This window comes from Enhydra lutris, unplaced genomic scaffold (genome assembly GCF_002288905.1).
Source record: "Enhydra lutris kenyoni isolate GAN:26980312 unplaced genomic scaffold, ASM228890v2 scaffoldscaffold9, whole genome shotgun sequence".
Taxonomy (NCBI): domain Eukaryota; kingdom Metazoa; phylum Chordata; class Mammalia; order Carnivora; family Mustelidae; genus Enhydra; species Enhydra lutris.
In genome coordinates, this window is record NW_019154093.1 from 62,351,580 (window position 1) to 62,495,758 (window position 144,179).

At 34.6% G+C, this 144,179-nt stretch overlaps 1 protein-coding gene across 1 annotated transcript; it reads left to right on the forward strand.

Annotated features, from left to right (window-relative positions):
- The first annotated feature begins 15,088 nt into the window (after positions 1-15,088).
- LOC111142780 (polypyrimidine tract binding protein 2) lies at positions 15,089-103,959 on the forward strand. The gene is made up of 14 exons (XM_022496076.1): positions 15,089-15,134; positions 16,827-16,857; positions 40,969-41,044; positions 64,528-64,700; positions 65,566-65,709; positions 71,350-71,514; positions 71,606-71,716; positions 77,474-77,669; positions 95,091-95,245; positions 96,700-96,733; positions 97,151-97,243; positions 101,779-101,995; positions 102,099-102,176; positions 102,350-103,959. Exons 1-14 carry the CDS (start codon positions 15,127-15,129, stop codon positions 102,480-102,482), a joined length of 1,614 nt encoding a protein of 537 aa, XP_022351784.1. The 5' UTR covers positions 15,089-15,126; the 3' UTR covers positions 102,483-103,959.
- Positions 103,960-144,179: the final 40,220 nt, after the last annotated feature.

Consider the following 144,179-nt stretch of genomic DNA (forward strand, 5'->3'; position numbering starts at 1 on the left):
TCTATTCTGAGTCATCCTTCTCAAGGATGAATGCTACCTTTTACAAGAGGAACAGAAGGAAAAAAAGTGACTGGTTCTCTGACCTTTCACTGCCTTCAAATAAACAACTCAAAGCACAGCTCAGCCCTGTCATTTTCAAATAACAAGGGCACGACATTTTCAAACATTGGAACACTCTGATAGCACATGTAAATATTCTAGGAGAGACTGTATAACCAGAAACATATGTGCATTCAGTAACTATTGTAAATTCCTGTGACTAGACTACAAGGAAAGCCACCCTTATAACAACTCTGTACCAAAAGCCACAGACATCTGTTCTTGCAGGTAAGTGCTGGCTCTCAGCTCTCTGATTGAGGTCATTGTCTGGAAAATATTTGTAAGGTTGGTCAGTACAGCGGTTAGTATTGGATTAACCAATTATCAGGTTAAGTTTGTGTTTGGGATGCCAGCAAAGCTAGGACATCATATTTATTTATTTATTTATTTGTTTGTTTGTTTTTAATGAAAGACTTCCAAGTATAGTGTAGGAAAATTTGTTGGGCAAGGTTTACTTTTTGTTTTTGTTTTGTTTTATAGAGTATATTGGGAGCTGATGAGATGTGTAGAAGAGGAAAAATTTTCCTCAACCTCCTTAGAATCCTTGGCTGGGTCTGAAAATTAAACTGATAAAGATAGATTAACAGAAGAAAAGCGTACACATTTTATTGACTTTTTACATGTACATGGAAGCCTTCACAAGAGAATGAAGACCTGAAGAAGTGACCAGAGTAGGAAGCTGTTGTTCCTTTTAGGAAAAGAAACAATACATTTGTGAAGAATTGATAAAACAGAGGGGTTTGAGGTAGGGTAGCAAGTGGTGAAGTAGTCACTGGGAAGATAAGGATGAGTTTAACAAGGTTTGTTTGTACAGATTTCTCGATGACAAATTCTCCATCTTTGGTGATAAGAATGTCATCCTTCTTCCTTACACAGGGAGAGTATCTTTTATATGGGAGTTTCATGATTTATTTCAAGGAATAGGGGTGAGGTGGATGGTGGGAGGTCAAAGTGATCTTCCTGCTTCTGCCCTTTTCTCAAGCTTGAGACATTCAACATGCTAAGTTTCCATATTTTGGGGTAGCATGTCCTGAACCCCATAAGATGGAAACCATACTTTTGTTAGTTTTGTTAGTAATTATGTCTTCAAAAAGTATACTGTAGGTGGATATTTTCAGCAGACACAATGGCATTGCATCCTAAACAAAGAAGTACCAAACAAATTGGGATAATCGCTGAGGGAAAAGAAAATATCCAAGTTCATTTGACAAAGATAAGGGGCAGAAAATGTTAGATTTTGCCTTACTCATTCAGCTATCAAGTCTTAAGCAATTCAAGCTTACAGCTAACAATATGTTGACTAATAAAAATCCTTGGGGGACTGATTTAATGAATAGATAAGAACTATTCACATATTAATTATAATTAGCATATCAACTGAATGTAAATTAACTACTTTTTTGAAGCACTGAGTGTATTGAAGGTGCTTAGAAACAGTTGATAGTCTGTTATCTTCAACACTACTTCTTCTACACTACTTCTACAACACTACTACTCTTCTACAATTAAATTGTACTATTCGTAAGCAAGGAATTTTTTGACAAAGATGAACTTTATTTAAATTTAACTCAAGCTCATGTTGTAAATTACACAAAATCTGAATATTATGGAGCATGTTGTATGGTTTTATTGTAGTTTTTAAATTCTCTTTCTTTCTTTTCTTTTTTTTTTTTCTCTTTGTAGTGATACCGGGAGGGAGTTCCAGAAGATATACCCATACTTGACATGAGTAAAAAAAAGGTTTAAAGACATATTTTATAAATTATTAAAACCTTATCTTAAAATATACCCTAATTGGTCACATTGCTTCCACAGCCTATATAACATTTGAGTGGCCAGATTGGTATCTTCTTTTTAACTATATCCTTGTGCCCTATGGGATACAGGGGAAGAAAAAAAAAATCTCTTCCTCTGCCTACCTGAAGTTCTCCAACTGGAACCCTGTAAATTAGACTGACAAAAGAAGATTAATAAGAGAAAAACGAAAAGAAGCTTACTGCATGTATATTATACCTATACATGAGAGAAACTCAGGGATTAGTAACTCAAATGGGTGGCTAGATCTTGGGCCTATATAGCTTTATAACAAAGGAATTATATATATATAATTCCTTATATATATTATATTATATATATATATATATTTTTTAAGAGGTAGCAAGACAAAGGGAAGGTACCTCGAAATATATACACACACACACACACACACACACACACACACACGATATATATATAATATATCATGTATATATATATTTTTTAAGAGGTAGCAAGACAAAGGGAAAGTACCTCGAGATTCTAAGGCTTAAATCATGGGAAGGCAAATATCTGGGAAACTAACCATAGATAAAGTCTGCTTAGTAAAGTTTGTTATCTAGATTTTTCACTTGCTGTTTCCAGGCTGATAAGGGTCTGAAGTTGTCTCCAGTGATTCACTTTTTTTGTTCCTAGTGGAGGGAAGGAAGAACATCTTTATAAATTTACATTCTGCTTGTAGACAAATAGGAGGGGAGCAGATTACATTTTATATATTTGCTTCGTCTCAACTGCTTTCAGCTCAAAATCATCCTTTTGCCAAAATGGCATATTTTGAGTGGCAAATTCTACACTTAAAGGACAAGATTTTGCTTATTCTTGCCCAAACTTCACAAACCTCGCTGTATTTGTAGAAAATGTGAGAAAGGGATAGCTTTTGATGAGATACAAATAAATTGTTTTTCTCATTAATGTCAAAAGAAAGTACATCAGTCCACTGCATTTACCAAGGTAAAAACAAGGCAATATTATCAGATTATTAGCAGTAATATCGGTGGGAAAAATATCCTCTTTGCCTATTGTAGGTGCTTTAAATCAAAGATAGTTTCCAGACAATACTGTATCCTGAAAGAACAACTAACATAAATTTCTTGCTTAAATATCCTTATGCATTTCAATGTAAAGAGAAACTATAAATTCATTGTATTGACTTTTATCCCTTCTGAGATATCAAAAGTGACAAATAGGTAACAATTTTGTGAAATAGCCTTATTACTTCAAAAAAGTTAAAATTTCAATGTCTACCCTTAACGTTTACCCGAATATCTTATAAGGACCTCATGTCTTCCCTTGTTTAAAACCTTCCAACAACTTCCTATTGCATTGCTTTTAAGTTAAGATCCAAACTCATCAGGATGGTGTATGCAGACATTTCAGGATCAGGTTTCCTCTTCATTCTCCATTCCTTATACCAAAATCCTCACCACCATTAATATCTCTCTGTGTACAGGTTCTGGTTTCCTGCCTCACCTCCTGGCAACCTGACAGTTAAAGCTTCAACCACCCAGAAAACCTGATCATGTATCCTCAATCTTCTCCAGCTTACATTTTAAAAAAAAACATTTTGTGGGAGACGTTTTCTGTGCTTTTCCTGGTTGTGCTGGTGCTGCACTGATTTTTTTTTTTTTTGCACTGAATTTTAATAATTGATTTTCTCATTTCTTCTCTCTACCAGAAGTCAAATCACTTCAGGTTGAGGACAATTGGGGGTTTTTTTTGTTTGTTTGTTTGTTTTCAGTACCTTGCACAGGGATTGAAATATAATTTTTCAATAAATAAATGTTAGATGCCTTAATTTTCAAAAATTTTGAGCAGACACAGTCAGTATATTTCTGTATCTTTACTGCCTGGATTATCATACCTGCAGTCTCATTCTCTTCTCTTTATCTTCTTTCAAGTCTCTGCTTAAATGTCACGGTATCAGGATGGCCTTTCCTAATCTCCCTATTGAAATCCATCACTCAATTCTCATCTATTACCCTCTTTCTACACTGCCTTGCTATTTTTCAATATTGCAGTTATCATCTCCTGACATACATACATACATGCATAAATATTTTTTCTGTCTCTCCCACTGGAATGTAAGTTCCTTGAGAGCAGAGTTTTTGTTTTGTTCTCTGCTGTATCTCTAGTCCCTAAAATAGTGTCTGAAACATAGAAAGTATAAACTTCATGCATTTAACAAATACTTATAGAGCGCCAGGTACTGTTCCTAAGTGAGGGTACACTGGTGAACAAAGTAAGCTCTTTCCCTTGTGAGTGGCCAGGGGGAGGCAGTGGTGAGGGAGGAAAAAAAAAAAAACAATAAAAAATGAACATGGTATATAAGGAAAATATTTGCTATATTGGAAGATATTATGAGAAAATGAATATAGAGTGAAGACGATCAGGTGTGCTAAGGGGGCAATTTACACTATTAAATAGGGTGGTCAAATAAATATGTACGAATAAATAAATGTTTATGGAATAATACATATTTTGTTCAATGAATGAATGAATATCTTCTATTCCATATGGTCAGCTATTTTATATATACTTAAACTTGGATTAGTTAAATAACTTCAGCGCACTAACAACCACAACATGAATGGAAACCTTTGGAATAGAAAATTATTTTGTTTGAATGGGATATTTCACCTAATGTAAAAAAAAAAAAAATCCTTAATGTTTCATCCTATTTGGTTTAGGCAGCTAAGGAAGAGCAAATGCTCATGAATTGCCAGTCCATTGTTTTTTCCATTATATCAAACTTGTTCAAATCCAAACTTTCATTTCCGAGTTGACCTACTAGCCTTGTAGAAAGATAGCACATTTTATGTATATAGGTAAAGTCAACTTGTTTTTCTGTATTTCAGTCTTTCGAGCTATGAAATAGGATAAGGGAGAAAAGATTTGCCATCTGGTATGCAGGCATATCACTAGAAATATAATGTTCCTAAATGAACTTTCTACTAACTTCCCACTCTAGCTCATTTGTCTTATATATCTATGTAATTACTTATTCATATATTCAAACATTTTTATTGAGTGCCAATTCTGGTCCAGGGACTGTGCTAAGCACTTAGGATATAGAGATGATTACCACTTTATTTAACAAAGTCTATTCATTAATTCATTCCATAATTATTTATTGACTATGTTCTTTGTGTCAGGCATTGTTCTAGGTGTTGGGAGGGCAGTAAAGAACAAAAAAATGCAAATTCACTGTTCTCATGTAGGTTGCATTTTGGGAGGAGAGACAAATAATAATCAACAAAACATGTAGATACATGATATAATGTTAGGCTGTTAATTCCTAAGAAGAGATATAAAATACAGAAGGAAATATAGTGATGGGATAGAGTTGCTATTTTAAATAAAACTCTCCAAGGAGGCCCATCTGAGAGGGTCTCTTCTGAGCAAGACTTGAATGAAGTAAAGGAGGAAACCCTGTACAGATGTGGAGAAGAGCATTCATGACAGAAAGCACAGCCTGAGGCCGACTTTCTTTGGCTATGTGTTCTAGACACAAGGCAGCCTTTAACAGTGGGTATGCCCTTAAGAGCCAACTGTGCTTGGATAGATTATGCTAATCAGTGTTTAGTCATGTTTGTAGCTTGAAGTGACCAAGGTGGAAGTATTTGTCATGCAAATCAACAAACACAACAAATCAGAGTTTTTCTCGTAGAGAGCCAGTTGTTAAACATTTATTAGCATATCATTGACTCTGTTGCCAAGTACTGAGAGAGGGGAGAGTGGTAGAGGTGAAACAGCTTCCTTAGGGGCCAGATCCAACTTCTGTGAGACCAGTTCTCTTGGTGGAGACCTAGCCAAAGTTCTGATTGTTTCTTTATTTTTCCTTTCCTGGTCCCCAATGTTTGAGGTCAGGGAGTAAACTTAGTAGTCGCTGTTCTGAGTAATTGGTAAATGATATCAATGAAAAAGCTCTTCCTCTCTACCCTGGCACTTCTGTGCCACTTTCAATTTTTTTAAATGTTTAGTCCATAACACCTGTTTTATCATGTTCACAGAACCACCACCAACTAAACCTGAAAGAATCAAAAAGCTAAGTGGAGGACCGAACGGAAAATACTACTACCTCCTGCTCCCGCCAAAGGCAAGCAGGACATAACAGCATTAAGTTACCTAAATAAAAATATACAATACATTTGTGAAGCCCCAAAATACTCAACATTTTAGAACTGTTATCACAATTTTTTAAGACTTTATTTCAAGTATTAATATGGTGGAAATGAAGGTAAGGCAACTAATACATTGCAAAAAAAGTCAGACAGCGTATTTTTTCCCAATTAATTGATAGTGTATGCAGTTCCATTTAATGTGTAGAAAGAATCTTACTTTACCCATTTTATATGAATGATAGAGGATTTAATTAACCCAGATCCTATACACATAAACAATAGTTAAAAGCAAAATAGTGTTCTTGATTGTAACTCTTTGGTTGCAAGTAATAGAAACAACTTGACTGACTTATGGAAAAGAGAGAAAGGGAAAGAGTTAACATACCAACCGACCTTTGGAAATACTGGAACTAGGAACTAGAAAGCCTGATAGCCAGGCTGTGCAAGTATAGTCTCTGTTACTTAGTGTTGCTCTCTCTTTGTTTCAGCTTCAATCCTTTATTCCTTCTGCAGGCCAGTTGTCTCCACCCCTTAGCTCACATGGTAGAATATAATTGTCTATTACTTCTGAGTTAAGATGTTACCTTTCTAATCACTTAAGAACACCGAGTTAGAGTTTTTCCTCCTATATTTGTTTCTAGCTTAAAGAATCCGATTGACACACTTTGCTAAGCTGCCCATGCTTGGTCTAACCAGCTATGTCCCAAGGAACTGGGTTCTCACCTTACAAATATGGCTGCCAAAAGCCCATCATGTGAAGAGAGTCAAGGAATTGAGAAAGAGATATTTTGCAGAGAAAAAACATGTATTTATGGGCTAAGCAAACATACTATAAGTGCTCACATCAAAATACTTCATAGCAAATTTAAGAGTAGAAAGGGACTCAAAAAAATCACCTAGTTCAATCCACTGCCCTGTGCAGTGATCTCTTCCATCCTGTCTCTGATGGATGCATTCAGCCTCTGCTTGAACGTGTAATAACAGAGAGCTGACTAAAGCATGAGACCACTCATTCCAATGTGAGACACTTTTATTGTTAGAAGGTTCGTTCTTGTACTGAGCTGGAATTTGCCTCTCTATAACTTTAATCCATTCTACTTTGTGGAACAATAAATAATACACTAAATTCCTCTTTTTACCTGACAGCCCTTTACTTATTTAAGGATGACTAACATGCTCTTCACTGGTTTTCCCCAGGGTAAACATCTCCAGCTCCTTCAAACGTTCTCTGATATGAATCCCTCATCCTTCCCTATTTTAGTGGCTAGTTTGCTTTTTATTGTCTCGAAAAGATTTTCCTACTCCAAATGTATAAAGCAGTAAAGGAATCTCCCTGGCTCATATCACTGGCTTCTGCAGAATCAGTCTTCAGAATGTAGGTGATCCAGCAGCTCAGTTACTCATTCATCCTTCAGCAGATGCTTGGGGAGCATCTACTTTGTGCTAGGCATTTGTACTACGCACTTAAGATACATCAAGTCCAAAACAAGCTGTTGGTTCTAGAGCTTATATTCCAACAGAGGGAGACATATAGTAGGAAATAAATATAATAAAAATTAATTATATGGTACATTAGAATGTGGTGAGTGCCTTTAATAAAAAGAGTAGATAGAGCAAGGAAAGGGGGACTGAGATGATTCGAGCAGGGTGGCAGGTGGCCGTATTTAGTAGTGTGAGCTCATTGAGATTAGAATAAAGACTTAAAGAGGAGAGAGTTGGGGGGGGGCTGTGCATGTGAAGTAGGCAAACGTATTTGCAAGAACAGCCGAGTGGAGAAACAGCTTAAGTGTCAGCCCTAAATGAGACAAGTCCTGGCATGTTCTAGGACCAGCAAAAAAAATCCAGTACATGGCAAAGAATCAGTGAAGGGGAGTCATCAGGATTGAAGACAGAGGACAGGTGCACAGATCACATAGGATTATAAACTTTTGTAAGGGCCCTGCCTTTTACTCAGAATGAAATCAGTTTCCATTTCACGGTTCTGAGCCCAGGAATGACATGATCTTCGTTGCATTTTAAAAGACCCTCCCTGGCTCCTATTCAAAATAGATTCTTGGGAGGTAAGAGTTTCTTTCTGTTTTTCTGTAGTCTTTACATTACGGTAACTAGCTTCTTTTGTGATTATAGTGTGGTTGTTTGCAATGATCAGAGCTATATGCTCCCACAGTTGTGTCCATCAAGCCGGAGATGATGATTATTACCACCATCAAATGATGGCAAATTTCATGTTGATTGACTCACCCCTGAACCAATCCCTGGGCTCAAAGGAACGTCATATTCTAATTGGCCTTACCTCTGAATTACCTGAAACTATCAGGATGGAAGGGGAATGATTACTTTGTTGGCTTATCCATGAAGCTAGGAATGATGGTTCAACTACTCCACAGTGGAAAACTGAATGAACGTCGAGCTGCCAACAATTATGCCCTCTATAATTATTCCGGTCTAACAGTTTCTTAACATTTATTCTAACTAAACATAATCTGCTGGCAAAATTTGAGTACAATACTTTCATTTCATTAACAAATCCTAAGATTATTTTGGTTCAATACTTTATGATTTTAAGATTTTATTTAATTATTTGACAGAGATTACAAGTAGTCAGAGAGGCAGGCAGAGACAGAGAGAGGGGAAAGCAGGCTCCCCGCTGAGCAGAGAGCCCTGCCCCCGATGCTGGGCTCAATCCCAGCACCCTGGGATCATGACCTGAGCCAAAGGCAGAGGCTTTAAATCACTGAGCCACCCAGGCACCCTTTATGATTTCTTTATAGGATTTGTCATCAAACCATGTATCCCCTAATGTGTAGAGTATTTTGCAGATATTTCTTTTAACCTAAAAAGGAGACCTCACATCTATATTCCTGTTGGATTCCTTTCAATATCATCTGGAATGCTGATTCTATCTTCCTAATATAGGTTATCTGTGATTTGCAAATTTGGTAAACATACTTCATTGTAAATATTAAGTGACAAAATCATATTCTTCTTTTATTAAGAAGACACTTTCTTTCCCTAATAGAATATGGGTATGGGGGTCGGGGAATCATAGACAGAGATGACAACACTCCAAGAGAGACATCTATTGCAAAAATAATTAAGAGACTTAACCAACTCTGAACTTTTTTCACCTCTCAGTTCTCAGTTTTTCATTGCCAGTGTTAAGGAGCAAATGTATCTAAACTACTTTTAAAACTTTTGAAATATTGAAAGATTTTGAAAAGGCTGATGGTTTTCATTTGTTATTTTGTTCCTTTCTTTGTGAAGTTATCAAAGAAGAACTCATCTGAGTTGAGTTACTCATTCCAGGAATGAGTGTATAACCTGTATTTTTATTTGCAAATCGCTTGTCAGTTGTCATTTATATCATAGAGCCATATAACTTATAACATGGATTTTATAATATATTTATAACATTTCATAATTTATAATATTTTAAAGCCAAATGGTGTTGTTTCCTTTGTATGTAGGATTTTTTTCATCTTTTATTTTTCTGTGTATTTTTCTTTACTTTCCTCATTCTCTCTCCTAGTTTAGTCCTTTATGCATGATCATTCTAAAAACTGCTGATCCACTCAAACTATTGTGTTCTCTTCCAAGAATAATCTCTATTATATGCACAGTATAGGAAGGACAGCCAGCTATGCTGAGCTTTTTTCAGTGAGCATGTAGATAAGCAGTCACTTTCGCTGAATACAAAAGAGGCAATGTTTGTGCTAAGACAGTCCTTTGCTCGCTGCCATCTAATCCTTTCGTTTTTTTAATGTAAAATGTATTTTTATCAAAGTAACACATGCACAAAGCTTAACAAGTAAATAGTTCTGGAAGATTTATCATGAAATAAACAAAACCCAAACTATACTCTTCTGTCTCACCCTTTTCTTATCCCCAAGTACCATGCCCCAGAAAAAACCACTTTGAACTCTTTTCCCTGATTCTCCTGGTATTTACCTCTATGTGTCTGAATGATATGATCATTTGCTATTTTCTCACCTATCAATTCTAGACATATTCTGTTGACTTCCTATTTTGGAATGTGAGAATTTGTATTTCCACCACACACACTTGCACACATCCATACGTCTCTTCTATCCTCCCATGAAATTATTTCAAAACCTTAATTTTATTAATAGTCAGTGCTTACATTATTATAAAGATATAACTATTTTTACTATTGATCCATAGAGTACATTGTGATTTATTCACTTACAACTTTTTATTTATCTCAGAGTTAATTTTTTTTTCCCCTAAGCTTGCCAACAGCACTACAAAACTCTGCTCAATATAGTCAGACATTTTTGGTCTATATAAGTTCCATACTTTTCCTTGGAGAGATCTTTCCTGTGGCCTTCTGGTCTCACATTGTATTGGAACCCAAGGACTGCTGTACCACAGTAGAGCTCTTGGCCTAGGTCTTCTTTGATCAATACCTGATTTATTTTTCCTCTCTATATGTTGGACCTCTGGCTTCATGGATACCATACGTTCTTTATTGATGTATTCCCTCATTGGGAAATACATCTTCCAGAAGATTTCCAAGAAGAATGCATAGGGAACAAACTTTTTGACATACAAATATAGTATATTTAGAAGTATGTTTATTCTATTTTATACAGATTGATAGTGTGGAAAGGAATCCTTGTTCTCAGTACTTAGGAAGCTTTGTGCTATGTCTGCTGGGGAGGGAGACAGGTGAAAAAGGGTATCTTAGTACAGTTTTATCTTGAATTTCTCTTATTATAAGTGAGGTTGAGCATTTTTGTTTTTACTTTTCTGTAGTATTTATTCATGTTCTATTTGTATGCTTATTTTTCTATTTCGTTGTTGACTTTTTTATTTGTAGGAACTCCTTATATATTAAAGAAATCAGTCCTCATGTTTATAATAGGAATTACTAGTATTTTCTCACAAGGGCTCAAGGATCTGGAAGACAATTTGGTAGCTTTTTTTTTTTTTTTTTTTAAAGATTTTATTTATTTATTTGACAGACAGAGATCACAGGCAGGCAGAGAGGCAGGCAGAGAGAGGAAGGGAAGCAGGCTCCCTGCTGAGCAGAGAGCCTGATGTGGGGCTCGATCCCAGGACCCTGGGATTGAGTCCCGCATTGGGTTCCTTGCTCAGCAAGAAGCCTGCTTCTCCCTCTCTCTCCCCCTTGCTTGCATTTCCTCTCTCCCTGTGTCTCTCTCTGTCAAATAAATAAATAAAATCTTAAAAAAAAATTAAAATGCATTCTACTCAGGAATTTAGTATGTGGTATTTTTCCAGCAAATATATTCACACATATGGAAAATGACTTAGCAACAAGAATACTGATTGCAGAATTGCTTGTAAAAAATAATACTGGGGGCAACCTAAATGTTCATCAATGAGATCCAGTGAAATAAATCATGATTTACTCATTTGGTAGAATATTATGTAGCCATATATAAAGAATGAGACAGTTCTAAATATACTGATAAGGAAAGAAGATCTCTATGACATATTTCTCAAGTTAAAACATAAGTTGCAGAAAAGTGTGTACTGCAATTATTACTTGAAAATAAAAACTAAAACTATATATGTAATCAACTTATGCATTAGAACATTATGCAGTAAACTGGTAACATGGGTTGCTTCTGGAATACAGTGGCTGAGGAGCAGGAGTAGAAGATATATGTTTTTTATTTTTGTAACTCCTTTATTGATATATAATTTATATATGATGAAATTCATCAATAGTAACTGTATAAGCCAATGAATTTTAGTATACTTAGTATATTGTACAACTACCACTACAATCTAGTTCTAGAAAATTTCAATCAGCCTAAAAATAAACCTATGTTCATTTATAGTTAGTCCCTATTTTCACTCCCAGTCCTAGGCAATCACTAATCTAATTCTGCCTCTCTATATTTGCCCTTTCTGGGCATTTTATATACGCTTTTATATCTTTTGAATTAACTTTCCCTATTTTGAATTTATATCACCTATTCAAAAATACATACCAAAAACCCTGATCTAATTGATCATATTATTACTCCTTCTTCTCATAAGAAGAAACTGCTTTATGAAAAAGTTAAAGGAAGTCTTTGGTACTATAAGCAGATGAAAGGTGGAGATAGGAATAAAATCAGAACATTATGAACAAGATCCTATTTCCTACTTTTATTGCATCCCTATTAGATCTCATTCTGGCTTAGCATACACTGAAATTTAGATTTAATCATTGTTCACATAAGTGTAAATCTCTGTAAAAGGTCAAAACATTTACCACTCAGAAGGGAAAGAACAAATCATTACACTGAAAAAAGATATGGGTATGAAAAAAATACTGTACAGGCACTTCACTTTTTATTGCCTTATTTTGTTAGGAATCCATAAACACTAATATAATCCTGTCATATATTACAAAGGTTGGCCATCTGCTAATGTTGAGATTAATAATCTGCCCCATAGTTAACTCATAAAATCATACAAATTTAGATTTGGATGAGGTTTCCGAAATTTATCTATGACATTTTCCCAGATTTATTTCACTAGATACCAGCCAATCTAATTACTTCAGTGACATGTTTAACCTTTGTGAAAATCTCTATATAGATTTATTTATACCAATATTGTTGGCTGTTAACAATCCAAGAGCTAAATTTGTTACCAGTTTCTTGTCAAGTGAATAATAATAGTTAATAACAAAAATAATAAATATGATTATAGCACCCTTTATTATTTACTGTAACCCATCACTGAACTAGAGAGGTGCTTTACATACATTAAGACATTTCGATTTCACCACCATCTAGAATAAAGGTCCTATTTTTAACCCTATTTTCATTTTTAGTAAAGTAAATCCCATTATTTTCAGTAATGGAAACTTTTTCCTGGAGAGGTTAATGAACATGCCTAATGTCACACAGCTGCTAAATAAAAGAGCTCAAATTTGAACCCACTTTTTAATCAACGTGCTTTTGTGATATACATTGTTGCATTAGCCTTATTCCTGACTCCATACTATACTTTTGTCCTTTTATCTTATTCCCTCTTACTTGACTTTGTTATTTCATCTAGTATTTTATATGACTTGACTTGTAAAGAATCGTAAATCTCTTCTACTTGGTGACGGGTTTAAATAAGCAAGCATATGACTATTGTTTGTTCATAGTCTTGCACTTTATTAGGAGAAAAAGCAAAGAAAAACGTGTTTTTGTGAATACTGTAACTTCTTTTGGCACCTACGGACAGGCCTCACCTCATAAGATAGTTTGTCTTTGCCAATAGATCAATATTGATTGAGTCAATGAATACAGAAAATTATGCTAGAGTTCTTGCCCTTTGGGAGCTTACATATTAATTGTTGAAGGAAAATACATGTACAAAACCACAAATAGGTGAAAAGTGATTATTAACGGCATATAAAGGGCCCCTTATGTATTGTTAAGTCAATGGTGAAGGCAAAGGGAAGGTATTGTGGAAATATATATATATACATATATATATTTTTTTTTTAAGAATTTATTTTATTTGACAGAGAGAGATCACAAGTAGGCAGAGAGGCAGGCAGAGAGAGAGAGGGAAGCAGACTCCCTGCTGAGCAGAGAGCCCGATGGGGGGCTGGATTCCAGAACCCTGAGATCATGACCTGAGCCGAAGGCAGAGGCTTAAACCACTGAGCCACCCAGGTGCCCCGGAAATATATATTTTTAAGGATGGCCAATCCCTGAGGTAAGTCAAGAATTTTTAACATTTGTGTGCTTTGAATAGTTCCATAGCAAAATATTTGGACAAGATGCTCTTTAAGGTTTGTCCGCCTTAAAAATAATATAATTTTATGAATTATACAGAAAGTAGCATTTAGTACAGCGAAATTCCAATTAATAAAGGGGTAAGAGGGTCGCATGAAGGATGCACAGGAAAACCAGACCGGACACTGAGAGTAACTGGAGAAATATAGGGAATATTTTTCTTTTCTCAGGATTCTAAGTACATTTCTATTTGTGTTGTGGTTGGGGGTGATGGGTGGGGAAGAGGGCAAATTGCTGGCAAAGTAGTCACCCACTGAGCAAATTTCCCCCAAAGGGATGCTTGTTCAAACTTTGTTGAACCTCTGAAAAAACATGTTAAAGAAAAGGTCCAGTATGATATTAGAATTAAAATGGGGACTGAGATACACGGAAAAGGGAGTTAATATGTGTAGCCCATTTTAACGTTCCTTTCATGTCTAACCAATGGTGAAGACTGAGGTACCACTCCCATCCCTACTTTCCCTTTGAAGCCCCCAAATGATAGATCCTAACTTATCATAGCATTTTTCGTACCTACTCTTTATCACACGGCTCAACCGGTCTTCTTTTCCATCTAGGGCATTGTGACTATTTCCTACAGGTGCCCACTAATCATCAGCTGAGGTGAGAATCACATTTTTCTCCAGCTGGCGTGGAAGTGTCTGGAAGCAAAAGCCTAGGTTTGGGTCTTATACCTAATAAACAGTGGTCTCTTTCAATGGGGTAAAGGTGTTTTGTTTTTTCTATCTGTTTTTGTTTTAGAGGATGGAGAGGGTCTGCAAATAAAAGATGGCGTAAAAGGAAAACTATCAAATAGTTTTTCCTTGGCTCGGGTAGATCGAGGGTAGCCAAGTTAGGACCTGGTTTGGAGTGAAAAGTGGAGGCTGCCTGTGGTAGTCCCGCGGTTCAAGGACCACGCTCCTAAGGTGCGGGGCAGTGGGTGTGGGGGTTGAGAGGTGCACCACCCACGCCTCTCAGGAAAGACATCAGGGACTTCTCAGAGGAGCGTGCAAAAGGCAGGCAAGCCGCCGCGCTCTACAGCAGTAGGCCCGAGCCCAGAGGGCGGAGGGCGGAGGGCCCCAAGCGCGCGGCAGCGCGGAGGAAGCGACGGCGGCGGCGCCCACTCCCCCTCGTCCCCGCGCCCCGCCGCTCTCCTCCCGCAGCCGGGCGCCGGCGCGCTCGGGTCTTTCCGCCGCTGCCGCGGCCGCGCGCTGCCCCGTGCGCTCCGGCACCTTCGGCAATTTCCGTCAGGCCCTGGCCGCCATTTTCTCGCCGCTTGTGTGTCTCGCTGGCTGCGTGGCTCGGTTCTTGTGAGCGAAGCTTTGTCCGGTTCGGCAATGGACGGGTATGTAATGGGGCCAGCGAGGAGGTGTGTACGAGGGGAGCTGTACGGTTCTTCGGCCGGGTCCGGGGTCGTCCAGAAATCCTCCGGCGGCCCCTCCTTGGGCTTGGCTGCCGTTACCCAACCCCCGCCCCATCGCACACACCCCTCCCTTCGTTTCCCCCGGCGGGCTCCGGTCGAGAAAATGAGAAAAAAGCGGGCTTGTAGACTGGAGAGGCATTGGGGCGATGGCGGGGGCGACGACCTCGGAGGGGGAGCAGGCACCGGCTTGACGGCGGGGGATGGGGCGGGAACCCCAGAACGCCTGGCCCGTCCCTGCCCCCTCTTAGGAGCCATTTCGATCCGTAAACCTGGGACCCGAACCCTGGGTAGCCGCGCCTGTGGAAGCGAGTGTAGTGCCACAGAGGCCTGTGTGGGGATTGTTAGGGGAGAGAAGAGCGGCATCTGTATGCACCCCAGCCTCCCCGGCCTCGCCCGGCCCGCCCTGGCAGGGGGAGATGCCGGTGGCGGGAGCTCGGGGGAAAGCTAAGTGGGAGCCGCTGGGGAAGGGGGGGGCGGGGAGGGCGTGCGGCGGCGCGAGGAAGGGGGAAGGCAGATGTCATACTCCTTTGTTTTCACTTGAGTCTGGTAGTGGGGGCGGGAGACAGAAAAAATGCCTTTTTGTGGGGGCCCAAGAACATTCAGGGCTTGGCAAAAGGGCCCAGAAATTAAATCATCTTAAAAAACCAAGTGTTTGTGGTCGACATCAGTCACATGGGCAAAGGCCAACAGCCACGGCAGAAACAAGAGCAGATAAGTCAACACAGGGCCATTTTTTTTTTTTTGTCACTTTGACCAGTTTCCGGAAAAACAGAAACAACTACAAAAAGCAAGACCCGTGCTGCATCTTTGAGAGCCCGAGTGGAGATAGAATGCTGAGGGACGTGAGGCAAGGGGTTTGGGAAATGATAATGACCCGGGTCTCCCTGGTACTTAATGCTCTACATCTGAAAAGACTCATAGTGATTTAGCTAATTGTTAGAAAAGAGGCACCCTTGAGGGCGAAAATATAGCTGTATTCAGCCGTTCTGGGGGTTGTAAAAACCGTATCATCTAAAGAGCACATTTATTAGAATCAGTGACAACATACGAAGAGCCAAATAAAATATAAATTTATTTTGATAAAGTGTTTGGAGTTTAGTGTTTTAAAAAGATATTAAGGATAGACCATATCAAAGTTAACAGAGTAACAAAACTTACATTATCCTAGAGGTTATCTAGAGATTGTTTTCCACATGAAACGTAAATCTAGAGAAGTTCACTATTTCACCAGATAAACATGGAAATTGATGACAACTTGGCAGTGGAATTAATGTTTCCTGATTCTATCAAGATAAAGAGTTGGTTTAAGTTTTAAATTAATAATTTAAGTGTACAAGCTTTGAGTAAATGGCATTATAGTGTTTGGGGTTTTGTTTTTTTTTAATATTTAAAGGGTTATTTAAAAAATACAGGAGGTTTAGGGAATTTCATCTCAAGTTTGAAAGTAATTTCTAGAAAACAGTTGAAAATAGTACAAGGAAGTGTCACTGATTTGTTTTCCATTTGCATGATGAGTGGATGATTTATGAATGATGAACCACCCTAAAAAGTTTTAGAGTCCAACAGTGATCATTAGAAAAATAATGAGGTTGAAACTATTTTTTTTCTTCACAGAATTGTCACTGAGGTTGCAGTTGGCGTGAAGGTAGGAAAAAATTGAAACTAATGAAAACTGAATTGCTGAATCTGTTACCATTGATGGAAATTTTCAGTTAGCTTTTGAAGTTACAGTTAACGAGAGTGTAAAGTGCTTTGTTGAATTTTAAAAAAGTTGGGTTATATAGTTTATAATCTAAATAGACAGAAACTAAGTTTTTCTAGAAAAGCAGTCTGAGAACATTTTAAAAAGTAGTTATGAATGCTGTTTAGGGTTGAAAACGCTATCAGACATGGCTTTTTATGAATATATAAATGATATCCCAGTTTTCTGAGGGAAAATTATGGATTTAAATGGACAGATACATGATTACCTAAATCATGTAATTTTGTTAATCTAAGATTTTTTTTAACTTTTGATTATGAGTACTAAAATATGTATGTCAACAATGAGCTACATTAGAAATCAGTTATCTTGATACTTAAACTTGTTTAGGCAATTAGCTTCAAATTAGAGTCGGAAGTTAAAAGCTGGTTTGGCTTTCCATTAAAGGAAAATAGGCCTTATGGTACAGATAATTTGGAATCTTTCCTCACTTTCTGGCCAGGAAAACTACTCCTTTAGACCTTAGTTCTAATGCTTAGGTCTTTTATTTCCTTCAATCCTTGCATATTTTAACAGATTAATATGTTATAATTTTTGCAAACCTGTCTACCTTGTTGGGGCATGGTCCTTGTCTTCCCTTTTTTAAAATTTTTTCAAACCTGACACATTCTTACAGGCCTTATACACAAATACTTGTTGATGCAATGACATTTCCCCCTTTCAAGTGTGAGTAGTCTTGAGAGGATGGTGACTATAATATTTTTTGGAATTCTTAAAATTTCATCTGCAACAATGTGGTATTCTTTAGAATACTTTAAGAGCTATTTTGTTTTTTCTTATTTTCTGTTCTCTGCCCTATAATGCACTAGATATTTGTCTATACTTTAGTATTTAGGCTCATTTTTTGAGTTCATATTACGTAGATTGGGGGAGAAATAGCTTTTTCGGGGGAAGGTATTCTTATTTGGCAATGATACTTTCTAAGTTGAGGTAGTTGAAGGATTTGAAATCTGGAATAGGCCAAAAGTGCAAGATACAGAATGTACACTTACCATCCAAATTGGTATCCTCTGGAATTTTGTAAAAGAATGAATGATACAAGTCTGAGTTGCCCACTATTAGTGTGGATGAGGAGAGAAGGAAGTCAGACAAGAGGCAAGAAAAATGAGAAAAAGAATTGGATGTCCAGGTATGGTTTATTGGTTTTACCAGTTTTCTTTGTTAGTGGTTCGAGGAGAAAAAATTGGAAAATGATGTGAAAATAATTGCCAACCTTTTTTTTAATCTATTGTTTAACATAAAACTTTGAATAACTGAAGTTTTGTTTTATGAACTTTTCTGAGGTAGTGGTTAAGAATTTTTGCTTGGGGGGTGCCTGGGTGGCTCAGCGGGTTAAAGCCTCTGCCTTTGGCTCAGGTCATGATCCCAGGGTCCTGGGATCGAGCCCCACATCAGGCTCTCTGCTCAGCGGGGAGCCTGCTTCCCTTCCTCTCTCTGCCTGCCTGTGATCTCTGTCTGTCAAATAAATAAATAAAATCTTTAAAAAAAAAAAATTTTTTTTGCTTGGGAGTCAAGCCTGTGTATTAGTAATTAAGTTTTCATATGTATTTTTTTCTAATGTGCATGGTTAAAATTCATAGTGGTAAATATTTCTCCCTGGGTCCTAGTCCTGTTTCTCAAGTGTAGTTAATTATGCTAAATTTTTTCTGGTGCAATTTTTTCCTGAAGTGTTATTAGTTTGTATATTATCAAACAGTGGCATCCTTGCTTGTTTATACAGATGAGTTCATACCATGTGTACTGGCTCACATCTTGCCTTTTTAAAAAAATAGCTTTATTTGAGCACCTGGGTGGCTCAGTGGGTTAAGCCTCTGCCTTCAGCTCGGGTCATGGTCTGAGGGTCCTGGGATCGAGGCCTGCATCAGGCTCTCTGCTTGGCGGGGATCCTGCTTCCTCCTCTCTCTCTGTCTGCCTCTCTGCCTACTTGTGATCTCTCTCTCTGTCAAATAAATAAATAAAATCTTTAAGAAAAAAAAAAGATTTAAAAACAACAGCAACAAAAAATGGAGCTTTTAAAAAAATAGCTTTATTGAGATAAAATTTGATATAAAATAAACTGCACATATCTAAAGTGTACAATTTTTTAACATGTGAATACACTTAGGAGACCATTACCGCAACAAAGATAATGAGCATTCATCACCCCTGTTAGTATTGTTTGCCCTGCCTTTCCTCAAGCAACCATTGATCTGCTTTCTGTCACTACAGGTTAGTTAGCATTTTTTAGAATTTTAAATGAATCAAAATGTACCCCCCCCCTTTTTTTTGGTCTTATTTCCCTCAGTGTAATTATTTTGAGATTTACTTATGTTGTCTATCAATAGTCCATTACTTTTTCTTGCTTAGTAATATTACATTTTATGGATATACAGCAGTTTGTTTATCCATTCAACTCTTCAACATTTGAGTTGTTTCCAGTTTTTGAATATTGTAAATAATGCTGGCGTGGATATACTTATAAAAGTCTTTGGGGGAACTTTCATATCTCTTGGGGAAATACCTTTGATTGGAATGGCTGGATCATATGGTAGGCATATGCTTTTAACTTTTCAAAGTTTTAAGAAACGGCAGACCCATTTTCCAAAGTGGTGGTATTTTACATTGCCACCAGTAGGGTATGAGATATCCAGTCCTTCCATATTCTCTCCAGTACCTGTGATTGTTTTTGATTATAGACATTCTGGTAGGTGTGAAGTGGTAATCTCCTTGTGGTTTTAATTTGCATTTCTCTAATATCTGTGATGTTGATTATCTTTTCATGTACTTTTTTTTTTTAATATTTTATTTATTTATTTGACAGAGATCACAAGTAGATGGAGAGGCAGGCAGAGAGAGAGAGAGGAGGAAGCAGGCTCCCTGCTGAGCAGGGAGGCTGATGTGGGGCTCGATCCCAGGACCCTGGGAACATGACCTGAGCTGAAGGCAGAGGCTTTAACCCACTGAACCACCCAGGCGCCCCTTTTCATGTACTTTTTGCCAGCTGTATATCATCTTGGATGATGTGTCTCTGTATCACTTGTCCACTTTTTGAATTGGGTTACTGTTGAGTTTTAAGAGGTCTTCATTCTGGTTATAAGTCCTTAATCAGATAAATGGTTAATATTTCCTACTATTTGTGTTTGCTTTCTCAGTAATGCCTTTTGAAGAACAGCAGTTTTCAATTCTAATGAACTGAAGTTTGCCAATTTTATCTTGTATGTCTCGTGCTTTTTTGTCATATCTAAGCCATCTTTGCCTAACCCAAGGTCACAAGATGTTCTCCTTTGATTTGTGATTGAAGTTTTACAGTTTTTGGTTTTGTATTTAAGTTTTTTTGAGTTAATTTTTTTTTAAATTTATTTCTTTATTTGACAGAGATCACAAGTAGACAAAGTGATAGGCAGCGGGGTGGGGGGAGGGGAGCAGGCTCCCCGCTGAGCAGAGAGCACCATGTGGGGCTTGATCCCAGGACCCTGAGATCATGACCTGAGTGTAAGGCAGAGGCTTAACCCACTGAGCCACCCAGGTGCCCCAGTTAATTTTTTTTAATATGTGCAAAAAATAAGTCAGCAGTTTTTGTTTCGGGGTATGGACTTAAACTTTTTTCCAGCACCATTTGTTGAAAAGGCTGTCCTTTGTTCATTGAATTGGCTTTGCACCTTTGTCAAAAATCAGCTATCTTTGTATGTATGATTCTATTTCTGTACTGTATCCTTTTCTATTGACCCATTTTTGTCTTTCCAGATGCCTAAAACCTGATGTCTTAATTACTATGATTTTATATTAAATAGTCTTGAAATCCAGTAGTCATGGTCCTCTTTGTTCTTTCTCAAAGTTGTTTTGGCTCTTCCCATGTCCTTTTTTATATGAGTCAATTTCTACAAAAAAGCTGGCTGGGATTTTATTGGAGTTAACTTGAATGTGTAAAGCAGTTTGAGGTAAACTGACATCCTAACAGTCTTGAGTTTTCTCACTCATGAACACAACTCACCTTTCTGTTTACTTAGATCTTTTAATTTCCTCCAGAAGTGTTTTCAGTGTACAGTTTCTGTACATTTTTGTCAGATTTATCCCTATTTCATGTTTTTTGGTGCTATTGTAAATGATGATGATTTAAAATTCTCAGTTTCCAGTTGTTACTAGTGCAAAGAAATACAAATATTTTTGCATGTTCTTGTATTCTCTACTCTTGCTAAACTCATTTGTAGATACCACCATTTTTTGTAGATATCAGATTTTCTACACACACTTACTTTTTTCATTTCCTGTCTGGATGCCTTTTTTTCCTGCCTGTGGCATCTTGTACAGTGCTGAGTAGAAGTGATGAGAGCAAGCATCTTTACTATGTTCCTTATGTCAGGGTGAACCCCTATAAGATATTATTTCTTAAATGTTTGGGGGCAATTCACCAGTGAAATTGTGTGGGCCTGATGTTTGTTTTCTTTGTGGAAGTTTTAAATGATACATTTATTTAATTAGATACAGGACTATTTGGGTTATCTATTTCTTCTTAAGTGAGCTTTAAGTAATAATTTGTACCTTCCGTAGAATTAGTCCATTTCATCCAAGTTACTGAATTTATTTGCATAGAGTCATTTATGATACTACCTTTTTATACTCTTGATGTCTGTAGAATCTGTAGTGATGTCACTTCTCTCATTCCTTATACTGATAATTCTTTTTTTTTCCTTGTCACTTTAGCTAGAGATTAATTTGTTAATATTCTCCAGAAATCATCTTTTGGTTTCACTGAGTTTTCTGTTTCCTATTTTATTGATCTGCTGTTTTAGTTTTCTTCTGCTTTCCATTTAGTTCTTCTTTTTCAACTTAGTTATGTTGATGCTGGTATCATTAATATGATACCTTTTCTAATATAGAGGCTTACTGCTTTGTATTTCCCTTTTAAGTACAGCTTTCATGGCATCTCTCAAATTTTGACATGCATACTTCTTTTTATTCAGCTCAAATGCATTCTGATATACTTTTGACCCATGTATTATTCAGAAATATGTTATTTATTTAATTGCCAGATATTTGGAGTTTTCCATAGATGTTCCTGTTACTCTAATTTCGTTGTAGCTAGAGAACATATTGTAAGACTTGAATCGTTTGTAAGTTTGTTGAGACTTGTTTTATCACCCAAATATGTATCTTAAGTTTTACATGTACTTAATAGGGATGTGTATTCTGCTGTTGGGTAGTGTTCTATAAATCTCAATTAGATTAAGTTTATTGATAACATTGAGGTGATTTCTGTATGGGAGTATCTGTTTCTCTACACCCTTATGCAATTCTGGGTTTTAGAAAATTTAGAATGTTAGTTAATTTTAGGCTAAAAGAGTGCTTTTTATAATTTACATTTTTGAAATGGATGAGATTTTAAGAATTTGACCTTATATTTCTTGTCCTGTGAACTGCCTCTATATACCTGGCCTATTTTAATGTTCATCTTTGTTATTTGTTAGATTTCTGTGTAAAAATTGACTGATAACCATATTCATTGTAGGTACATTTTCTTCTGGTTTATTTGAATTTTTTTCCCTAGCTTTGTGCAGTGACGGTATCGTATCCAATGAGGTTTATCCAAGGCGCTATTAGTGCTAATTGGATTTTTTTTTCCTTTGGGTTTCCTCAGGTAGTTTTGGGCATATAGATTTATTTGTATTATTAAGTAGTATGATTTCTTCTTTTTTTTAGTTTATTTAATCTTAAACGTTTTTAGCTTCTTCCATCTTTTAAATAGGATTATAATAGCTTTGAAGATTAAACCTGATTATGTAGAAAAAGTATTTTTCACAATTAGGTCTTCAGTTAATGTTAACGGATTTACACTACATATAGAATATTCAAATTTTATAGCTTTAGAATATGTTGAAATTTCATTTTTCATTATCTTTATAAATTTGTTGTACTCAGTTGATTTGAGACTCCTTTTTTGGTTAGCCTAGTGAGAGTATAAAAGGAAACTTATAAATTTTTAATAAGAGATTTGCATTTCTTTAAAATGGTTTTTTACATTTCTTGTAATTTGTAATTTCAGGGTTTCATTTTTATACCCTTAACCATTTGCCACTGTGAAATCTTTGCAAAGTAATTGGACTGTTACGTAGGAAAACAAAAATTCCTGAAGTGATTGCATAGTAATTCCAGATGATACTCAGTATAGTAAAATGTTAACTTTTTGGATGGAAATTTTAAATAGTGAAATTTGTTATAGTTCTCTTACTAAATGAACTAAAGGAAGCCTTTAAGACTGGACAATTAGGGGGCACCTGGGTGGCTCAGTGGGTTAAAGCCTCTGTCGGCTTGGGTCATGATCCCATTGTCCTGGGATCGAGCCCCACATCGGACTCTCCGCTTAGCGGGGAGCCTGCTTCCTCCTCTCTCTCTGCCTGCCTCTCTGCCTACTTGTAATCTCTGTCAAATAAATAAATAAAATCTTAAAAAAAAAAAGACTGGACAATTAATAAAGAATTTAGTGGTTAAAGTAAGTTGTTAGCATTTTCCAAGTTGGATTTCACTAGTATTTTGAAAGCACTGGTTGTAAAGTGCTGAACTTACTGTATAAGTTTTGGTATAGCTCTTGAATTTATCAACATTGGCTGTTTAGATAGTTGCAATGAAGTAATGCTAGCTGTTACTTGTTAACAGTTGAACATAAGTGATTGTTTATAATAGGTATGTTATTGGAAACTTTTATTAAGGATTTTAGATTCTGATATTTCTTAAAATGCTGTATAGATATTCATACTTAGGTATTTACATTAGAATTTCCAGTTGCAGACTTTTTTAGTGTGTCTACTAAATGACAACATTGTTAATTTGTAACTCAAAGGCTGAGAGAATATATGCTTCTTAAGGGTAGAGGTATTCAACAACAATAAGTTTTTATTGCTCCTCCATCATCAATAGTACGTGTTAAGTAGTACATACTCAGTAAATAATTAATGACTCCTAAAGGAGTCTTATAATCTTGTAAGCCACTTATCAATAAAAAGATAGACACCAGTTTTATTTTACAACTTTCTTCCTTTTTGCTGTAAATATGAAAGAGCTATGTCTTTTAGGACCTCGTGTAGTTGGAGAGATGAGTACCTAACATTTAAGCATGTGCCATATGGCCATGATAGGAGAGATTGGTTTGGTTTGGTAGGATCTGAGTAGAGTTCACAAAAGTAGTGAGTTGTGATACATGCATTGTAAATAATTTGGGATAGGAGGTAAGTAATATATGTTGAGGGAATGACATGGCCTTCACAAACACTGAGTAGCTTCTGTAGCAATAGGTTTGTATAAGGGTTTGTGTATGGATATGAGAGAAAGAGAAGATGGCAATATGTTGTAGAAAGCCTCAGGTGCAGGTTATGAAATTTGTACTTCATCTGGTAAGCACTACTCTGTATACCTTTAAGTTCCCATTCATAAAAGTAGCTCACTATTATGCTGTTTTTGAAATTTGGGGAATGAACTCTGAAGATTGGTTTTGGTATTACATGGAATTCTATGAATTAGAATAATGAGTCTTTGTAAATGTTAATATTTTGATCTCTTATTTGCTCGATTTGTATTGCTAAATTGTAATAGCTTTCTTAGTTTTAGATGTACTGCAGTAGGGGTTAACGTGGCTAAGTAATATTTTTACTTTAGAAGTAATAAAGTGTCACAAAAACTTATGACAGATGAGTGTTTTTGAAGAATAATTCGTTTAATATATTGTGAATTTTGAACATAGAAAAAGGCAATAATTACCATGAGCCAATATTTACCTGTCACTTAGTCCCAATAATCATCAAGAAACCATTGGTAAAATTTGTGATATCCTCTCTACTTTTCCTGTATATTTTGAGACAAGTTGCAAATACTGTATTTTCATTATTACTATTATTTTTTTTTTTTAAGGAGAATGCTTCAGTAGGTGGGGAGGGGCATAGGATAAGGAAGGGGAGAGAAAGAATCTTAAGCAGGCTCCAAGGTTAGCATGGAGCCTGACATGGGACTTGATTTCATGACCCTGAGGTCATAACCTGAGCTAAAATCAAGAGTCAGATGCTTAACTGACTGAGCCACCCAGGCACTCCTTTATTATTTTATTTGTAAATGTTTTGGTGCATCTCTAAAAGAAAGGGACTCTTTCTCTCCTATTTCCTTTTTTTAAAAAATATAACCACAGTACTGTTAGGATGTCCAAAAAAATGAACAGTTCCTTAACATTATCAAGTGCCAAATCTGTGTTAAAATTTTACTTGTCTCATAAAAGTATTTTTACAGTTGTTTTTTTTTTTAGTGGGAGGGGAAGATCAGGATCAAGTAAGATGAACACATTCAGTATATCGATAAATGCCTGTTTCATTTCTTTTAATCTGCAAGTTCTCCTTTCACCCCTGTGGGTTTTTTGGTTTTGTTTTGTTTTACATTGCATTTTATTTTTGAAGAAAACTTGTTGGTCCCACAGAGTTGCCCCAGTCTGCATCTACTGATTGTGTTCTGATGTTGTAATTTAAAATGTTCATGTATCATGGGTATTGGATCTAGAGACTATCATACTCTCTTTTTGCTTGTTTTTTGGTAATATTTTATAAGCTGTGGTATGTTTTTTCATTAGAAGACATGTGTTGCATGATGTGTGTGCGTGTGTGTGTATGTATAGTGTTATTCCAAGTAATATTTCTTGTAATAACTTCTTTCCCCTTGTTTGTGGTCAGCATAGTCTGTGCGCGGTAAACATCTGTTCATCAGTTTTCTTAAAGAATATGTAAAAGAAGTGTATCTTAAAGTTCACTTATAATTTGTATAATAGAAGCATAATATTTAATGTAAATTGAAGTTATTGATGGTAGACAAGAATGTTTTTTCAGTGGAGGTTTTGTCAAGTTAAGAACATGTGATCTAGAATTTGCTAGTAAGCTAGGGTTTGGCCTCTATAACATTGAAGGTAATCTCTAAGCTTTAGTTTAACAAATTTTTAAATGGTTTTAATTTAATAGGACCTACCTCAAAAGTTATTTTGAAGATGAGATAACACATAAAATTTAGCACAGAAGGGCACATAAGTGCTCAAATGATGATCATGATTGTTACTATAGTTCTTTATATATCTTATTGGAAGGTGCACCACCTCTGGATGCCAAATAATATAAATTTTTTACATAGCTATTAGAGATAATTTTTTGTTTAAAAGTTAAATTTTTTAAATTGAAGTATAGTTAACCTTTAGTATTAGTTTCAAGTGTACATCATTTTTAAAAAGTTTATTATAATTATTAATTTTTTTTTAGTAGTATCTGTGCCTAGTGTGGGGCTGAAACACATGATTCCATAATCAAGAGTCACACGCCTCTCTCACTGAGCCAGCCAGGTGCCCTCTCAAGTGTACATTTTAAATTTTTAAGAGAACCTGGAGTCTGTGTTAAAAACAGCTAGTCAGATAACTCTAAAGAGAGAATTGGTTAACTGAAAGATAAAAATTACTTGATTTAACAAAGAGCAACAAAAAGATGAAAATAGTTGAGGGGTTAAAAGATACAGAGGAAAGGAAGAGGAATTCTAACAAGTATCTAATTAGAGTACCAGAAAGAGAAAGTAAAGATTGCAAAGAGAAGCAGAATATGAAAGTTTAAAATAGAAGAGTCATAATATTCTGGAATTGATGAGCTTTATGCATTTTTAGGTTTAGGAAGCATAAGAAAACTTACGACACATCATAGTTAAAGAGCAGACCATCAGACCCAGAGCTCTTTAAAGCAGCCATAGAAAATTCAGATTTCTTAAGAAAGAATAAAAACTGGAAAGACATAATATGCTGCTTCAACATAGGGGTGCAGAAGATAGTGAAATAGTATCTTCAAGGTGTTGAATAAAAATAACTACCTATTCTATAATCAGCTTAATTATCACTTAGAAAAACAAAATAGTGACATTGTCAGAAGCACTTCAACCACCTCCTCTCTGCCAAGAAAAGCAATTGGGGAAATTGATCAACAGACCCACTGAAGAATTTCTAGAGGTTGTACTGTAGGAAGTAGGTCTATGACTCCGGAAAGGAGGTTTTGAGGTGGGAGAAGTAAGGTTAACCAAGAAATTGGTAGGACTGTGGGTAAATTTAATTGCAGTATAAGACAGTAATGGCAGTGATTGATTTGGGTTTTAAAAAATAGGACTAAAAATATTAAATCATAGTAACACAAAAGGGAGTATCGAGTAGCTGATGTTTAAGTTCTGATGATTGTAGTATTGTTTTGAGCTGTTGTCCATTATAGTAGCAACTAGTCATACATGATTATTGAGCACTTGATGTGTGACTAGTCTAAACTAATCTCCAGTTGTAAAATGCACATAAATTTCCAAAACTTAGTATGATAAAAAAAGAATGTAATTTTTTTTTAAGATTTTATTTATTTATTTATTTGACAGAGAGCACAAGCAGGCAGAGAGGCAGGCAGAGGCAGAGAGAGAAGCAGGCTCCCCACTGAGCAAGGAGCCCGATGTGGGGCTTGATCCCAGGACCCTGAGATCATGACCCGAGCCAAAGGCAGCGGCTTAACCCACTGAGCCACCCAGGCGCCCCAAGAATGTAATTTTTATACCTATTACATATTGACAATATTTTTTTTTTAAAGATTTTATTTATTTATTTGACAGAGAGAGATCACAGTAGACAGGGAGGCAGATAGAGAGAGAGAGAGAGGGAAGCAGGCTCTCTGCTAAGCAGAGAGCCCGATGTGGGACTTGATCCCAGGACCCTGAGATCATGACCTGAGCAGAAGGCAGAGGCTTAACCCACTGAGCCACCCAGGCGCCCCCATATTGACAATATTTTGAACTAAATATCATTTGTATCCTTTTTACTTTCTAAAATATGGCTATTAGAACATTTGTAAGATCTTAAGTGTTGCTCATCTTACATTTCTTTTGGACATTACCAGTCTGGAGGATGGAAATTTCAAGTCCAAAGTGAATCATTTAAGTTTACATTTTAAAATTGTAAGGGTCAGCATAGTAAAAATAGGGATAAGGGCATATAACTTCTAAGATAATTGGAGGATGGGGGTGACTAAAATTAAAGACATCCAAAAGAAGTTGGGGGAATAAAGGTAAAATAATAGGATGCAAAGTGAATTCATTTTAATGGTATTAAAGGTTCTGTGGAGGATTCCTTTGAAAATGTAGGCATGGAGGGCATGGAGTTGGGTCTCATTTAACCCTAATTATCTCCCAAAGTCTCCATTTTCCAAATACCATGACATTGGGAGTTAAAACTTCAGCATGTGAATTTTAGGCATCATTAACGTTCAGTTCATTACATCCTCTATATACTTTTCCTCTATTTTTACCTAAGGTAACCATTATCTTGAATTTGGTGTTTACCTTTCCTGTGTATACTTTCCCTGTGTGTGTTATTTATCTTTTTGTATGTTAAGCAATATATGGTTTTGTTTTACATATTTAGCTTATGTCTGTGGGCCACATACTATGTGTATTCTGTAACTTGTCCTTTCCGTTTAGTATTATTTTTATTTTTTGAACCTAATCTTATATATGGCTCTAATTCATTCGCTTTCATTGCCATATGGTATGTGATTATATGTGTGTACCATTACCCTATTGATAAATACTGAGGTTGTTTCTAAATTTTTCGTGTTACAAAATTTTGAGTATTCTTGTATATATATCAATAAATGTTACTATTCAAGTTTCTCTGGAGGTGGAATCACTGGATTATAGTGTGTGTCTATTTTCAATTTAGTTACATGTTGCATTTCTAAGTGGTTGTACTAATTGATACTCTACTAGCAGTGTATGAGAAATTGTTTCTGCACATCTTTTCTGATAATTGGCATTGTTGGACTTTTTAATTGTCTAAGGAACATGTTAATGGTGTCTTGTTTAAGCTTGAATTCCCTGAGTATGAATGATACATTTTCTTAGTTTATAGGCCACTAATGTTTCTACTCTGTTAAATACCTGTTTATACAGTTGGTCCATTTTCTTTTTAATGTAATTTTTAGTCTTTTTCCTGGGAGTTTTTATATATTGTGGATACTAAAGCCAGGTTGCTTACATATACTGTAATTGACTCATGTCTATGGCTTGTTTTTTGTTTTTTTTGTTTTTTTAATTGATGAATAGAATTTGGAAATTTTAACATCACATTTATGTTTTGGTTTTAAGAAATTTTTCTTTAACTCGGGTTCTTACATACAGTGACTTTATTTTGAAAGTTTTTTGAAATTTTTGGTTTTCACATTTAAGGCCTCAGTCTACCTGGAATTTAATTTTTGTATAGTGTATTATCAAGGTTTAAATGATTTTTTTTTCCCCTTATGGGTAACAGATTTAGTATCAGCTTAATTGAATAGTTCATGTTTTTTCCCCAGTGATCTGCAGTGTCAGCTCTCAAGTTCCCATACATGCATGGAACTGTTTCTGGACTATCTATTCTGTTTCATTGTTTATTTGTACCATTGTGTCTTAATTTACTGAAGCATCTTGGAATCTTGTGGGGTGAATTTCACAACTTTGTTCCTCAGAATTGTTTTGAAGAACATTTTCTTTATCATGTGTATTTAAAGATCATTTGGCTGAGTTCCATGAAGACTTTGGGTTTCTAGTGTATTGCACTAAGTTTATAAGATAATGGGTGGGGGGAGTATTTACATTACCAATACAATAAGATGGCAATACTTGAACTCAAAGGGAGAGACCTTTAACATCTCTTTGAAAAATTTAACTCTTTCTTCCGTATAACATTTTCTCTAATTATAGAGGTTGTGCTTAATGCTTTAGGCAAAAAGGAAAATAATTTAAATCAGCAGTGATTTTACCCAAGTTAATCAGCACTATACGTACTTCCATCATTTCCCCTGTGTATTACAAGGATTTTAAGCAGCTTATATGTAAAGGGTGAAGAAAGAGGGATACTTCTTTGACAAATAGTTCAATTTCTTCCAAAGTTAGTGGTTTATTTAGTGTTTTCCTAGAATTTCTAGGAATTTCCTAATTCCTAGAAAATTAGGTTTTACTGATTTCTCAGAATTGTATAGCATTTTGTATTGCTGATATTAAACATTTATATTCTGTTTATTTCTCTTGTCAGAGACATTATTTTACTAGTCTGTACAGAGAACCAGCTTTTCTATTTTTTTTGTTTCCATAATTCATTAATCTCTATTTTTATCCTTATTTTTCTGCTTCATGCCAGACTTTTTAGTCCACTTTAGATCCTGAACTCATTGACTTTCTTGTTTAAAAAATACATTCAAGATGAAGGAAGATTAGGTGATACTTTTGGCAATAAGTTTTTGCTTTTAGAGGTCTCTTTTAAGTTGAGAAATAATTGACATATAATGCTGTTAGTTTCACATGTACAGCATAATGATTTGATATATGTGTATGTTATAAAACAATTACCTGGGTAGGTTTAGTTAACTGTATGTGGTGATAAATATATCACCACACATAGTTAAAAATTTTTTTCCTTATAATGAGAATTTTTAAGATTTTACTCTATTAGCTCTTCAATGCGTACAATACAGTAAACAGTAACAGTGCTGTTCATTGCATCCCCAGGATTCATTTATCTTGTAACTGCCAACAAAACATAACTTGTATGTTTTGGCCGCCTTCATCCATTTTGTCTATCCTCTACCTCTGGCAACCACCCATCTGTTTTTTGTATATGTGAGTTCAGTTTTTCGTTTTTTGTTTTTGCTTTTTTAAATCAGATTTTACGTATAAGTGAGATCATACATAACAGTATTTGTCTTTCTCGGACTTAGCATAATATCCTCAAGGTCCATCCATGTTGTTGTAAATGGTAGGATTTCCTTTTTTTTTTAATGCCTGAATAATATTCCACACCACATTGTCTTTATCCATTCATCCATCGGAGGACATTTAGGTTAGTTTCCATGGCTTGGTTGTAAATTCTGCAGTGAACATGGGGATGCAGGTATCTTTTTTGAGATAGTGATTTCCTCTCCCTCAGGTAAATTCCCAGGAGTGGGATTGCTAGATTATATAATGATACTTTTAAAAAATTCGTGGGTGGAGAGGACCTTTACTGTTTTCCATAGTGGTTGCACCAGTTTACATTCCTACCAGTAATACACAATACCCTTATTCCCAGGGGGTACATTCTATCCAGTGGATGCCTAAAACTAAATAGTACCTAATTCTATATATATTGAGTTTTTTGCTGTACATGCATACTTATAAACTTTAACTTACAAATGAGGTACAGTAAGCGATTAGCAACAATAACTAATAAAATAGTACCATTTATAGTTAGGTGAATTTGATCTCTCTCTCTCTCTCAGAATGTTTTATTGTACTGTACTTACTCACCCTTCTTGTGATTCGATAAAATGGCTACGTGATGAGATGAAGTGAGTGAATGACATCGGCATTGTGATGTAGGATTAGGATGGTATTGACCTTCTGACAGTACTTCCGAAGAGGGATCATCTGCTTCCAGACTGCGGTTGACCATGTGTAACTGAAATTATAGATAAGAGGGGACAGCTGTTTATGACTTGCAAATATATCCTCACATTCTGGAGGTCTTTAGGTTGCCTTTGCTTTTGTGTCAAATCCAAAAAATCATTACCTAGGCTGTGTTAAGGAGCTTATCACCTATGTTTTCTTTCTAGGAGTTTTATGGTTTCAGTTCTTATGTTCAAGTATTTAATCTGTTTTGAGTTAAATTTTGTGTATGGTATGAGGTAGTAGTCTAGTTTCATTCTTTTGCATGTAGCTGTTCAGTTTTCCTAGTATCATTTATTGAATAGAATTTGTTTCCCCATTTTATGTTTTTGGCTTCTTTGTCATAAACTAATTGACCCTAAATATGTGGGATTTTTGTTCCATTGATCTGTGTAACTGGTTTTTATGCCAGTACCATCCTATTTTGATTACTAGTTTGAAATCAGGAAGTGTGATGCCTCCAGCTTTCTTGTTCTTTCTCAAAATTGCTTTGGCTATATGGGTCCTTTGCAGTTCCATACAAATAGTAGGATTGTGTGATCTATGTCTGTGAAAAATGCCACTGGAATTTTGATAGGGATTGCATTGAAACTGTAGATTGCTTTGGGTAGTATGAACATTTTAACAGTATTGATTTTTCTAATCCGTGAGCACAAAATGTCTTTCCATATATTTGTCAATTTTTTTCATTTTAATTTTTTAAACTTCATTTTTAAACATTCAAGATAACATAAAAGTGGTATGACTGGTACAGTAATACGCAAATCCTTCCTTTTAGAGAATATTAAAGGAAATCTAGTTAATTTCATACCATCCCTAAGTATTTTATTGTGTGTCTCTAGCAGATATAATCTCTTAAGGATGATATTCATACCATTGTTATACTTAAATAAAATATAAAATAGTTTGTTAATATAATCTAATTTCCAGTAGTAGTCCAAATTTCCCAATTGCCTTGAAAATGTCTCCCCCCCCCCTTTCAAATCAGGAATCAAGGGAAGTCGATATGTTGATTTAGTTAATGCCTTTTTAAAAAATTTTTTTAAACATTTTTTTAAAGGTTTTATTTATTTTTTTGACAGAGATCACAAGTAGGCAGAGAGGCAGGCAGAGAGAGAGAAGGGGAAGCAGGCTCCCCACCAAGCAGAGAGCCCCATGTAGGGCTTGATCCCAGGACCCTGAGATCATGACCTGAATGTAAGGCAGAGGCTTAACCCACTGAGCCACCCAGGCCCCCCCTAGTGAATGCCTTTTAAGTCTCTTTATAAATCAGTTTACCTTCCCCTCTCCCTTTATCACTTTTTCTTTTATTGATTATTAGAGAAACTGGGTCATCTATGTGATTTTCTACTTTGTTGATTTCGGTGATTATACCTCCATGTCATTTGATGTGTTCCTCATACCCTATTTCTTGAGATGAGGCTTGATCAGATTCTGGCTTACTTTTTTAGCAAGGATATCTTGTAGATGGGCTTTTTGTAATTCCTATTGTATCACACCAGGAGAAATACGTTTAATTATCTTTGTGATGTCAACATTTATCGGTAGGTTCGGGTTTTGTCGGTGTGATGCATCCAATATAGAGTGCTTCATCATTCTTTCACCTTGGTTTTATTAGCTAACGATTGCAGTTCATTGGGCATTGCAAATATGGTTACTCTTTTTACTCCTGCATATTTCAGATTCCTTTGTTAACTTTTTACTTTGTCATACTGGAATATCCTTTTTTTATAAGAAAACAGGTTAGATTTTGACATACTGGAATATCCTTTTTTATGAGGAAACAGGTTAGATTTTGACTTTAAAAACATTTCCTGATGAGTTGGTATTGTAGTAATCTCCAGTTTAGCCACTGTGAGTTTTTTTTTGTTGTTAAAATTATTGTGGTGGCAAGGACTTTTACATTTATTTTGCAGTCTTACTGCACTGATCATTCTTTAGAGTCTTTGTTTCATCTTGAGCCAGTAAGAACTCTTAACACGGATAGCTTTGATACTTAACTTGCTTGATGTACCATTTCTTGGTCCAGACCCCTATTAGCCATTTCTTTATGAAAATTCTGGTTCCTTTGGGTGGGTAGTGGTCCTTAGAGAGCACAGTAATGTGAGAGCAAAGGTGTTAATTGCTGTTAGGTTGTTATTTCTTCAAAGGTCTTTTAGTGGACAGAGCTAGTAGTGTTTTGAAGACAAATACTGTGAGCTCATTTGTTATTTTCAGTTCATATTTAACTTTATAATTTTTACTTTTCTGATTTTATATTTGTACCTCTTGTACATTGAATGTTTTTACTTGCTAATATTAACAAAATACTACGTATGTATGCTAGTTTTTTTTAAAGGAACATCAGTACTACAGACATTGTAATTACTGAATATAGTTTGAGGTTTCTTTGCAGTTATTTTTGTCCTTATAGTGTATTTAGAGAATTCTGAAGTTTATTGAGAGAATTCTATGTGTGGTTGTACTACCAAGTTGTTAGTTAGGTTTAATGGTTTCATTTTGCTTTCGATTCTTAAGGATCCTCCCATTTTTGGCTTCATTTTCCCAAGTGAAAGTAAAACAAACTACATTTATAATGATCCTTACATTCCTGTCTACTCTAATTTGCTGTTTCTATCCCATTATAGATACCATTTTCATTAATTTTTGGTTTATACTCTTATCCAATATAAACAAACGTGAACTGCTTCCTACATTCTCCCTCCCATCACCCCAAAGAGAAAGTGGCAGTGTATACAGACTATAACAGCTATAACTTCCTTTTTAATGATAAGTGTATCCTGGAAATCATTCCATGGTTATACATGGAATTTTTTTTTCCTGGTACCGCTATATAGAAAGTACATGAGTGTCTTTGTTCCCAGTAGCCTGCCCAATTTTGAGTATATTGGGGTTTTGCTAGTCTGATACATGAGATGGCACTTAAATGTATTAATTTGAATTGGTTTTTATTGTGAGCAAGATGAAATGGCTTTTCAGTTTAATCCTTTGCCTATTTTTTTTAATGGGGGTAATGTCTTTCTAAATTTTCTCAAGTCTGTATTTTAAGTTTATATGCTCATTTTGATCCAAGTTATTTGGGAACCATTTCAAAATTTCATTTAATCAAGCTAAAACAATTGAATTTTTATTTTTCTTTTTCCTCATCAAACAAAATGTCTTACTGTGTTTGAGCAAATATGGTTTGTACAGTTCCTTCTTTATGGAATTTATTGAGTTACTGGTTATATAGATTATGATCTGCTTTTGTGACTTTCATGGGTATTTAAATACAAGGATGAATTGCACGTAACTGAAACATAACAGCTTGAGAACTTAAAAAACTATTGTACACCAGTATACTAGAATGCGATGAAAATGTTGATAAAATGAAGTATATTGGTAGTGTTGAGTTTTCAAAGAATCTCTAAACTGTTTTGTTAAATGAAAGGAAGACGGTGTGAAGCAGCATTTGTGGTGTGATTCTCTTCTATGAATATTAGAAACAGATAAGTATAAGTTTTTGAAAAGGAATTATAATAAATTTAATGATTTTTGAGCTGGGGAGAACTTCACCTTTTCTAATTTTTTGGACTTGAATTTTCTAACTATTTGGAATTAATTAACTGAATATTACCAATGCTATTGCATATGGTTTGTGTTCTTTTTAATTTCCCTTCTACCCTTCCATGAGTAGTGACTGCCAGGAATTATTTTATCCTTTTTATATATGATTTTGTCATGTATATGGCAAAAATATATTATTCTGTGTTTTCTTGAGTCTTATGAAAATGGTATGCCCATTTTATGTTTTCTGTGACTTATGTTTAACTTTAATGATGTTTTTCATTATTAGCTATGCTTTTGTAGTTATGTAATATTCATTGCAGTGTAGTATTAATCTGTGAAAATACCCTGATGTATTTCTCTTCTTGTTGGAATTCACCAGGCTCATATACCATTTTGACTTAAGAATAGTGCTGCTCTGAACACTTTTGTACTACTTGGTGCATGTCGCCAAGTTTTTGAGATTATATATCTAAGAATAAATAGTGCTACAATGTGTAGAGTATGATGAGCTTTTCAAGGTAATACTAGATTCTTTTTCAAAGTATTGCTCCAATTTATGTTAACATTAGTATATAAGAGTTCTTGCCATTTCACATTCTCATCAGCCCTTGGTCAAGTATTAAATTTATTAATTTTTAACATTTTAGTGTGTAATATTTTCTTTGGTCTTTCTTTATATTTTCCTAATTATTAGTGAAGTATTACATCTTTATTTTTCCCTCAATATGTTTATGGCCATTAGTGTTTCTACTTTTGTGAAATTTTGTCAAATACCTACTTGTATCTTTACCTAATAAAAATTTGAATTTAACCAGTTTTGTAGTTTTTTTTATGTATTATTGTTACTGATTTTCTATTGGTTATATGTATTGCTGATACTCTCTCCTAGTTGGTAGTTTTCCTTGACACTTCTTAATGCTATGTTTTGATGAACAAAAGCTGCTAATTTAATGGATAGAGTTTTAATATGGCTACAAGTTCTCTGTGCCATCATAATTAAAATTATTTATGTGTTCTTTTTCTACCCATTTAAATATTTCCCTTGTTCTTTTGGGAATCTTAGCTGTTGATTGTTGGAAATCTTTAAAGCAGTCTCTAATAATGGTTTTTAAGTTTTTATCTCTTGTTGGGATACAGTTTCTTTTACAGAGATTTTGTCGCCACTCTGTAGGAGAATTTATTAGTAGTTTTCATGGTTCATTTTCTTGTGTTTTAATTTAAAAAGTCCCACATATTCAGATCATGATGATATTTTCATACATTACAAAAATTTTTAAAGTTATGCCTTTTACAATGGTCTCTAATTCATCAGAAAATTATATTTTGTTTGTGTATTGTATTATGGATCCAATTTCTTTTTTTCTTTTTTCTTTCCTCCTCCCCTCCCCCTTTATAGAGATAGCCAGTTAAAATTACAGTGCCATTTCTTTACATTTTAGGTAAATATATGTTAGGGTGAAGGCTAAGTTACTGTATTAAATGCAGAACATAGTGTTATAAATAGACAAGTTTATTTCTCATAAGCTAAAGTCCTGCTGGTTTAAGAAAATGGTATCAGTCTCCTTGATGAGGTTATTCACTGCTCCAGCTTTCTTTCACCTTGTTGCTTCATTATTTTCTAAGCTTTTGTTCTTGTCTGCATGGTCTAATAATATATAATTGTGCTGTTTATTTTTTCCTATGGCTGTTCTCACACTGAGGTTTGTCTGTTCTTTTGTTTAAAACTCAATTTTGTTTTTTATTGATCCTTTCAGTGTATCATTGCCATCCGTAGTCTGTATTTTTATTGCGTTGTATGAGTTAGTGCTTCCCCACAGCTTCTGGTAGGTAGCTAGTACCCAGTGCACGTCTCCTTGGCAGCACCTCTGTGTTTAAAGAAATACTGAGTACCTGCTTTTCTGAGAATCTAGCTTTTCTCATGAACTTGATGTTGGTTGGCATCCTTGCCCCCATGACTTTTAGCTCTCCAGAGAAGAAAGTCTTTGGGCAGTTCTCAGTCCTGAAACCTAACAGAGCCTAGGGACTCTAGTCAACATACCTCAGTCTTCAGTTCTTGCTTGCCTTCTGGGTAGCTTCAGCAGGCCTTCTACCTGGGTGTGGTAGATGGTACTTAGAAACCTTTCAAATACTGGAATGAATATAAAATGTCATTTAATTTTTCTACTCATACTATTTTTTACACCTATTTTTTTTCTTTTACATGCAGATCGTATCTTTGCATATTAACATTTTCCTGATTTGTGGGATGTTCACTTCTCACGAAATGGTTATTTTTGTTACACAGGAGAAAAAGTTTCGTGGTCAGATTTAAAAAAGGACACCAGTGTCTATCTTAACACTTAATTTCCTTTTTTAATTGAATCTACCATCACTTGACATCCATCTTAGGTGAATTTTGAGAATACATATTTTTAGTAGAGATTGTTAATCCAAATTTAAGTTTTAATTCAGTTTGTTTCAGCAGTCACTACTGTGGAACATCTATCAATCACTATTTTGTTGAGTCATTTGTTTTTTTTTTTTTAAGATTTTATTTATTTATTTGACAGAGATCACAAGCAGGCAGAGAGGCAGGCAGAGAGAGAGGAAGGGAAGCAGGCTCCCTGTAGAGCAGAGAGCCCAATGCTGAGCTTGATCCCAGGACCCTGGGATCATGACTTGAGCTGAAGGCAGAGGCTTTAACCAACTGAGCCACCCAGGAGCCCTGAGTCATTCAATTTTTATCTCTCTTCCAGCTTAAGTGTCTATGCCAAGATAGATCAAGTAAAACTGTGCCATCAGTTAATGTGGAAACATTAATATTTTTAGTACAATAGAATCACTTATTTTGAGCATAAAACTGGTGAGCATTATACTCAGTGGAAAGACCAACATAATTAAAAAAAAAGTTTATAAACATTTTCAGTAATTTTGGTAATATCCAGAATTTCAAATAACTTGATATTCTGCTGACTCAGATATGAAGGCTGTTAAACCTGCTCTTGTAGCAGCATGTGTGAAATCATTTGAGGGAGAAAAAAAGCCCACAAATAAAGGATTTTTTTTCCTTTTTCTTTAAGAAATCAACAAGATTTGTCATTCCTATTTCCTACATACTTCCTACATACATTGTAGGAAGGAGAGGGTGTCCTGCATGCATCACATCAGGATTACAGGCTTTCTTTTATACTTCAGTAGATCTAAGATTCCTCACTCCTCATCTCCAGACTTATGAATCCACTGGGATGGAAGCATTTTGACTCACACATCTAAAAAGCAAACTGATAAGATGTATTGAAAAGAATTCAGGTATACTTTTGAAAAGTATGGGAGTCTTTGTTTTTTGAGAACTAGGGAAATTGTTAATAAGCATTCATTCACTTATTTAGTCAACAATTACATGTGCGCCCTGTGCTTGGTTGGCACTTGGGAATATTATAGTGAACACTGCCCATGTGGGCCAGGCATGCTGTCTGGTAATCAATGTTTGTGTATCATAACATTTAATCCCAAGGATTTTGATATAAATGTTCTCTCCATGTTATGAATGAGGAAGCTTAGGATAGTTAAGTAATTTCCTAGTTACATAGCTGGTAGGTGGAAGCTAAACTATGAGCACCTTTTCTTAATGCTGTATTGGCATTCTTGGCTGTAAAAACAATGAAAATTAGGATATTCTCTCACATCAGTCCAGAAAAAGAAAAAAATCACGTGATAATAGCAATAGATGCAGAAAAAGCATTTGACGGAATCCAGCATCCATTTATAAAAGCTAGAAGTAGTTTCCAGTTTTAGGAGAACTTCCTCAGCTTGATGAAAAAACGTCTACGGGGCACCTGGGTGGCTCAGTCGATTAAGCGTCTGCCTTTTCAGGTCATGATCCCAGGGTCCTGGGAGGGAGCCCTGCATCGGGCTCTCTGCTTGGCAGGGAACCTGTTTCTCCCTCTGCCTGCATTGCCTGCCACTCCCTGTGCTTGTGCATGAGCAATCTCTGACAAATAAATAAAATCTTTAAAAAACTCTACAAAGAAACTACAGCTAACATCATACTTAATGTGCAGAAACTCAGCACTTTGTAAGATTAGGTAGGAGGCAAGGACATTCCCTCTCATCAGTTCCTTTAAACATTCTATTGGAAGTTTTTGCTGATGTGGTAGGGCAAGGAAAGGAGACAAAAGGTATACAGATCAAGAAGCAAAACATAAAATTATTGTTCGCAGATGACGTGATAGCCTGTGTAGAAAATCTGAAAGAAATGACAAAAATTCTGGAACTAATGCACTATTGCAAGATACAAAGTTAATATACAAGTCAGTTGCTTTTCTATGTATCAGTGGTGAACAAATGCAGTTTGAAATGAAAAAAATACTTTTTTTTTTTTAAAGTGATAGAAGTGTATTAAGTGAAGATACAGAAAAAGCTCTCAAGAGTGAGAGGGGTCCCAACAGCATTGCCTAAAACACGATACTCTTGACCGCATCCCAGAAAATGAAATAGCTAGGTATTAATCTAACACAAAATATAGAAGATCTTTGTGAAGAAAACTACAAAATTCTGATGAATGAAATAAAACCCAAAGTAAGTGGAGAGATAGTCCATGTTTGTGGATAAGAAGACGCAATAGTGTCAAGATGTCAGTTCTTTCCATCTTGATCTATAGATTTAATGTAGTCCCATTCAGAATCAGAGCAAGTTATTTTGTGGATATCAGCAAGTGGTTTCTGAAGTTTCTGGGCAGGTTGTGGGGGGCACAGAAGATACAGAATAGCCAACACAATATTGAGGAAAAACAAGACTGTAGGTTTGACACTACCCAACTTCAGCACTTACCATGAAGCTACAATAATCAAGAGAATTTTTTTCTGGTGAAAAAAATAGACAAATAGGTCAGTGGAACAGAATAGAGAGCCCAGTGTAGAGCCCCCTGTAAATACAGTTGACTTATCTTTGACAAAGGCTCAAATGCAATACCATGGAGCAAATACAGTCTCATTAACGAATGCTGCTGGAAACAATTGGACATCCACTTGCAAAAGAATGAATTGAGACACAGTTAACGCTCTAAAGAAAAATTAATTCCATGGATTTAAGGTTTCTCCTAATATTTTCATGGTTTGATAGCCTGTTTTGTTTTACTTCAGAAAAATATCCCGTTGCCTGGACGTACCACCGTTTAGTTATTCATTCAGTCTACTGAAAGACTTTTGGTTGCACCCAAGTCTTGACAACTATGAATAAGGTTGCTATAAATATCTCCGTGCAGGTTTTTGTGTGTACATTGAATTTTCAGTTCCTTTGGGTAAATACCAAGGTGCACAATTGTTGGATTGTGTGGTAAGAGTATCTTTGTTTTATAAAACTTCCAAACTATTTTCTAAAGTAACTCCCCCTCACCAGGGATAGGGTTGGGGGAAGGATGAATAGAGCAGAGCATAGAGAATTTTTTTAGGGCAGTGAAAATACTGTATACAACACAGTAATGATAGAAATATGTCATTGTATATTTGTTCAAACCCATTGAATGTACAGATCAAGAGTGAACCCTCAGGTAAACTGAATTTTCATTGATTATGATGTGTCACTGCAAGTTGATCCTTGGTAATAACTACCACTGTGCTGGGAGGTTTTGATAATGAGGGACACAATGTATGTTTGGGGACCGGGAATATATAGAAATCTCTGTTGCTACCTTCTCATTTTTATTGTAAACCTAAAACTGCTCTTAAAAAATAAAAGCACAAAAAGAAAACATTTTTCTTGTTGATAGTGAACCAGTACTTAGGTGAAAGGAAAGAAGGAGAAAGTTTTGGCTTTGTGGAAAAGGGAGAAAGATTGACAATAGAGTTAATTTTTCTTTTTTAGGGGTTGAAATTTTAAGCTATTCCCCAATAGTATAACAGCTGACATTTGTTTTTCAGTGAATATTTGAAAAATATAGATAAGTGACAGGTTCATATTTTTAAAGTTAAAGATGTCTTATGCTAATGTGTTTTTGTTTTTTTATAGAGAGGATCTGACGAACTACTCTCAGGCAGTGTTCTCAGTAGTCCAAACTCTAATATGAGCAGCATGGTGGTTACAGGTAAGTGTTTCTTTCTCAACAGTGTTGCTTAATTATTTGCCATTTTATGGGGCAGAATATTAAAACTAAAATTTATAGTCTTTTATAAGAATACCCTTTTCTAATTTATGTTAAGTGTTTTAAATGTTTCTGTTGAAATGCTGCAGAGTAAAATTTTAATAGAGTATATATGTGTAAAAAATTGTGTAAAGTGTGTAAAGAATGTATTAAAGTAAAAAACCTAAACTTGGTGACTTCTGTGGGCAAGTACCTAAGTCTTACTGCCTTTTTTTTTTTTTAAGATTTTATTTATATATTTGACAGACTGATCACAAGTAGGCAGAGAGGCAGGCAAAGAGAGAGGAGGAAGCAGGCTCCCTGCTGAGCAGAGAGGCCGATGTGGGGCTCAATCCCAGGACCCTGGGATCATGACTTGAGCCAAAGGCAGAGGCTTTAACCCACTGAGCCACCCAGGCGGCCCCTTATTGCCTTTTTTTAATCACAAAAATATAAACCTTTTTCTTTCATGTTCTAAATCCTCCCATTCTTGCCCTTTTATACTTTTGTTTTTAGTTTTTGTGTTTGCGTGTCTTAGAATATTTTTTACATAGTCCTCACCACCCCCCTGCCCGCCCCACTTCCCTGAGGCATATGTTCCAAGACTCACAGTGGATGCCTGAAACTGCAGGTGGTATAAAACCCTAAATATACTATGCTTTTTCCTATACATACATACATATGATAAAGCTTAGTTTATAAATTGGGCATATTAAGAGATTAACAATAACTAAAAATGGAACAATGATAACAGTATAGTATTATGAAGGGTGTACTCACCCTTTGTCTTCCTAAGATGTGAGATGATGAAATGGTTGTGTGATAAGATGAAGCTAGGTGAATGATGTAGGTGTTGTGATACAGTGTTAAGGTACAGTATCTCAGAAGGTCTGCTTCTGGGCAGTGATTGACAACTGGTAACTGAAACCATGGAAAACAAAAGTACAGATAAAGGGAATTACTGTGTTTTAAGTATTCTGCATCCCACAAGCTCTAAAGCCCAACTAAATAAAAATAAAAAGATTCAGCTACATAGTTGTCTTTTTTTGTGTGTTTCCACCCTTTTTTTCTTTGCTCTAATAATATTTTAATTGTTTGAATTGAGTTCCTTAATGTTCTCTCCCTATGATCTTCATACTTAGGATATTTTTCTTGTATATGTGTGAAATAACATTGTTAGTTGCTTGTAATGTCTGTCTAAACAAATGTAAACTCTAGTTTAGTTTTATGGACCAGAATTTGAATCTGATGATGATGATGACGACGACAACTGAATTAGTTTACCTTATAACCCTGCATTTTACATTGTTTACCTAAAATCAGAGTTCCTTTCGTGAATTACTTGCTTGAGAAATTAATTGTATTGGGTAGTAAAAGGGTTGTAAAAGACTAGAAGCATTTTGATTTACTTTAGGTAGCTATTGCTTATGTTATGTACACTTCCGCACGCACATGCACATGCCTGGCAGTTCAGTTAATGAAGTACTTACCAAATACAGTCATAATGGTGTGAAAATGAATTTGCCCACACATCGTTATTATTGAGTTTTCCATGATTATAAAACAAAGTCACTAGGCCATAGTTTTTTGATAGTCAAAGTATGGTATACAAATAATTAAACAGGTTCAAATGTCTGTAATGCTGTTTTGCTAGTTTCATTTTTTTAAAACAATATATGTAGTGATGAATAGTTGAAACATTTTAAAAATTAATATGTAGGGCTATGACAGAATAACTGGTAATAGCCTTCCCTTCTCCCCCTGAGATGCCCTCCAAAATGAAAAACTATGAAATTGTATAAAGTATATTGGAAAACTGTTGTCTGGAATTAATGAACAGACAGTAGTAGATAATGATCTCTGAAAGAAGGGAATAAGATCATTATCACATGAGGTGAATTCCATAATCACTTTGGCTTTCTTCCTTGGGTTATATAGCACAGGAAAGGGGAATCTAAGGAGAGTACGGAAGTCTTACTGAGCCAGAAAGACAGATTGGAATTCAAAGCTGTTCAGACATCTGGGATTTGTGGAGAAGGGTCCTAGAAAAGGTAGCTGTCCAGAGGTTTAAGCATAGAGCAGGGATCAGAATTCAGTGTGGGGATTCATTTGATTGAGCATTTTTGAATAATAGCTGGGCTGCCTGTGTGCAGGTTGAGAACTCCGCATGGTTTGTCAGAACTGAGCTGCTTTGGGGCTGAGAGCTAGAGGTGGTTCCAAAAGGTTGTTTAGTGCTCTGAGACCTTAGAGTTCTGGAAAGTCAGAATGCAGACATCTTGGCGAGAAACTCAGGCATTTAATTTAGTCTTGTAGAGAATGGATCACACGCTATATTAAGTGCCAACCTTAAGACTAAGTTAAGAAACTGAGATAGTTTAGCCTGACAACACATTAAGGATCACCAGTAATTTTAATTGCTTGCCTAAACCAAACAGTACCCCCTAAGGAAGACATGATTCAGTCTTCATTTTGTGAACTGTCATTCATAATATCCACCATTGTCATTCACAATATCCACCATTAAAAATCACAGATTATGGAAAGCATGAACATTCCATAAAGTAGAGAAGCATTAAATAGGAGCAGACACCAAAATGATAGATAGTGAAATTAACAGACAAGGACTATAAATATTTTTAAAGCTGTAAAGGAAAATACTATGTAGTGAGTGAACACATAGAGGGATGTGTTAAGAGAGAAAAGAGAGGTAGCATATATAGAAATCTCTGAAATATATTTGAGATGAAAAACTCACTGGGGCTAACAGACTGGAGACAACTGAAAAAAAGTTATTGAACTTGAATACACATGGATAGAAATTAAGTTTCCCAGAGAGAAAAAATGAATCAGTCTAATACATGTATAAGCTGTCTAGTACATGTATAATTGGAGTTCCAGTGAGAAAGTAAACAGAATGCAGCCAAGTATATTAGTTCAAGTAGTAATGGTGGAAAACTTCTAAAATTTTAAGAAAAATATCAAGTTGGATAAATAAAAAGAACCATACTTAGGCATGTAATAGTCAAAATATTGAAAACTAATGATAAAGAGCAAGTCTTACAGTCAGGAAAAAGCCATTTCACAGGTGACTGACACCTTTACTAAAGGGGGGGAGCTAACTTTAGATTGAATAGAGTGACACTATGTAAAAACTTGGATTTGCAGGAAGTAACCAGGAGTACCAGGAATGGCAAATGTGTGTGTAAATTCAAAAGACTTTTTTATTCCTTTAAATTTCTTTGAAAGACTATTTATGTACATTAAAAAAAAACCTTTGTATTATATGGTTTATTTATATATGTAGATGTTCTTAGGACAACAGCACTAAGTGAAAATAGGATTTTACAGTTATAGGGTTTTTATTATTTATATGAAATGATAGAATATTAACTCTAATGTAGATTCTGTTAAGGTTGTATATTGAAATAATCGCCAAAAAAAAAAAAAAGATACAACGAAGTATAGTTAAATGTGAAAAATGTGAATAGAAAGTTGGAGGACTGATTTTCTATTTTCAAACGTTATTATAAAGCTGAGTAGTCAAAACAATGTCACGTTGGCATAAAGAAGATAAATAGAACAGAATAGAATCCAGAAATAAACCTATGTAATTATGGACAGTTAGTTTTTGACTAAGGTAGCCATATGTTTAAACAAAACAAAACAAAAAAACAAAGTTGGATCTATATCTCATACCATAGTTAAGAATTAGCTCTAAGAGGGCCATACATGATGTAAATAAAATCTAAAATTATAAAGCTTCTAGAAGACATAGTAGAAAATCTTTATGACTTTGGGTTAGGACCCTAAAAGTGTAATCTATAAAAGAACAAATGGGACTTTGTGAGTTTTTAAAATTTAAAGTATTTCGAAAGACATTGATAGTAGAATGAAAAAATAAGCCATAGAATATCTGAACATCTTTTTGAAGCATATAACTGATAAAGAACTTTGATCCAGGGTATATATAAATTTGGACTGTATAAGCTCTAAAACTCTAAACAATCCAATGTAATAAATTGGCAAAAGTACTTGATAGTTCAGCAAAAACATATGGCAAATAAGCACATGAAAAAGATGCTCAAGTATTAATCATTAGAGAAATGTAGGTTAAAACTTAAGTGAGGTAACATTACCCCTTAATACAATGCTAAAATTTAAAAGATTGAAAAGATTTAAAAGTATTGGAAAGGATGTGGATGAACCATAGCTCATATACTGTTGGAAATGTAAACTTGTAGAACTACTTGGGCAAATAATCAGGCCATTTCTTAAAATTTAAACATCTATGAAATGATCCAGCTGTTTGTCTCTTAGGCATTTATGCATGAGAAATGAAGGCATATGTTCACTTTAAAAAAAACTAAAAAACTAAGATGAATGTTCATAGTAGCTTTTTTTGTAATACCCAAAGCCTAAAACAATCTAGATGTCCACTGGCAGCTGAATAGATAAATAGATTGTAGTTTTGGCATTGTATTCCATTGTATATCATGAAATACCACTCAGTCCTAGAGAATAATCTATTTTCCGCCCAACGTGGGGCTTGAACTCATGACCTCAGGATCAAGAAGAGTCTCATGCTCTACCAAATGAGCCAGCCAGACTCGCCTAGAGTGAGCTACTGATATATGTGGTAGGAGGGATAAATCTCCAAATAATTGTGCTATGTGAAAGAAGTGGGAAAAAGGAGTATGATTCCATTTATAAAGAATGCAAGGAAATGCAAACTAAAGCAGTTTGGATTTGGGTGTGGGGAAGTGCAAGGGGGACATGGTTGCGAAGAGTAAAAGGAAATTTGGGGGTGAGGGATATGTATACTTTTAGTATTTCTTAGAGAAGATTTCATGGATGTGTGCATATATCAAAACTTGTCAAATTGTATGTCTTAAATATATGCAGCTTATTGTATGTGAATAAACCTCAAAAGGGCTCTTTAAAAAGAAAAAGCCCATAGACAGTTTAAAATGGAATACTGTCAAATATTAGTGCAGTGCAAAAGAACACCACCGCCAAAAACACTGGGTAGTTTAAAAAATAGATGTTAAACTAACCTCTAAACACAAAACTAATGTGTAAAAGTAAACTGGCAAAAAAAACCCCAAAATCTTATTCTAGTGTAGTAATCACTAGTTAGCTCTATGAAGCCATGAGCACTTGAAATGTGCTATTCCCACTTGAGATGTATGTCTGGTGCATGTGTGTTTCAAAGATGTAGTAATCAGAAGTAGTAAGAATGCAAAATACTTCATTTTTAAAAATATTGATTGTATGTTGATATGGTAGTATTTCAGATATATTGAACTGAAATATATTATTAAAATTAACTTTACTCCTTTTTACTTTTTGATGTGGTTAATAGAATATTTAAGATTATGTGATTTGCTGAACATTTCTTTCAGACATTACTGATCTAAGAAGTCCAATTAAAGGCAGAGATTGTCAGACTGGATTGTCAGACTGGTGCTAACTGTAGTACCTATTACTAGAGTCAGACTGAGGTAGAAAGGCACAGAATGAAAGTAAAAAGGGTGGAAAGTAATATCTGTGCAAACAACAAGCACAAGAAAGTTGAGATTATTTTAACTTCAGTCAGTAGAATTCAAGACAAGGAGTATTACCAGATACTAAAAAAGCATCTTTTGTGTGTTTAAAGGGTTAATATATTGGAAAACGTTTGTATACTGTAATAATAGAACTTTAGCATTCATTAAATATATAAAGCTAAAGAGAGAAATCTATAATCATTGTTGGATATTTTAAAATTAGTTGATTTAACAGTAATTGATAGGACAATTAGATCTTTAAAATAGATACATAGAGGATTTGAACAGTGTTGTCCTTTAGCTGGACTTAACTCATATTCAGGAAACTGTACCCTGACTTCAGAATAACTTTTCAAGTGTACATAGCACTGTGATAGACTGACTATATTTTAGGACATAAAATAAACTCAATAGATTTCAAATGGCTGAGAGCTCATGTAGTATCTGATTATAGTGAAATTTAAGTAGGAATCAAAAACAGTAAGAGATCTAAGAAATTGCCAAATAATTTAGAAATTGAACTATGTAATTCTGAACAATACATGAATTAAGAAAGGATAAGGGTATCTTTCTGACTGAATAAAAGTGAAAATATATCAAAATTTGTTGGCGGGGCACCTGGGTGGCTCAGTGGGTTAAAGCCTCTGCCTTCGGCTCAGGTCATGATCCCAGAGTCCTGGGATCGAGCCCCGCATCAGGCTCTCTGCACGGCAGGGAGCCTGCTTCCTCCTCTCTCTCTGCCTGCCTCTGCCTACTTGTGATCTCTCTCTCTGTCAAATAAATAAATAAAATGTTTAAAAAAAACAAATTTGTTGGCTATAATGCAGGAAAGTACGTGGGGGGAAATATGTCTACACCTATATACTTATATTAGAAAAGGCTTATATTAGGCAAAAAGTTTAATAATCCTCTATCAAAACTATAATACCGATATCAAGAATGAAAGTAGAGGTACCAGTACAGATCCTACAGAATGTTATTAGGAAAATAAGGCAATATTACAAACAGCAACAATGCCAATAAATTCAGCAACTTAGGTGAAATAGACAAAATCCTTTAGAAACCTAATTTATCAAAGGTGATATAAACTCCATAATAAATACAGATTAGCTCTGTGTCTGTTACAAAAATTGAACTTAAAATTTCTCCATGAAGATTACTCCAGGCATAGGTGATTTCAGTCAGGTATGAAGCTTCAAAGTATACTTTTTCTTCAGTATACTTTTTCAGAAAATAGAGAAGCAGGGAATACTGCAAATTCTACTTTATGATGCTGCTGTAACTGATGCCAAAATCTAACAAAGAAGATGTAAGGAGTCAAGGTTTCAAACTAATATATTTTATTAACATAAATGCAGACATTCTTTTTTTTTAATTTTAAATTTTTTATTAACGTATAATGTATTATTAGCCCTGGGTGTATAGGTCTGTGAATCTCCAGGTTTACACACTTCACAGCACTCACCATAGCACATACCCTCCCCAATGTCCATAACCCCACCACCCTCAAGTGCAGACATTCTTTTTTTTTTTTTTTTAATTTAATTTCTTTTCAGTGTAACAGAATTCATTGTTTATGCACCACACCCAGTGCTCCATATAATATGTGCCCTCCATAATACCCACCACCATGCTCCCCCAACCTCCCACTCCCTGCCCCTTCAAAACCGTCAGATTTTTCAAGAGTCCATAGTCTCTCATGGGTTCATCTCCCCCTCCAATTTCTCTCAACTCCCTTCTCCTCTCCATCTCCCCATGTCCTCCGTGTTATTTCTTATGCTCCACAAATAAGTGAAACCATATGATAATTGACTCTCTCTGCTTGACTCTTCCATTCCCGTCCATGTTGATACAAAAGTTGGGTATTCATCCTTTCTGATGGAGGCATAATACTCCATAGTGTATAGTGTATATGGACCACATCTTCCTTATACATTCGTCCATTGAAGGGCATCTTGGTTCCCTCCACAACGTGGCCACTGTGGCCATAAATGCAGACATTCTTTTTTTTTTGAGTATGGACATTTTAATTTTATTTTAAATTTTAAATTAAATTAAAAATTTTTTATTTTATTTTTTATAAACATATTTTTATCCCCAGGGGTACAGGTCTGTGAATCGCCAGGTTTACAAACTTCACAGCACTCACCATAGCACATACCCTCCCCAATCCCCATAACCCCCCTCCCCCCAACCCCCCTCCCCCCATCAACCCTCAGTTTGTTTTGTGAGATTAAGAGTCACTTACGGTTTTTCTCCCTCCCAATCCCATCTTGTTTCATTTACTCTTCTCCTACCCCCTTAACCCCCCATGTTGCATCTCCTCTCCCTCATATCAGGGAGATCATATGATAGTTGTCTTTCTCCGATTGACTTATTTCGCTAAGCATGATACCCTCTAGTTCCATCCACGTCGTCGCAAATGGCAAGATTTCATTTCTTATGATGGCTGCATAGTATTCCATTGTGTATATATACCACATCTTCTTTATCCATTCGTCTGTTGATGGACATCTAGGTTCTTTCCATAGTTTGGCTATTGTAGACATTGCTGCTATAAACATTCGGGTGCACGTGCCCCTTCGGATAACTACGTTTGTATCTTTAGGGTAAATACCCAGTAATGCAATTGCTGGGTCATAGGGTAGTTCTATTTTCAACATTTTGAGGAACCTCCATGCTGTTTTCCAGAGTGGTTGCAGCAGCTTGCATTCCCACCAATAGTGTAGGAGGGTTCCCCTTTCTCCGCATCCTCGCCAGCATCTGTCATTTCCTGACTTGTTAATTTTAGCCATTCTGACAGGTGTGAGGTGATATCTCATTGTGGTTTTGATTTGTATTTCCCTGATGCCGAGTGATGTGGAGCACTTTTTCATGTGTCTGTTGGCCATCTGGATGTCTTCTTTGCAGAAATGTCTGTTCATGTCCTCTGCCCATTTCTCGATTGGATTCTTTGTTCTTTGGGTGTTGAGTTTGCTAAGTTCTTTATAGATTTTGGACACTAGCCCTTTATCTGATATGTCATTTGCAAATATCTTCTCCCATTCTGTCTGTTGTCTTTTGGTTTTGTTAACTGTTTCCTTTGCTGTGCAAAAGCTTTTGATCTTGATAAAATCCCAATAGTTCATTTTTGCCCTTGCTTCCCTTGCCTTTGGCGATGTTCCTAGGAAGATGTTGCTGCGGCTGAGGTTGAAGAGGTTGCTGCTTGTGTTCTCCTCAAGGATTTTGATGGATTCCTTTCTCACATTGAGGTCCTTCATCCATTTTGAGTCTATTTTCGTGTGTGGTGTAAGGAAATGATCCAATTTCATTTTTCTGCATGTGGCTGTCCAATTTTCCCAACACCATTTATTGAAGAGGCTGTCTTTTTTCCATTGGACATTCTTTCCTGCTTTGTCGAAGATTAGTTGACCATAGAGTTGAGGGTCTATTTCTGGGCTCTCTATTCTGTTCCACTGATCTATGTGTCTGTTTTTGTGCCAGTACAGCTTTGTAATAGAGCTTGAAGTCCGGAATTGTGATGCCACCAACTTTGGCTTTCTTTTTCAATATTGCTTTGGCTATTCGAGGTCTTTTCTGGTTCCATATAAATTTTAGGATTATTTGTTCCATTTCTTTGAAATAAATGGATGGTACTTTGATAGGAATTGCATTAAATGTGTAGATTGCTTTAGGTAGCATAGACATTTTCACAATATTTATTCTTCCAATCCAGGAGCATGGAACATTTTTCCATTTCTTTGTGTCTTCCTCAATTTCTTTCATGAGTACTTTATAGTTTTCTGTGTATAGATTCTTAGTCTCTTTGGTTAGGTTTATTCCTAGGTATTTTATAGTTTGGGTGCAATTGTAAATGGGATTGACTCCTTAATTTCTCTTTCTTCTGTCTTGTTGTTGGTGTAGAGAAATGTAACTGATTTCTGTGCATTGATTTTATATCCTGACACTTTACTGAATTCCTGTACAAGTTCTAGCAGTTTTGGAGTGGAGTCTTTTGGGTTTTCCACATAGAGTATCATATCATCTGCGAAGAGTGATAGTTTGACTTCTTCTTTGCCGATTTGGATGCCTTTAATTTCCTTTTGTTGTCTGATTGCTGAGGCTAGTACTTCTAGTACTATGTTGAATAGCAGTGGTGATAATGGACATCCCTGCCGTGTTCCTGACCTTAGCGGAAAAGCTTTCAGTTTTTCTCCATTGAGAATGATATTTGTGGTGGGCTTTTCATAGATGGCTTTGATAATATTGAGGTATGTGCCCTCTATCCCTACACTTTGAAGAGTTTTGATCAGGAAAGGATGCTGTACTTTGTCAAATGCTTTTTCAGCATCTATTGAGAGTATCATATGGTTCTTGTTCTTTCTTTTATTAATGTGTTGTATCACATTGATTGATTTGCGGATGTTGAACCAACCTTGCAGCCCTGGAATAAATCCCACTTGGTCGTGGTGAATAATCCTTTTAATGTACTGTTGAATCCTATTGGCTAGTATTTTGGTGAGAATTTTTGCATCTGTGTTCATCAAGGATATTGGTCAAATGCAGACATTCTTAACAAAATGTTAGCAGATCACATCCAGCAATATGTAAATAATAATTCAATAATTATTAATTGAGGCCTACTGGAGGATTGTAAGGTTTAACATTTGCAAGTGAACTCAGTATAATTTATCACAATAATAGAATGAAGAAGAAAAAAATTTCATGTCAATAGAGAAAAAGCATTTGAAGAATACAACATTCATTCATGATAAAAATCTTAGAAAACTAGCAAGATAAGGGAACTTCCACAAGGAGAATAAAGGTCTAATAAGAGCCTAAAACAAATTCCATTCTTTAATAGTGAAATACTGAATGTTTTTCCTTGAATTAAACAGGAATGAAGTAAGGATTTCTGTGTTCACAATTTTTCCAGCTTTTTGCTTACATAAGCACATGTAGAATAAAAACCATAAATCTTAAAAAGGTAGAAGTAAAACTATCTTATTTTTGTTTTTATTTTGAAATTGAGTTTAATTTTATTATATTTATTACATTTGTTTATTAATTACAGAGAAGTGTAAGTGTTTCTGGCAATTCACAATACTGCATATGATATTTGGTTACTATTTTTAAATATCTGACTTTGTATAAACTTGCCATTCAACTATTTGCTATGTAATTTTTTAAAAATTTAAATTCAACTAATTTAAGTTAGTTAACATAAAGTTTAGTATTGGTTTCAGAATTTAATGATTCATCACTTACATATAATACCAAGTGCTCATCTCAGTAAGTGTCCTCTTTAATATTCATCACCCATTTACTCCATCCCTCTACTCTTTTCCCTTCTAGCAACCCTCAGTTTGTTCTCTTAACTATACACTCTCTGATGGTTTGCCTTCCTGTTTTTATCTTATTTTATTTTTCCTTCCCCTCCCCTTGTTCATCTGTTTCATTTCTTAACTTCCACATATGAGTGAAATCACATATTTGTCTTTCTCTGACTTACTTTTCTTAGCATAATACACTCTAGTCCATTAGTGTTGTGCCACCATGATTTTTAAAATAAAAAACCCAAAGGAATCTACAAAATATTTCATAGAACTGATCACTGAATTTAGAAGGGTTACATAATAAAAGTTCATTATACAAAAATAGTTTCCTGATATTATTAGCTAATTATTGGAAAATGAAAATTTAAAAATGCATTTACAAAAATCTGAGAAAGACAAAATATTAAGGAATAAATTTGACAAATAACGTGGGAGACATTAACACCAGTAACTATACAAGACATGGCAGAAAGATATTAGAGACCTAAGTGAGAAAGAAACCATGTTCATGAATCAGAAAGCTCAATATTTTAAAATGCCATTTTCTCCAAAATTGAATGGAATTGAATCTTAAAGTCAGTCAAGCTCAACAGGCTTTTAAATTGAAATTGACAAGTGGATTCTAAAATTTATGTGGAAATAAAAAAGAATCTAGATGAACTAAATAAAACCATTTCCAAAAGAAAAAAGTCAACACGATCTAATTTCAAGATTCACAGTAGACTTGTCGTAATCAAACAGTTTAATATTAGCAAGATGAGTATTTACAGAATAGTGTGCAGAAGTAAACACCTACATTTAAGGTCCACTGATTACTTACAAAGGTGTCTTGGTCATTCAGTTGGAGAAATGGTGCCAGAAAGTTGGAAACACATATGAAAAAAAGAAACTCAAATTACTTAATACAGTACAGAAATAATAGATGAATATATACCTAAACCTAAAAAATGAAATGTAAAAGCTTTTAAAAAATAATTATAGAATATATTCACAACTTGAGGTAAAGATTTATTAGGGAAGACACAAAAACCACTACCCATAAAGCAATAGTTTATAAACTCCACATCTTACCTAAATGAAAACCTTCTCATCAGAAGATGTTGTTAAGATAATGAAAAGGCAAGTCACAGATTGGGAAAAGATACTAATATTCACATATTAATACATATTTTTGACAAAGGACTTCTCTGCAGAATATATAAAGAATTCTTTCTTTCTTTGAAATAATTCTTTCACATCTAAAATACAAATAGCCAACTTTTTGAAATAGATAAAAGAAAGTATATGACTGGCTAATGAGCACATGAAAATACGTACTAGTCCTCAAGAAAAAACAAGTTATAACTACTGCTATGAGGTATCTTGTTACGCCAACTAGAATCTTGGCAAAAGTTAAACAGATTGGCAACATAAATGATGCAGATATAGAGCAAATGGAACAATTCACCATGGCTGGTAAAAGTGTAAAATAGTTTGGAAAACAGCTTGGCAGTATCTTACAAAGTTAAACATAAACGTGGCCTATCATCCAGTACTTCTACATCTAGGTTTTTACCCAATGAAGGAGACTTGTAAAATATGTATATAAAAAACTTTATTCATTATGGTCCCAAACTTGAAATTACCAAATGTCTGTGACACAGAATAGGAAGATGGGTCAATGAATTGTGGTATAATCATATAGTAGAGTACTAATTAGTAACAAAGGAATGACTATTAACAAACACAAAAACATGAGTGAATATTAAGAAGCACATTATGAAGCACAAGAAGCCAGACAGAAAACAGAAATCACTGAAATGAATCTGTGATTCCATTTTTATAAAGTTTTATAAAGAACAGATAATCCATTTTAAGTATAAATGTTGCCTATGGTGGGTGTTGGGATTAACAAGAAGTACAAGGGAATTCTCTGCAGTATTGGACATGTTTCCATATCAATTAACTAAGTTGTGCAATCCAAAATTTGTTTGAAACAGTAGGCTATCTCTGGGAATCAAGAACTACCCTTAGTTTTTTGTTTTTTGTTTTTTTGGGTTTTTTTTGGCTGGAATGTGAAATATGAGGGGGGGAATGACTGAAGTTGAGTCCAGATAGGTAGGGGTTTGGATATAGGATTTGATTTGTTGAGGACTTTAAACTTTACCAGATTTACATTTTAAAAAGGTTTTTTCTTCCATTTGTATTTCGTGTGTGTGTTGGGGGGTGGGGGGTCACTGCTGTACATAGGGCAGTTAAACACTTTTAACAATAATCTGCTCCAGAGATATTAAGTGTCCTCAGTTTTAGGTTCTTAGAATATGGAGGAAATGATGTATCAAGAAATTATAACTTCTGAGTTATTTGGAAATAGACTAGTTTGGGAGAAGTATTAGTTTGGGCTTAGACTTGATGGGTTGATGGATAATAGTCCCATTAACAAAGGGAAGATAGTGGAAAAGGGGATTTGTTTTTGGTGGAAAGAATTGTCTGTTAAAAGCATGTTTAGGAATGATACTTAATGTATTTTATGACCAAAAAATGAATTGAGTCTTGGAATGATGGAATAATACTCCTTAAAGCCTTGTTTTAACATAAATTTATATGCATTCAATTTATTTTACCTTTATTCACAGTGGAAACATGGAGTTTTAAGATTTTTTTCCCCTTAACATAAAAAGATGAGAATCTGTTTATGTTCTTAGAGTCTGATTTGAATATTGTCGCATATAAGAGCAAATGGCAAAAAAGACCTTTAAGAACTAGTGATTACACTTGCCTGGAAAAATATGCTATTGTCATCTAAGTGTCTCAAAAAAGGTACTTTTATAGACCATATTATAAAGAAACTTCTATGGTTATCAGATACAGAACAGCATTTCATTGTTATATTCCAGATTTATTCAAAATGTTTCCTCAAATTTACCTTACTATAGAATTTTGTTTCTAAAAAAATCTATCTCAGTGGCCTTTCCATTATCTGTCTAGACTTTCTTTCTCAATATATACCTACCTAGTTTTTGTGTCAAAAAAATAATTTTAGAAGTAACAAAAGTTAATGTCATTAGAACCTTAGTCTCAGGTAAATATCTACTAAGTTAGTGTATTAAGATTAAATTGTAAAGCGTTAGTTCCTTCAGAAATAAAAGTGAAACATTAAAAAAGAAAACAACTAGCTCCAACTAGTACTGAGATTGGATTTTATTGAAAGGAGTTTGTAACTATTTGTTAGTGGGAAGGAGCCTTGACAACTGTAAAATTTTTTGAGTCATTTCTTTATAGCTGTGGATATGGAATATTCCTTTAAGTTAAGTCATATATATTTCTGTCAGTGCTGCTAATTGTTATTCTATAATAGCAGGATTTATTATTGCTGAAAGTGTGACATTTTGCTTTATGTGAAAGAACTGAAATCATTCCATGGATTCTGATATATGGTACTCAGAACTCTGGGGTTTTCATTTTAACTTCTTCGTGAAGACATTTTTATGTAATGTCATCTCATTTTGTTATAATGGTTTGAAAGTATTTCAGCACATGAGACTTCTAGTTTAGTCTAGGTGTCTATTTTTTCTAGCTCACGCGTAAGGTGCTTTTGACAAGTGGGCTGTGCAGCTTCTTAAAAATGCATTTACAGCCAGTTTTTACAGTAAACCTAAGATTTTTTTGTGTGGTGGCTGTTAGTCTTGACTAAACAACTAGCAGAATAATAGAAATCTCTCTCTGAATATACCTGCATTTCTAGTTAACCCTTTTTTAAATTTCTGCTTTCCCAAATAGGGAAGTAAAATGTACAGACATTCATTTTTCATAACTCATATTCTTTTGATTTTTTATTTTTTCTAAAGCCAACAGCTTCTATAACATTATGCTTTTCCCTGAAGTCTAACTTAAAACTGCTTGGAATTGAAACTGTTTTTCTTTTCAGTTTCGCATTTGATAATGGATGCTACCAGTGCTCTTTATAAATGCTTGAGTGTGAAAGACTTAAGAGATTGAGAATGTACTTACATTTTGTTAGTTTCTACTATATAAATAAGTAGAAGTATAAAGTTTTGAAATGTTGTAGTTCAGGTTGATACATAGTTGGAAGCATAGAATTAGAATATTGGTGAAGGAGTGGGACTAAAATAATAGATTTACAAATTAAATGAGAAGTTGGGTTTTGAGACAGAAGTGCTAGAGTGTTCACATGAGCAAGTAAAGCTAAGACTTGGGGGCCAAAACGGCTTGAGGAACTCCCAGCTATTACTGGGAATGAGTACGTAAGCAGAGGGTTTGAAGCAGCTGTAAAATGAATCAGAGAAGTAAGAAAACAAGAAATGAATTGTTAAGGATGTTGTGACAACAGAGAGATTGGTAAGTGTGAAAGGGCTCACAGTATTTTGATCATGGATGGATTTAACAAATGACAAATTAGACCGTTTATGTCAAAACTGTAGGTAAATACCACTGAAGAGCAAAGGTCAGTCAAGGAAAGGATAGACTGATCAGAGGTGAAGATGTTCACTATAGAATTGAGGTAGAAAACCACTCGGGAAGTATTCAAATAGAAATAGTTTTTACTTTTTTTTTTTTAACATATTATTTTGAATTTAGGAAGAACATCTTAAGCAAAAGGCTTTAAGAAGACTGAATAACATATGGAAAATGTGATTAGAGATTTCTATAATTTTTATACAACCTATATGCATGAATAAAAGCATTACTACATTGTTGTTGCTTTGGTTCTTTGAAATCATTTTAATTATTACTGGTTTTACATTCACAAACCAAAAGTTTGTGGGTTTACCTGGGGAGTGGAAGGGAAAAGATCATGGAAAGAAGTCCAAGTTATTGTACTTTGTCTTCTGAGAAATCACAGATCTATAACCCAGAGACACCCTGACTTCCTTACTTCTCTGATAGGCTAATAAATGGCCTATGTGTTTCATGAACTAATATGGGCTATATATTTTCTTGTGTCCTTTTTCTTTTCCAGGTATGGAGTGTTTTTTTCTTTTTTTTTTTTTAATTTTTTAATTTTTAAAAAATTTTTTATAAACATATAATGCATTTTTATCCCCAGGGGTACAGGTCTGTGAATCACCAGGTTTACACACTTCACAGCATGGAGTGTTTTTATATATGGAAGTATGCTTAGTCATATGATTAAAAAGTCCACATTCCCTCATTTTATATTCTTTTCTTTTTTGGTTTTTATTTATATATATTTTTATTAACCTATAATGTATTATTTGTTTCAGGGGTATAGGTGTGTGATTCATCAGTCTTACACAATTCACAGCGCTCACCGTAGCACGTACCCTCCCCAATGTCCATCCCCTAGGCTCCCCATCCCTCCCACCATCCTCCACCCCTGAGATTGAGTCTCTTAGGTTTGTCTCCCCCTCTGGTTTTGTCTTGTTTCATTTTTCCTTTCTTCTTCTATGCTCCTCTGACTTGTTTCTCAAATTCCACATTGATGTCAGTGAGATCATATGATAATTGTCTTTCTCTGATTGACTTATTTCATTTATCATAATACCCTGTAGTTCCACCCATGTTGTTGCAAATGGCAAGATTTCATTTTTTGATGGTTGCATAATATTCCTTTTCATCTGTCTATCTATCTTACATCTTCTTCATTCATCTGTTGATGGACATCTAGGCTCTTTCCATAGTTTGGCTATTGTGGACATTGCTGCTGTGAATATTGGGGTGCACTTGCCCCTTCTGATCACTACATCGTATCTTTGGAATAAATACCCAGTAGTGCTGGATGAGAGGGTAGCTCTATTTTCAACTTTTTGAGGAATCTCCATACTGTTTTTCAGAGTGGCTGCATCAGCTTGCATTCCCACCAACAGTATAGGAGGGTTCCCCTTTCTCTGTATCCTCGCCAACATCTGTCATTTCCTGACTTGCTAATTGTAGCCATTTTGACTGGTGTGAGGTGGATCTCATTGTGGTTTTGATTTGTATTTCCATGATGCCGAGTGATGTTGAGCACTTTTTCATGTGTCTCTTAGCCATCTGATGTCTTCTTTGGAGACATGTCTGTTCATTCTTCTGCTTTCTTCCTTGGATTATTTGTTCTTTGGGTGTTGAGTTTGATAAGGTCTTTGTAGATTTTGGATACTAGCCCTTTATCTGATATGTCATTTGCAAATACCTTCTCCCATTCTGTTGGTTGTCTTTGGTTTTGTTGACTGTTTCCTTTGCTGTGCAAAAGCTTTTGATCTTGATGAAGTCCCAATAGTTAATTTTCCTTGCTTTCCTTGCCTTTGACGATGTGTCTAGGAAGAAATTGCTATGGCTGAGGTTGAAGAGGTTGCTGCCTGTGTTCTCCTGAAGAATTTTGATGGATTCCTGTCTCACATTTAGGTCTTTCATCCATTTTTGAATCTATTTTTGTGTGTGGTGTAAGGAAATGGTCCATTTTCATTCTTCTGCATGTGGTTGTCCAATTTTCCCAACGCCATTTGTTGAAAAGATTGTCTTTTTTCCATTGGACATTCTTTCCCGCTTTGTCAAAGATTAGTTGACCATAGAGTTGAGGGTCCATTTCTGGGTTCTCTATTCTGTTCCATTGATCTGTGTGTCTGATCTGTGTGTCTGTTTTTATGCCAGTACCATGCTGTCTGATGATTACAGCTTTGTAATAGAGCTTGAAGTTGGGCATTGTGATGCCCGCAGCTTTGGTTTTCTTTTTCAGCCTTTCTGGTGGCCACGCAGGGGCTTTTCTGTTTCCATACAAATTTTAGGATTATTTGTTCCATTTTGTAAAAAAAGTTGATAGTACTTTGGTAGGGATTGCATTAAATGTGTAGATTAGTCTTGGTAGCATGGACATTTTCACAATATTTGTTCTTCCAATCTGTGAATACGGAACGTTTTTCCATTTCTCTGTATCTTCCTCAATTTCTTTCATGAGTATTCTATAGTTTTGTGAGCACAGATTCTTTTCCCTTTTGGTTAGATTTATCCCTAGGTATCTTATGATTTTGGGTGCAATTGTATATGGGTTCAACTCCCTACTTTCTTTCTTCTGTCTTGTTGGTTTATAGAAATGCAGCTGATTTCTGTGCATTGATTTTTATATCCTGCCATTTTACTGAATTCTTGTATGAGTCCTAGCAGGTTTGAAGTGGAGAATTTTGGGTTTTCCACATAAAATGTCATATATCATCTTCAAAGAATGTGAGTTTCACTTCTTTGCTGATTTGGATGCCTTTTATTTCTTTTTGTTGTCTTGATTGCTGAGGCTAGGACTTTTAGTACTATGTTGAATAGCAATGGTGATAGAGGACATCCCTGCCATCTTCCTGACCTTAGGGGAAAAGCTCTTGGTTTTTCTCCATTTATAATGATATTCTCATTATATGGGTTTTTCTTAGATGGCTTTTATGATACTGAGGTATGTTCCCTCTAACCCTACACTGTGAAGTTTTAATCAAGAAAGGATGCTGTACTTTGTCAAATACTTTTTCTGTATCAGTTGAGAGTATCTCATGTTTCTTGTTCTTTTATTAATATATCGTATCATGTTGGTTGATATGTGCATGTTGGTTGATATGTGCATGTTGAACCAACCTAGCAGCCCAGGAATAAATCCCACTTGGTCGTGGTGACCAAACCTTTTAATGCACTGTTGGATCCTATTGGCTAGTATTTTGCTGAGAATTTTTACATCCGTGTTTATCAGGGATATTGGTCTGTGCTTCTTTTTGATGGGGTCTTTGTCTGGTTTTGGGATCAAGGGTAATGTTGGCCTAAAAAAATGAGTTTGGAAGTTTTCCTTACATTTCTATTTTTTTGGATCAGTTTCGGGAGAATAGGTATTAATTCTTCTTTAAAAGTTTGGTAGAATCCCCTGGGAAGCCGTCTGGCCCTGGGCTCTTGTTTGTTGGGAGATTTTTTATTACAGCTTCAATTTCCTTACTGGTTATGGGTCTGTTTAGGTTTTCTGTTTCTGCCTAACTCAATTTTGGTAGTTTATATGTTCCTAGGAATGCATTCATTTCTTCCAGATTGTCTATAGTTGCTCATAATAAGTTTTGTTATTGTTTGTATTTCTTTGGTGTTGGTTGTGATCTCTCCTCTTTCATTCAAGATTTTAGTTTTTTGGGTCCTTTATTCTTTTTGATAAGTCTGGCTAGGGGTTTATCCATCTTATTAATTATTTCAAAGAATCAGCTCTTAGTTTTGTCGATCATTCTGCTGTTCTTTTGGTTTCTGTCTCGTTGATTTCTGCTCTGATCTTTATGATTTCTCTTCTCCTGCTGAGTTTAGTTTTTTTTGCTCTTCTTTCTCTAGCTCCTTTAGGTTTAGGGTTAGGTTGTATATTTGAGACCTTTCTTGTTTCTTGAGAAAGGCTTGTATTGCTATATACTTTCCTCTTAGAACCGCTTTGGCTGGATCCCAAAGAGTTTGAACAGTTCTGTTTTCATTTTCATTTGTTTCCATGAATTTTTTCAATTCTTTTTTAATTTCCTGGTTGACCCATTCATTCTTTAGTAGGATACTCGTTAGCATCCATTTATTTGAATACTTTCCAATTTTCCCCTTGTGATCAAGTTCAAGTTTCAAAGCATTGTGGTCTGAAAATATGCAGGGAATGATCCCAGTCTTTTGGTACTGGTTGAGACTTGATTTGTGACCCAGGATGTGATCTATTCTAGAGAATGTTCCATGTGCACTCGAGAAGAATGTGTATTCTGTTACTTTGGGATGGAATGTTCTGAATATATCTGTGATGTCCATCTGGTCCAGTGTGTCATTTAAAGCCTTTATTTCCTTGTTGATCTTTTGCTTGGATGATCTGTCCATTTCAGTGAGGAGGGTGTTAAAGTCCCCTACTATTACTGTGTTATTGTCTATGTGTTTCTTTGATTTTGTTATTAATTGCCTTATATAATTGGCTGCTCCCATACTGGCATTAATATTTACAACTGTTAGATCTTCTTGTTGGGTAGACCCTTTTAAGTATGATATAGTGTCCTTCCTCATCTTTTATTATTATAGTCTTTGGCTTAATTAAAATCTAATTGATCTGATATAAGGATTGCCACTCCAGCTTTCTTTTGATGTCCGTTAGCATGGCAAATGGTTTTCTACCGCATCACTTGAAATCTAGAGGTCCAAGTGAGTCTCTTGCAGACAGCATATTGATAGTTCTTGTTTTTTTTTTTAATCCAGTCTGATACCCTATGTCTTTTGATTGGGGCATTTAGCCCATTTACATTCAGGGCAGCTATTGAAAGTTAGGAATTTAGTGCTATTGTATTACCTGTAAGTTGACTATTACTGTATATTGTCTCTGTTCCTTTCTGGTCTATGGTACTTTCAAGCTTTCTCTTTGTTTAGAGGACTACTTTCAATATTTATTGTAGGGCTGGTTTGGTGATCACAAATTCTTTTAGTTTCTATTTGTCCTGGAAGCTTTTTATATCTCTATTTTCAGTGACAGCCTAGCTGGATATAGTATTCTTGGCTGCATATTTTTCTTGTTCAGTACCCTGAATATATCATGCCAGCCCTGTCTGGCCCACCAGGTCTCTAGATTGGTCTGCTGCCAATCTAATGTTTCTACACTTGTAGCTTTACAGACCTTTATCCCAAGCTGCTTTCAGGATTTTCTCTTTGTCTCTGAGATTTGTAAGTTTTACTATTAGATGTCAGGGTGTTGACCTATTTTTTTACTGATTTTGAAGGGAGGTTTCTGTGCCTTCTGGATTTTGATGCCTGTTTCCCTCCCCAAATTAGGGAGGTTCTCTGCTATAATTTGCTCCAGTATACCTTCTGTCCCCCTCTCTTTCTTCTTCTGGGATCCCAATTCTAAAATTGTTTCAGTTTTTCTCTTGAATTCTCCCTTCGTGTTCTCGTAGTTGTTCATTTCTCTTTTCCTTAACTTCTTTATTTTCCATCATTTGGTCTTCTTTATCCTAATTCTCTCTCCTGCCTCATTTATCCTAGAAGTTAGAGCCTCCATTTTTTATTATACCTTATTAATAACCTTTTGGATTCAACTTTGTTAGATTTTATTTCTCCAGAAAGGGATTCTCTAGTTTCTTCTATGCTTTTTTCAAGCCCAGCTAGTATCTTTATAATCATCATTCTGAACTCTAGTTCCAACATCTTACTAAGTCCATGTTGATTAGGTCCCTGGCAGTTGGTACTGCCCCATACTTTTTTTTTTTTTTTTTTTTTTTTAGGTTTTTCCGTTTTGTCATTTTGTCTAGAGAAGAATAGATGATTGAGAAAACAAAATGCTAAAAGGGTAACAGTGACCCCAGAAAAATACACACTTAACAAATAAGAGACCCAAAACTTGGAGGCGGGGGGAGAAAGAAAATGATCAGGCTAGTGAATAGAAGAGTCACACACTAGATTTGATTTGGGATGTATTTTGGTCTGTTAGAAGAAACTGCCTCCCAAATTTAAAAGAAAAAAAAATGTATGTGTGTGTATACATGTATATGTGTGTGTGTATATATACACACACATAGATAAACAAAAATAAGGGTAAATACAATAAAGGGATGGAATATGACTATAAAAATGAAAACTAGAAAAGATTTTAAAAAAAGAATTGGTAAGATAAAAAGTTGGTTGAAAAAAGAAAGGGAAAATTTAGTAATAAAAAAAGAGAATGTGATTAGACAGGTGAATAGAACAAAGCCATACACTAGACTTAGTGTATATTTTGGTCTGTTAGAAGAAAGAGTATCCCAAAATTTTAAAGAAAGAAGGACTTAATGTAAAAAAAATAAGGTTAAATACAGTGAAGGGATAGAATATGATTTCCAGAAAGTGGTCGCTTTTCTGTTCATAATTGCTGCTGTTGTTTTCTTTGATCTCCTGTTGAGTTCGTAGGTGCTTAGAATTGTTTGATAACTCTCTAGCTAAATTCCTGGGACCAGATGAAATCTAGGTCTCTAACTCCTCCACCATCTTGCTAGCCCTCCCCTCATTTCATGTTCTTATATTCTCACCTGAAATGAAAATTTTCATAATATTTAGCACTAAAATATAAATTTTTATTAGCCACCCCTTCTAAAAATAGTCACCAACTGAGGGAGTAACAGAGTACGAAGAGAATGTAGGTTTTGATGTTACGTGATCTTTGGGAGAAAAGTATAAATCTTTGTTGGCAGTTGTATCTAATGTGATATTTGTTTTGGAGATCCTCCTGTAGTGTAGTGTACTAGTTAGTCCACCTCTACCAATAGACTGTAAGAGAACATTGGGGATCTTAATAATTATCTTGTTCGCTGCGGTACCCCCAGAGCCTGAAACAGTGCCAAACACGTTCTCGATACTAATTAACTCTTCTGTTTATGATTTACTTATTTTTAGAGCATGCATACTCCAATGGTGGGGAGTGGCAGAGGTAGAGGGAGAGAGGATCTTAGAGCAGGCTCCACACCCAGTGCAGAGCCTGACCTGGGGCAGGATCTTATGACCTGAGCTGAAATCAAGAGTCAGATGCTTAACTGACTGAGCCTCGCAGGTGCCCCAGTACTCAGTAACTTGTAAGGAATCAATGTGTGAATGAACTTTAAAGACACTTAGAAATCAAATTGATCTTAGAATTTTATAGATGTTGTTGTATATATACATATATACACACACGCACACACACACACAGCACACATATATTTATGGGTAGTTTTGATTTGGGGAGTACCATGAAGTACCTAAAGTTACACACAAGTGGAGTGTACATGTATATTTCTCAGCTTATTAAGTATCCTTTGTTTTAGTTTCAGAAACATCTTTTAGTCCATAGACCATTTGGAACCACTGATATGGAATAGTGGATAGACTGCAAGGTCTTCAAATGGTTTTAACATAAAACATGACCTATTTTATTATGTCTTTAGTAGGACTTTTATTTTTGGTGAGGCTTTGGAATCAAGGCAGATAACTAATTTTTTGATTAAAATGTATCAGTTTACTTTAAGGTGAGAGTAACAGAAAAAGTTAATCAAATCCATGAGTGTTTTATAGAATATAGATGTTGATAGTGACAAAATATTTAGGTAGATTAAGTGGTATTATGAATAAATTAGGAGAGGCTCATTGTAGGTAAGCCTGTGGATTGACTGCATTATTATTTTTATAGCATTGCCTTCTTTGTTCCCAGTTTTGAGTATATTTTCTAAATTGAACCATTTATAATTATCCCAGGTAAAATTACAATCTCCTTAATTTTTGCCAGGTCAGAAGTTTTACTGTTTTGTTTTGTTTTTTTCATTTCTGTTAGTCAGTAATAAAATGATTAAATTATAAGATAATTGTGTTCTTTAGGCATTGGACAATTTCTTTATGAAATTTGCATTTTAATATTTTTACTTATCATTTGTTACTCTGTGACAGTAACAGAAACTGTTCTGTTCAAAAACATTTACCTAATAGTTATCTTAATTGATAATGTAATTTTATTTAATAATAATTGGTGAATATGATTTTCTCTATTCCTTTGGAAGCCTGGCTTTTGAATTTTTAGGAAATATTCAGGTTTACTCAGCTATGTTCTTAAGTTCTTTTTTAAACTTTGTTTTGTGTGGGTTTTTTATGCAAGTGAGGAAAATTAATAAAAACTTTTAAAAATGTCTTTCAGCCAATGGTAATGATAGCAAAAAATTTAAAGGAGAAGATAAAATGGATGGTGCTCCTTCTCGTGTACTTCATATTCGAAAATTACCTGGTGAAGTGACAGAAACTGAAGTTATTGCTTTAGGCTTACCTTTTGGTAAGGTGACCAACATCCTTATGCTGAAAGGAAAAAATCAGGTAATGCTTCTTTCAGCTCCTGTAAAATGTTAAGCCCCAAACTACCCCGTATGAGGGGATTAGCTAATCCTAATAAAAAGATAGAATATGGTAGGTCTTAACTTTTCTAAAAGAACGTAACAGAAGTCTTATTTTGACTTTTCCTGGTAATGCTATTTCAGAAACTAATGCTAGGGAGCCAAAATGAGCCAATGTAGTTTTCACATTTTGCCTTTTGAATTCACTTTTGGATTGTTATAATGAGATTGTGGAAAATACAAATGAAGGATTTCTTTTATTGTGGCTCTACTTTGTAACAACACAAACTAATGGGGGCACTAGTAGCATCTTATCCTTTAAGTTTATCAGATGGAAATATTTATCTGATAGCATTAGAAGAAAATAGTCACTAATCCTAGGTATTCTTCATTGAATAAATGTACCTGTGGCAGAAAGATGCAGGAATATTAAAAATGAGAGTTGGTTTTTAAAATTTCCAGTGATACCATTTTAAAAGAAATTATGAAATTCAACATTCATTTAAATATAATTAATGTCACTAATCTTATATTTCATTTTTAATTTTTTCCCTTTTCTGAGTTATACTGGTTTAAAAATGACTTTGAAATCTCTTTTTGTGTTCTCTAGTATCGGAATGGTAAAATTCTGATACTGAAAAATGTTTGGATTTTATTTTCTCTAGCTTTTGTTTGGTCACATTTGTGGTGTATGGAAAATAAAGATGACTTATTTGGGTGTCTAAATGTAACTGGGAAGGTTATACTCTAGATACTGATTTTTCTCATTAGCTGAATAGATTACACAGATATTGAGGTTTACTTGAATATAATTCATAGTATTCCAATTTTTGCTCTTTATTTTACAGGCATTTTTGGAACTAGCAACAGAGGAAGCAGCTATTACTATGGTTAATTACTATTCTGCTGTGACACCTCATCTCCGTAACCAACCAATTTATATCCAGTACTCCAATCACAAAGAACTAAAAACAGATAATACATTAAACCAAGTGAGTATGTGTAGGTACATAAATAAAACGGACATATTAAGAAACTCAAACTTATAACAGAAAGATGTAATTATGGGTATTATTATTTTTAAGATATTCTCTTACAGTATGTCCCTAAATATTAAATATTATGTTAATTTACAAAAAGTATGTACAGTCTATTATTTTCATGTTTTAAATTGGTACCTGATGAATTAGTTAAATATTTTTTCAAAGCCTTAAGGTTCTGGTCAGAATGTTCATTTTCATGTTGCAAGTTCAGATTTCTATATAGAAACTTTATGAGATTGGGCTCACTATTAACATAAACTTAGAACTCTGCTGCTTAGATTTTTTTTTTTTTTTTTTGGTTAAAGATTTTATTTATTTGACAGAGAGAGATCACAAGTAGGCAGAGAGACAGGCAGAGAGAGGGGAGGGGGGAAGCAGGCTCCCTGCTGAGCAGGGAGTCCGATGCGGGGCTCGATCCCACGACCCTGAGATCACAACCTGAGCTGAAGGCAGAGGCCTTAACCCACTGAGCCACCCAGGCGCCCCTGCTGCTTAGATTTTTAAGATATAATGTTTAATGCCTTTAGTTACATTATAACTTTTTGTAGGACTCAGGTTTCTCATCGAAATATTTTTATTGAAGATCTATTAATGGTTTTCCTTGGGGAGGGAATGTAAGAATTGAGAATATATTGATTTATTTCTTAAAAATGTGATGTAAAAGATACTAATTATTTAAAATCAGTATTTTAAAAAAATAATATAGGAATGGGTTTATACCTAAATACATAGCATCACAGGGATGGTCTAAAAACTAGCTCTTTTAATATAGTTTTTAGCTAATTATATCTTTTCTGTTTCAGTAAGATCTAAACTATGTCTTACTCTTTGTCTTACGGAAAATGTAATGGACTAATAATTCCTCATAGATTTTAACCATCATAAAAAGTGAACTTTCAAGATCATTTTGATAGTTTATATGTAAATAAGCATTTAAAACTTTCTGTCTGAAGATAAGACTAAATTTTCTGCTGTTTTTTTCTTTGTTTTAATTTGGTATTAATTTTTATTACTTTTGAACCAGAAATTGTACTTCTAAAAATTTACATTGGAAATATTCTAAAAGAAAATACTCTGTTTTCATTTTACTTAGAATTTAAAATGGTATTTATATATCAATTTTATTTATTAGTATTTTTAGTAAAGTAATTCATGAAGGCATTCTCATTTTAAAAGCTTCCAATGCAAGGAACATGAAAAGGATAAAGATGAGGCATCTTTATTTATGATCTTAAATAGGATAAACACTGAAAGCCCCATGAAGAAGGGACATTTAAGTAACAAACTTAAAAGTGGTTAGGAAGTAAATGTACTTATTCTGGTCTAGGTTATTCCAGATAGATAAAGGGAACAATCAATGCAAAGTTGCTTCTGTTTGGGGGGGGGGGGGAAGAACGTGGTTTTGCAGTCATATATTTAGTTTTCAGAAGCCCTTTAATCTTTTCTGATCATTTTTTTTATGTTGCAATTGATCATGTTTTATGATTTCACAGTTCTTTAAGGATTTGAATTAACAGTGCTTTATTTGTTTTATTATTTATTTGTTTTAAAAAACATACTTTTTATTTTAAAAATATTTTATTTATTTATTTGAGAGGGAGAAGGCGGAGCGGGGGGTACGTAGAGGGAGATGCAGACTCCCTGCTGAGCAAGGAGCCTGATTCCAAGCTTAATCCTAGGACCCCTGAGATCATGACCTGAGCCACCCAGGTGCCCCTAATTAACACTAAATACTTCACTATGTGTAAATTACTGAATTTCCTTCACTGTTAGCTGTATGTTTATCGTGTATCCATCTGTCTGCCCCTCCTCCCCCAGTAGTCTATTCAGAATTAGGTTTTACTGTTTATACTGGTATGCTTTCCTTCAGATTAAGTAATGAGTTTGGATGCTAAGCTGGGATTCCCCAGAAAGGTCTGGGCCAATAGAACTCTCTTTAGAATTCCTCTTTGTTTAAGGGAGCATTTTGTTATTTTTGTTTTTTAATGGTTAAAGGAGAGAGATGATGGGGGAGGGAAGGAAGAGGAGTTTAATTATTTGTTCATTAGGCTGACTTTACTTTAACCCTTTTATTCCCCCCCACCCCACCCTCTGTAACTCTCCCAGTTTCTCTGATTTATGTGGCTGTCAGTGCAAATCCTGTTTGCTATGTGTTCACTATGTCTTCTGTGTCATTCGTTTCTATTTTGTGTATTCCAGGAATTTGATGAAAGTGTTCTCAGCCAATGATGACATTCTCTCTTTTCAGTATTTGGGTTTATTCCATTTTGTATTGATTTATAGGCATTTTTAATTAAGTTTTTTAAATTCCAGTATAGTTAATATATGGTGTTATACTAGTTTTAGGTGTACAGTATAGTGGTTCAACAATTTTATACATTATTCATTGCTCATCATGATCAGTGTACTCTTTCATCCCCATCACTTCATTTATAGGCATTTTCATGGGCATTCATAATAATGGCAAATGAATATGAGTCAACAATGAATTCTTCCGTGATCATTCATCAGATTACTCTTTTCAGTATACTTTATTTATTTATTTATTTATTTTTAAATATTTTATTTATTTGACACAGAGAGTGATCACAAGTAGGCAGAGAGAGAGGGGAAAGCAGGCTCCCCACTCAGCAGAGAGCCCGATGTGGGCCTCGATCCCAGGACCCTGAGATCATGACCTGAGCTGAAAGCAGAGGCTTAACCCACTGAGCCACCCAGGCGCCCCAGTATACTCTTTTTAAATGTCTGCCTAGTTTTCATCATCTTTCTTGTTACTTGAATAGCTCAAACACACACAGTCACCTCTTGGCTATATTGTTATAATAGCTCTCTTACTGATTTACTTTTTTACTTTCCCCTCTTGAATTCTTTCTCCCTAGTACTTCCCTTCTCTTCCTTCCCTTCCCCCCTTTCTCATTTTCTCTCTCCCTGTCTAACAAATCTGACTTAGGTTACTACCCTGCAGCAGATTCTTTTCATGTTCATGATAAAAGGCCTCAGAAGAGGTGGCTACTATTTCTGTTTTATTGGCTATATATTTGCCTATGCTTCTACCCAAAAGTAATTGTAAACCTCTCATGCTTTCTCTTATTTCCAATCTTATTTCCAACCACTGTGTTTCTGTGATGTTACTTTGCCTGGAATATTATGGCCTGCCTGCTTTTGTACTAGTTTTCCAGCACACACTTCACATGGCCAGTTGCTACACATCTTCACGTCTCACCTTAGTTTCCTACAGAAGGCTATCTTTTGATCCATAAAGAGTGGTTTAGGTTTGCATTAAGAAACTTCAACACAAATTAAAATCACAGTGAGATACTACCATGTACCATCAGATTAATGAGATGAGTGATGCCGAGTGTTGGTAACAAAGCAGAGAAGCTAAAACTTTCGTATATATGTGTGGGAATGTAAGTTCATAGAATCATGTTTAAAAACTTGAAATATGTAGTCAAGTTGAGCATAACCATCTATTCTTTGACTCAGTAAATCTACTCCTAGTTACATACCTGAGAAAACACATTGTATGTACATCAAAAGATCTGTATGAGAAAGTTCATGGAACACTAATGAATAATAGTCCAAAGATAGAAATGATTCATATGTTCAGCAGCAGAATATGCTGTGGCATATTTATTCATTGGAATTTGTTAGAATACAAAAAATGACCAAGCTGCTGGTATCTGCGAAGCATGGATGCACATCATGAAAGTAATATTTACTGAAAGAAGCCAAACCAAAAAAAAAAAAAAAAAAAAAAAAAAAAAAAACAGAAAACAAAAATGCCAAAACTAAGTAGAACACATCATATGTATTCTATGATACAATTTATATAACTGAGAGAAAACATGAATGTAGCTTTTGGAGCTTTGATAATGTTCTGTTTTTTATCTAGTCATTTCATAGATCTGTCCAACTTGTGATGTTTTATTGAGCTTATACACTTCTGATTTGTGTCCTTTTATGTGTGTATGTAATGGTTCACTAAGTTTAATTAAAACTTAGGTTGGCAAGCACTGTTTCATCAACTAAAAAAATACAGAAAGTTATTTGTTAATGGAGAAGCTAATTATTAAGCTATAAAAAGAAGATGGAGAAAAGTGAATAGTATTGGGGAAGAATGTATGGAGTAGACATATACCTGTGTACTTATACAGACTAGATACATATATGCTCGTGTGTGTAGATGGTATCTCTGGAAGGATACCCATGATAATATTGGTGAGGAATGGGTTGGGGAAAGCAGCTAGCGTGATAGGGTTGCAGAGGAAACTTAACCATTTGTACCATTTGGATAGTATATCATGATCATGTGATTCCTATTTTAAAAAGACATTCCATTATTTGAAAGAGGAGATGTTAGTATTTTCCACATTGTGATATTTCTTTGCTTGTAATAACATAAATATATCCAAGGACATGGTTTACTAATGAAAGAAGTAATATTGCAGTACATTACTTAAGATACTTTGAGTCACGTTAGCCAGTATATAAATTTATAGGCCATATTATTTCATTAGCATTTAAATAGTGAGATTTAACCATATAGGCATGTGGTCCTTTGAATTCCAAACTCTGTGATCTCCTGGTTATGTGATATTTCAGTGAACTATTTCTTTTTTGTTTCCAGCTTTATTGAGATATAATGAATATATTGTGTAATTTAAGATATATAATGTGTTGATTTGATACACATATATTGCAGAATGTTTACCGCCATAGCAAATGTGCTGCTAGAGGGAGCACTGACTATTTTTGTTTATTCTTATAAGTGTTGGCCTAATTCTTTCGTGTTCTCCTTCCTTTTCATTTATCAAGGTGTTCAGTTGATATTTCTGTTCATTGGCTAATATAGCTTTTTTAAACTCTAAAGCAATATAACGGTATTTGTCATTGTTACTTAACAATTATTTGCCTTTATGTAGGTTTTTTGACTCCAGATAGAAAAATTATTTTCTTTTTAATGGAATCTGTCACAGTAGTAATACTCTATTCTGTATTTTTTTTCACATATTAAAATCTCATAAATTAAAAAAAAGCTCAGAAATTAAGAGGTGTCTTAACAGTAGTACATCTCTCCTGGTTTAATTTAATAGTATCTTAGAAGTTATGGTAATATGTATTCCTCCTTAAAGATTGTATTAAAAATAATAAGCTTTATAGGAGTTTTTTTGGGTAATCTAGTAATCTTGCTGAGGTTTACCATGTGCCTTTTTTATGGAGTGAATAATGTTAGGTTGAAGTTTTATTCTCTAAAATTTTCTATTTAAAACATTTTCTGATTATGTGAATCGGCCAAACTATATTCTCTTCTTTTGAAAATAAATTACATTGCCTATCTTTGCTTGTTCAGTATAGGTCCCAAACCCTAGATAATTGCTTTGAAGTAAATACTAGTAGAATACTTGAATTATAAACAGGTGGTACCTGGCTCATGGCAGATGCTCAGAAGTATTTATTGAGTGACTATTAAATTTCGTTTACTCTGTATATGTTCTAGAAAAGAAATGAGCTAGTAGTATAACATACAGCAGAGTATAAGTGGGAATACTGAATATGTTTCTAACTTGTTTATCTTTCAATTTTCAGCGTGCTCAAGCAGTTCTTCAAGCTGTGACAGCTGTCCAGACAGCAAATACTCCTCTTAGTGGCACCACAGTTAGTGAGAGTGCAGTGACTCCAGCCCAGAGTCCAGTGCTTAGAATAATTATTGACAATATGTACTACCCTGTAACACTTGATGTTCTTCACCAAGTAAGTTTAACTTAATTTTCATGTTTACCTATAAACTGGAGAAATAATGTACAGTAGATAAATAATACTTTGATTTTAATGTTTTTAACAGATATTTTCTAAGTTTGGTGCTGTATTGAAGATAATCACATTTACAAAAAATAACCAGTTTCAAGCTCTTCTCCAGTATGGTGATCCAGTAAATGCTCAACAAGCAAAACTAGTAAGTCTGGAGCATTTCTTTTTTCTTTTGGATATAGCGATATTTTTCAGTGGCAGATAGACACACACATATATAGCTAACATTAGTAATACTGACATAACTTGGCAATACCTTATAGCATTATAGATGGCACAAATTGGTGTCATTTAGATACTATTAGGAAAGCTTAAATTTGTGATAAAGAAGTGTTTCTTTTTAAGGATAATGATATGTGTAGTTATCTATAATACATATTTTTGTTATTTTGCATGTTTTGTTTGACTTAGGTCCAAAGTTTTAAGCTCTTGAGGATATAGCAGGATTAAATTGTACATGCACACCAGTAAAGATTTTAAATGTTTTCCATTGGGAGTTTCAGAGTAATTAATTTAGCTGTCAAGAGAGTTTAGCTAAAATATATCATCACACATGTGGCTCAGATGTTATGATAGCCTCTCAGAGTATGTAAGACTACAGTATATTTAATATTCTTTTTGAAGATTGTTTTAAAAAGATAGCTTTTTTAAATAGGTTCCTAGTCTACTTCTTATTTACATTCTTTATATTTTTATTGTTATATATGGAGGGTAAGAAACTATTAAAAGAAGTAAAGTATGTTCCCCTATCATGGCCACCCTTGAAAACTACATATCATATCTTTGCTTCTAAATGCCTTAATCTTCTGTTTGTGTATCATATTTAAATCTACCTTCGCTCTAGTTCTTTAACTTCTTGGGTCGTATTATCTCATTGTAATTATTATTCTGTTGTTAAACCATTACATATTCATAATTAAACCATTACATCAACTGTCTTTACTTACCTTCCTTTACCTTCTGTCTTGCCTCTTTTTCTCCCTTTTACTCTTACTTTAAACCAATTATGCTGTGTAATACTTCAGTGCTTCCTCTAGATTAAGATAGATTGTATGGAACTTAGACCATTTTTGATTGTTTCATTGTGTTTCCATCCTCAGAATCTCATTTGGGGAGCAGATATAGCTTCAAGTAGCACAAAGTCTGTACTGTTAATAATTGGCATAATTGAAATGGCTTAGCAAGTGCTGTTCTCTCATTTTTTTCTGATATTTTATGTTGTAAACAGAACAGGAATTTTTCCCGTGTTACAAGGGGAGGCTAATATTTAAAGAGGTAAAAACTTGAACTTAAAGAGGTAAATTATTTGAGATAGACATATTTTCAGCCTGTTTTTCTCCAATATGTTGCTACTTACTGGTTCTTAAGTTACATTACCTAATCTTCTATATTTTCCTTTTCAGGCACACATTAACATTTGGAATTCTTTTTTCCAAAAATAATGATTTCTCTTTGTATGTCCCAGCCCTCCAACTTTGGAGATATTTTATATTTAGAGAGTAGCCAAAATCCATGTGGTATGAGGTTTGGTCAGTAGCAGAGAAAATCTAGAAGCCATGATCTTTATGGCATTTTTTTTCCCACCTTGACAACATATTTAAATATAGTGCATGTTTTCCTTAATGTGGAATATTTTTTATCATCTCTTCTGGTGCAGAGGGAAGAGTATTTGGTAAAAGACTGATGAAATGGAATTTGATTTGAAATTACACTGCATTTGGGCTATAATTCAAGGGGAAAGTAGTTTATGTGTGTGTTTCACCTGAAATAATCTATAATCATGACAAAAGATTATCCTTTAATAATGTTATCAGATATTTGAAGTTTTCATTTAACCAATCTTCTGTGTACAGATAATAAGCATCAGGTCTTTGTGAATATTGAATACACTTACTCAGGTCTTTTCCACAAAGGTGTACAATTGAAATTCTAAGAGAGCAGGTAATTATTTAGTATTAATTATTAATGAACTATTTTGGTATCTTAACTTCATTTCACTATTATTAGAGAAGGAAAAAAGTTTATTTCCCAAACTTGCTTGCCCCATTATATTATAAGCCTGACACCTGACTGTAGTAATCTTTCTTCATGCCTGTATGTTGAGTATACCTAGAGAATATCATATGATCTAGCAATTGTTACTGGTCGAAATTCATCATCATCAACTACAACTAGACTAAGCTCTCTACTTGAAAAAATCTTACCCTATTTCTCCAGTCAGCATGCTGTCCCATTTTTCACAGTGACTGTATCAGAAAATTCTCATTCCACCAAGTCTCTCCTTACTCCCCCTTATGACCTTGCCTCCTGCTTCTTAGGAAAAATAGGTGGACACTCCCATCAGCTTTTCTCACAAAATCTACTTATACCACACCTATCTTTCTCTTCTAATAAAAGACATAGATATTTCTAAGATCAGTAAACCCCATCCTATCCTTTTCTGCCCTCCAAGAGACTTTGCACTGTCATCCGCTCTTTCTCATATTTTTCTCTCTGTTGGCTACTTCTCACCAGTGTTTCAAACATCCTTAAATCTCTCATTGTATGTGAATTTACCCTGAACTCCACATAACTCTCCAGCTATTCCCCTATTCTTCTCTCTTGTCATTTATAGCCAGATTTACTAAATAGGCCCTTTGTTTGCTGTTTATACTTATCTCCTTTTTATTTCTCTACCTCTTGCATATTGGTTTCGACCCCCTTTTACCCAAATTGTTCTTCCTACTGTCACCAGCGATTGCCACAGTCCTAAATCTCAACAGCGTTATTCAATCTTTATTGTCCCCATCCTCAAGGTAACATTTGACTCTGAGCCATTCTCTTAAAATCATCTCTTCTCCTGGTCTCTAACACTTCTCGCTTAGATACTATTCTACCTCTCTGACTATATCTTATCATATCCCTTCCCTTCTGCAGGGGGGACTTCATCTGTTCCCACAGCTGAATTACACCTTTGTGACTCTGACAGTGTCCATGTGGCTCTCTAGCATCAGATCCTTTCTAAGAGACCCAGACTAGGAAATTAGTGGACCATCAGGAACCTTCCAGATTAGTGTGTTCAGTTCAACTCCTGTAACTTACCTTCCCTGGCCACCCCCTCGCCTCGCTCCCTCCCCCCAAAAGAACCCTGCCTTTGTGTTGTTTACTGTGGTAGTAAGTCTCAGGTACCAAATTTGACATCAGTAACAAGCCAGAAAACATGACTTTTATTCCTTTTACTTTCAGTCTATCACCAAATCTTACTGATTCTCATCCTAAATTTCTGTCGCACCTATCCTTTTGTCTCCCAGCTCGCCACCACCCTAGTCTAAGCCAGGTGTTACCCAGAGTGCTGGTCTCTGATGTTACCAGGAGCTTTTGCCAAAATACAAGTCAACATACTTCTAGCTATAATGTGTTTAGTGTGATATTGATACAGATTCTGACATAGACTCCTATATCTTTAGGCCGATAGGTTTCCGCTGCTAGTCCATGAATACAGCTTGAGTAAAGCACCAATCCAAGCTGTCATCTCTTAAATCCTTACTTCAGTGGCCTTCTCACTCAGCTCACAACTTTGACTTCTTCCCCCACTCCTGTTTTCCCAGAGTACTAAGAATGATCTCAACTTAAAGTCCTATAACTTCCATTCTCAGTGCCCTTCAGTGACTGACTTTCGTCCTTAGTATAAAGTGCTGAACTTAACGTGGCTTACAAAACTCTTAATCAGTCCACAGCTTGTTTTGCCTTTTACTATATTGAACTTTTTAAAAATAGCTTTCATGTGCAGCATTTTCTCTGATTTCTCAGGCTTAACAGCTGGATGTTCCATTTGCTTCTACTACTTTCTCTTTGTCTTTTTATGTCCAACTCTTCCAGAGTCTTTCAGGTTTGCAGGTCTCAGAGAGGTCTTCCATAAACTTCAGTCTACATTATATCTCTTCCTTTCTTAGTTCTCACTACCACAAATCAAATTTGTATTTGTTAGATGTCTGTATTTCCAAGTTTTACTGTAAGTCACATAAAAATGGGTACCTTGTCTTTTTTCTCTGCTGTATTCCTAGAACACAACACAATATATGGCACATTGTTGGTATTAGAACTTTCCTCTCATGTCACAACTCTCCCAGAATCTGCTGTGTTACAAATCTCTTCCCATTTTACAGTCATCCTTATATATCTCAGTATGTTACGGAATGAGTTGGTTCTAAACTTTGTAGTTCAGTTGCTACATTTTTATGCTTGTTAAAACAATAGAAGTTATATATAATTATGGGCAAAGAATACAAGTTTAGAAAGAGGATCTCAAGCCTACCTTCTCATCTTTTAGTGACAGTTCCATATGAGTGGGAGATGAAAAATACATCTTAAGCACTGGGAATTCAGTTAGCCGGCAAAGTGTACCTTTAGGTTTTAAGAGAATTTATAGTTTTCTTCTGACTATGGTCTAGAGCCCACCTAGGTTCTTGTCATGTAGATTCCTTGTTAAAAAAAAACAAAAAACATTGGGACTCTTCAGTATCCTGAACTAAGAAATCATAATCTTTGGGGATGGCAGCTCAGTACTCTGTTTTTGAGAGCTCTGGGTACCACTGCTATGTAAAGGCAGCTTGAGTGTTAGAGCCAACGAATTTTTATACACTGGTTAAAAATTTTGGCAGTTATTTTCAATTAATTGGAAAATTTTGCCCCCTAACATTTTGCTTTATACTCAGAAAAAGACTAACAATGGAGGTATTAGTAGTGAGGGTTGGAGGGGAAAATTCAACAATCTCTTGAATTTGTCCTAAGCTTCATGTATATTTCAGTCCCATTTCTAAAAAGGTCATGCAAAAACATATTGGTCTACTATTAAAATCATATAGTTTTAGCTTTACATACCTAATGGATCTTGGTCTGTATAAACAGGCTTAAGTCTATTGATGTATTATCAGAAGAACTGTCATTTTCACAGTGATTTATAGAGGTAAACATATTTTTCATTTCTGAACCATTATTTTATACAGTAAATGTTTATTCTTCTAATAAAAAATTAACAATATATTCCCTTGTTCCTTAGTTTGTTCTAGCCTTCTATCCAGTTGGAATAGAAATGGTGATTATATAGTACCAGGAAAAACTCATAATGATCATAACAGCAGCAATTATAACTCACATTGTATTTTCACATATGTGATCTTTTATTTAATCCTCAAGGTAATCTTGTGAGGACCCTGGCAGCCATTATCTTCTCTGTTTTCCAGATTAAGAAAGATCCTGAGATTCAAAGAGGTTAAGTAACTTGTTCAAGATGACCTGATTTGAGTGTAGGCTTTCAGATCTAGAGCTTGCACTCTTTATTCCTGAGCTTTCCTGGGATAATGTTGCATTTTCTAATTCAACAATCTATTTGGATCCAGGTTGAACACCTCAAGTTAAGGAAATAATAGTGTTTGCATTATTACTATGTATTATAGTGATACTTATTTGGCTTGAGGCACTTTATAAAATGTGACCTCAAACAAAAGTTACGTTATAAAATTACACCAATTCTTCTAAGTACTACCATCCAGCAAAAAATGTGTATGTATAATATTATGCAGGCTGTTATGGTACGACTTTTGGCAGGACTGACTATATTTGTAATCCTTGTTTATTTTTTTAAATTGAATTATTTGCAGATTTTTTTGAATTAAAAGCATTAGCATATATATTTAACTAGTTGTATTTTAGATTTAAGTAGCATTTTCTATTTTAAAAAGATAGTATTTATGGAAACAAATACATGTACAACTGGGATAACAAAGAATAATGTATGATATTTGATCCCTTTCCTGGTGTGTTTTATATGCAGGTCTTCATTGCTGGGTTTTGTTGTCGAAGTCCTGTTTCTTACTAATTTTCATTCCTTAAGACTGCTGATATACTTTATTCACTTTTACAGGCCCTAGATGGTCAGAATATTTATAATGCTTGCTGTACCCTAAGGATTGATTTTTCCAAACTTGTGAATTTGAATGTAAAATACAACAATGATAAAAGTAGGGATTATACTCGACCTGATCTTCCATCTGGGGATGGACAGCCTGCATTGGACCCAGCTATTGCTGCAGCATTTGCCAAGGAGACATCCCTCTTAGGTATGATTTTTATTGTCTATACCACTTTTCTCCCATTTTGCCAAGTGGAAAGGTGCCTGTTAAACTCCAGTAAGTATAATGAATACCCCATTTTGGAATTTAAGAAATTGTGTTAGGTTTTACTTTTTTTTTTTTTTTTAAGATAAGGGGCATTTGAATGCTGTTGGGAGAAAAACCTAAAGTGTTATGAAAATTCTATCAGCTGTATTCCTTTCACCATCCTCATTTTCTTTCCCAAAATAAGAGAAGAAAAGCTCTAATGAAGAGATACTATACTGTAGAGTTGTTATTTCATGTTAAATTTGATGTCACACTGTCTAGGTTCTAAGCCCAGGTTTATAGTCCTTGTGCATATTCTTCAGGGCTAATCTGAATGTTATAATTTAGCACTGCATAGAAACAGTGAAAAGTGAATAGGCAAAACACGTAACGGAAGTAGTCATATGGACTTTTTTCAATATATTATAGCCTGTCTCTTAAAAAGCAATGTAAACTAGGAAGAATTTTCTATAAAATTTATTTTGGCATTTACGTTTTGTCTTATTCATTTATATTTCACCTCATTCTGCGATGGATTTGACTCACTTCACACACAGAAGAAAAACAATGCAAAAATTTGCAACTACTGGTAGATGGAGTCAAGATGAAAAAATAAGGGAAAATGTTATTTTGCAAATAAAATGAGTGAAGTGATCTATAACTTAAGATGAAATTTTACAGTTCTATTTGCTGTGTTTGGGAAATTGATTTCTTATATATGTGTAAGATTATCTTTAAATCAGCATTTCTGTCCATATGGAACTCAAGATTAATGAGTTATAAACTAGTTCTTAGAGTTCAGTTTATGCCCCTCAGAAAAAGAATGATAATGAAGTAATTCTTGCAAGTATATATTTTTTGTAGATATGTAACAGTTGTACTATCCATTATAAATATGTAGTAATGTAAGTGATACTTCCATGAACAGAGACACCTTATGCACAAGAGAAGCAATTGATATTTGAAATTAATTCTGGTAATAGACAAAATTTGCCTTTAATTCTAATTTTCTAATACATCTAGCACAAGCCATAATTGTTTATCATGATTTTGAAGATTCTTTAGGTTAATAACATTCTTTTCTGACAGAATCTCTTATCACTGTGTAGGCTTAGTTTAAACCTTTATTTCTTCAGCTTGGCTTGTTAAGTTGACTGTTTCATAATGTACCATTTTTAAAGGTAAAGTTAAGAGTGAGACAATGTGTGATACAAGGTTATAATTATTACTATAGATTCTTAAATTATTTACTGATAGAAATTATTTTATAGAAGAGAAAAAAAATCTACATTTATTTAATAATTCCCAGGTCCTAGGCATTCTGCTAGACACAACAGTCCTACTGGATTAGATACATTATTTAATCCTTAACACAAAATAGGTAACATCAAGATTTTACATACAGTTTCTGAGAAGTTTAAAAATTCACCTGCAGCTCATTAAACAACTTAAGTATAGAATATCAAGAAATTCCAGTTATCATCAAGCACAGACCATAAGAGTCACTTCCTTGGACTCAAGGAGTTGTGCATTTTGCCCATTTGGGTATAGTTAGACATGTCTGTGTGTGTTTGGATTCTGGGTGGAGTCCTGGTTAGAAGTCACCTGATTCTTCTAGGGAGTTCATCACTGTTTTCCTTGTAACCTCATGGCCCCGGTGAAATTCCTTTTAAGTAATAATGAAATGTCTTGCTCATTAAAGATTATGAGTCTCTGGCATAATTTTATCTTCCTCTATACTTTTATTATTCATTTTTCAGGTGTTCTGCATTTTTTGCATTAAAAGCATATGAGTAAAGTTGCCCACTACTTAACAAATTTGTCTTCGTCTTCTAGCTCTATTTTAAATATTTCAGTATATCTTTATTTCTTCATTCTGTTTGATAAGAAAGATGAAAGTGAAGATATATGTGAATTCACCTTTTTTTTACTAAATGACTTTATTGTTTATATGTTTTAATGGTTTTGCATCTTGTTATAATTTGGTTTTATATTAAGTATCCTTAGATAGTTTTTGAATGTTAGATGAGTTGAAAGTTTCAAAACTCAAATAATAGTATGGACTGTGGTAGTTTTGGTAATTTACAAGAGGTAACAATTTTTTTTCATTTTCTGTGTAAATACATATTTTTGTACAAAATTAAAATCACTGTATGTGCAGTTCTTTATTATGTTTTATTGTAATTATTATTTTACTAAGAATTTAAAAAAAATTTAATATCTGTCTAGCATGCTAGTGGATTTGTAGTACTTTTGAAAGTACCTTTATTGGACATTTAATTTACTTCCATACTTTTTATTAATATATACATAGCATCGTGGCAGACACCCTGTGCATAACATTTTTATCTTTCAGATTATTTCCTGAGACTAGATTTCTAGAGCTAGATTTATTGGATCAAAGAAAATGTTAGAGACTCCTGATTCTTACTGCAAATTTCTTTCTAGAAAGATGATACTAAACTAATATGAATGGTGTATGAGACTGGCTATTCCACTTTTTTGCTTACCAGCATTGGGTATTATTTTTTGGATTTGCTAGGATATTAATTAGATAGGAATAGGAATGTGTCAAATTATTTTAATTTTTATTATTTTATGAGCCAACTTACAATTTTTAAGTGCTTATTAGACATTTTCCAAGTTTCTGAATTGGTTGTCTAGGTTCTTTCTGTTGGGATGTACAGTACATGTAAAGTGTATATTAAGGGTATTCATACTTAGTATAAGCTGAGTCTCCAACTTGATATCACAATATTTAAGACTAGCCAGTTTATAGAAAAATTATTTTTTAATAATTTATCTCAATCTGAAAATATCCATTTATGGAACATGAAGTTAACTTTTTTGCCCCATACATTTGTGGATATTGTCATCTTTATAAGGAACCATCTATGTTTTGCCTTTTAAAGTAGTTTTCAAACACCCTTTATAGTAACATCCAGTATTACCTTAGTGAGGTCATGTCTTCTGGAATGGTAACTAAATCTTCTCTATGCTTAAATTTAAATTTAATTTAAATTTAAATTTAAAAATTAAATTTATTTTATTTATTTTATTTTAATTTATTTTTTAAATTTAAAAATTAAATTTCACTGCCTCCAGTGAAATTTAATAAGTCAGGTGACTTCAGCATACAACTCACTAGTATCGATGGGATCCATTTCCTGCTGAGTCTTCCTCAGACAGTAGTTGTTCAAAATGAAATAATAGATCTCCCTTTGTTTCAAAGATTGTATAAGAACACAAGTTCTTAGGTGATCCTTCTTTTCTGCAAATATTTAGGGGGATTCACTTTACCTTGTGTAATTTTTATATCTAAGAACTTGACTGAATTTGGAATCAATACAATAATACATTTTAATTGGTTTATTTTACACAATAATTTTTTTAAGACTAGCTTTTATACTTAGCTTCTCTTTTTTCTTTTGGTAACTAAGGATTATAGTGTCTCAGAAAATATAATTTTTTCCAGGAAGGAAGATGGAGGGCTTTGTAATTAATTGGAAATCTGACATCTAAATACATAATCACAAACCTGGCAGACTATTAATTATTCACATATTCTACTTCATAGAACAAGATGATAAAAATTCTTGAGATTTATAAATTGAGACATTGTTACTATGATCATTTTATCATGTTTAAGAAGTGTAGTTAATTTATTAAGGGGTGGCTCACTTTTAGAAAAAATTTCTAGAAGTAATTTTTCATGATCATGTTGTCTACCTTTTAAAAATTAGGGAAGATAACATATACAGAGGATACTTATGTTAAAGCTTTCTGTGCATTTTGAGTTGAATAAAGTGGCAGTCAGCCATCTTACGTCCTTAACAGAAAGGCTAAACAAATTTTTTATGAGAAATATTTTGACCTTAAAATAATTGATAATGGAGAAAGTATAATAAAGCTTTGTTCATAAAGGCAAATCTGTAGTTCCATTGAATAGTGTCTCAGGTTTTTCTGCACACTGAAATCACCAGGCCCTACCCTAGACTGAGAATCTTGAATAGAGTCTCCTAGGAGTTTGTAGTTTTTTAAGATCTCAAGATGGTTTTACTATGTAATGTGAATTGATAATTACTGCTATAGAGAAAAGTTTGTAATTTTTAGATCCTAAGTTTTAGCTTTTTAGCAAAGTTAAGGGTGTTCTCAAAAGAAACTTCTTAATAGCTATTGAACAGTATTTTATACTTACACATTTATTCATGCCAAATAAATATATCTTGGTATAATTGTTCTGATTGTTTAGCTGATAAATTGAATGTTTTTTTCTATGTGGTCGTGATACATAAAATTAACAAATAAGCTTTGAAATTTTCTTTGAAAGCTATTTTTAAGTGATTTCTGAAACTTGTTACTTTTGAGTGGATTATTCACATGGTAATTTTTAAAAAGTTTCTACTGTCAGAGTTCAGTCATTATATAGCAATATAGTGAATCCCACATTCTCATCATCTTGATTTAGTAGTTTCTACACTTGTTTCATCTGTTCATTTTTTCATCATTGTGTTTTGAAGCACATCCTTGACATCATGTCATGTCATCTCAAACATCATCATAATATCTTTAAAATAATGACATTTTCTTATCAAACCATAATATGATTATCATACCCATCAAATTTGACAGTGATTTCTTAATGTCATTGAATACCCAATCCATCTTCAAATTTCTCCAGTTGTCTCAAAAAAAATGTATTTTAAGAGTTGAGTTGTTCAAAATAGGATCTTCTCAAGGGCCATAGATAGTATTTGGTTGTTATTTCTCCTAAGACTGTTAATCTGAGGTAGTCCTCTCCATCTTCACCCTCATTTCCACTGACTTAATGAAGAAACCTAGTTATTTTGAGAAAAAGTCCTTAAGTCTCGATTGGTGTGGCTGTTCTTTGTAGTGTCATCTTAACCTGTTTCTCCATCCATTGGCATTTTTTATGTAAACCGGAATTTAGCTCCAAAAGCCTCATTAGATTTAGGTTCTGTTATTTATTCATATTTTTCAAGCAAGAATACTTTATACGTATTCTTGTGTTTCATAAAACATCTGGTTATCCCATGTTTAGTGATGCTTTAAGATGGATTGTGGTTCAGTTGGTGACATTCTGATCCTTCCATTATATTTTTCTATTAATGGTTTGAGTATCCAACAATGATTTGTGCCTTAATTTATTTCATTTGGGAGTTGCGAATGTTGCTTTTCCCCCTAATTCACATATTTCTCTACATTAATTAGTTGAAAATCTTTATAGAGTTTTCCTTCATCAACTAGGTCTATTTACTTTGTAATACAATTTGTACAGGACAATTAAATTGTTGCATTTATTTGTTGGTTTTTGGTGGAAGAAATTGATGCCCAGCTTTGTGGTTTTTTTTTTTTTTTTTTCATTAATTATTTAAACCAGTGTGTGAATTGGTACATCCTAGATTCTTCCCAGTACTCCTTTAAACTTTAGAGACTACAGGTTGCCTCCAGGTTCTGGTAGCCCCAGAGTAATTTGAGATAGTGACTTTAGTCCAGAGGTGAGTAGTTTTGTTTATTAATGTAATAATTATTTTTTATTTTGGTCTTAACTAGTGGTCCAAAAAAGGGAATGGGTGGTAGATAAGGGACTAAACAAAGTTAATTAAAATTTAGTATGTTTCTCTCAGGAAGGAATTCATCCCCCTAAAATAAAGAACCAGGAAGCAATAGTATTTCCTTACCAAATACCAATAGAATATGTATCTCTTCTCTCTTGTAGCTAAGTGTGAGAAAAAATGATCTACAGATCAGTGTGAGTTGTTTTCTCAAAGGATTAAAATACCTCAGGTGGTGTTTTTCCTTGTATTCATGTGTATGTTTAGTCTGTTTATACTTTTTAAATATTCTGTAGGATGTGCAGTAAAAACAAACATCTTTTGTGAAACATCGCTGTCTTACTATATGCTATTTCAGTAGATTGGTGAGGAAACTGCAAAGCTAGACTAATTGGAACTTAATTAGTATGTAGCAGTGAGCTAATAGAGCAGTACTCATATATTTAAGTGATGCCTATGTTTTCCCATGTGTGTATTTTTAGAAAATAAAACATTCATTGTTTATTAGGTATTTAGTAAATTTAAGCTGTTTCAGTATCTTCCAAGTTGAATATCATTTGGAAATTCTTACTTGTTTTTCTACTGAACCATTCAGTAGCCACAGAGATTAGGAAGAACAAAATTATCACTTGGTATTTTCAGGTATTTTTCAGTATTTTGTAAGGCTACTTTCAGTTAATTATTGTGATATGTAGGCCATTAAGTAGACTTTCCTAAAAAGAAACACTGGTAGAAATGAGTTTTAAGAGTACTTTATACCAGCTTGTAAAAAGTGGGGTCTTTTAGATGATTGGTGTTGGTAGAAGGAATTAGCTGTTTTTTCTACCATTACTTGTTTTGCCTATAAAAATTTAACTGCACTGTCTTCTGGGGTAATTCCTGTGATAGGAATAAATACTTAGAAAATTACTAGTTTGAAAGGAGTTACTCTTAGGTGCCACCTTAATTGCTACAGTTCTTCATTTCATATATTTTGTAGCAAAAACAAAATATATGGTTTAGAATAAAATTGTCTCAATGCCTGGAACCAAAAGTTTGTCTGATACATATGGATACTAATCACTAGCCATTTCTTGGCTATGTATTAAGTGCCTGCATCATTCTTAGCCCTTATGAGTTAATCCTTACATTATCCCTAAAAGAAGTTATATTGTCCCCCACTTCATAGATTTGGGAAGTGGGACACAAAAAGATAAGCAGTTTGTTCAGAGTCCCATAATTAGTGAGTGGCTGAGATAGTTAGGCATTCTGGCAGTCTGGCTCCAAAGTTCATGCTCCTAACAAACAATTGAATAAAATATACTATAGATTAGCTGGGCCTTTTAGCCTGTCTCCTTTTCTCCATGGAGCTAATAATAGAACAGTGTTATACATGTAGTAAATATGTAAATCCTATAATTTTAATTTTCCCCCATATACTAATTCCCTTTTTCCCGCATATACTAAGGTATTTTCTGTTGCTAAGACAGATTTTTTTTTGTTGCCCAGCCCATTCCATGTTTAACCTGGTTATTATATGATTGTAAAACCAAGGGTATTGTTCATATGTCCCTTCAAAATTGAATACAAAATATATATATATATATAACATGCAAACCAAAATATAATAAACTGAATTTGAATTTTTGTTTTCACAAAATGTACATTAAAACTTGAAAACCAAAATCCTAATTTTTGCAAAAGCCTAATGTATAATATCCCATTATAAGACTGCATTATAGCAAAGAAAATTATGGTCATAAAATCAGACTGAATAATTCATCTGTTACACATTTGCAAGTCATTGTCCAACAAAAACTAAATTACAGATACACAAACATTCTAGAAATATTTCCTAGAAATATTAAACTACATAGATTTTTAGAGTGTATCACTGAATGCCATAACATTAAAAAAATTTTTAAAAGCCATATAATTAGAAATGCAGTATTTTATCATGTTCAGTAGATATCATACTTTTGGTCAGAAGTCACATGAAAATACTTGTACTAACTCACTGTCCCATAACTTCGGCTTTCTCATTTATTTCTATTTTAACATATAAGAAGAAACTATAGAAGTTGAGTAGAAACTTCTCTATGTTTGCATTATTAGAAAATGATGTTGAGTTCTTTGGATTATTGACCTATCCTCCATTTTGCTGTGGCTAAATTTTAAAAATATTTCTCAGTCTTTAAATTGTTTACTTTAGAAAATAAGTAATGAGCTGAAATAGAATTGTTTATTTTAAATACCTGTCAGTGGATAAAATTTTAACTTCTAAATCAAAAATTAACTTGAAACAGTAACCTTTAGAGAGTTTAACTCTTTGCGCCCTTTTAAAATAATATTTGAATGAATGTGTGTTAAATCTGGAATTATTTTTGTTTTCTTGGCAAGGGAAAGGTGTTGGTAGTAGTTGCATGCTTTGGAGGTATAACAGGCCACAGATGTGATATGAACATTAGAAGAAATAACATTATCATGTTGGTGCATATTTACTTATTTGCTAGCATTCTCAAATAGGATAAGCTTATTCTTGTAGGGCTAAAATGTTATTCATAGATTGCCTTTTAACTATCTGAGGTAAAAATTTCATATAAAGTTCTTAATGGATGATCTTTGCTTGAACTAATCTGTTAGGTTCACCCATTGTATTGTTCTTGGCTATAGTTTTAAGAAATTTTATTTACCTTCATTTTCAAGACAGTCTGTCAGATATTTGAATTTATCCTAGTGTTATTATTCATATTTTTCAGGCTAGTAATCAACGCTAGCCTTTGGATATAAAAGGTAGGTTTAAATTAAATCAGACTGTAGATTTTCAAATGAAAAAGTGTTGGTTTTTAAGAGTTGACAGTTACATTGTATGGCTAAACCAAAGAAAAACCTTTCTGAAGTATGTTACTGTTGTTTCTATAATTAATAGAAGAATAACTGTGTTCGTGACCACAGTGTAAAATGTGCCTCTATCTCAAGCAGGTAAAAATTAGGCAGAAGATTTTCACTAATTCCTCTAAAGATACACCAAGAAAACAATAGAAAACATATAGGAAATCTCATTTGGATTCTTCTTTTTTTGATCTTTCCCCCTCTGAGTTCTTTCTAACTTCATGTTTAGCTTCCCTTTTATCTTCTATACTTTATTTTTCCTGTTGATCTTGATTTCAGATTGAAGATACTATTCTTCTACCTTTCCTCTCTGCCCCACTTCCATATCCCTGATAGGATTCTGCCTCACCTCAGTGGCATCCTGGTTAATTCACTTATTGAATTATTCACATTCATTTTAGCACTATCCTAGGCACTGCAGGAATTCAGAAGAATTACAGGGTTTCTGTTCTGTAATCTGGTTTACAATCTGGTGGAGGCAGCAAACATATGAATAGTTCTCATGTGAGGGAAAGTGAAATCTGTAATAGAGTTGGTGTGGTATTAGAGCATAATGAAATGCATGATGAGATTAATTATCTGAAGGAGAAATTGGGAGGGTTTAATGGGCCAAAGGCCATTTGATTTGGTTATGAATAAGAAAAAAGAACACGAGCAGATGTGATAAAATATATATCCTGTTTAGAAAGTGACAAGCATTCAGTTATTAATAAGCCATATTGGAGACTGGAGACTCTAAGTAAGGTATCATTGTGAGTCTAATCCAGGGACATGAAATGTGAATGAAAACCAAATATGGAAAAAAGTAAACATAAAAGAATAGTACTTGACATCTTATTGATATGAGTACTTACAAAAAATTAAACTAGGGGAGAAGTCCACTAAACAGTAGGAAATTCTGCCTACAACTTGGACAATAGTTCCATGAACTTGTGAATTGGGAGAACGGATGTGTGATATTTTAAAAGCTTGGCTTAAGATTCTTCAGGTATAAGAGGGCAAGAGGATTAATGACTTGAAATTAAAATTGAGACTTAAGCAGTGCACATTTATATTGTGGGAAAAAATAAGCAAGAACTTGAGGGATGAAATAAATAGGATTAAAATTTCAAGTTCCTATTCAGTTCAGTAGTTCCCATAAGATTATTCATGAGGGGTGGGTATAAATCAAATTAAAATGGATTAAGGATATAAGTATGATAAGAAAGCATTTATTACTCTTTGAAGAAGTGTGCTATAAAAAAGGAAAAAGAAATGGAATGGTAGTTGAGGAGTAAAGCAGGGTGGGAGGAGATGAGGAACTATATATAATCATAGGGGCTCCAAATCCAGATGTCCTGAGTTCAAAATCTGTCTCAGCTTCACTGTCTTGGCCTCCATATTTGTAATGGTTATAATAACACTGTTACAAGGCCATTGTGAAGATTAAATGTGTTAATAAGTGCAATTTGTATAGTGCTTGGCATACAATGAATGCTCATCGTATAAACTAGTATTTGTTTTTTTGTGGATTGTTTTTTTTTTTTTTTTTTAAAGATTTTATTTATTTATTTGACAGAGAGAGATCACAAGTAGATGGAAAGTCAGGCAGAGAGAGAGAGAGAGAGAGGGAAGCAGGCTCCCTGCTGAGCAGAGAGCCCGATGCGGGACTCGATCCCAGGACTCTGAGATCATGACCTGAGCCGAAGGCAGCGGCTTAACCCACTGAGCCACCCAGGTGCCCCATTGTGGATTGTTTTTGAAGATTTATTTATTTAAGAGAACATGAATGGGAGGGGGAGGAGAGGAGGAAGAGAGAATCTTAAGCAGACTCCATGTTAAGTGCGGAGCCTGACACAGGAACAGATCTCAAGACCCTGAGATCATAACCTGAGCCGAAACCAAGAGTTGGATGCTTAACCAACTGTGCCATCCAGGCACCTCTAGTATTTGTTTTTAAGGCTAGCATAAGTCCTAGAACTGATTGTAGAGGATTGGTTCTAGAGTATAGTTTAAATGCTGGAGCCTAAAAAATAGAAAAGTACTTGCTTGCTTAGGATCATCCTGAGAACTAGAAGGGATTATTATCAAGCTCACATAAAACTGTCGGGGGGAAATGCAAGGGTGGAGCGAGGGCCAGATCTGAAGTTATCAGCTATGTAGTCCATATTCTTTCTTCTCACCATTCTTTGTTTTTATGAAGAAAGGGAGAAAGGGGAAACAGATTAAAGAAGGGAGTACTTTTTAAGTTGGTTGAAAAACTTGAAATTCTTTTCAGGATCATGACCTGAGCCAAAGGCAGAGGCTTTAACCCACTGAGCCACCCAGGTGCCCCAAAACTTGAAATTCTGATCTCATTCTTAGACTTTCTGAACATAACAAGATTGAGAGTAGGATGTGGCACTTGAGTCTGGTGGATTTATAGGGGACCTGAAAATAGACTTGGATATCAGCTAGTGTTAAATACCAAAATGTTTATGGAATCAATTTTGGGGTGTGTATGTGTTTTTTCACTCTAGTGCTCACTTGGGCAGCACATATACTAAAATTGAAATGTTTTCACTCTAGTACTTACCCCGATGAAAGTTTAGCCGGAATACAAGATTGGATTTATCCATGTCTGGCATTGAAGAACATTAAAAAAAAAAAAAAAAAAAAATACTTGGTCTGTACTGTAAAATCAAGCCAAGGAAAAATAGAAAGGGAACTAGTCAACGTAGAGGCCAAAAGTGGGTTCAGTATTTGTATGGAGTAGGAGAATTAAGAAGGAAGAATGAAGTCAGGAGAGGGGATTTTAAATACTAGAAATGAATGGTGTAGCACAAAAAAGAGAAAGAAAAATCAAAGATGTGGCAAGAGAAGTTGCTAAAATGGATTAATGTAGTAAAAATTGTCAAAGTAGAAGTTTTTTTTTTTTAAGATTTTATTTATTTATTTGACAGAGATCACAAGTAGGCAGAGGGGCAGACAGAGAGAGAGGGGGAAGCAGACACCCTGCCGAGCAGAGAGCCCGATGCGGGACTCCATCCCAGGACCCTGAGATGATGACCTGAGCCGAAGGCAGCGGCTTAACCCACTGAGCCACCCAGGCGCCCCAAAGTAGAAGTTTTAAAGAAATTATGAACTAAGGGTGTTTGACATATCACAAGATGATGATGGGCTGGGAGAGAAGGAGGAAATAAAGCCAGGTTCTGAAGTCTTTCTGTGATGAGAGAAAATGTTCTAGTGGCCTGATGGTTGTTTTGATGAGAAATGATTGAATGTAGAATCTGTCTTAATTGATGGTGGTAGAACTGCAGTTATGAAAGCAACATTGGGTGGTAGGGTAGAATGATGAATAATGCATCCTTTTTCCTTCCTTTGGGGAAGGGTTTAGGAAGATAAAAATGACTTTTCAAGAAAGTTATAAGAAACGTTTCATTGGGATAAAGCAAGCTTTTAATTAAAAAGTTTCCCTAAGGAACACATTGAATAAAAATTCAGTTGTTAATGATAGAGGAGAATGGATTCCAGCAGACAAAATAAGGAATTGAAAGGAAGGTGGTAGAAGAGGAGGAGTGGATTGTTTCAGGAAAGAATAGTGTTGTCATTTTTGTCAAAAGTGAAAGTTTCAGTTTCAAATCAGAAAATAAAATGTAAAAACTGCCCTCCCCACCCAAGGCCCTATAATTTATGAATTAGAAAGGGCCTCTGAGTTCTGTCCCCAATCCTGTATTTAGTAGTATGTGAGTCAGCTACTAGATATCTTGAACAGATTAAAGAAGTAAGGCCAAAGGAAATGTAATCAACTTTGGATAGAAGTTTTAGAATGGGAAATGAAGGGATAAAACAAATTCTGTATCTTGAAAAATCATGGATAAAATCGTCATAGTCAAGAGGAGCCCAAGGAGACATGACTAAATGTAATATGGGATCCTGGAACAAAAAATGATATTAGATGCACACCAAATAAATCTGATGAAGTATGGACTTTAATAATAATATATCAGTCTTGGCTGATTAATTGGAACAACTATACTATACTAATGTAAGATGTTAATAATAGAGGGAAAAGGAAGTACCCAGGTTATATAGGAACTCTGTAGAATCTTCAGTTTTTCTGTAAATCTAAAATAATAAACTTTATTAAAAGTCATAGATAAATTTGTAAATGATTTAAAGTAAGTTAACAAAGAGTTTAATTCTTTAATTCTTCTGAGAAAAATGTTTATGTGACCTTAAGGAATGAGGGATAAGTAAGTTAAATCACTTCATCCCACTGGACTTCATATCATATACATGGCTGTGTGTTCATCATTTCAGTGAAGGAAGGGTTAGTAATAATAATGTGTCAGAACTAAAATGAGAAATTTATAAACTTGCCGAATTACTCAAAATGGCTGGATGGCCCACCTAATGAAGATCATTTCCCATGAAAGTTAACCCTGTGATACCTTTGTATAGCAGTTTATGAAGCTCTTCAACATTATTTTATTGTTCTAACAATCCTGGAAGTAGAATAGGCGTTTTTAATCTCTCATCATCAAAATGCATTAATAATTTTTTTCCAGCATGCTGTCTTAGCTAAAGATGTAAATCATTGAAATTAGAGCTAAAAATAATTTCATTGGAGGCAATGTATGTTTTAAACAGTTTTTACAAAGGGAAGATGGTAAATTTATTGACTTAATAGCTAGGAGTTAATATGAAAAACACAATACAGAATTTTTCAGAATTTATCATTATGGTATAAATAGTGCACCATGAAATATTTTGTAGGTTGTTTTTGTTGTAGAAGACATTTAGGTTAAACCTAATTTTTTAAAAATTTTCTGATTGACAATAATTTTTCAGAAAAGGCATACTGAGAGAAATTGTGGAATCATTCATTAGAGGTTTAAAAGTCCAGTAAAAACTGAAGACTAATTCCAGGGATTTAGAACTGTGTAAAGATGGCTTAAATAGCTTTTCTAAGTTTTCAGCCTGGGGGAGGAAATAGTGGAAGAAAAGTACATGCTAATGGCATCAAGGACAATGACTGCCCTGATCTCTTAAAGTACTCTTACACCATACTTTGGGCTTCCTAAAATGAAAAAAAAAAAGTGACTTGGTAGAAGAATATATCATAACCTAACATACTAGCACAGTGGCCGTGATAATAAATGAAAAAGTGGGGAGACACTGAAGTAGCATTTGGATTGTAGTAACAACAGTGGGGCTCTCTCAGCTTACATTCCACTTTTTTTTTTTTTTTTTTAAAAGATTTATTTATTTATTTATTTGACAGAGAGAGAGATCACAAGTAGAGAGGCAGGCAGAGAGAGAGGGGGAAGCAGGCTCCCTACTGAGCAGAGAGAACCCGATGCGGGGCTCGATCCCAGGACCCCGAGATCATGACCTGAGCTGAAGGCAGAGGCTTTAACCCACTGAGCCACCCAGGAGCCCCACATTCCACTTTTTGCTAAGCTTCCCATTATCTCCTTATAGGAAGGAGGTAAATTGCATCTCCTTTGAGCCCGTTTTCTCACTAGAAAATTTGCAGTCTTATTGTTACTAAAGTGCAGTGTTGTTTAATTAAAGGTGGCATTTAAAAAATAGTCTTGCAGTCTGTCACACTAAAAAGGGCTCCAGCCCTGGACTTTTAATTTTTTTAGTTAATATTTTAAATTAATTTCAGTTCTCTCTTAAATCTTCAGTGATCATTATTCCATAAATCTTAATGTTTTAAAAAATACTGTGCCACCAAGTTACCTATCTTCATTATGAAACCCAAATTTCAACAGAAAATGTATTTCAAAAAACAATTGTCTTGAATATTTAAAGTTTCTTTGAACAAATTTTCTGTTACCTTTGAATATTTTGGTGAAATTTTCATGAAATTGTTGAATTGTATATTGACATTGTAGAGATGTATTTCAGAAGAAGCTTTCTACAAAAATGAAGTATTAAGCTTAGACTGTCTTGTTTAGATTGATATATCAAATTTAGGTAGATTGGTATTTTATATTTCATGAATTAATAATTTTCCTTGAAATGTCCACAGGGAAAGACGAGTAATAGATGACTTAGAACTTAATTCTGGAAGTGTCAGTAGTTTGTAATCTATCTGTGTGTCTCACATTCTTTTTTCTTTTTTTTTTTCTATACCCAAACTCTATTACAGCATTTTCTTCGAAATGAATAAATGTATATTTTTAATTCCCTTGTATTTCTTGAGAACCACATATGAATAAAACAACATATGAAGTATACATGGCAGTGGTTCACGAAATACCTGGAGATCTCTCAGACTCTTAGCAAAGTCAAAACTATATTCATGATAATACCAAAATATTATTTGTCTTTTGACTCTTACTCTCACCTAGCATACATTTCTCTGAAGGCTAATAGAATATATGATCATGTGTTCTTGTTCTTTTTAAAACAGTTCTTGGTTTTTTATTTCTGATGTGTTAAATATCAATTGATATAACTCAAACAAAAGGTCTTTGTGTTCCTCAGTAATTTCTAAGAGTGTAAAGGGGTCCTGAGACCTAAAAGATTGAGAACGTTCTCAGTGTGGGGATACAAAGTTGAAGACAATTCTATTCGATAAATAGGATTGTTTTAATAGAAGATGGTGGTAAGAGTCAAGAGATTTACAGGGAAAATGCTAGGGACTTAGGAATTTTTTTATATTAATTTTGGTATCTAATTATAATTAGTTCAGTAAATTATTTTGGTTTAGGAAGACCTAAAAAATGTTTGGTAGAGTTGGAAATGAAACCAGAAATTAAACTGATTTAATTTTTGGTTGTGGAAAAGAGCTGCTTAGGTGTCTTTGATGGATTTTAAAAAATATATTTTATTCTTAACAAAATTTGAGAATTAATACCGAACTTTTTTCTTCTGCATGCCATGTATTGTTGCTGGTGTTTTTCTTAGGCCACTGACTGGATCCCATTAAGACCAAGGAATTTAACAGAATTTTAAGTTATTTTTTCTACTGAAGAGTAGCCAATTAAACACAGGGAAACAAGGGAATGATTTGACAATGCAATGCCTACATCTAGAGTTTCTGCCACTATTGAATAATTGTGTTACCAACTTAAGTTGAATGCTGTGTACATTCATTCAGCCACAGCTATCTGAAAAATACTTTCAAGGAATGATAATTAAAAGAGGAGGGGGAGGGGTCATTTTCTAAGAGTGTTCAAAAACAAAATTACAGTGAGTGTATGTGTAAGAATTGGTAATATATCTGTATACTTGTCATTGGCAGCAAATTAAGATATACATTGAATGTTAAATGGAAGCAACCTGTAAGGTATAATGAGAGTCTACAGTATTTAAAAATGGGGAAGTTTGACATGCTGTAGAATAGTTGGTTACAAAGATTCACACTAGTGAATCCAAAAAGGCATCAAAAACTACTAACGACATGAGACGTTTTTATTTTAAAATTTTTCTGGGATTTACTTTTAAAATAAAAAGGATGAAAAAATAAATAATAAATACATAAAATGGATGAGTGGATGGAACAAGATTGGCCATGAGTGCCATGAGTTAATACTTGATAAACCAGTGTGATGGGTATGTGGGGTTTGTTATTCTAGTGTGTGTCTCTCTCTGTCTCTCTCTCTAATGTTGGATAATTCCCATAACAAAGAGTAAAATCTAAAAAAGAAAATGGAGAAATAAGAAAAAAGGGGGATCTGGAAAAGTGGGCAAAAGGCATTAAAACTCATCCACAAAAAGATTGAAAAAAGTATTATTCCACTGTTGAACTGCTTAGAGAGAAAAGATAAAAAGAAATTGGAGGAAAAAAATTTGTAAGTCCGGAACTGAAGAGATTAGGAATTGTGAATCTTAACCCTTCAGACTATCAGTGAAATTGTAGTTTCTATAAAGTAAAAAGATTAAAAAAAAAACTTGGCTAAAATATTAAAGAGATCTGAAACCAAAGGCGACACACATCCCTATGACATATACAAGAAGGCTGGTGGAAAGAGAAAAGAAGAAATAAAACATGAACTTAACGGGACAACAGTACTCAGGGCCATGTCTATCCAGGTATGTCATGCATTAACTTCACGTAGGTTGGATGTTTCCTTTTTCATGGGAAGGAGAAAAATAAATAATTCATTAGTGAACTAGTATTTATTGAGATATAAACTGGTGTCTAAGAATTGAAGGGAGGGAAGGATTTTGAGTTTATTAATTATAATGTGGATAAAAAAGGATGAGACAAAATTCTCTCTAGAATAAATGGAGTATTTTAAAGATGATAGAACAACAGTAAGACTGGAAAGTAGAGCAATAGAAATAATGAAATGTTAAAACTGGTAGGCTAAAGATAGGAAGAAAGAGAAAGATTGTGTATTTACAGACTGGGGAAATGTTGTGTTTGAGAAATTTGTTGTGTTCATTATAACTACTTGAGTGTGAAATTAAGGCAAGTAAACTTTGGTAAGTTTTTCTTTAGGTCATTTGAATGAATTAAATAATGATGTTCCAGGTGATATGTCTCCAAGAACTGAAGAACTTATTTGTTTCATAAGCTGTAATCATCTGATTTCACATATGAATTTATGAAGAAGATAGCATTTGTATAATATGTTGAGTTATTGTTGAAGATACTTATTTTAGATGTGCCTTCTTGCTATAAACCATGGAAGTGAATTTTTCAGGTTTCTGACTTAGAAATATCATATTCTTTATGCTTTGTTTGCTTTTCCATAGGAAATGGAATATTGTGTATTTAATTTTTTAGCATACTACAGGTATGTACCTTAGCCCTAATATTTAATGATTTCATTGAAACCAATTAATTTTCTCTGCTACATTATCAGCAAAATATTTTTCTAAATGTTATAAAAATTAACTTTCAGGAACCATTTGGAATGGTCAGCCCTAAGCCACGCAGCCATCGTGCTTAAATTGGTTTTTGTAAACGACTTGTGTGTGTTTCGTAAAATATGCTTTATTTTAAAATTAGGGCTTCCTGTTGCAGCTGTTCCAGGAGCTCTGAGTCCTTTGGCTATTCCAAATGCTGCTGCAGCAGCTGCTGCAGCTGCTGCTGGCCGAGTGGGTATGCCTGGAGTCTCAGCTGGTGGCAATACAGTCCTGTTGGTTAGCAATTTAAATGAAGAGGTTAGTAAAATAATTTTCTAATGTTCATTCTTTAACTCCATTTCATTTGTGAAAGTTTCTCATGTTTATTTCATTTTGCACTTGCCTTTCTTTTTATGTACATTCATTAGTCAAAGTATTTTCTGTATGTTTCTACTTCTGAATAAAATCTATGTATTTGTTTAGGTAATATTTCCTTAGTCATATCTATATATATATATATATATTTATTATTATTATTATTATTTTTTAACCTAACTACCTATTTTTCCTAAGAAAAATATGGTGAAGTACTATAGTATGGCTTTTTCTTTTTGTTGTTCTCAAAGGCAAATGTGATCTAATTTGCAGATTTAACTGTAAAACAATTTTGTTCTTTGCCTTTTCTAATTATTTGCTTGTTCATTTCATGCTTATGTGTCATTGCATTTTTTTAAATCTTATTTTATGTGAACTACTCTAATACATTTTTCTTTGAAGGTTCTTCCAAAGATCTTGACGAGGCACTCTTCCAGTCTTTCTTAGTAATTTTTTCTTTGCAGTTATTAGTCATTGTCTTCTAAAAATAATTTTCAACTTTATTCCCCCCCGTTAAATAAAATTTATTGCTGAGTTATTTTCTTTAGTTGTACATTTTATGTCTGGTATATTTTATTTTGATTGCTATGAAAGCTGGTATGAAATGTGGGAAGCTCAATGTATCAGTTTACAATGTCCAATTTTAATATTTGTTTCATTTTTAATTGGCCTCTGTTAATACGAACATTAAGCTTATTTTATCATTTAATACTATTGTCATTCACAGTTCTGCATGCTAAAATGTTTGAATCAGAGTGCCTTTGTTTTTCTTTTAAGAATTTTGCCTGCATTTCATAACCAGCCATGCTTATGCAGTTAAAGTTCAAAGTTTAAAATTCCTGTGCATGCTTTCCTTCCCTATGTTGAGATGAAATGCTGTAATTTACTCTTTGATATAGATGTACTTTACCCATATTTGTCTTGGATGACTACATTTTACTCAGTTTTTCTTGTACAGTACATAAACCAACCATTTTCTGACCAAATTCCTGCATTTCCTATGTACTGACCTATATTTTATTTTTTTTTTGTTCCCCAATTCCTTATTTTTTTCTTCTGCATTGCTGTTTCCCTTCCCCATTTCATCCTTTCCCCTGTGTGTTCACCTTCCCTTTCCTTGTCTTTTCCCAAATGCCCATTCCCTTCCCTGTCTTATCCTTTATTTTCCTTGTCCTTGTCTTCATTCCCTGTCTCCATTCCCTATGTTCATGCTTCTGTGCTTGAACAAATGTTCCTCGGACCAACTTGCCCCAATTAACCGCCTTGAACCATGATCCATGACCACCTCACCATTCTGCGGGAACCACCCTTCGTTATGGATGATCTGTTCATCTCCGCTCTTCCTCGACTCTTCTCTCTTCTTGTCTTACGCTGCTTGCTCTTCTCTCCTTCTAAAGATGGTTACGCCCCAAAGTCTGTTTACCCTCTTCGGTATGTTATTGTTAGCACTATACTTTTATTATTGATTTGATTTTTGTTTCACCTTAATTCTTATTTGTAGCTAGCACTTTGGCTTAAAGTTGAATAGTAAATCTTTTGCTATTTTTCTTTGCTATTTAAAACTCTCCATAGACACAAAATTTGTTTTAATGCATGCTGATTTATTTTGCATGGTCTTTAATTTAATATCATTCACATAGCTTTGAGGGTTTATCAAAAATTATTCTTTTCAAAATTCACTGTTCAAAATCTTGATCTTCTTTATTCATTTGTGAGAATGATGAGTTTGAATGAGTGATCATGTTGATGTCTGAATGTTTCATTAATATGTCAGAAAGATAATCTTCAGCTGACTTGCATGTAAAATTAATTCCATTTTTGGATTACCTCTCTGTGGCTCCAAAAAAGGTGTTTATGGAGATGTGCAGCGTGTGAAGATTTTGTACAATAAGAAAGACAGTGCTCTGATACAGATGGCTGATGGAAACCAATCACAACTTGGTAAGATTAAACTGTGTGTTAGCTATACATCTTTAAATCTGAATCTGTTAATAAAAACAAACCCCTTTATGGAAGTAGAAAATCATTTTTTATAGCTGAGCTCAAAATGTCATGTTAATTTTCTTATTTTAATGTATTTATACATGATGAACATGTTTGCATATTCTGCTGTCCTCTTACCAATCCTTAAGTACAATCTAATGGAAAAAGGTTTGGAGTCCAAAATTGCAGTAACAGTTTCATATAATAATGATACCACTTATATTAAAGATCTTTAGTATTTTTCTTTCCTGGTTACTCTCTATAATAGAAGTTAACTGTTCATATAATCTATGGAATCCTGTTTTTAATTATTCTAAGTATTTGTCTAAACTTCGTAACGGAGAGAGGCACATGTAAAGTGTATTTTAGAGATACTGGGTTTTTACAAAATGAAAAACTTGTGCCACATATACCATTGTTAATCCCTTTTGGAATTTTAAAATGTACTTGAGTCAAATTACACATATATTCTCTACTTAGGTAAATAATGTTTCATTTGTCTTTATATACAAAGTCAGATCACATGAATCTGGACTACAACCGCATATTCACAATATGCTAAGACTGTAAATATCATGTTCTTATAATTCTGTTCATTGAGATTCAGGGATGATGATGCCTCACGTTGGTTGTTTTCACATTGTTAATTCTGAAATTTGTCATTTTTCATGTGAGGGCTATGTATTTTTGCTCATAACACCCAGTAAAACTCATAAACTTGAACAGTGTGATATATTTGGCCTTTGGTAGCAGATAGAAAAGTAAATTTGAATTTCATTGTTTCCTACCAGCTATATAAAACTATACATCTGGCTCTCTACTTTTTAAAATGGAGATCTCCATCTTCAGTGAAAGATTTATAAAAGTGCTAATCATGTCCTAGATGCCTAGTAAATGTTTCTTTCTTCTTCTGCTGTGTGTACATCTGTGCTCTGGTAGGGGTAGTCATGGCCATTTGTAAGTAGCATTTTACAAAACATTAAAGCTTTCTCAAATGTTTCATTTTTTCCATCACTGTGTGAGCTGTGGGTGGCATTACCCTTCATACAAAGGTTATACAGGCATCATGGTTGAGAAGTACCTGATGTAAAATTTAACCAAACTCTTCTGGATATTTTTTATATAAGGACTATTTTAAATAAGTGGCATTTTAATTTTTACTATAATTGTATTAGTTTGCTTGGGCTGCTAAAACAAAATATCACAGACTGAGTGGCTTAAACAACAGAAACTTGCGCCAGCAGATTGTTTCTAAGGGCTTTCTTCCTGGCTTACAGATGACTAACTTCTCCGTGTGTCCTCACATGGACTTTCCTCTGAGCTCTCTGGGTTTCTCTTCTTCTTATAAGGACACTAATTCTAACTGAATGAGGGCCTCATCCTTATGACCTCATTTAACTTTCAAAGTCCCTGTCTTCTAGGATTAGAGCTTCAATATATGACTTTTGGGAGAATATAATTCAGTGCATAACAGTACTTAGCATTTGTAAATCTTTTATGCCTGCTTCTTTTAAGACCTTTTTAATAAAGCTTTGACAAATTATATTTTTCGAACTATATGTCATAGTAAATATATTTCTCACTGCTAGATTTTGCTTTTCCGAAGTAGAGGACCATAAATATGTTACTCACACCATTAATACCTTTAATATTGATTTTAATATTGAAAAAAGTGAGAATTTTAAAAATTTAATATGCTTTATTTCTGGGCACTGTTCTCCTTTTGGTTTTCATAGGACTCTATTTGGAAATACAACATGAAGGAGATACTACTCTTTGAACTTTAGTAGAAGAATTTTAACAGAATACCATTTAAGGATAACATATACAAATTATTCTTAAAACATCCAATTTAAGAAAACACTAAAATAGGCATGGTAGAATGTTTATTTAAAAAAACATCTTAATGTTTGCAAATCTTTAAACTGTGGTCTCAAATGATTTAACATGGCCTCTAAGGTTTGCAACAATCTCATTCACATTTAAACACTACTATCTCTTAATTCTCTGTATTTCCGTCATACTGCTTCCTAAGCATAAAAAAAAATCTACTTATATCATGAAACAATATTTCCAAATGGTATGACACAATTACCTTAACAGAATTACACATATATAGATTTATGGATTTGTTTTTTAAGTACATTCAGGAATATTTACAAAAGCAGGCTTCAATAAAGCAAAGAGTAAGTATCCTGTAGACCCTATTCTCTGTTGCACAATTTAGAGTTGATAATAAAAAGGTATATTTAGAATTTCTCAATTACTTTATCATTTTAGTTATAAGTATTCTAAATTATTAAAGTACTATACAAAGTAGATATGTATAGTACAGTGAAAGTGGTGTTTTAACAGGAGGTTAACTTTATATGTTGGTATAAACCCAAGGAAAGGAGATGATGATAATAATAGACAAGACTAGAAATTATTGGTATAAAAGACAGTTGAGAGAAAAAAAAAAGAAGCTGGGTCTTTGAATAGTTAATAAAATAGAGAAGTGGATGTTGAGATTCATTTTTTTAAAAATGAGAGGCTACACAAATAATACTTTGAATTATAAAGGAGATACTGATAAACTCCAGTTCCACATTTTATAAACTCCTGTATAAAAAAATTAAAAATTTTTTTTTAGGGGCGCCTGGGTGGCTCAGTGGGTTAAGCCGCTGCCTTCGGCTCAGGTCGTGATCCCAGGTCCTGGGTTCAAGCCCCACATCGGCTTTCTGCTCAGCAGGGAGCCTGCTTCCTCCTCTCTCTCTGCCTGCCTCTCTGCCTACTTGTGATTTCTCTCTGTCAAATAAATAAATAAAATCTTTAAAAAAAAAAAAAAAAAATTTTTTTTTACCATCTCTTGAATTTGTTATTAATATCTTCTTCAGAGATTAAGGGAAAAGTAAAAGATTATTTTCCACCAAAAGTGCCATTTCCACTGTGCAACATTGGCCATTTCCTCCTTTATCATTGATTGCTTTGCCCATTTACCCCATATTTCTTATAACCAATTTCAAGGTAGAATCCTGTTATTTAAACTGGATTCAGCTTACATTAGTAATTCAAGTAATCTGCTTTTTGTTTGATAATTATTATTGTGCCTCAGTTTTTGACAAGCTTCTTTTTAAAAAATACTTAAAAACCATGATGCTTGACTCCTCATCTTCAGCCCTCATCCACTTGAGATTACGGACTAGAATACCTCTCACTACCTGACTACTTCCAGAGTTAGTTAGCTCTTTGGTTATTTTGCTTTATTTAAATCCCAGTTCTCTATCATCCATCTCCTCTTGGTACAGGTACATAGTAGAGGTTTTGCGCCTAGGAGTTTATTATCTTCTTATTTCTGCCCTTCATTATATCAAAACTCAGCTGTTTGTGCAGTCTTTTCATAACTTTTCAAAGCTGAACTAAGATAGCTTTCTTTATAACAGCCTTAATCTACTTCTTTAAACCACTTCATACCCCAGATTCATTCCTTAAAACACATTTGTGTGAGCTAATAGCACTTTATCATAAGCAACAGAATGATAGAACTTTAAAAATGTTTTGCAATTCAAGTAAATTTTAATAGTTGTATGTACCATCTCATGAATAATGATTTTATAAGTGAAAATTAAAAGTATGTGAAATGCAGTGGAACTAGTGAGAAAATTCGGGACTCAGATGATTTTAGATGATTGGGAAATTGTTATACATAGAAGAGCATACACATAAGGCTAAAGGTGAGAAAAACTAGCATGTCAAGGAGATAGGTTTAATATAGCTGAAGCTTAAAGTGCAAGGAAGTATGGTACTAAAATACCACAAGTTCCATGAGGGGGGTAGTATGGTTTTTGTCTTGATTATCAGTACTAACAAAGTAGTGGGTATTGTTTTACATCATCAGGAAATATGTTCAGAGAAGCTGAGGAGATTTCATTCTTTAATATGGCTTATACCTTTCCTAGTCTGACCTTAAGGATTTTAAGCAGGTAATGACATCAGATTCAGAATTTATGGAGTTCATCTAGCTGCTGTATAATAGAATGGGTTGGAGAAAAGTAGAAAAAATCCAACAGGAAGATAAATTAGGAGACTTGAGTTATACAGATCAAAACATTGTGACAGTGAAAAGTGGAGAATAGAGAGATGAATTGAGGGATAATTAGGAAGAAGGGTATTCTAGGACTTGGCAATTAGGTTGTGGGGCAGAAGGGAGAAAAAGTTATAGATGAGTACAAAGTTTCTTTCTGCAGCAACTAAGTATATGACTTAGCAGGATTGGCAAGGAAGAGAGAGATTCATAATCAGGATTTTCATCCTATGACAGAAAACAGGCTTTTTTGCCAGAATGCTTGTCTAGTGCAAATAAATTTAAATCATCTTGTCCCCAAGGGCTGTTGTAAACTTAAGATTTATTTTAAAAATCATAGAATTCAGTTATTTCTGCTATTCTAAAGAATTCTTTTTGCTTTTGGACTTTGTTAATATTGTTTTTTAATAAGCATTTTTTCTTTTTATAGCCATGAACCATCTTAATGGACAGAAAATGTATGGCAAAATTATTCGTGTTACTCTGTCTAAACATCAGACTGTACAACTACCTCGAGAGGGACTTGATGATCAAGGGCTAACAAAGGATTTTGGTAATTCCCCATTGCATCGTTTTAAGAAACCTGGATCCAAAAATTTTCAGAACATTTTTCCTCCTTCTGCAACCCTTCACCTATCTAATATCCCGTAAGTATGAAACTTGGAGTTTTTTAAGGGAGTACATTTTAAGAGTAAAACATAAAATGTATTATTAATCTTTGCCCTTTTTTTTTCCATCCTATTTTCCTAGTCCTTCAGTAGCAGAAGAGGATCTACGAACACTGTTTGCTAACACTGGGGGCACTGTGAAAGCATTTAAGTTTTTTCAGTAAGCAAGCTTTCTTGTCTTTAAATTAGTGACTTCATAGAAGTTAAAAATTGTCTTCATAGTAATTTTTACCCTTTTTGTTTATGGAAATTGATTCTAGAATGGGTAAAAATTCAGGTATTTAAGCCCTTCCTAATTTTCATGAAGTATCTAATTTCATAATTTTGTTTCAGAAGAGATCACAAAATGGCTCTTCTTCAGATGGCAACAGTGGAAGAAGCTATCCAGGCCTTGATTGATCTTCATAATTACAACCTTGGTGAAAACCATCATCTGAGAGTGTCTTTCTCTAAGTCAACAATTTAAAAAGGGGGAGGTGAAGCTTGAGGGTGTATCACATTGTTTGGTGTCATCACCTATTGACTGTTCAGAAAAGTGGGGACCAGAGTTTGATTTTTTTGTTGTTGTTTCCTTTTTTTTTTTTTTTTTTTTTCCCCATGCTGTTATCATTCCTTGGTTATAAAATGAAATGGCATACGTAAAGGCAGAGTTGTTAACTGCTGTATTTCATCTGTTCTATAGGGAGGCCATTTTTATTGTCTGTTTATGATTTTAGTTTAATTATACTTTCCTTTTTCAACTTAGTTGACATACGTGCCTTAAAAAGGAAAACTAGTGTTGCTATTGTGCATTTACTAGGAAAAAGGAATTGGTTGTCTAGGGCACATTGTTATATGGGAATTACAATATGTTTAGGCAGGGGTGTGTAAAAAGGTTAAGTTTTTGTTTCTCCTGCTTGGAACTTATTTTGAATTATTGGCTTGTCACATTTCTTTCTATTTAATCAAATAAGATACATGATACTGAAAGAATTAAAGCAGCATTTTTTTTAGTTTTTACTACCTTAGGCTTTATTGCTTTAAAAAGACATTGGCCTTTTGTATCTCACAATTCTGGTCTAGATTCAGTTATGAATGTAGGCATTAGTTAAAATTAACAAGATGCAGAGTATTAATTTCTTAAGACAACAAAGTGATTTCTGTAAGTTTGAGCCCTATGTGGAAAGCATTGTGGAATCTTAACCTTTTTGTACACACTCTTGTGGGACGTATCATATAAATGTCAGCACTAAGTAATGTCTTGTTTGTGGCTGAATATTTTTCGTAGATGTTTTTGAAGTTGACATGACTTACGTGCATTTAAATATATATTGCCATCCTTAGTTTGTAATTAAGATTTGGAATATGGTTGTGGATTTCTGAGCATGTGCAGACTGGTCTAGCTAGTTCAGGAACTGGTGCATGTATTTTTCAAAGATAAAGAAAGTGTACTGCGAAAATTTGCAGGAAGATTAATTTTGTGGCAGTTTTCTAAAACTGACAACCAGGTGGGACCAAAGTTTATGTGCCTTTAGTCTTAATTTACCTTGCATTGTAATATTCAGTTTTAATAAATCTTCAAAATATTTTGTATTTAGGAATAGATCTGACTTTAATAAAAACATGGCTCAGAATCTACAGGTCAAATTAATTTGAACAGTTCTTGTCAATCTGAATTGTTGATTCTGTTTAAATGACCAATACTTTTTGAAATTGATGTACTTAGTTTCAAGATTCATAGATTCTGTTATCTATGTAGACAGAATGGTCATGTATATTTTCTATTAGTTGAGTTTTTACATCTTTAGAAATGTAAAATTCAGTATAGTTTGAAAGTGGCACAATTAAAAATTAATTTTCTAACAAAGTTGGGAGGTTTGATGGTTGTTTAATTTCCTTTTGTGTGTACTCTGCTTACCTCTGTAGCATGCTCAATAAACACTTCTGTAGCTCTGTATTCACCTTTTCTGTCTTTCTCTGCTGCCTTTTCTCTCTCCTCTTCTTTGTTTTTCACTCCACTGTGCTTCTGAATTCATGTTTATTCTCTGCCAGGGTGGGAAAGGAGTAATAATATTACAATTCTATGGCTTTATACCATAAATAAATCTAGATGCTGTGAAAATATACCAGCTGGTTTTCTTTTTAATTTAAAAGATGGTAACTGCTTTTCAGGAGGACACATATTAAACATTTCCCACCCTGTTATAATCTACTGCTTTAAAGACATAACTTTTACTGTATCTTGTTAATTCTTTCTATCTCTTTTGTTGTTGTTGTTTTTTTTTTCCAGTAGATTTATGCACTAATAGATCTTTTGGATTTGCCATGCTCTCTTGCTGCAGTTTCATCTTTCATCTTTTGTGTCTGCTAAAGATTTCCTGCTAATCTTAAGATCACCTTGTGAGTTTTAACAAAGGGTACTAGATGTTATTGGGAAGAAACGGTAACATTTGGTCTGTTTTTTGCCATGGGTGGGAAGATAATACATTCAGGTATTTTAAAACTTAAGGGTAATTGAGATGTTACAACTTCCACTTTTTTTTTTTTTTTTAAGGAGTTCAGCTAGGGTGCTATTATGTGTAACACAATATTTTTGGTCACTTTTTAAAAATATATTGGTGTCAGGTAACTTTGGAGTTAATACATGTTCCATTAGGTTTGTTTTGCTATGATATAACTAAGAATTATGCAAAACTCATATAGTAGGAGAATAAAAAAATGAAGGAGTAGGCGATAACTGTAAATGTGCTATATTAATACAACAATTCAGTTATCTCCAAGAAAGAAGAATATAGTAAATAAAACAACTGCTTACATTTGAGTCAACAACTTGGGGTTCTTTGGAAGCTAGGTGATCTTGTATTTTTTCTTCTTAAAATGGGATTATACAGCAGAAGCACTCAAAGTAACAGCAGATGTGCCTAAAATAAAAAACCAATAAATACCATGGCTAATGAATAGTAACTGAACAAAATTTCTTCTAAGAGAACTTTTATCTCAGTATTGGGTGGTGGTTGAAACACTGAAAGTAGGTACTTAGCCACCTTTCAAGTACTCTTTGTGGCTGGCTTTGGGTTGAATGAAGAAAGGAAGGTTTTGAAATGTGCACAGGAGCTGGATTGCTTTAGTTGCTGAGCTGGGGAGAGTTCACAATACTTCTGACGGAGGATAACCAGACACCAAATTTCTTCCTCCCCAGGGAATGGCAAGTTCTTCAGTCTCTTAGAGTACACTGTGATTGATAACACAGCCTTCCTTCCAAAGCACCAAGTCAGTGAACTGGTAATTTTGACATTGTAGAATATTTAAAATTTGGTATATTAAATTAACCCAGTCCTTGTCATATCTAAGTTGCTGAAGTGCTAGGTGAAAATACTGTCAGCATTGTTATCATTACCTCTATATGCCTCAGTCTTTTACAGTGAACTAGCGAACAGTGAGGTGTTCTTATGACTTAGCTACTTGTTAATAGGCCTTACCTTGAATAGTTAGGTTTTTTTATGACTGTGGTAGAAAACCTGGTTTTTTGACATTAAGATTTATTTGGAAATGGGTTTCAAAGCATCTACTTAAGGAATGGATTCTTATGTATTTATATCTAACATTAGAAATGTAATTTAGCATTTGAAAGCCACTAAGAATACCTTGGCTTAACCAGGAAGGGTAACAAATCATTCTTTTCATTATGTTAGGCATATGTTTTGAGGCAGTTTAAGATTTAAAATTAGTCTAACCAAATTACAGTAAACTTAATTTGTTCCTGTAGTTCTGTTTGGATCACCATATAGTTTCTAGGCAAAGGACAAGTCACTTTTCTAAGCCTCAGTAACCTTCATCTATAAAATGGAGGCAATAAATTCTGCTCTGCCCACGTCACAGAATTATTGTGAAGCTCAAACAGGATAAATGCAGAAACGCTGTGTAAGAGAAAGTGTAACAATGCCAAAGTTCTAGGACTGCTAGATTAGCCTGTAGAAAACTTACAACGATAAATCATATCCTACTGCCTTTTTTGCTACAAGGAAGTATTTTTTAATGGCCTAAAATTATTTTTTAAGTGTCAGTCCGGTAAAGCAAAAAGATGGAGAATGCAAATAGATAATGCATCCCAAAACCAAATGAAAGGAGACTAGATTTATTATTCTTAAATTTTCTGTTTGAACTATTTGATAGCCCGATAATTGAACATGGATATGTATTTAATTATAGGCTCTACTTATAAATGGGATATACACACACACGTGTGTGTGTGTGTGTGTGTGTGTATATATATATATATACATGTATGTGTGCGTGTGTGTGTGTGTATATATATATATACACAAAAAAAACTTCAAAGGTTCTGTGAAACTTGGACGTAATTCTAACACTTAAAGACTTTGAAGGCTATGAAAAGAAGAAAAGATAGTCTTATGACTAGTTAGAACTAAGTTTCCTCACTGACCTATTTTAAAACGAATCTGAATTGTTCATTCAGGAAAAAAGGGTATAATATTTAGTGAACTTAAGCATACATAGGTTTCTTTTGTAGTTATATGTTTCTAGAAAAATACTTTAAGCCACAGTATTCGAATTTGTGTACTTACCAAAAATCTTAATTTTATAGTTATTTTCTATTCTAAATACAGAGCGTTTAAGTTTTTTCTCTTTAGGTTTTGCAAATGAAAGTATACATGTTGAAATATCAGATTATTCACATTAAGGACAAGAAGTGTTCAGATATGCAGAAGAATACAGAGAAAATCAAATGAACGCTATGCACTTAGCACTTGTTTCACACGTAACATTTTCCATACTTTATAATTTTAATACATAACTTAAATAAAACATTACAGATTGAACTGACATCCCTGTGTACTTCCTGATCTAGTCCCTACGCCATACCTTCCCCAGAGGTAATCATTAACTTGAATTGAGTGTTTGTTTTTGTTTTTTGATTTTTTTTTTAATTCAGCGGTTGCTCTTGTTTTATATTTGTTCTGTATGCTGTAGCCTAAATTTTTTAGTATTGAGATATTTGGACATCTATACTCTTCTCATCAAATCTCATGACATTTAACCAATTTTAAGGCTTTTAAATCATTTTTTAACAAATATTGAATAAGTTGTTGGAGTATCAAGTTTCTCCTAATGTAAAGATGTGAAAAGCAAGGAATTGCTGATAGTATCTTAAAAGCTGAAATTATGTGTAAGATTCTTAAAAATACATCCTTTCTTGATAGCCATTAAAGCCATCCTTCTTCCACCTTCTTCCCACCCTCCCCATTTCAATGGAAAGTTGCTTCACATCTTTGTTTTCATCCCTTTAATTGGTGTTAGTGTTGTATAGGATTTTTTAGTGAAGGCATGTTACTTTTTGTTATGAAACATTTCAAACATTTAAACAATAGAAGACTATAACCCCCGTCATTCAGCTTCATTTACCAACTTTTCTTGTTCCTCTACCCACTTCGCATCTCCCATATTAACACAAATTCCAAATATATTTACTCATCAGACTTTTTGATATATTTTCCTTGCATTTGTGGTCATAGTCACTATTGTATAGTAATGTCTGGGATAGCCTCACTTGTCAGCATTACAATTTCTTCAGATCTTAGAAGCTTGCTACTAAAAATGCAGTCCCCAGATCAGCAGCAATTAGTATCACCTGGGAGCTTATTAGAAACTCAATCTCTGGCCCTGTCTCTGACCTGCTGAATACATTTTGACAAGATTGGCAGGTCAGATCCATTTGGACATTAAAGTTTGAGAAGGACTCTAGTAGAATATACTTTTTTCCAGTTTCATGAAATTTTTTCCTGAGTGAAAATTTGTTAGTGATTTTCAGTTACTCAGTACTATTAATAACATTAAGGAATAACTAGAACTGAAAAGTATAATATATGTGTTACTGTTTCAAATCTCATTTTAAATACTTCTAGAAAAGTCAAAAGAATTGTTTCACAACCTATTTCTGTTGACCTTTATTTAGAATACAGGTCCTTGGGTTCCCAGGCCCATCCTCCAGTGTGTTTTACCAGTTAAAGGAAATACAGTCCTGCTATTTCTCAAAACTAATTTAGTTTTACAAGTCAAAAGGTAAACAGCAAATAGTAGAAGTCAGTATGATATTTTTATTTAGTCCTAAACCTGAAATTTAGCTTGACAAGGAAAGAAATTCCATGTGAATTGATTTTAAACAATTAGAAATTAACAATCTTATAAGTGCTGACTCAAAGTATGGTATAATAAAGTTATCCCCATGGGTCATTTTAGTAAATTTAATAAATTTAGTAAATAGGCAGCTTCTATTCTTTTCTATTTTCTATTCACCAATGCCTCTTCAATCCATTTTCTGACTCCAACTGGATAGTAGTTTTGTAGGTGAAATACCTGAGCTTCGCTGAGTGATATACTCATAGTTAGAGCTGAGTACAGATTTAGCTTTGCCATAGCATGCCTTTAGGGACTCTTAGCGTAGTTCTTAATGATTTTGTGGCTAGCAGTTTCCTCCAGTGTCCTGTCCTGCTTGATTTTTTTCCTGCTTTCCACCATTATTGCTGTCCCTAAACCTTGCTGCTTTAGCTGTCATTTACACTGTTACTTTCTTCATTTTTCATCCATTCTTTGCGATTAAGTTTCTTGCTCATGTGACTTTTTGTTTTTATAACCATAACTGATGACATTATCCCTTTTTACTTCTGGTTCTATATAATATTATATATAATCTGAATATATAATATTCAGATGCTTCCCTGTTTTTGTCTGGTTCAGCTTAAAATCCTTTTGCCTTTATTTTTCTTTTTAAATTTTGGGATTGTTACAATTCCAGATGGTTCAAATAACTAGAAGTCTTTCAGAAACCTGTAGCATTCATATATTTATCACTATGTTCAATTCTAGTGGAGGGGAATCTGTCAAAGAATTGTGGTTAAAAGAGCTCCTTGAAGGAAACTCGTAAACTTCTAAAAGTTAATTCTAATTCATTTAGTCATGATTCCAAGAAAGTAAAGCATACATGATCAAAGGAGTAATATTTTCTAAAGATGTAAATTGAAAGAGCCCCAGGGGGAAATAATAACATTACAATAGGTCTCTCTTCCCTACCTTTGGAATTTTATAATGTGAGATACTGGGTGGTGGGTTTTTTTTGTTTTTTTTTTTTTTTTTTGGATAAATCATAGGCATGGATGCAAACTGTATTCAAGCCTCATTCTGCTACCTAGTATCTGTGAGACGTTTACAAGCCTTAACTTTCCCATCTGTAAAATGGAGATAACATGTGCCTCAAATATGCACTATGCAGATTTGTGTGAAATCCCATTGATAGTTTTTTTTTACCCTTATTTGGGGAAGATTTTTGCAGTCCATTTATGGAAGATTTTTTTTCTTTCTTTGTAAGTATTAGATCTCTTATTCAAAAGGCATTGGACACTTGCTACATGCATTGTAGGGAATTAAATAGAACCACAATATAGCTTTATAACACTTGGAAAAGGCAAACTTGATAAAAGGGAAAAATTTAAGAATTACATGAGTTTCACTCATCATGGGAAACATTGATAAAAGCAAAAAACTGCACCCAGCTAAAGCAGCTGTATAGAACTATCTAGAAATTTAATGTGCTCATGTATACTCCTTAGACATCTGTTGTCTACCTCAGTTCTCCACATATATTAGGTGCCACAGTTAACACCAGATGTGATGTTAACTTTTGGTCTAGTTTCAGGTAACTTAACCAACACTTTACAGTAATAACTAATAAGCTCTAACACCACTTCCCATACTGTCCTCCACAAAAGCAACTTAAGACCTTTTTCAAGATGAAGTCCTATTTATAGCAGTATTTATATATTCTTTAACCACTTAACATATATAAAACTGCTGCCGTTTTTTACTGTTTACTTTCATGTTCCTGATAAAGTTTTTGAATTGTGCCCAACCCCATTTTTTTTTTTTTTTGTGATTTTGCATAATGGGGAAGTTTCTGGAAATGTTTATGCTATGTTTTAGTAGAACTGTCTACTTTCAAGGAGCTTCTAGTCTAATTCACATGACAAGACAATAAATATATGGCAAAATACTGGACATGAGACATCAGGAAACAGGATTTGATGTTGGACATCACCATTTACTAATCATGGTAGCTAGAGCAAGGCCAGTTAGTTTTCTGAGCCCCTTTTCTCATCCATATCCTTTCTATTATTTTTTAGTTTCAGCCAATTTCTGCAAGCACTGTATAAAATATCAACACCTATAGAAATGATAGCTTTGGGAATGTCTGTAGTATATAAAAATTGCCTTTTGGGCCAATTTTAATAAGGGGGGGGGCAATTATAAAAATTTTCGAGCTAATGGAGGTATTTTTTAATCTCAAAGCTTTACTTAATACCATGGTATATATAAGTTACTTGTGGTTAATTTATTCCCTTACCACTTTTGTTTTTTTAAATAGTTGAATTTACCTTTAAAATTAACTACAGGAGAGCACCTTAAAGAGGTAGATTCTAGCTTTAAAGATGGTCAGTATAAAAAATCCAAGTGTGCTTTCAAATGAAATATTAACCCCTAAAACTATGATTTCTACCAACTAGAGATACAAATCAATTTTAAAAGGATTTTATACTTCATCTGGTAACATCTTTTAGCCTCTTGAGAATTCATTCATTCTTTCGTTCAACAAATACTACCTGTTAGCCATGTGCCACACCTAAAATGCTGTGAAATGGCACATAAAACAGTTCCTTTTTATCATGGGGCTTTCAGTCTGCTCTAAGTTAAGTAAACAAGCACTTAGATTGATATGTTTTATGGAGAAACTACTGGGTGCTATTATATCATACTTAACCTTTATCAGGTAAGGATTCTTATAAAGATTTTATTTATTTATTTGACAGAGATTACAAACAGGCAGAGGGACAGGCAGAGAGAGGGGAGGGAAGCAGGCTCCCTGCTGAGCAGAGAGCCCAATGCGGGACTTGATCCCAAGACCCTGGGATCATGACCTGAGCCAAAGGCAGAGGCTTTAACCCACTGAGCCACCCAGGCACCCCTATCAGGTAAGGATTCTTGAAGGTAATTATACTTTAGAGCTGGGTTGGAGGGAGGAATGAGGAAGGGAACTGTTGAAGACCAAAATAGTGTGTTTAAAAAATGAAGAGATACCCAAATCAAGCTTATGACACCCTAGAGAAACTTAAAGTTAACATGGCTAGGTTGTAGATTATGAAACAGAAGCAGTAGAGAAAATGTGACTTGATAGGAAAAGGTCAGATGATATGCCATGCTAAAGAATTTGGACTCTTAAGATCAGTGGTTTTTTTGTTTTTTGTTTTTTAAAGAATTTTTTTTTTAAAGATTTTTTTTTTAAATTTATTTGACAGACCACAAGTAGGCAGAGAGGCAGGCAAAGGGAGACAGGAGGAGGAGGCAGGCTCCCTGCTGAACTGAGAGCCTGACGCGGGACCCGATCCCAGGACCCTGAGACCACGACCAGAGCCGAAGGCAGAGGCCTTAACCACTGAGCCACCCAGGCGCCCAGATCAGTGGTTTTTAAACAATTACTGGTAACATGGATTTAAAAGAGGTAACATGGATGATATGACAACACTGGTAAATTTACCCTGCTTATTAAAAAATATCCCTTCTAAATACGAAGTTTTTCTACTTCTAAGAAAACCACATAAAATTTATTTAAACTTACTCATCTAAGACTCGAAATTCGATATTAAATTATTTTAAAGGATACAAAGTTAAGACTTCCAGAATTTTTTTTGTCAAATGCCTTTAAAAGGAAGACATTTACTCTAATGCATTATCCTGAAAATCTAAACCCCATGACCATGCTTCTCTAATTATGAAAGGATTAGACAAAGCCATGGAATGCCGTGTGTTTTTGAATTGTCTTCTTAATGGTAATTAAAACTATTTTCCTATTAAAACCAACATGGGTATATCATTGGAAGAATGCAAAACATAAAGCCTGTGAGTTACAACATAAGACTTAAAATGAAATTTCAAAGCCATTTTAGCCACCATGCTTTAAGGACCATTTTAGACTGTGATAACCCAGGAACACTGGTTCACATTCTTATGCTGTTCAGGCTGCTGTTTGGCTTTAGAATTCTGAGAATCCTTACTTAATACAGAAGTTTTTTTTAAATCTGAAATGTCAATTTTGTTGACTCAAAAGAGTTGGTGTATATAAGCAAATATCCCTTTAAAAAATATTTAACCATTAAAAAGGAAGTCTCTTAAATGTTATTTGCTAATAAGATAGAAAAGAAAGACTATGTTAACCATAATTTATCTTTTAGTTCAAGTACAACTATATTTGCAACATATTGAGTTTAAAACCACACTCAAAACCAGTTTAATGATTGAATGAATTGGACTCTGCTTTCAGCAGGGAGGCTGCTTCCCCCCCGCTCTCTGCCTGTCTCTCTTCCTACTTGTGATCTTTCTCTGTCAAATAAATAAAATCTTAAAAAAGAAAACTGCTGTTTCCCTGTGCTTAAAACAGTATTTGGCACATAGTAAGTGTTTAATAATTACCTATTGGATCCACAAATTAAAACGTTTGGCTTTTTAAAGATTTTATTTATTTGAGGGAGAGAGAGGGGGGGAGAATCTCAAGCAGACTCTGTGCTGAGCACAGAGGTCAATGGGGAACTCGATCCCATGACCCTGAGATCACGACATGAGCCGAAATCAAGAGTCAGATGCTTAACCAACTGAGCCAACTGAGTTGGTTAAGCATCTGACTCTTGATTTCGGCTCATGTCGTGCCCCAGCAAACTACAACTTTAATTTCTTGATCCCAATATATGGGACTTTTGGAAACAGCCTGTGTCTCTTGATTCTTCCAGTTTTGATACCTCATCTGAACTACCTCACTACAATCTTCATTTCTCTTATACTTGTCTATTTATGCCATACCTGCCCAGAAAATCTCAAGTTAGATTGATATCAAAATCTAAATCCTTTGTTCTATTTACTGGTGAAAGGTTTAGGCAGAGGAACAGAGGAATGGAAAGACATACTATTTTTAGCTCATATGATAGCACAGTATTGATGAAATGTAGTACGGGAGATGAGGAGTGGTGAGAGGTAAGTCTAGAAAAGTTGGTTAGTTTCCTCTTTTATACTGAGGATTTTAGTCTTCTTTATAGATAAAAATTGCGAATATTTAAATTGGGGCTCTGTGGCCTCAGGAATCTCCACCATCAACTGTCCTGCGAGGTTACTTTCTTCACAGAAAACCCTAGGAGACCTCCAGCCCATGCCTTCCCTAAACTTCAGCTGTACTGGTAAAACCCCTTCTGTATGGAGAGCAACAGGACCTGCCAGCTCATACTCAATTCAGCTTCAGCTGTCCTGTCAGTATGCCCCCTGCATGGAGAGCACAGGGACTATCCCAGCCTGTGCCCACTTCAGCTCCAGCCATTCCACCAGGGAGACCCCAACACAGTACTCTAGGACTCCCAGCCTATGCAGCTACATCTCCAGCTAGCCAGCCAAAGTCACCAGGCACACACAGTCTACTCAAGGGATGACAACACACAAAATCATTCCTTCAAGTTTAAGAGAGGTAGCTCTTCCACCTAATTTACAGAAACAAACACAAATGCAAGCAAAATGGGGAAACGGAAATATGCTCCAAATGAAAGAAAGGAAAGAACTCAGGGAAAAAAAAAATATGAAACTAAGACAAGCAATCTACATGATAATGAGTTCAAAGTAATGGTCATGAAGCTGCTCACCAGACTGGAAAGAAAAGTGGATGAACTCAATGAGAACTTCAACAAAAAGATAGAAAATAAAAAATAAAACCAAAAACTATCAGAATTGAAGAATACAATAACCAGAATGAAAAATACACTAGAGGGAATTTACAATAGACGAGGGAATGTGGAAAAAATGGATTAATGATCTGGAAAACAAGATAATGGAAAGCATCCAATCCGAACAGCAAAAAGAAAATTTTTAAAATGAGGATAAAATAAGGGATCTCTTGGACAACATCAAGCAAACATTCACGTTATAGAGATCCCAGAAGGAGAAAAGAAAAGGGGGCAGAACACTTAACTAGAAGAAATAACTAAAAACTTCCCTAATCTGTGGAAAGAAAAAGATATCTAGGTTCAAGAATCACAGAGAGCTTCAAACATGAACCTAACAAGGTCAACACACCATGTAAAATTTAAAATGTCAAAGATTAAAGAGAGAGTTTTTAAAGAAACAAGAGAGAAGCAACTAGTTACATAGAAGGGAAATCCCATTAGGCGATCAGCTGATCTTTCAACAGAAACTGCAGCCCAGCATCCCTAAAGTGCTGCAAGGAAAAAAAAAAAAAAAAGAAAAGCAAAAATAGTCTACCTGGTACAGTTATTCAGAATTAAAGATGAGTTAAAGAGTTTCCCAGATTAAAAAAAAAAGAAAGATTTTATCATCACTAAACCAACATTGTGAGAAATGCTTAAGGGACTTCTTTTTTTTTTTTTTTTTTTTTTAAAAATTTTTTTTTTTTTTTTTAAAAAAAATAAATGAGAGAGAGCATGAGAGAGGAGAAGGTCAGAGGGAGAAGCAGACTCCCCAAGGAGCCGGGAGCCCGATGTGGGACACGGTCCTGGAAGTCCGGGATCATGACCTGAGCCAAAGGCAGCTGCTCAACTGACTGAGCCACCCAGGTGCCCAGCTTAAGGGACTTCTTAAAGTGGAAAAGAAGTGCTATAATTACAAGCACGAAAATTAGGAAAGGAAAAAATGTCATGAGTAAAAGCAAACACACAGGAAAGGTAGTATAGCAATTACTTATAAAGCTATTACGCAGGTTAAAAAAAAGTAGTAAAATTAGTTTTATCTAAAAAATTAGTTAAGGGAACTCAAAAAATAAAAAGATGTAAAATATGACAATACATACATAAAATGTGGAGGGGAAGTTAAAAAAGAAATCTTTTTAGAATGTGTTTGAAATTCAGAGACCATCAACTTAATACAGACAGCTATATACTTAGGATGTCATATATGAACCTAATGGTGACCACAATACAAAAACCTATAATAGATACACAAACAATAGAGAGAAAGGAATCCAAGTATAACACTAAAAAAGAAAGAAAGAAAGAAATGCCATTAAATGACATTTAATGAGAAGAGCACCAGAAAGAAAGGAATAGAAATACAAAACAACAACAATAAAAGCAGAAAATAATGACAAAAATGGAAGTAAGTACATACCTTTCAATAATTACTTTAAATGTATATGGTCTAAATGTTCCAATCAAAATATGTAGGGTGATAGACTGGATTAAAACAAAACAAAACAAAACAAAAACAAGACCCATTTATATGCTCCCTGTAAGAAAATTACTTCAGACCTAAAGATACATGCAGACTGATATGTCATTTGCCAATATCTTCTCTCATTCTGTCAGTTGTCTTTGGCTTTGTAGACTATTTCCTTTGCTGTGCAAAAGCTTTTTATCTTGATGGAGTCCCAATAGTGCATTTTTGCTTTTGTTTCCCTTGCCTTTGGAGACATGTCTAGCAAGAGGTTGTTGCCTGTGTTCTCTAAGATTTTGATGGATTCCTATCTCAACATTTAGGTCTTTCATCCATTTTGAGTCTATCTTTGTGTATGATGTAAGGAAATGGTCCAGATGTAAGGAAATGGTCCAGTTTCATTCTTCTGCATGTGGCTATCCAATTTTCCCAGCACCAGTTATTGAAGAGACTGGTTAGTGAAGAATGTCCAATGGAAAAAAGATATTTTTTCCATTGGACATTCTTTCCTGCCTTGTTGAAGATTAGTTGACCATAGAGTTGAGGGTCCATTTCTGGGTTCTCTATTCTGTTTCATTGAACTATGTGTCTGTTTTTATGCCAGTACCATACTGTCTTGATGATTACAGCTTTGTAATAGAGCTTGAAGTCTGGAACTGTGATGCCACCAGGTCAGATAATGGGCTAGTATCCAAAATATATAAGGAACTTATGAAACTCAACACCAAAAAACAACTAATCTAATCAAGAAATAGGAAGAAAACATAAACAGACATTTCTCCAAAGAAGACACAAATGGCCAACAGACACATGAAAAAATGCTCTGCATCCCTTGGCCACAGGGAAACATACAATGAGATACCATCTCACACCAGTCAGAATGGCTAAAATTAACAAGTCAGGAAATGACAGATGCTGGTGAGGATACAGAGAAAAGGGAACCCTCTCACTGTTGGTGGAAATGCAAGCTGGTACAGCCGCTCTGGAAATGGCATGGAAATTCCTCAAAAAGTTAGAAATAGAGTTACCCTATGACCCAGCATTTGCACTACAGGGTATTTACACCAAAGATATAAATGTAGTAATATGAAGGGGCACTATACCCCAGTGTTTATAGCAGCAATGTCCACAATAGCCACACTATGGATAGAGCCCAGATGTCCATCAACAGATGAATAGACAAAGAAGATGTGATATTCATATACAATAGATTATTACTAGCCATCAAAAAAAATCTTGTTATTTGCAATGATATGATGGAACTAGAATGTATTATGCTAAGTGAAATAAGTCAGTCAGAAAAAGACAATTAGAGTATTTCACTCATATGTGAAATTTAAGAAACAAAACAGAAGGCTATAGGGTAAGAGAGGGAAAAATAAAATCAGAGAGGTTGACAAACCAGAAAAGACTCTTAATCACAGGAAAAAAACTGAAGGTTGCTGGAGGGAGGTAGGGGATTGGGATAACTGGGTAATGGGTACATGATATAATAATACTGTGCATTATATAAGACTGATGAATCACTGACCTCCATCTCTGAAAACAATAATACATTATATGTTAATTGAATTTGAAAAAAAAAAAAGACACGTACAGACTGAAACTGAAGAGACAGAAAAAGATAGTCTATGTAAATAGAAACAAAAAAAAAGCCAGAGTTACTTGTGTCAGACCAAATACTTGTGTCAGACAAAATAGACTTTAAAACAAAGACTGTAAAAAGAGACAAAGAATGGCACTACAAAATGATAAAGGGATCAATGCAACAAGATAAAAGAACTATATATATGTATGCACCCAACAATGAAGCACCTAAATACGTAAAGCAAATTTAACAGATAAGTGGAGAAGTGGAGAATAGTATTAATAGTATTAACACCCCACTTATATCAATGGATAAGTCATCCAGGCGAAAAATCAATAAGGAAATAGTATCTTTGAATGATGCACTGGACAAGTGGATCTAAGAGAAATATACAGAACATTCCATCCAAAAACAACAGAATACATGTTATTATCAAGTGTAAAGGGAACATTCTCCAGGATAGATCACATGTTAAGCCACACTGCAAACACAATCTCAACAAATTTAAGACAGAAACCATTTCAAGTATCTTTTTGACCACAATGATACAAACCTAGAAATCAATTATAAGGAAAAAAAAAAAATGGAAAAAACACACAGCATGCTAAACAATATGCTGCTAAACAACCAATGGATCAAGCAATACATCAAAGAAAAAAATTTTAAAAAGTACATGGGAGACAAATGAAAATGAAGCACAAAGGTCCAAAATCTTGGGACCCAGCAAAATTAGTTCTAAGAGGGAAATTTATAGCAATACAGTCCTATCTCAAGAAACAAGAAAAATCTTGATAAAAGAAACTAATATTACTCTTAAAGAAACTGGAAAAAGAAAACAAAGACAACCCAAAGTTAATATAAAGAAGGAAATAGTGAATATTAAGGCAGAAATAAATGATGTAGAGAATAAAAAAATAGAAGAGATTAATGAAGCTGAGATCTGGTTCTCTGGGGAGGAGTGCAGGGGGAAGGTTGATAAAACTTTAGCCAGACATATCATAGCCAGAAAAAAAAAAAAAAAAAAGAACATAAATAAAATCAGAAAGGAAAGAGGAGAAGTAAAAATCAACACCACAGGGGCGCCTGGGTGGCTCAGTGGGTTAAGCCTCTGCCTTCAGCTCAGGTCACGATCTTAGGGTCCTGGGATCGAGCCCCACATCAGGCTCTCTGCACAGCAGGGAGCCTGCTTCCCCCTCTCTCTCTGCCTGCTTCTCTGCCTACTTGTGATCTCTCTCTCTGTTGAATAAATCAATAAAATCTTTAAAAAAAAAAAAAATCAACACCACAGAAATACAAAGGTGTATAAGACATTACTATGAAAAATTATATGCTAACTAATTGGACAACCTAGAAGAAATGGATAAATTTCTAGGAACATCAAGTCCCCAAAACTGAATCAAGAAGAAATAGAAAATCAAGCAGAATGATTACTAGTAACAGAATTGAATCAGTAATAAAATAATCCACAAAAAAACAAAATTCTAGGACCAGGTGGCTTCACAAGTGAATTCTAACAAATATTTAAAGAAGAGTTAAGACTTCCTCTCATCAAAGTATTCAAACAATGAAAACAAAACAAAACAAAAAGTCAAAAAACTGAAGAGGAAGGAAAATTTCCATATATATATTCTACAAGGACAGAATTACCCTATTAACAAACCCAGAGGAAGATACTACAAAAAAAAAGAAAATTACAGGCCACTATCCCTGATAAACAGATTCTGAGATCAGCAACAAAATATAAACAAACCAAATTCAACAATACATTAAAAAGATCATTCAGCACAACCAAGTGGGATTATTCTGAAGATGCAAGGACAGTTCAGTAGTTGCACATCAATCAACAGAACACATTAAATAAAATGAAGTATTAAAAATGAGATGATCATCTCAGTAGATGCAGAAAAAGCATTTCATCAGGAACAAGACCAGGATGTCCACTCTCACCACTTTTATTCTACATAGTACTTGAAGTCCTAGCCACAACAGTCAGAAAATAAAAATAAGTAAGTATCATTAAACTTGACAAGGAAAAAATAAAACTGTCACTATATGCAGATGACATGATAATATACATAGAAAGCCCCAAAGACTGCATCAAAAAACTTGATAGAATAATTAAATTCAGTACATTTGCCAGATATTAAATTAATATTCAGAAATGTTTTTCTATACACTAACAACAAAGTAACATAAGGAAAAACTCAGAAAACAATCTCATTTACAATTGCACCGAGAAGAATAAAATATCTAGGAATAAACTTAACCAAGAAGGCTAGAGACCTGTATTCTGAAAACTATAAAACACTGATGAAAGAAATCGAAAACACTAACAAATGGAAGGATATACCATGCTCTTGGAAGTATTCATATTATTAAAAATGTACACATCACCCAAAGCAATCTACAGATTCAATGCAATCCTATTCAAAATACCAAGAGCATTTTTTAAAAAAGATTACTTATTTATTTATTTGACAGAGAGAGAGACACACACACACACAGTGAGCAAAGGAACTCAAGCAGGGGAGTAGGAGAGGGAGAAGCAGGCCTCCCCCTGAGCAGGGAGCCCAATATGCCCAATCTCATGACCTGAGCTGAAGGCAGTTGCTTAACCAACTGAGCCACTCAGGTGCCCCGCCAACAGCATTTTTTTAAAGAGAGAGAGAGCATGTGCATAGGAGGGAGGGGCAGAGGGAGGGAGAAAGAATCCCAAGCAGGCTTCATGCCCTCGTGGAGCCCAATGTCCTGAGATCATGACCTGAGCTAAAATCATGAGTTGGCCACCCAAGTGACAGCCATCCAGGCACCACCCCAATGGCATCTTTGCACAAAACCAGAAAAATTAACCCTAAAATTTGTATGGAACTACAAAAGACTTCAAATAGCCGAAGTAATCTTGAAAAGAACAAAGCTGGTATCACAATTTCAGAATTCAAGATATGCTACAAAGCTATAGGAATCAAAACAGTGTGATACACAAAAACAGACACATAGATCAATAGAAAAGAATGGAGAGCTCAAAAAACTAATGCATATATTGTCAGTTACAACAAATAAGCAAGAATATACGATGGGTAAAAGACAGTCTTTTGAAGAAATAGTGCTGGAAAAACTGGACAGCAACATGAAAAGAATGAAACTGGACCACTTACTCCATCACAAAAATAAACTCAAAATGGATTAAAGAACAAACAAAAAAACAATTCAATTGAGGAAAAAGGCAGAGACATGAATAGACATTTTTCTTCAGAAGACATACATACAGTTGGCCAACAGACACATAAAAAGATGTCGACATCACTAATCATCAGGGAAATGCAAATCAAAACCACAATGAGATATCATCTTATACCTGTCAGAATGGCTAGTATCAAAAAGACAAGAAATAACAAGTGTTGGTGAAGATCTGGAGAGAAAAGAATCCTCATGCATTGCTGGTGGGAATGAAAACCGGTGCAGGCACTATGGAAAACAGTATGGAGGTGTCCCCAAAAAATAAACATAGAAAAATATGATCCAGTAATTCCGCTACTGGATATTTAATCAAAGGGTATACAAACACTTATATGAGAAGATATATGCACCCCTATGTTTAGTGCAGCATTATTTATACTATAATAATATTGAATGAACACAAGTATCCACAGAGAGATGAATGAATAAAAAAGATAAACACACACACACTGGAATATTTCTCAGACATAAAAAAAAGAATGAGATCTTGCCATTTGCATCAACATGGGTGGACCTAGAGGGTATTATGCTAAGTGAAAGGAGTCATACACAGAAAGACAAATACCATATGATTTTACTTTTATATGGAATCTAACAACAAAAAAGGAATAAATAAAAAATTTTTTTAGAAAAATTTTAAGAAACAGATAAATACAGAGAACTGATGGTGCCAGAGGAGAAGGGAATGGGCAAAACAGGTGACAGAAGTGGGAAATACTGGGTTCTAGTAATGGAATGAGGAAGTCATGGAGATATAAATACAGCCTAAGGAATATAGTTAATAGTATTGTAATAGCGTCATATGGTGACAAACAGTACCTATACTTGTGGTGAGACTACCATAACATACAGAGCTGTAGAATCACTGTGTTGTACATTTAAAACTGATACAACATTATGTGTCAACTATATTTCAATAAATTATTTTTTAAATTAAAAATAATTTCCAAGGGGGCTCTATGTGGTTAGATTTGTCTTAGATACTGGTAGGAAGGATGGGGACAGATTGCAGTGAAGAGAGCCTGGAGTAATTGAGATCAGTTGGGAAAACTCTTGGAACAGTATAGGCCAAAGATCACGCTGTGAACTTAGGCAGTGGAAATGGAAAGAATTTGGAACAATTTTCAGAGATGGGTTGGGGAACCAATTAAATGAAAAGATGTGAAGGAAAAGGAAGAGTTAATAATCAGAGTGTTATGCTATTATTTATATTAACAAAGTAGGAAAAGAATTAGCTCTTGTAGTGTGATTTTATACCATCAGTTAAAAGAACTGTCAAAATACCCATTTATGTTGTAAAAGCATATATGAAGCACAGAAAAGAGGTAGGAGTTGAGATAATATCCTGGAAGTCTTTTGGCCATACACTTTATATAACAGTTTAAGCAATAAGAGTGGATAAGATCATCTATAGAGAGTTGGAAGAGATTTTTATTTTTATCTGTTCTATTGGTCCTCTGTCCAAATAAATCGTGTCCCATTAAGAGCTGAAATTGAGTCAAATTTCATAGGCTTCTAAGAGCCCTGCAGAAGAAAATAGTATGAGTATTCGCTCAAGAACTTCTCCCCTCTCTTTGCTCTCTTTCCTTGAAGGATTTGTCTTTCTTTGCTTATGCAATCTTTCTTCAATTTAGCACAGAGAGTAATTTGGAAAGTAATTTCTGGCAAGGTGTATAATGTAATGAAATTCCACCACAGGGAAAAATTTGAATGCTCCGTGGAACTTACTATATAATGTCAGACACAGTTTCACCTTAGAGGCTTTTCAAGAACATAGAAAAGTTACTATTTTGGCGGGGGCTGGGGGGAGTAATGTTAATGCTGCTTTGTTACTTCTATTGTTTGGCTTTGAAACTTAAATAAATCCTCATCAGAAAGGCCACAAAATACAAACAGGTCTATGTACTATGTGGATTGTACCAAGTATATGAAAAAGGTCTTAGACTACCAGTGTTTACTCTGTAGTGATATAAATTACTTACAGATATATTATCATAGAGAAATTATACAATTCTATACCTACATCTACATTCTAGGGAGATAGGCTGAATCTATATTTGTTGATACTTAAAATTCTATTCATTAAGATTTGGCCTTTTTTTCTTTGTATTTTCCTTTAATTTGGTTTAGTGGGGTTTTTGCCTTCTTTTATTTTTTTCTTCACACTCTCCTTGTTCCCTTAAAATCTCAGAGTTAAATAAGCAATTTTCTAAGATGTCCTTGTCAGGAGACATTATGGAAATTATTTGAATATCATTGCTAAGCCAGGTGAGCCATTTAAAAATGTAAATAATTTGCAATACCATGAATCTAGCTGATGAAGAGCAAGCTTAATGCTGATTGATTTATTAGAATCTTTTCCTGATTAGTAATTACTTCAAAATGTCTTTTCTATGGTTCAGTTTATCATTTTTGTGCCAGTTCTTAATACATATCTGTGTAACTGTCAAGTTTGTAATAAGCATTTCACAACATTAGTTACTCCATAGTTTTCAAACCAGTAAGGACTAGTAACTGTTTATTTCTTACAGTTATTGACAAATTGCAGTACTTAGTTGATATTACTAGTGATCTGATTTATAAAATGTTTGGAAACTTTGGAGTTGTCCTACTCAGCATTTTGTTTTTCCCAGGGTATTATATTTTAAAATATATATTATGGCATCAAAACAGCATTCAGATTACAGACTCTTAGGTTTTCATTCAATCTTTAAAACTACTTTAAAGGAAAAGATATAATCATGACCTTGAGGCATTTTCAACATGAACTTTATCTGAAATTCACAAACATGACTATAATTTCAAGAAGTGTTGTCTTAAAGTTGTCTTATTGCTAAAATGAAGCTGCTAGAAAAGTTTATTCTCAAGTTAAATCTCAGGAAATCTATTTTATCATAGGAAATCATTCAGTGCTAAAATCCTACTTTAACTCTGGGGTTCAGATTTATTCATATAACTCTTGGGGAATGCCTATCAGTCAATCACAGAAGTTTTATTGTCTATTATATTTATGTCTTAATATAAATTTCATTTTAACATTCTCTGAGGGTAAGTACTTGGAGTATTGCTACTTTTATCATATGTGTATCTTCATTTACTTAACTGTGGATACATCAGGAAGTTTGCCATATCCTACATATCACACATTTTAGTTGTGTAGTGATAATAAAAAAGATTTGAACACAATACATATTAACTCAAAAATCTTTGATTATGGATGATTTTCAGCCATTTATTTAACAACGGTGAGAGATAATATTAGGTTCAGTATAAAAATGTTTTCCAGTTTGGAATTAACTTGACTGTGAAGTTATTTTGGCAGTTGTGATTATTATAACAACCATGATTTACTGATGCCAAGTCTAATACTTGATATATCCATGAAAATGTTAGGAGAAATCACTTACTAAAATAAGAACAAATGCATATCTCTTTTAAAACTGTTCACCAGTAGCTCAAAATCTTATATACTGTTTTGTCTCCAAAAAAATATCCTTCTGTGAACACAGTCTCTTTATTTCTATTAACTTCTCAAATGGAAACTACTTTAAAAAAGCATAATTTAATAAACAATTTGTGTGCTGGTACCTATTACTTTTAAAGTACTTTTTCTTAAACAGTGGAATCTAATGTTTCAAAAGTCAGAAGATGTACACCAAAACATTGAAAATAAAATAGGATTTCTGTTTGTTCATCTAAATTTTTTTTTTAACCTAGAGGCACATGCCAGTTCTTTTGTCAAATTCTAAACCTTTTCTTATGAAGTATAGCTTAGTTCCATTACATTTATATTTGATGTAGCAAAAATCCGTGAGGCCTAAAAAGACTACTGAAATAACAGAATTTAAAATAAACATATAATTTCTAAGATCAGTGGGGAAGAAAGGACAAACTGGAAGGATTTTTTTTAAGATTTTATTTATTTATTTAACAGAGAGAGACACAGCGAGAGAGGGAATACAAGCAAGGGGAGTGGGAGAAGGAAAAGCAGACTTCCCACAGAGCAATGAGCCTAATGTGGGGCTCGATCCCAGGACTCTGGGATCATGACCTGAGCCGAAGACAGACGCCTAATGACTGAGCCACCCAGGCGCCCTCAAACTGGAAGGATTTTTAACTAAAAATGCCCTTGTAGATAATTGTATTAAATGAAAATCTCTTTTTTTCTTTCAGCTGATTAAATAAGATATAGTTCAAAAATGATTAATTGAACTTAAAAGTAAATAAATACTTACAAATGAAAAATTTATTTATTTAGACTTATAATTTTATACTGAAGTTATTTATATAAACTAAAGACTTTGTGGTCTCTATTTTACCACATTTATTTAATTCAATATTTTTTTCCATCTAGAAAATGTTTATTGTATCATAAAAAAATTCTTATATTTTTTTAAAAGGAGTTTATTTATATATTTAAGAAAGAGAGAGAGAGCACAAGCAGAGGGAGGGCAGGGGGAGGGCAGAGGGAGAGGGAGAAGCAGACTCTCCACTGAGCAAGAAGCCCCACACAGGACTCAATCTCAGGACCCAGGAACATGACCTGAACCAAAGTCAGATGCTTAAACTACTGAGCCACACAGGTGCCCTGAAAAATTCTTAGATTTAAAACTGAAACTTAATATGTAAAAACACAAACATTTAAAGATCCTCAAGAGTGATCCAATATTGCCACTGATTTAAGTCTGGCTTTGAATAAATCAGTTAACCATTTAGGAGATAAAATTTCTTATGAATATAATTACTATAATTAATGCAGTTGCCAAGAAACTAAAATATCATTCTATCTTGGAAACATAGGAAATGCTGCATAGTTTTAAAAACATTCTGACAACAAATAATGCTTGTAATTATTTGGAGATTTAATCTCTAGGAAAAAAAGCACTAAAAAGATTCAGTGAATAGAAGCAAACAAGTACTGATTTATATTGGAAGAATTGAATTCCTAAAACAGATGCTACACTTAACTACCTTAAGGACTCTCAGTGCTGATGCTTTTATCTTGAAAATCACAATTGGCCTAAAAAATGTCTATAGGAATTTTAAGTTCTAACATCTATGACTTAATTCATCAGAGGTATAGAATAATACAAAATGATGAAACACTACTATCATTGCTTTAGAGAGATTGGATGCTTTAAAGTGTAGACAGAATCTAAATGGCAAGTCTCTCCAAACCTTACTGGAAAAATCAGTTGTTTAGTAGTATGTGTTTTCCTACAGTGTTAATAAAGTCTCATTAATCAGATTTCTCTACTCACCTAGTGGGGCCAAGGATCTAAAACTGAAGACAGGCTCACACCTATTAGATTGAGGCCTTCACAAATTTGGGCTTTCTAGACTCACTTGGTCCTTAATGCTCCCTATCAGTCATTTCAATTGACCTTGATGAACTCCTGCTCCCCTTGTCCTCAACACATGTTACTCAAGCCGCCACTCCCACTTAATAAATGTATGCATACACAGCCTTAATACATATATACATGAGCTAGTTGACTCAATATGTGATTCTGTGATATCCTACTCATTTTCTACCCCAACTTTATAGTCAGAATGAAAATCATCAACTGAAAACTCTCAATTCCCTGAATACATAATCATCATATATGTCCTTCTCCACAGCCTCGAAGAAGTCCATCTTACTCAAGGATAATTCCTCTCCATGCTTTTTTTTCCCTGCTCTTTTAGAAACTTATTTATGAAATCTTTTCTTTCCTATCTCTTAATTTTCCATTTGGATTTCAAACTCTTAGGAAAAATACAAGATGAGGAATACTTCCAAGCTTATTTTATGAGGCCAGCATTACCTAATACCAAAACCTGACAGGACACTACAAGAAAAGAAAATTACAGGCCCTGACGAATATGTATGCAAAAATCTTCAACAAAATATTAGCAAATTATATTCATTAAAAGAATCATACACCATGATCAAGTGGGATTTATCCCAAGATGGAAGAATGATTCAACATTTGCAAACCAATATGACACACATTAACAAAATGAAGGATACAAATGATAAAATTTCAATAGAGGCAGGAAAAGCATTTGACAAAATTCAATATCCAACTATGATAAATACTCTCAATAAATTGGGTATAGAGGGAATATACTTCAATATGGAAAGGCCATATATGACAAACACACAGCTAATACTTGACAGTATTGACTATTGCTCAATACTAATCTTCTAAGATTAGGAACTAGATAAGGATGCCCACTCTCACCAATTTTATTCAACATCATATTGGAAGTCCTAGCCAAAGCAATTAGGCAAGAAAAAGAAACAGAAGTCATTCAAATTGGAAAGAAAGAAGTAAATGATCTATATTTGCAGATGGCATGATAGTATATAAATAGAAAACCCAAAGACTCCCTCTCCCCAAAATTGTTAGAAATAATATATATGTATTATATATATTACATATATAATACATATATAATATATGTATAATAATATATGTTTTATCAATGTATAAAAATCAGTTATGTCTCTATAGGATAACAATGAACTATGAGAAAGAGAAATTTAAATAGCACTTACAATTGCATCAAAAAGGATAAAGTACATGGAGTACCTGGCTGGCTCAGTTAGTAGAGCATAAGTACAACTCTCGATCTTGGGGTAGTTAAGTTCAAGCCCCACACCAAGTGTAGAGATTACCTAAAAATAAAACCTTTAAAAAGAAAAAAATAATTTTAACCAATGAGGTAAGAAAATTGTACACTGAAAACTATAAGACATTAATGAAAAAATTGAAAATAACACAAATAAATGGAGAGCTATCATGCTTATGGATTGAAAGAATTAGTATTATTAAAATATCCATATTATCCAAAGCAGTCTATAGATCCAATGCAATCCCTATCAAAATTCCTATGGCATTTTTTTATAGAAACAGGAAAAAACAATTCTGAAATTTGTGTGGTACCACAAAGAACCCTGAATAACCAAAGCAATCTTGAGAAAGAACAAAGCTGGAAGAATCACACATCCTAATTTCATACTATGTTACAAAGCTGTAGTAATCAACACAGTGTGGTAGTGGCATAAAAACCAGAAATACAGATCAATGGATCAGAATAAAAAGCCTAGAAATAAACTCATATGAATATAGCTAATTAATTGATGACAATGGAGCCAAGAATATACAGTGGAGAAAGATAGTTTCTTCAATAAATGGTGCTGGGAAAACTTAACAGCCACAGGCCAAAGAATGAAACTACATCCCTGTCTTACATCATGTACAAAATCAATTAAAGACTTAATTTTAAGATCTGAAAACATAATTTGCTGGATTTGATTCCAGCAAAGACAATAAAAGCAAAAATCAACAAGTACAACTACATCAAAATTAAAAGTTTATGAACAGAAAGGAAACCATCAACAAAATGAAGAAGCAACATACAAAATGGGAGGAAATATTTGCTAATCATATATCTGGTAAGAGGTTAATATCCAAAATGTATAAAGAACTGGTACAAGTCAACAACAAAAACCCAAACAATCCAATTAAAAATTGGGCAGAGGTGAATACACATTTTCCTAAAGAAGACATACAAATGTCCAACAGGTATGTGGAAATGTGCTAAACATCTCTACTCATCAGGGAAATACAAATACAAATCAAAACCATACTGAAATACCACCTCACTTTTCTGAGGTATTATAAAAAAGACAAGAGATAACAAATGTTGATGAGAATGTGGGGAAAAAGGGAAAACTAGTGCATTGTTGATGGAAATGTAAGTTGGTGCAACAACTATGGAAAACAGTATGGAGGTCCTCAAATTATTAAAAATAGAAATTCCACATGATCAGCAATTTCACTTTGGTGTGTATATCCAAAGAAAATAAAAATAAGATATTGAAGAGATAACTGCACTCTCATGTTCAACATTACTCACAATAGCCAAGGTGCAAAAACAACCTAAGTATCTGTCATTTTACTTATGCATACATACAAGTGTGTGTATGGTAAAATGATACAAAATTTCAGCTGCAAGATGAATAAGGTCTGAGGATCTAATGTAAAACATGGTTAATTGATAATACTGTATTGTATAATGAAATTTGCAAAGAAAATAGAACTTAAATGTTCTCACCAGAAGGAGTAAGAGAAGAAGGTGGGGGAGGAGGAGGCAGGGCAGGAAAGGAGAAGGAGAGAAGGAGGAGAGAGGGAGGATGAGGAAAAAAAGAAAAAGAAAACGGTGAGGTGATGGATGTATTAACTAGGTGGGGACAATTCTGTCACAATGTGTAAATATATCAAATCACCACAATGTACATTTTAAATATCTTACAATTTTAAAATTATACTTTAATAAAGCTTAAATTAAAAATATTTTTAAATAAAAATGCTTATTGAATTAGAGGGAAAAATGATCCTGTGTACCCCACCCCCTTCCCAATACAATTTTATAATCAAAGTGCTAGTTGTCAAGTGAAAACACTCAACCTCCCCGCTGACAACATAACAATCACATATACCCTTCTCCTCAGTCTCAGAGCATGAGTCTATCCTAATCAAGAATAATCCCTCTCAATGTCCTTCTTCCTGCCCTTGTAGAAATTCCTCTATGAATTACTCTTTTCTCTATCTTTATTTTATTTTTAAAGATTTTATTTATTTATTTATTTGACAGAGATCACAAGTAGGCAGAGAGGCAGGCAGAGAGAGAGAAGAGGAAGCAGGCTCCCTGCCAAGCAGAGAGCCTGATGCGGACCTCGATCCCAGGACCCTGAGATCATGATCTGAGCCAAAGGCAGAAGCTTAACCCACTGAGCCACCTAGGTGCCCCTCTTTTCTGTATCTTTAAATTGTGACTTTGGATTCTGTATCAACCTATAAACACATGCAAATTGTATAAATAATCACTAGTACACACACACGCACACACCTTCTATCTGATGTTTTCTTCTGATCTAATCTCCTCTTTACATTCATACTGTAGACAGGTGCAGTCTATACCCACTATTTCACATGACCTATTCTTTTTTTAGTCAAAAAGTCTGACTTCTGCCACCAAGATTCCATAGAAACTTCTCTTACTAAAACACTAATGGTCATTAATGACCTTCTAACTGCCAGATTTATTTTATATATATCATTGCATTTAATCTGCTAACATCCTACTAAATGTATATTCTTAGTCCAGTTTTGCAGACAAGGAATTTCACTTCCTGGTAATTCCTCAAGTGTCAGAAGTTAGCCTGATAAGATCAGCTTGTGTCACTTGCCAATTCATGAGCTAATCATTATGACCAGAGTATAGAATCCCTTTGACTGAGCTAATTGAGGTGGTGTGACTTCCTCTGAAATAATCACAGTAGATGGGAATTTGATGCTTTGATTGGCCAAGATTTAATCAGTTCCTCAATCCCTGGAGTCCTCAGCATATAAACAAAGCATAGTGAAAGGTGCTTTCCCAAAGGAAATTCTACCACCTTTATATGTTATGATTTTTTTTAATGCTGTAGACTTTTTTCTACCAAATGTTATTTTATGTCCCTTTTTACAGTAGGAGATTTTCTGTAAAAATAATCTTCCTTAATTCTGAAAACTTTATGAAACTTGTGCTATGTCTTAGGCTTTACACTAAATCCTAGAGGTATAGCATAGAAATAAGAGATACATAGCCCTTATTATAAAAGATCTTAATGTATTTAACTGTAGTTCATTATTTTTTGCTCATGTACTTTCAAAAACAATTTTGAAAAAACATGAATGCCTGAGTATAATTTAAATTGACATCAAGACTTTTTGTTGTAAGTTTGAATAATTACATGATTTAATTCCAGAATATTATCAGTGGTGTTTTAAGGAAAAAACCTGTATAACTTTTAAATAAAACTAATGGAATTTATTTTATTTTATTTTTAAATTTCAAGCTTCTTCTTTTTTTCTTTTTAAGATTTTATTTATTTATTTATTTATTTATTTATTTGACAGATCACAAGTAGGCAAAGAGGCAGGCAGAGAGAGAGAGGTGGAAGAAGACTCCCCGCTGAGCAGGGAGCCCAATGTGGGGCTCGATCCCAGGACCCTGGGATCATGACCAGGGCCAAATGCAGAGGTTTTAACCCACTGAACCACCCAGGTGCCCCCAAAACTAATGGAATTTAAATCATTAATTGTTTGATATACACCATCTTCATTCTAAAACCTATTTGTAAAACTTTTTCTTTGACATTCAAAATTTTATGTATTTCCTTTTAGTCCCTCACTTTGTATTTTCTTTTTTTTCCCCAAAACATTTGTATTCTTTTTATTGATTACACTTACATCATCTTATGTAACCAAAATCTTTATAAAAATTAAAATATCAACTGTATTCATTTTCTATTTTATACAAAATTTCCAAAAGCAAGGAGGAAAGAAGATGGCAGAGAAGAGGATATGGAGGTCACCCTGTCCCACAGACACAGTGAGATAACAGCTACATCTATACCACTAACTCTGAAAATAACCTAAAGACTGGCAGAACAGACCTTTCACAGTTAATCATAGAGAGAAGCCCACATTTAACCAAAAAAACAAAACAAAACAACAAAAATAAACAAACAAAAACAACAAAGTATGAAGGCAGAGTTGTGGCTGGGAACTAAACTCCTGGCAGGAATAACCACAAAAGGGAGGAACACCACATGCATGAGGAATAAGAGGATCAGACCCCAATCAGGCACCCCAGCACTGAGGACTTACACAGAGATGAGAAGTTCTCATATCTTACCTGAAGTTCTCATATCACTTTGAAACCAGTGGGGTTTACATTTGAGAACCCTAAAAATCAACAGACCTAACACTAGGAGAGCCAGAGGGTGATATGAAACTGAATTCCCACCCTTAAAGACCCAGTATCATAATTCAGCCTAAGATACAACACTGAAGCACCGGTTTGAAAAGCATCTGGGGTATAAATGAAGGAGATTTACTGGCTAACTGTAGACTACATGCTGGTGGGGCAAAGATCTTTAGATTTCTCTGGGAACAAAAGTGATGGTGGATGCCATTTCTCTTCCACTCCCTCAGCCTAGATAGCCAGATATTTATGGGAGCCAGCACTAACACTTTTACCTAGCTTACTATTACCATGTATCCCACCTCAGAGTTCCCCTAAGAACCCACCCCATACAACACCTGCCTCAGCAGGTGTTCCTCCAAAGCAACTCCTGCCCTGCTATACCCTGCAGGCAGCTGCTGAAGGGACCAGCCCCACTCCAAGGTGACTCCTGCTCTAGGGAGGGTGTATGTAACCACATACACCATTGCACCTGCAGTTCCAGCAGCCCAGTATTTTAGCTGGCTGTGCAAGAACCAATACCTGCCTTTTGGTGTGCCTGAAGCTGTGGCAGAGAGGCTAATTGCAGACGCCAAGGCTGACTACTGATCATGTCCACCAATAAACCTACTATGGTCTTAGGCCTCTCAACAGCATGAAGACAAAACCATGTCCACTGCACCCATAGCAGGTAAAGCAGGTACTGCATTCAGCTGGACTGAAGACAACATGGCTCAACTACACAGTAGGAACTTCAGCTCATACAGGAGATGCTCCTGGAGATCCTGATCCTAAAGACCAGAGAAGATTGTGCTACAGAACACCACGGGACCTCTTCTACCCAAAACCATTACTTTTTTTTTTTAATTATTTATTTATTTGACAGAGAGAGAGAGAGAGAGAGGTAGGTCACAGTAGGCAGAGAGGCAGGCAGAGAGGGGGAAGCAGGCTCCCCGCCGAGCGGAGAGCCCGATGCGGGGCTTGATCCCAGGACCTTGAGACCATGACCTGAGCTGAAGGCAGAGGCTTAAACCACTGAGCCACCCAGGTGCCCCACAAAACCATTACTTTTAAGACCAGAAGACATGTGGACCTACCTGATATATAGAAAGAAATACAGACAGCTAGACAAAATGCAGAGGCAGGAAAATGTGTCCCAAATAAAATATCAAAATCACAGTAAAAGAGTTAAATGAAATGGAGATAAGCAAAGTACTTGATGAAGAATTTAAAGTAATACTCATAAAAATACTCACTGGACTAGAGAAGAGTGAATGATTTCAGTGAGATCTTTAACAAAGAGATAGAAAATATTAAAAAAGAACTATTTACAGTTGAAGAATTCAATAACAAATGAAAAATATACTAGAGGACTCAATAACAGATTAGAGAATGCAAAAGAATGGTTTAGTGATATGGATAAGATTATGGATAATGGAAAGCAACCAAGCTGAAAGGAGAAAAAAGAATACAAAATTAAAATATGTTAAGGGATCTCTGATATTCTCAAGTGTAATATATTCACATTATAAGGGGCCCAGAAGAAGTGAGAGAGAAAAGGGGAGAACATTTATTTGAAGAAATAGTAGCTAAAAACTTCCCTAAATTGGGGAATGAAGCTGACATCTCAATCCATGAAGCACAGAGCTCCCCTAACAAAATGATTGAAAGGAGGTCCACAATATGACACATGATAATTAAAGTGGTAAAAATAATAAGGAAAGAATTTTAAAAGCAGCAGGAGAAAAGAAAACAGCTATGTACAAGAGGAACTCCATAAGGCTATCAAGTAATTTTTCAGCAGAAACTTTGTGGGCCAAACGGGAGTGGCATGATACAGTCAAAGTGATGAAAGAAAAAAACCCAGCACCAATATTACTCTACCCAGAAAGATTGTCATTGAGAATAGATGTAGTGATAAAATTTCTGAGACAAACAAAAATTAAAGGAGTTCATCCCCACTAAACCATTCTATAAGAAATGTAAAGGGAATTTTTAAAGTTCAAAGGCCATAGCTAGAAGTAAGAAAATTATGAAAAAAAACTGTTACTAGAAGAGTTATATTAAAAGCAGTAGATTAATTACTTGGAAAGCCAGAATGGAGGGTTAAAACCCCTAAGTAAAATCATTTGTAATCATTTATAACCTATAAAAATTAGTCAAAGAACATACAAAATAAAAAAGTGTAAAATATATGCATAAAATGTGGAAGAGTGAGTAAAAATTTACTGCTTTTAAAATGCCTTTGAACATAAGTGACCATAAATTTAATACAGACTTCTATACACATCAGATGTTGTATGTGAACACAGTGGTAATCCCAAACAAAAACTTCTGATACAAAAAAAATAAAGAGAAAGGAATATAAGCATGACACTAAAAACAGCCATCAAATGACAAGAACACAAGAGAAGAAAGAATAGAGAAGAACTACAAAAACAAGCAGAAAACAATTAACAAAGTGGCAATAGGGACATGCCTATCAATATTTACTTTAAATATAAATGAACTAAATGCTCCAATCAAAAGAATATGGTGATTGAATGGACTGAAAAGCAAGACCCATCTATATGCTGCTTACAAGAGACTCACTTTAGACCTAAAGATGCATATAGACTGAAAGTGAAGGAATGGAAAAACGTACCATGCAAATGGAAACAAAACAAACAAAAAACAAAAAAACAAACAAACAAAGAACGAAAGAAAGAAAGGAGAAGAAAAAGTCAGTGTAGCAATATTTATATTGGACAAAACAGACTTTAAAACAAAGATTATAACAATAGACAAAGAAGGGCATTACATAATGATAAAGGCTCAATCCAACAAGAGGATATAGCAATTATAAATATCTATACCCCCAACTTTGGACCGTCTGAATATATAAAGTAAATATTAGCAGACATAACGAAGGAAATGGGCAGTAATATAATAATAATAATAGGAGACTTTAACACCCCACTTACATCAATGGATAGATCATCCAGACAGAAAATCAAGAAACAGTGGCTTTGAATGATGCACTAGACCAGATCCACCTAACAGATATATACAGAACATTCCATCCAAAAAGAGCAGAATACAAATTCAAGTGCATATGGAATATTCTCCTGGATAGACCATATATTAGGACACAAAACAAGTGTTAATAAATTTAAGAAGACTGAAATGATCTTCAGCATCTTTTTCTTACCACAGTGGTATAAAGTGAGAAATCAGTTACAAGGAAAAATCTGGAAAGAACACAAGCACCATCCTACGAAACTACCAATGGGTCAATCAAGAAATCATAAGGAAGTGGGACACCCGGATGGCTCAGTTGGTTAAATGTCTGCCTTTGGCTCAGGTCATGATCCCAGCATCCTGGGACTGAGTCACACACTGGGTTCCTTGCTCAGCGGGGATCCTGCTCCTCCCTTGGCCTGCCACTCTCCTGCTTGTGCTCTCTCTCTCTCTCTCTGAAAATAAATAAAATCTTAAAAAAAAAAAAAAGAAATCAAGAGAAAAAAACAAAAAACCACACCCCAAAACCAAAAAACATGGAGACAAATGAAAATAAAAAGACCATGGTCCAAATCTTTAGGATGCAACAAAAGAAGTTCTAAGAGGGAAGTTTCTAGAAATATAGTCCTATCTCAAAAAAAACAAGAAAAATCTCAAATAAAAAACCTAACCTTACATATAAAGGTGTTGAAAACAAAAAAAAAAAAAAAAAGAAAAAGAAAGAAAAGAAAAAAGAAACAATGCCCAAAGCTAGGAGAAAATAAGTAACAAAAATTAGAACACAAATAAATAAAATGGAGACTAAAACACAATAGAAAAGATCAATGAAAACATGAGATACTTGTTTGAAAAGATAAAAAAAATTGACAAAGCCTTTAGCCAGACTCATCAAGAAAACAAGAAGGACTCAAGTACAATAAGAAATGACAAAGGAGAATAATGACTGACACCACAGAAATGTAAAAGATTATAAGAGAACATTATGAAAAAGTATATGGCAACAAACTGGACAACAGAGAAGTGGATAAATTCTTAGAAACATACAATTTCTCAAAACTGAATATATAGAAATATACAATTTCTATATATAGAATTATATAGAATATAGAATATACAATTTCTATATATATGTAAATAAAATATATAGAAATATACAATTTCCCAAAACTGAATATATAGAAATAAATAGAATATTGGAACAGACCTATTACTAGTAATGCAATTTAATCAGTAAAATAAAAAACAAACAAATAAAAAAAACCCTTACAGATGTGGCTGGGTGGCTCTGTCAGGTAAGAGTCTGAGTCTCAGTTTCTGCTTGGGACATGATCTCAGGGTCATGGGATTAAAATGTGTCAGTCTCTGTGCTCAGCACAGTCTGCTTGTCTCTCTCCCTCTGCTCCTCCCCTTTCTCTCTATTAAATTAATAAAATATTGGGGCACTTGGGTGGCTCAGTGAGTTAAGCCTCTGCCTTCGGGTCAGGTCATGATCCCAGGGTGCTGGGAGCAAACCCCACATCGGGCTCTCGGTTCAGCAGGGCGCCTACTTCCTCCTCTCTCTCTCTCTGCCTGCCTCTCTGTCAACTTGTGATCTCTATCTGTCAAATAAAAAAATAAAATCTTAAAAAATTAAAATAAATTAATTAATTAATAAAATATTTAGAAAATTAAAGAAAACTTCCAACAAACAAAAGTCCAGGACTAGATGGCTTCACATGTGCACTCTAACAAATATTTAAGGAAGAATTAATACCTATTCTCTTGAAACCATTGAAAAAAATAGAATGGAAGGAAAACTTCCAAATACCTTCTGTGAGCATTACTCTAATACTAAACCACAAGAATGTTCTACAAAAAAGGAAAACTATAGGCCAATATTTCTAATGGATATAAAAATCCTCAATAAAATATTAACAAACCAAATTAACGATAAATTAAAAATATCATTTGCTGGGGACTTCCAGGGAAAATGGCAGAGTAGGCGGGTCTTATCTCTTCCTTTGAATACACCTAGATAACACCCATATAAGTGTAAATAACCCAGAAAATGACCCCAAACTGGCAGAACAGACTCACCACAGCTTAATGTAGGGAAGAAGCCATATCAAAGAGGATAGGAAGAGTAGATATATGTTTGGGAGCTAAACAGCCTCATGGGACTGTCCACAGGAGAAAGGAATATACGCACAGAGAAGAGAGAGAAATAGACCCTCAAACTAAGCATCCCAGGAATGAGGAACTCTCACAGGGAAGACAAATACCCATAACATGTGGGTTTGAATACCAAAGGGGCCTAATTTGTAGAGTTCTTATAATTAGTAGAACCTAACATCTGGAACTTTAAAAATTAGCAGGATCAGTGTTAGGAATGCTGGAGAGTGAGAGGAAACTGAGTCCCTACCCTTAAACAGACACTACAACAGACAGTCCCACATAGATACAGAATAGAAATATCCGTTTGAAAAATGCCTGGGGTTATAGAGGAAGATTTATTTACTAATCTCAGAGCATATGCTAGATAAGTAGAAATCCTTTGGAGATTTCACCAGGAACAAAGGAGCTGGCAGGCGCCATTTCCCAACCTTGTTCCCCAGCCCACACACACACTGACATTGCAAGAACCAGCACAGTGCCAACACTCTCCACCTAACTTGCTAACAGTGCACCCTTCCCTCACATTCTCTTGTGGACATGCCCCTTCCAGCCAAGCCTCAGCTCCAGGTGTCCTCCCACAGCAGACCTCTGCAAACTTTGCTAACACATGCCCCCACCCTCACATTATTCTATGGATTTGCCCTCTCCAGGCTTGCTGCAGTTTCTAAAACAACTCCAGTTCTCTTCCCAAAATAGACCTTGCAAAACCTTGCAACACACATGCCTCATCCCAACATTCTCCTATAGACATCTCTTTCCAATATGCCCTGGCAGGAACCCAAGTGGAGTCATAAGCCTGTCAGTGTGCAAGCAGCCATAACAAGGACCTATACCACTTCTGGGGAGAGGGGAAATAATAACACATACCAGTCCAACTGTGGCCCCAGGAAGGGGCTGGAGCAGATACCTAATCTGACTGCAGGTCCTGTATGCCAATGAAAGCTTCTCAGGGGACAACATAGGGAAAGTGCCCAGAAGTTTGGTAGTATTCTCTCTCTGACAAATGCCTTGTCTGACTCAACTGAGGTCCAAGGTGGCCTCAGACTGACCCACTAACAACACAGGAAAATCCTGCCCACAATAGGCAAAGAGAGTCATTACAGATGACTGGACTAAAAGTAAACACAGCTCAGCTACAACAGTAGGGTGAACACAATACACAGAAAAGACATCCCTCACACACCATGAAACACACAGAAAAAGACACGGAGAGGTAGACTAAATGAGGAGACAAAGGAACATGTCCTAAAGGAACAACTAGAAAGAGATAAAAATCATAGAAAGAGAGCTAAACAAAACAGGGATAAGTAATATAACTGGGAGAATATTTAAAGTAATGATGGTCAGGACTCCATGAGAGCAAGGTTATCATGGACAATAGGAAAAATAAAGAGTTTCCCAGACAAACAAAAGTTAAAGGAATTAATGACCACTAAACCAGCCTTACAAGAAATGTTAATGGGGACTTTTTAAGTAGGTTCCACACCTAGTGTGGAGTCCATTGTGGGGCCTGAACTTATGATCCTGAGAAAAAGCCCTGAGCTGAGCTGATGTCAAGAGTCAGACACTTAACTGACTGAGCCACCCAGGTGCTCCTAAAGGGGACTTTTTGGGTGGAAATGAAAAATGATAAGTAAGAAGCACAAAAGAAGTAAAATTAAATATATCTATAAACATCAGTTAAGGGATACACAAAATGATTTAAAGTATGACACCTTATAACTAAAAGGTGAGGGGAGGGGAGTAAAGAATGGGTTCAAACTTAAGAGAAAATCAACTTAATATAGATTTCTCTATGTATTAGATGATGTATATAAACCTAATGGTAATCATGAATCAAAAGACAGTAACAAATATGTAAAAAATAAAAAGAAATCCAAGTATATCTCTAACCAGTGAACCATGAGAAAAGAGAGCAAAAGAACAGAGAACTACAAAAACAAGTGCAAAACAAGTAACAAAATGTCAGTAAGTACATACCTATCAATAAATAATTTGAAAGTAAATCAAAAGACAGGACAACAGAATAGATTAAAAAAAAAAAAAAAAAAGAAACCCATCTATAAGCTACTTAAAAGAGACTCATTGCAGACCTAAGGACAGATGCAGATTGAAAGTGAAGGGATAGAAAAGCATTTATCATGCAAATGGAAATGAAAAGAAAGCAAGGGTACCAATTCTTATATTGAACCAAATAAACTTTAAAACAAAGACCATAACAAAAGACAAAGAAGGAACTTCTTTGTATAAATATTTATTCACCCAACACGGGAACACCCCAGTATATAAAGCAATTAAAAACACACATAAAGGAAGTAATCAATAAAGAAAGTAATCAATAGTAATATAACAATGGTAGGTGACTTTAGCACCCCACTTACATCAATGGATAAATTATCCAAACAAAAATCAACAAGGAAACCATAGCTTTGAATGACACATTGGGCCAGAGGAGCCTAACAGATACATTCAGAACCTCCACCCAAAACCAACAGAATACACATTCTTTTCAAGTGCACATGGAGCATTCTCCAGAAGCAATCACATATTAGGCCACAAAAAAAGCCTCTACAAATACAAAAAGACTAAAGTCATTCCATTCATCTTTTCTGATCACAATGCTATGAAACTAGAAATCAACCACCAAAAAAAAGGAGGCGGGGAGAACAATACATAGAGGTAAAATAACATGCTACTAAACAATGAATATGTTGACCAAGAAATCAAAGAGGAAATAAAAAAATACAGGGAGACGAATGAAAATGAAAACACAAGGTCAAAAATCTTCGGGATGTAGGAAAAACTGTTCTTAGAGGGAAGTTTACAGTAATACAGGTCTACCTCAAGAAACAAGAAAAATCTCAAACAACCTAACCTTACACCCAGAACCTAGAGGAGGTTAAAAAAAAAAAAAAAAAGAATAAACCCAAAACCAGTAGAAGGAAGGAAATAATAAAGATCAGAGCAAAAATAAATGAAATAGAAACTAAAAAGATACCATAGAACAGATCAATGAAACCAGGAGCCAGTTCTTTGAAAAGATTAACAACTGGACAAACCTTTAGCCAAATGCATCAGAAAGAGAGAGACAGGATTCAAATCAACAAAATCATAAATGAAAGAAGAGAAATAATTGACACCACAGAAATACAAAGAAGTAGAAGAGAATATTATAAGAAATTATATGCCAGGGAGCCTAGGAGGCTCAATTGATTAAGTGTCTGACTCTTGATTCTGGCTCAGGTCATGGTCTCAGGGTTGTGGGATTGAGCCCTGAGTTGGCCTTTGCCTTCAGTGTGGAGTCTGCTTGAGATTGTCTCCCTCACCCTCTCCCACCCCCACTGCCTCTCCCCCTGTCGCTCTATTTCTAAAATAAATAAATAAAATCTTTTAGAGCTCATACCTGGTCCTTTTTCCAGATACCACCCCTCAGAAAGAGTCAAATTTCTCTTCTGGTCTAAAGCTCACACCTAAAGGCTTTCTTTAGTTTGAATGGCAGGAAACATTTCTGTTGGTTCCAACCAGATTGAGGTAGTGAGAAAAAGGCCTGCTACATCATGGCTCACTTTCATCCCATGTGAAGCAGAGTCCCTAGTGGACCTTCAGTGCTGTCACAGTGCATCTCCCCCGCTGTCCCACTGATGCACTGCCCGAGTTCCCATCCCTTTTTCTTCTACTCTTCTCCCCAGGAATCATGTTATGATAAAATGCCAATGATATTTTGAAATATTAGTTGCTATTTCCTCCTGGAATATGCTATTGTTATGCTTTTATACTCTCCCAGTATACTCTCTTCTTCCTGAAGGGCAATAGATAGGAGAGTCAAATACTTGACATTTCTTAAAGCTGAGGTACAAAGATAAAATAATAGATTTGGAAGAGAAAGTCATCTGTCAAAGCCAGGATTCTCATGTCCCCAAGACTTGGGACAAAGAAATGATTAAAGGAAAAGTAAAGAGATTAGAAAGTTAGAAGGGCACAGTAAGAGTTTTATATCCTGCCCCTAAAAGTAAATTGAGATTTGGGGGTAGGAGAGCAAACCTCTATAGATTTGTGGATTTAAGAATAGAGAAGTTCGGTCTTTTAATCCCTAGGAAAACAAAAGGCAGAGTCTGCAGACTGCCCCACAAGCCAGTTGTCTGTTTTATAAATATATACCCATTCATTTATATATTACCTATTGTTGCTTTTATGTTAAAATGGCAGAGTTGAATAGTTGCAACAAAGATCTTATAGCTTACATATAGCTTGCATAGCCTAAAATATTTACTACATAGCCGTTCACAGAAAACCTTTGCCAACCCTTGGCCCAGGGCATTGGCAGATTCCAGTTACCAAGCAGAAGTGCAAAGTATTTTATGGGAATAGAATAAATGGTTAGTGCACTTAGTTGAATGGGCTTAAAACAGCTAGCATGGTACATAACAGTCAAAAGATTTACCATGACTAATATCATTACAGGTGTCAGTCTGGACTGAGAAGTTGTACCACAGACCAGATGCCACTTCATAAACTTCCTTTAACAAATTGCAGGGACAGGAGGGTGGAGGCCTACATCCAACAAAATAATGTTGATTTCCCCCAAAATATCACCAGGCATCCTGTTAGTAAAGCAGAGATAAGTTTGTTAGAACTTACTGCAGTAAGGGAGCAAACTAACTTGATGGAGTTTTTTAAGAGTGTCTCAATAAAGAGAAGTCAAACTAAAAAGGTATTAAGACTTTGGGGTCTGAACTCGAGTAGTTTAAGTAGGCCTTTCAAAGTGGTGAATGGAATGGAATTTAACAGAGATTGTGTTACAATCTTTCAGGATTGCCTATCACAGAGAAGTCCAGTCTTGAAGCAAGTCTTGCTAAGTAAACCATCATTGATGAGTAAACTGTTTGTCCAGGTGAGCAGGCCATTGTCTTTGATAAATTGTTCTGAGGGAATTTTCTGAAGTAAACCATAAAGTTATTTATTGGCTTATAGCCTTGGCTTTTCTGGGCAAAGTTTTTCAGTAAAAAAACAACTAAGTCATGCTGACATATATGGTCTACTGTCATCTAAGTTGTACTGCCACAGGTGGTCTTGATTCTCAACACAATCTTCATGAGGCTTCAATTCTAGTGGGGAAAGATAAACAAAAAAAAAGTTATATAGAGGTATATCAAGTAGTACTAATGCAATGGAGAAAAAAATAAAGCAGAACAACATAGAAGGAGATTGGAATAGGGTTGAGGCTAATATTTTATATAGTGTGATTAGGAAAGGCTTCATCAATAAGGCAGCATTTGGGAAATCCCTGCAGTGTGTGTGTGAGAAAGCCACAAAGACTGGAATAGGAACTACTTGAGGGTATCTCTACCACTTTTAAACTAGGGGCTTAATAGTTAGTTCAGTGAGAGAAAATACAGTTGCGTTTCTTTTTCACCTGAGTTGGTGGTGAAATTTTTACCAATAAAAGAGGTAACCTGCTATTTCTTTTTCCTTCCCTTCCTATGTCACATTCTCCATCCTGCCTCAACTGTTGATCTTTTTCTGAGTATATCACAACCCTCCCAGGTCTACTGCTGTAAAAGCAACTCTGGCATTGCAGACTCCCATGTTTGTCTTCTACATTTCACCATGTTTCACTCTCTTCTTCCACTTCTGGAACTTCTTGCAGACATTCTGTACAGATAACACTCCTATTCCCTTGGGAACAAGTAGCCTCCTTGCCTATACAGATCACTGGATGAGGCAGCTAAAGCCATGATACTCTTGAAAGAAGAAGAGACTGAGGCACAGATTGGTGAAAGAATTTTCCTATCACACAATATTAGAGCTGAATAAGCAGATGGGCTTTCCTGATACCTAGCTCCCACCTTCTGAAAGACGACGACTCTTCCAAGCCATGTGTGGAGTGTGGTACCTCTCTCTGAGAGCTACTTATTATGGTTCTACATAGTCTGGGATATCTCAGACTCTCAGATCTGGACTTTTTATTAAAAGTAATTATAACTTACATTCATGTAGTTCTTTGCAGTTTGGAATGAATTTCTATACTCATTTGTGCTTTACACAAAACTCTCAGGGATAGTCTGGAAGATAATGATAAATATCTGAAAGATATTTGGTTAGATAAAGCTAACCTTTGATGGACCACTAACTATAGGCCCCCATCAGTTCTAAGTGATTTATATATTTAATCATTTCATCCCCACAGCATTCCCTATGATTATTACATTCCTGCTCTATTGGCTAGAAAACAGAAGTCACTCATGCCAGTTATATTAGCTGTATGTGATTCAGCCAGGAATCACAGAAGGTTTCATCTGAAGCCTGCAAATTCTTGATTCTATTGTAGGCCTCTATAGTGTCACTGTTTCACAGGTTTGGAAACAGATTCCACCATGCTTTTCAATGATGTAGATAGAAATATAATCCTAGTTTTGTACTCTTTCAACTTCCTTCAACTTCCTGTTTAAAACCTAGTTGGGGGGGTTAAGTTCAGAATAGAAGCCCTAGGAAACAGCTTTGTTTAACCTGCAAGAGCAGATACATGTGAACTTAGAATAAAGGTAGTTTTTCACTATTATAGACAGTGGAGGAACTGTAAAACTTCACTATCTAGTGCCTTTCATCTTCCCATAGCTTTTGGTAATGAGTCTTTGCTCATGTAAACTACTGCATTTTATGAGCTTGGTGTAAGGGCTGAAATCCCCTGAAGGAGGACCAATATCCCTGAGGTAAAGTCAAGATATTTAAAAACACTGGGGAAGGGAGGGTCCAAGATAGTGACATAGGAAGTTACTGAATTCATCTCCTCCATGGAGGAGGAGATCTACCCCTACTTATAAAGCAAATCCTCCTGAAGAACTCAGGGCTGACCAAACAGTTTCTGCACAACAACAGATAGAAAGACCACATAAAGAATGCTAAGAGAGATAGAGACATGGTTTAAAAAAAAAAAAAAAAAAGGGAACCCTGCCCTGGGGGGCCCACTCCTGGCTCATAGCTCTTTGGCTCCAGATGACTTGTCAGGAACCCTAGATGCACAGTGCCCCTGACACCCTGACCTGAGCCTACCTAGGTTCTTGTAGCCCCATCAACATGCCCACTGTGCAAAGTGTCTAAGATACTCAGAGTTGCATCCACTTCAGCTACAGCTGTCTTACCAGGGTACCTTTTTCTGGAAAGCCCAGTACTCCCAGAGTTGCACCTAGTTCAGATTCAGCTGTCCTGCCAGGGTGCCCTCTGTGCTAAGAGCCACAGGAACACCCTGACCCACTTATAATTTAGCTCTGGCCCAGCACTGTATGCCCTGCGACTCTCAGCCAGCCAGCCAGCCAAAGTCACCAGGTACTCACAGTCTACATGGGGGATGAGCATACACAAAACCATTCCTTTAAGTTTAGGAGAAGTAGGTGTTCAGCCTCATTCATAGAAACAAACCCAGAAAGTCAAGCAAAATGAGACAGGAATATTCTGAAAATGAAAGAATAAGACAAAATGAGAAAAAGAACTAAATGGAACAGCAATCTACCAGATAAAGAGTTCAAAGTAATGACTATAAAGATGCTCATCAGACTGGATAGAAAAATGAATGAGTTCAGTGAGAACTTCAGAGATATAGAATATAAAATATATTTTTGAAAAAAGCAACCAGAGTTGAAGAATATAATAACTGAAATGAAAAATACACTGGAGGGAATAAACAATAGATTAGAGGATGCAGACAAATGGATCAGTGATCTAGAAAACAGAATAATGGAAAGTGCATAGCTGAATATAAAATAGAAAAAAATTAATTAAAAAAGAGAATAAGTTAAGAGATTTTTGGACAATATCAAGCAAACAAACATTCACATTATAGGAATCCCAGAAGAGAAAAGAGAGAAAGGGGCAGAAAATTAACTTGAAAAAATAATAGCTGAAAAATTCCCTAGTATCGGGAAAATAATAGATATCTAGTCTCAGGAAGCACAGAGAACTCCAAACAAGATGAACCTAGGGAGAGCTACACCATGAAATATAATAATTAAAATGTCAAAGATAAAAAGAATTTTAAATACAGCAAGAGAAAAGAAAACAGCTATATACAAGGGAAATCCCCTAAGGCTTTCAGCCAACTTTTCAGCAGAAACTTTGTGGGCCAGAAGGGAGTGGCCACATTATATATAATATTCCACCCAA

What these genes read in the sequence shown, in the direction of transcription:
- LOC111142780 (XM_022496076.1), top strand. An exon ending in AGGTTGCAGTTGGCGTGAAG is followed by an intron (nt 16,858 to 40,968) that starts GTAGGAAAAAAT and finishes GTTTTTTTATAG; the next exon opens with AGAGGATCTGACGAACTACT. An exon ending in CAGATAATACATTAAACCAA is followed by an intron (nt 65,710 to 71,349) that starts GTGAGTATGTGT and finishes TTCAATTTTCAG; the next exon opens with CGTGCTCAAGCAGTTCTTCA.